The 143,052-nt window shown below is 47.3% G+C and overlaps 3 protein-coding genes and 1 non-coding gene across 5 annotated transcripts; all 4 read left to right on the top strand.

The window, feature by feature from the left end:
• The first annotated feature begins 4,178 nt into the window (after positions 1-4,178).
• On the top strand, positions 4,179-82,755 carry LOC128774596 (protein Shroom2-like). Of its 2 annotated transcripts, XM_053893662.1 has the most exons (9): positions 4,179-4,480; positions 22,115-22,246; positions 27,111-29,571; positions 31,092-31,189; positions 64,046-64,624; positions 69,124-69,648; positions 70,555-70,726; positions 76,808-77,080; positions 79,977-82,755. In XM_053893662.1, the coding sequence occupies exons 1-9, from the start codon at positions 4,194-4,196 to the stop codon at positions 80,241-80,243; spliced, it is 4,794 nt and encodes a 1,597-aa protein (XP_053749637.1). In that variant the 5' UTR covers positions 4,179-4,193; the 3' UTR covers positions 80,244-82,755. The 2 variants fall into 2 exon arrangements, with proteins under 2 accessions (XP_053749637.1, XP_053749638.1); XM_053893663.1 differs by lacking the exons at positions 4,179-4,480; positions 22,115-22,246 and having other exon boundaries at positions 27,390-29,571; positions 76,811-77,080.
• TRNAY-GUA (transfer RNA tyrosine (anticodon GUA)) lies at positions 74,262-74,346 on the top strand. Its single transcript has one exon. It is a non-coding gene; the product is annotated as a tRNA-Tyr (tRNA).
• A 27,439-nt stretch (positions 82,756-110,194) lies between the features above and the next one.
• LOC128774600 (uncharacterized) lies at positions 110,195-110,882 on the top strand. Its single transcript, XM_053893667.1, has one exon. The coding sequence runs from the start codon at positions 110,195-110,197 to the stop codon at positions 110,867-110,869; it is 675 nt and encodes a 224-aa protein (XP_053749642.1). The 3' UTR covers positions 110,870-110,882.
• An 11,233-nt stretch (positions 110,883-122,115) lies between these two features.
• Positions 122,116-125,323, top strand: LOC128774597 (testis-specific Y-encoded protein 3-like). The gene is given in 8 exon segments (XM_053893664.1): positions 122,116-122,469; positions 122,730-122,784; positions 123,050-123,339; positions 124,032-124,109; positions 124,254-124,365; positions 124,458-124,603; positions 124,701-124,785; positions 125,295-125,323. Coding segments are annotated over 8 exon segments (1,149 nt in total).
• Positions 125,324-143,052: the final 17,729 nt, after the last annotated feature.

The following is a 143,052-nucleotide window of genomic DNA, read 5'->3' on the forward strand; positions in this document are numbered from 1 at the left end:
ACTGGAGAAGTCTTTACAGATGAGAGGAAGTAACATGGTGTTCGTCTCTGGCGAAGCCGGAGGACATGACGGGGCTTCACGGGAGTCTCGCACAACTTGTCCATAGAAGGGTTTGTGGGGATGACGCGGAGAAACCCACCAAGTGGTAGCTGAGCCAGACACCGGTGACGTGTCCCCTCCAGGGCCTGCTGCCTTAACAACTGTCCTGAGACCCTGCAGGTCCTTAGTCACGGTGGTTTTGCCTAAAGACGTTCTCTTTCACTGCAATTCAAAGGGCATCACTGTAGGGAGGACGCTTATGTTCACTCTTATCGTGGAGTCAGGATCTTTTCTTGTAGATACAGAAGAATGTGTGACTTTTAGTATGCTAAGTGTGTCTGACACAAAACTCACCATTTTAACCCCTTTAGAATGTGTGATTCAGGGGTGCCTGGGTGACTCAGTCCGTTAAGTGACGACTCCTGGCTTCAGCTCAGGTCATGATCTCATGGTTCGTGTGTTTGAGTCCCGTGTTGGGCTCTGCACTGTCAGTGCAGAGCCAGCTTGGGTTTCTCTCTCTTCCTTTAAATAAATAAATAAACTTAAAAAAACTTGTATGTTCTGTGGCTTCCTCATGTTACCTGGCCCTTGTGTGTTGTGACGAGTCTCCAAAAAGTGCATCCTTCAAGGCTGCACCAAATGCCATGGGCTCTGTGAAAATGTTCCTGGAGGGTCCATCCACACCATAGAGGGCAAGCAGACTTCTCACTCATCTGGTACTTCATTTATCTGTCCCTATATCTCTATACTGCAACTCAAAGCATTGTCTCCTCTCCTGGGAGCTTGTTAAGGATGGTCTTAGAGACGCAGAAGTTCAGGCCCCACCCAGGACCTGCTGAATCAGATCTGCATTTAAAAAATTTTTTTTTAAGTTTTATTTATCTATTTTGAGAGAGAGGGCAAGAGCAGAAGAGGGGCAGAGACGGGGTTGGGGGGGTAGAGAGGGAGAGAGAAAGGGAGAGAGAGAGAATCCCAACCAGGCTCCACACTGCCAGTGCAGAGCCTGATGCAGGGCTCAAACTCACAAACTGTGGGATCACGACATGAGCTGAAATCAGGAGTTGGATGCCTAACTGACTGAGCCATGCAGCCACCCGCAGATCTGCATTTTAAACCCTGGGAGACTTGTGTGCACATTACATGTTGAGAAGCATTGGCCTCTAAGCCTAGAAATGTCTTCGAGGTGGGAACTACATCTTGCAAGACCCACTGTCCAGTATCTAGCAGTTTTTTGCATCGTACTTGCTCTGTAGATGCTTACTGAAAGAATAAGTACAAACTCTGAACGCAGATGGCTTTTTTTGCACTCATGCCACCAAAGCATTTACCTAATGGAATTCAGGCAATAGTTCACTGGGTACAGACCCAAGTTACCATCTGCATGTGTTCTGTATTCTAGATTTTGCCCTCCAGATTGTGTACTTAGCGCCAAGAGGAGAGAGAGAGAGGAGATGAAACTGACCCAGGCACGCCTTGAATGCTGCCTTGAGGGACTGCAGCCTCTGGGTCCCTGTTTTGGGGGACAGGTGCTGGTCTTGACCCCAGCCACCACGGTGCTGCGGGCTCTGATAGTGACCCCAGCCAGAGCGTTGGTCAGCTTCCCCTGGGGGCTTTCCCCGCACGGGCAGGGTCACCGGCCGTCCTTGTCAGTGTGAACTTTGGTGGTGGAGGCTTCTGCAATGCTCACCCTTTCTCCTTTATCTCCTGTGGTTTACCTGGTGCCCTCTTTCACCAGCGCTCTAATTGTTGGGGATCCAGGGTTCCATCTCTGTGGTTATCTGCCCGTGGCTCTGTCTTCTGTCCGGGCAGCCTCCTTCAGTCTCCCCAGCCCCCTGGTTTTTTTTTTTTTTTAAGTTTTATTTATTTCTGAGAGAGAGTGAGTGTGTATGCACAAGTCAGGGAGGGGCAGAGAGAGAGAGGGAGACAAACAGAATGGAAGCAGGCTCCAGGCTCTGAGCAGTCAGTACAGAGCCCGACACGGGGCTTGAACCCATGAGCCACAAGATCATGACCTGAGCCGAAGTTAGACGCTTGACCTACTGAGCCACCCAGGCACCCTGCCCCTCAAATCTTTAAATATCTTCTGCTTGGGGTCACTCCACGGGTGGGCCACCTTTCCCTGGATGCTCTTCTCCCACAGCCAGCTGCCCACGGACCCTCCACCTGGACAGCCCCTTGGCCTCTCGCACAGGACGTGTCAAAAACCTAAGCTCTCCACTGAATGTCACCTGCACTTTGTACCTGGCTGAGCGTGTAATCTTGGGCAGGTGGAAATTTACTTACAACGTGTCTGTTACTGTGTTGGGATAAAATTGTCTAGACTTTTGAAGCCAGTTATTAACAAAAATATGAAGCCATCCATTCGGTTAAGAAGTAGTCGTTTACTTGCATCGATGGTGTTGACTTGCGATGAATAATTGCTTGGTTAACCTGAGACTTCAAACGTCGTCCTTAGATTTAAGCGGAGGTTTGAGGCAACTATCGTTCACTTGCAGAACTGAGGCGTGTAAGTTGCTTAGTACCCAGTTTTTTAACCCGGAGGAAAGATGTACTGCTCTACTGCTTGGTGAGGGCTTTGTAAGTAACTGTTAGGTTGGCCACGGCAAACAGTCAGGCAGTGAGCTTTCAGACTGTACACAGATACTCTCACAAACGTTAACTTTGTTCACCGGTTTTCCTAGCAGTTTGTCAAGGTAATTGCTTTTTGGTATACAACTGGGGTTGGCAAACTGTTTTGTAACAAGCCAAGTAGTAAATATTCTTGGCTTTGTGGGCCAGGCTACTCATTGCTGTCCTGTAGCAATATGGAAGCAAGTGGGTGTGGTTCTATTGCAGTAACATTTTATTTACAAAAAAGGGGAGGGGGGGGCGCATCTGGCTGGATTTCGCTCATGGGCCATAGTTTGCCAAGCACTAGTAGAGAAAGCAGGCAGGGTTAATTGCTGCTGAGATTATTATTACTGTATAGAAAAAAAACTAGGTTTAGTATTTAAAGACCAAGATTTCTCGGGGCGCCTGGGTGGCTCAGTTGGTTAAGTATCTGGCTCTTGATTTTGTCTCAGGTCATGATCTCTTGGTTCATGAGTTTGAGCCCTGAGTGGAGCTCTGTGCTGACATCACAAAGCCAGCTTGGGATTCTTTCTTCCTCTCTCTGCCTCTCCCCTGAGTGTGCACTCTCTTTTTCTCCCTCTTAAAATAAATAAACGTTTTTAAAAATGCCACATGTTGCAGAATTCTTTTTATTTGTTTAAATGTTTAATTTTTTAAATTTATTTATTATGAGAGAAAGAGAGAGAGCACAAGTGGGGGAGGAACAAAGATAGAGGGAGAGAGAAGCCCAAGCAGGCTCCATGCTGCCTGTGCAGAGCCTGACACAGGGCTCGATCTCATGAACCATGAGATCATGACCTGAGCCAAAATCAAGAGTTGGATGCTTAACCGGCTGAACCACACAGGCGCCCCATTGTTCATTTATTTTGAGAGAGAGAGAGAGAGTGCAGGGGAGGGGCAGAGAGACAGGGAGAGAGAGAATTCCAAGCCGACTCCACATTGTCAGCACAGACCCCAATGGAGGGCTCTATCCCACAAACTGTGAGATCATGACCTGAGTCAAAATCAAGAGTCAGACGCTTAACCACCTGAAATGCCCAGGTGCCCCTGTAGGATCCTTTTTCTGTGAGCTATCCAGCAAGGGCAAATGCATAGAGACAGGAGGTGGGTTAGTGGTGGCCACGGCTGGAGGGGATCAGGAGGTGACTGCTCACGGCTACCAGGTTTCTTCTAGGTTTAGGACGTGATGGTTCCACAGTTCTGTGAATATACTAAAAAGTCATTCATTTGTATATTTATGTGGGTGAGTTTTGTGGTATTTGAACTCTCTCTCAGTAAAGCAGTTACAAGAATCTAGGCCTGGGATTAATGTATGAGAAACAGTACATAATAAAAATAATCCATCATTATTGTTTGGATAAAGGATTCCAGAAAAGGGCCCTGTATCTTTAGATCCACCGTTTTGGGTCGTGTGTGTTCCGGAGCGCATGCGCTCTTTCCTGTTCCCTCGGTGAAGGTAGCCCAGGTCCCCGCAGAGGCAAGCGCTGGGTGAGGGATGTGTCCCTCATTCGTCAAATAGGAATCCGTGCAGCCTCAGGGCCTAGATGGGGTCCTGGCCGATCGCAGAGCCAGTCATAGAGCTGTGGGCGGCACACGTCACAGGCACGTTGCTCCTGGCTGACTTCTGGGGACTTGCTTTGCTTGTTTGGAGGCTCATGGCACGTGCGTCTTTGTTGCAGATTGAAGAAGGAAGTAAAGCTGCGGCAGTGGACAAGTTACTGGCCGGGGACGAGATCGTCGGCATCAACGACATTGGTCTCTCAGGGTTTAGACAGGAGGCGATTTGCCTGGTGAAGGGCTCTCATAAAACCCTGAAGCTGGTAGTGAAAAGGTAAGACCCACGCCTCGTGCCATTTTCACAAACAGAAGTGAGTAAAATAGCAAAAGGTGAAGCCAGGTCTGCTGATCTGCATCACTGCAAGCAAATCCCAGTTTGGACTTAAGAGGTGTGTGTGTGTGTGTGTGTGTGTGTGTGTGTGTGTGTGTGTGCGCGCGCGTGCGCGCATGACCACAAAATTCTACTCCTTGGCCAAGGGTGAATCCAGCATCCAAAACTTAAAAGATGCCTTCTTCTAGTACTATGCATTGTTTATTTGATACGTTAAGTGAATTTGAATGCTTTTTTCTTTTCTTTTTTTTATTTAAAATCAAGTTAGTTAACGTACAGTGTGGTCTTGGTTTCAGGAGTAGAACCCAGGGATTCATCGCTTACATATGACACCCAGTGCTCATCCCAACAAGTGCCCTCTTAATGCCCATCACCCATTTTCACCACCCCGATCAACCCTCAGTTTGTTCTCTGTATGTAAGAGTCTCTTACGGTTTGCCTCCCTTTCTGTTTTTATCTTATTTTGCCTTCCCTCTCCTGGGTTCGTCTGTTGTGTTTTTTAAATTCCACTTATGAGTGAAATCACATAATATTTGTCTTTCTCTGACTTATTTCGCTTAGCATCATACATTCTAGTTCCATCCACACTGCTCCAATGGCAAGATATTATTCTTTTTCATCACGATGGAACATATTCCATTGTATACATAAACCACATCTTCTTTATCCATTTGTCAGTTGATGGACATTTAGGCTCTTTCCATACTTTGGCTATTGTTGATATTACTGCTGTAAATACTGGGGTGCATATGCCCCTTCAAATCAGCATTTTTGTAGCCTTTGGATAAATACCTAGTAGTGCAGTTGCTGGGTCAGAGGGTAGTTCTATTTTCAGTTTTTTGAGGAACCTCCATACTGTTCTCCAGAGTGGCTGCACCAGTTTGCGTTCCCACCGACGGTGCAGGAGGGTTCCCCATTCTCCACATCCTCGCCAGCATCTGTTGTTTCCTGAGTGGTTATTTTAGCCACTCTGACCAGTGTGAGGTGGTATCTCATTGCGGTTTTGATTTGTATTTCCCTGATGATGAGTGACGTTGAGCATCTTTTCATGTGCCTGTTAGAATGCTTTTCTCTTTTCTTCAGCCATATGTAGGTTCTTATGTTAGAGAGCTGCACTGACGCTTCAGATGAAGTGTTGTTACCTCTTGTTTCCACAAGGTGGCAGGCTACTGTGTTTTCGCCTTTGAGTGAAAATGGTGCAGGGCTGCCTGTACACTTGTCAGCTACCAGGACTTTCTAGCGCTGTGCTGAGGTCTGGGGGGAGCGCGCTGCCTGTTCCTGTAAATCAGATTGCAGAACTTGGGAGGACATGAAGTGGTTACAAAAGTAGAATGAGGGGCGTGATGTTTTTATGCACAGGAGCGACCCTGAACCCCCATAAAGGTACTTGTGATTTCTTGTCTTCAAATAGAAGTAATTCTCTACCTTGCATTTTGTAGTTGGCTAATTCACACTAAAGTGTTTGCATGCCCCCTCCTCTTTTTTTTTTTAAGTGGAATTAGTGTATTCTTTCAAGTTTAACTGTAAATTTTAAAAAATAAATGGACTCAGGAGCCTGAGTGGCTCAGTTAAGCGTCCGACTTCGGCTCAGGTCATGATCTCATGGGTTTGTGGGTTCCAGCCCCGTGTCGGGCTCTGTGCTGACAGCTCGGAGCCTGGAGCCTGCTTCGGATTCTGTGTCGCCCTCTCTCTCTCTCTCTCTCTCTCTCTCTCTCTCTCTCTCTCTCCTTGCTCACTCTCTGTCTGTCTCAGAAATAAGTAAATAAACATTTTTTAAAAGTGTTAAAAAAAAATAAATGGACTGAAGCATTTACTTCCATTTTTAGTACAAGTAGACTTGAAAGCCTATTCCCAAAGGAATTCACTTTTTATTTTTTATTTTTTTTTAATGTTTATTTATTTTTGACAGAGAGAGAGACAGAGCATGAGCGGGGAAGGGGCAGAGAGAGAGAGGGAGACACAGAATCCGAAGCAGGCTCCAGGTTCCGAGCCGTCAGCACAGAGCCCGACGCGGGGCTCGAACCCACAGACCGCGAGATCATGACCTGAGCTGAAGTCGGACGCTCAACCGACTGAGCCACCCAGGCACCCCTCACTTTTTTTTTTTTTGACTGAAACCATATCCAAGGAGGAGGCTCAGAAACAAGGAAGAAAAAACTCTACTTCATTGCCACACTGAATTAACAACTTCATTTCCAAGTGGTACAGACTACCCTCTCTGTAAATCAGAAAAATACACTCTTAGATGGGTAGTTTGGGAGCCCTTTGGAGAGGATGAGATAGGAGAGACACTGTCATATTGTATAATTATTCCTTTGTGGTCACATTAACAACCTTTCTAAGGCAGGATACGTGTTCTAGGATTTAGTGGCGCTTAGTGCAGTAATGATGATGCGAAGGGAAGCGTGCTCCACAGAGGTGAGCTGGGTGTTATCAACTGCCTCGGGGAGTCCTTACCAGCTCCCCAGCTGATTGAGGTTGCCCTCTGTCGTCTCTCATAGGAATCTGCGGGTTTACTTGAAAGTGAGACAGTAGTGTTTTTTTTAATGTTTATTTATTATTTGTTTTGGGAAGGAGTTCAGGGGGCAGAGAGAGGGAGGGAGAGAGAATCCCAAGCAGGCTCCGCTGTGCCAACGCAGAGCCCGACACGGGGCTTGAATTCACGGACTGTGAGATCATGACCTGAGCCAAAACCAAGAGTCAGACGCCTGACAAACTGAGCCAGCCCCCCTCCCCCGCCCCCTGAGGCGCCCCCTGAGATGGTAGGCTCTGGCTGTCTTGTTGGCAGAGATCTAACAGTTAGCAAGACCCATCGGTGAGATTGTGGGGAACCAGCATGTATTTGATACAATGCCGATTGGACTACAGGTTAGACAGACTTTCCGGCGAGTAGTTTGGCGACATGTTTCAAAAGGCAGGTCTTGGACCCACAGTTTTCGTTTCTGGGATCCTAGATACTCAGCAAAGGGAAATTACTGAAATGAATTAGAGACCACCCAAGCTGTAAAGTGCTGCTGTTACAAATGATGTCAGCGTTTCCTGACATGGGAAGGCGCCCCACGAAGTCCAGGTGAGCGGAACACATAAGAGCAGTCAGAGAACCGTGTATGTCCCATTCTTACAAGGTTGGTCGGTTGGTTTGTTACGTATGCTTCACGCCAGCATGCAGCCCAGCATAGGGCATGAGCCCAAGACCTGAACTGAGATCAAAGGTCCGATGATTAAGGGGGTTCCTGGGTGGCTCAATCGGAAGCGTCTGCCTTCGCTCAGGTCATGATCTCATGGTTCGTGAGTTCGAGCCCCGTGTAGGTTCTGTGCTGACAGCCCGGAGCCTAGAGCCTGCCTCGGGTTCTGTGTCTCCCTCCTTCTCTGCCCCTCCCCCACTCATACTGTCTCTGTCTGTATCTCTCTGTCACTCTGTCTCTCTCTCTCTCTTTTAAAAATAAACATTAAAAGAAAAAGATGGGACACCTGGGTGGTTCAGTTGGTTAAGCATCTGACTTTCGCTCAAGTCATGATCTCATGGCTTGTGGGTTTGAGCCCCGTGTCAGGCTCTGTGCTGACAGCTCAGAGCCTGGAGCCTGCTTTGGATTCTGTCTCCCTCTCTCTCTGCCCCTCCCCTGCTTGTGCTCTCTCTCTCTCTCTCTCAAAAATAAATAAACATGAAAAAAATTTTTTTTTAAAAAGAGTCAGACATTTAACCCACAGAGCCACCCAGATGCCCCCTGTTCTTAGTTTTAATTTTTAAAGATATTGTGGTACAATACATATAACAGAAAATTTACCATCTTGGGAATGCAAGCTGGTGCAGCCACTCTGGAGAACAGTATGGAGATTCCTCAAAAAACTAAAAATAGAATGCAAGCTGGTGCAGCCACTCTGGAAAACAGTATGGAGATTCCTCAAAAAACTAAAAATAGAATGCAAGCTGGTGCAGCCACTCTGGAAAACAGTATGGAGATTCCTCAAAAAACTAAAAATAGAACTACCCTATGACCCAGCAATGGCACTACTAGGCATGTATCCACAGGATACAGGTGTGCTGTTTCAAAGGGACACGTGCACCCCTATGTTTATAGCAGCACTATCGACAATAGCCAAAGTATGGAAAGAGCCCAAATGTCCATCGATGGATGAATGGATAAAGAAGATGTGGTACATATATACAGTGGGGTATTACTCGGCAATCAAAAAGAATGAAATCTTGCCATTTACAATTATGTGGATGGAACTGGAGGGTATTATGCTAAGTGAAATGAGTCAGTCACAGAAAGACAAATATCCTATGACTTCACTCACATGAGGACTTTAAGAGACAAAACAGATGAACGTAAGGGAAGGGAAACAAAAATAATCTAAAAACAGGCAGGGGGACGAAACAGAAGAGACTCCTAAATATGGAGAACAAACTGAGGGTAACTGGAGGGGGTGTGGGAGGGGGGATGGGCTAAATGGGGAAGGGGCACTAAGGAATCTACTCCTGAAGTTGTTGTTAACTATATGCTAACTAATTTGGATAAAAATTAAAAAAAATAAAAAATCAAAAAATAAATAAAAGTATATTTATCATGGTGAGCAATAAAAAAAAATTTACCATCTTAAACATTTTTAAATGTACATTTAAGTAACGTATTACTTATTACTTTTATAGAACTTTATAAATTATATTATTATACTCACAAGTTATGTTTATAACAATAAAAACTAGCATTAAAAAAACTCACTGTATTTTTATTTTAATTTTTTATATTAAATTTTTTTTTCTTAACTTAAAACAATTTTTAAATTAAGTTTATTTTGAGAGAGACAGTGTGAGTGGGGTAGGGCAGAGAGAGAGGGAGAGAGAGAATCCCAAGCAGGCTCCACGCTGACAGCACAGAGCCCAGCACAGGGCTTGAACTCGTGAGACCATGACCTCATGATCTAAGCCTGAAACCGAGAGTCGGACACTTTAACCAGCTGAGCCCCCCAGGCACCCCAGCTCGTTGCATTTTTAAAGAGGAAAAGCTTTGGGGGTTCAGTGTGCCTGTGCTCGTAGGAGTCAGCAGGAGGGTTGGTCCCCAGGAAACCGTCAGCTGTGCACCCTGTTCTGTTCTAGGCAGTGCCCCAGAGAAGGTCTGTTTATTGCTCTGTGATCGGGACAAGAAGAAGGACCCTAAGAAGGCGGGTGTTGGAGTGCTGGCTCCGATATATTCTAAAGCTAACATGTATTCTGCATTTATTCAGTTCTTAAAGTAACACCAGGGTGCAGTCGACTCCCCGGGCTCAGAAGGGCATTGGGTGGCCCAGGGGCCTTGCACCTCTGTTGTGCGTCTCCGGAGAGCAGCATTGGCACTCACTGCTGATCTTGGGCTTCTTTGTATCATACACGTTCTTGTGCACCTAACGTCTGTATCCGCAGAGATCGTTCTGGGTTGACTGCGCTGAGGTCTGATCGCGATTTCTCTTAACGACCCCACGCTGCTCCACAGTCTGGATCCTCCGCTGTTCTACAGAACCTCTGTAGACGGATATTTCTGGTGCTTCTGGTGAGAGCCTGTAACTGTACCCGAGTCCGTGTACCTGTACGTACAGGTCGTTGCAGTCCATTTCCAACCTGGGGTTCTTGAATCAGAAGTTTGGGGAGCACGAACTGTGATAGCCACCTCCAAATTTCTCGGACCACTTTTCAGGCTCAGGTCCACTCTAGCAGAGGTTATTTTCAGTTTAGTTCTGTACTCTTTTCAAATGTGATGGGTGAAAAATGGCTTCATTGGTTAAATGCGCATTTTTAGGGCACCTGATGGCTCAGTCAGTTAAACATCTGACTCGATTTCGGCTCAGGTCATGATCTCACGGTTTGTGAGGTTGAGCCTTGCATCTGTGCTGTTAGCGTGGAGCCTGCTTGGGATTCTCTCTCCCTCTCTCTGCCCCTCCCCTTCTCTCTCTTATGCACACTCTATCTCAAAAGTAAAATAAACATTTTTAAAAATTCAAAACAATTTAAATGGGCACTTTTCATTATGAATGAATTTGGGCGTCTTCCCATATCTTTAGAAGCTTTTTTTTTTTTTTTAAGTAGAGGAACATCTTTAAGGATATCAGAATGATCTGAATTCTATTCCAAGCAAAGCATCTATGCCACAGAGAACTGGTCAGTGGAGGGACAGGGAGGAGATGCAGGGCGCCTGCTAGCTGACGGAGGTGACAAGTTATCTAAATTTTTTTTTAATTTTTAAATTTAATATTTATTTTTGAGACAGAGAGAGACAGAACATGAACAGGGAAGGGTCAGAGAGAGGGAGACACAGAATCTGAAACAGGCTCCAGGCTCTGAGCTGTCAGCACAGAGCCTGACGCGGGGCTCGAACTCACGGACCGCGAGATCACGACCTGAGCTGAAGTCGGATGCTTAACTGACTGGCCACCCAGGCGCCCCAGTGACAAGTTATCTAAAAGACTCTTGGGGAGAAGGAAGAGACTTTTGCCCCAAAGGATTGATGGGAGCCACTGTGTAGAACTCCACTTTTGCATTCTGTATGTCCAGTTTTCTTTAAATGAGGGGTGCACAGGATAATTTTCTGGTTTAGATGGGAATTAATGTTTTAAGCAATACGTATAACAAGATAATGATTGTTCACTTCTGTTTTTATGAAAACATACTTTATTTTGATCATTTTTAAAAATATATATTTGACATATACCATTGTGCAATTTGAAATACTTTTAATAACACTTAGGTATTACAACAATTTTTTAAATAACTTTGTATTAATTTTTAATACGATATGTCGATATTATTTTTTGCCTAATAGAAAAAAGTCTAAGGGGTGCCTGGGTGGCTCAGTTAAGAATCCAACTCTTGATTTCAACTCAGGTCATGATCCCAGGGTCATGGGGTGGAGCCACGTCTGGCTCTGTGCTGAGATTCTGTCAGTCTCTTTGCCCCTCTCCCCTGCTTGCTCTCTCTCTCTCTCTCTCTCAAAAAAAAAATAAATAAAAAATAAAAATAAAAAGTCTGAAATGGTGCTTTGTTCAGAAACATGAATGAAATTCTGTAACCTGGTTAATTAGTTAGTATTAGGGTCTGTTGCTGTCACCCAGCACATGGCAACTCACTGCTATAAAATCCTGAAGATGCTCAGAGGAAGGACCACTAAAACTTCAAACTGAGTTTTACATTGTCCTTATTACAGAGGCACCAGTAGGTACTTTTAAAACAATTTCTCTGGAACTGGTAACGTGTATTCTTCTCTGCCGAAATTTAAATCTGTGTTTAAAGCCTGCCATTCTCCTCTTTCTCCATCCCCAGGCAACCGCTTATCGGACTTCTGTCTCACAGATCAATTAGCATTTTCTAGAACTTTATGTACAGCTCCAAAGTAGATCATGTACTCTTAAAACTACGAACAAACAGACAAAACCCGACCAGTTTATAGAAAAGCACTCTGGGGGCGCCTGGGTGGTTCAGTGGGTTAAGCATCTGACTTCAGCCTAGGTCATGATCTCACAGTTTGTGAGTTCGAGTCCCACATCGAGTGAGCTCAAGCCCTGCTTCGGGTGAGCCCTGCTTCTGTTTCTCTCTGCCCCTCACTCACTTGTGCCCCCTTTCTCTTTCTTTCTCTCTCTCTCACTCTCTCTCTCTCTCTCTCTCTGTCTCTCTCTCAAAAAAAAAAAAAAAAGGCACTCTGTAAATTATTCATAGACTGAACCACAAACACGTAAATATCCTGTGTTGCCCCGCCGGAGAGTATGGCCAAATGATGAATTAGCTTGCTCAACTCTTATTTAACTTGATTGTACTCCCAGCCCGTCCTCAGAGGCCCAGAGAAGGGCTGACATTTATGGCAAAGACTGAGGGTGGCCAGTGCAGGTATGGTGGTTCTCGGAGGTTCTGGGGAAATGTACCTCCGTGCAAACTACGTACCCAGAGTTTCATGAGTAGAAACAGCGGTTCACATGCTAACTCCTTCCTGCTAGTGTATCTCTTACCCGTAGGCTTGTTTTGTTTTGTTGTGTGTGGTGATCAGGGGAGCGAGCAGGCAGGATGGGATTGAGGGGGGCCGCTTGGACAAAGCCATGGCATCTGGTTTCCTGGGCCATGGGCAGTGCTATCTTGTCATCGCTTAGGAGCCGGGAAGGGAAGGTGAGTCAGGAGGTGCGAGTGGCTCTTTATCTCTCCCGGTGAAGTTTCTTTCCCAGGCTCAAGAGAGAGAGCGCTTCCTTTCTCCCCGTGTGGGGTCAGCTGGAAACAGAGACCTGTAACCGTGATCCCCACCAAGTGCACATCTGTTCTCCTGCACGATGCCCAGGTGGTCAAGGAGGGGGCGGGGGTGTCTGCCCGGGAGTCAGGTGAACTGTTAGGCCATGAAGAGAGTCTGAGCCGAAAGCTCCTTCCTAGATCTTCCCTCCGGGCTACTCTGTTGTTCCGACTTTGCTTGGCGGAGGAAGGAAGTGCTACTCACTGGAAAGTTCGGGGCGGATGCGGTAACCTTTCCTTCTGTGTCGCTGACAGTCGTCATCTGCACCTTTGTCCTGTGTGTCCAGGCCACCTCCCTGGGAGGGCTGCCTGGCGGGTCTGGAGTGGCTCCTGTGCCCGTGTTTTCACAGACAGCCACGGCTGTTGTCCTGGGCAGGCACAGAGGGTACACCATGGCCTAAGATGGGCTCGGAACAGGTGAACACCAGAAACCGGGTCACTTGTGGCATTTTCCCGATCCTACTAGCCGAGTAGATCAGCCTCGGTTGTGGGAGATGTGCTCAGGGTCTGCGTGATGCGCACAGCGTGTTGGGAAAGGGGGCGTCTTGCTCAGACCTGGGGTTAAGGCTGCTGCGCTCTGATCGTATCGAATGTGCACTGAAATGGCATGAAGAGTGCTGGGACACAGTCCTCCTCTCTCTCTTTGGAGGCAAAATTACCATAGCCTCAGCTTCTAAAATGTACATATAATTTCAAATATCCTCGGGAAAATTTCTTTTAAATACCACGCTATCCATTAGTTTGGAAAGCTTGCAACTGCTCTGGCTTTTTTTTTTTTTTTCAACTTCCTATGGGAACAGATAGTTTTGGTTACAATGAAGCACGCCTGCCCACCTCATCATTTATGGTACTCTCAAACCATCATCCGGTGTTGCAGGTAGTTTTGCCGGGTCCGGATTATCGATAGGGTTGGTTCATGTGATTTTCTGCCTCTTTGCCGGCGGCCTTAAATCCTTTTGTGTCTCTAATTACAGCCCCTAAGCTTGCGTTCAGGAGCAGATTAACACCCAAGGGTAGAGGTTCTTCGCTGGAGGCTGAAAGGGTTAGCCAGACTTCGGGCCGAGTTAGAGATTTCAAGAAAGTGGCTTTCAAATCTAGTGACAACAGCTGTGCTCGCTACGAGCACATTTCTTGCAGCCTGCTTTGTTTTCTGGATGCCACTAAGCTGCAGTGAACTCCGCACCGCCCCTGTGTTGTGCTGGGAGCCCCTCTGCTCCTGGCTCCTTGGAGCTATCCTGCAGCAGGTGGGTCTGCACGCAGCCCTGACATTGGTTGGCAGCGATGTTCTTGGAAGCAGCTATGGGTGGCGATGCGGCAGGGTTACAGGCAGGGCTAGGGCGCCCCGCCTCTTTCATCCTGTGGGAATGCTGCCTCTCAGCCTGGCGTTTGTTCCAAATGCAGCTTTGATGTCCTGTATCAGTCTCAGCTCTGTAGGCCATTTGGGAATTTTTATCTTAATTCTTCTCATGTATAAAGGCGGGAACTCTGTGGCTCGCATCCCATAGGACTATATGGATTCAATCCAGCATGACATCACCGTCCACAGCAGTATGTTGTCTGACCACCGCCGGGGAAGGGAGCCCTTTGCCGTTTCTCGAGTGCTCGGCCCTGTGTCTTCATACATTCGTGTAACGTGTTAGAAGCGCTCCGTGCGATCATACCATTAGGTGCTGCCGTCCAGGAGCTGCCTGCTGAGGGTGCTGTCATAGGCCTGGATTGGGAAAGCTGTGACAGGTGGTGAGCCAACAGATGTGAGGAGGCCGGGAAGCAGACTGCAGCAGAGTCTTACCTGAGGCTGGGCCACTGACCTGCCCTTGGAAGGCTGAGCCAGGTTTGAGCCGCAAATCTGGTCCTACCTCGGCAATACCAGGGAAGGGCAGAGGGGGTGCAGGCAAACGGACTGCAGGGGGACGGGTGACTAGGTGGCTGGGGGCAGAACGGTGCTGGCCCTGAGCTTGCCTCTGAGCTGCCGGGAGGGCTAGTGCAAGGCCACCAGCCTGCCCACATGTGTCTCCAGCTGATGCCCACGCTGCTGGCCCAGGGGCACCCTCCAGACCACAGCTTGGCTAGATGCCGGAGAATGTGGGAGCTTGGGCTCCCGTGGCAGCTGCAAGCAGTTGAAGGTTCTGGAGTGAGAGCAAGAGCTGTCTAGAGCAGCGTGGCTAGGAGATTGATCTGGCAGGAGGTAGACAGACCAGCAGAGGGAGAGGCTGGTCAGGACGTAGTCATCCACAGGCTTGGCTGGGTCAGAACAAGGTTCATTTTGTGTTTGTAGAGTGCTAGTTTTTATGTGTTTCCTTTTGAAGGACTAAAAAGGGTGCTTGCAGTCACTCTCTCCAGTGCACGCTCCCCCCCTCCACCTTCCACCTCCCACCTCCCCTGCTGGCCTGTACCCCCTCCTTTCCTTGAATTCTAAAGTCTTCACACAGGGCTGTTCCCCTCACCCACGGGTCACCAAGGCACCTTTGCAGTCCTGCCCAGACCACCCCTTCTCTGAAATCCAGGCCTCTTCCCCCCCCGGACCCCCGATTCTTTTCTCTAAGATGCCCCCAACGGATCACTATTGATTTCCTCCCGCCAAGGAGACTTCTCCAACCCCAGGGTTGCCTAAAAGCCCCAGATCCCATCATAACCCCCGGCACAATGCACACCCAAAGCCAAGGCACCTGGCCTCCCCCTCTGGCCTCCCCAGGCTCCCAGCCAGCGGGTCCGGTACGGTAAGGCTGACGCAGCTTGTGGTGACCAAGCACAGACTGTTTGTTTTGTGAGGTGGTGCCTGTTGGCTTCATTCTAAAAGGTTATGAAAATAACCCAGCAGTCACGAAATTTTTTTTTAGGCAAGGAAGGGATTCTGTTCTTTATGAGAATGACAAACATTTCACTGAAGCATTTATTTTAATAATTCCTTTTTTAAGAGAGAGAGTGCACACGAGCAGGGGAGGGGGGCAGAGAGAGAGGGGGACACAGAATCTAAAGCAGGCTCCAGGCTCTGAGCTGTCATCATGGAGCCCGATGCAGGGCTCGAACTCACAAACCATGAGATCATGACCTGGGCTGAAGCCAGACGCTTAACCGACTGAGCCACGCAGGCGGCCCTGGATTCATTCTTAATTTTAAATGATATGCTAGCATTTTTCATATTTGTTGTGTAAACCCTGTCCTTCCAAAAATCCCCCAAAGACTACCTCGCTTATAAAATTATTTCTAAAAATTGAAGTAAATTTTTATTAATCTTGGTATGTAATTTGTGGGAAAGGCTTCGGGGGAACAACCCTCATTAGGATGAATAATTTCATCTGTAGGAGCAGAAAATGTTCGTAGCCAGTACTATGGCTTTTCTGTATTTATATGAAAGGAATAGTAAGCACTGATTAGAGGTGCCATTTGGGAAGAGTGACAGTGGCATGAGAGAATACTCCCAAAACCAGGCGGGCCGCAGAGTGAAATGGAGACACGGAGTCTGCAGGCTTCTCCAAATTGTCTAGAGACAGAGAGGAGGTCATGCAGAGGGCTGTCTTTAGATCATGGCTTCTTTTCCTTGGGCGTCTTTTTGGCCTTTTAATTTTTAAATATTCCATATTTTCTACAATAAGCATGTGTTTTAAGGATTCCAAACATCAATAGCCGTTTGAACAAACAGGATTCCTTTCCTACATACACTGGGCTGACCCTGGCCCGGTGTGAGCACGGACGAAGCCCCACTGCCTATCCAGTGATTCTGGGATTGCGCAGCCCCAGGCTCAACGTGGGGCGTTGCTGGTCCGTCTGTCACATCCCTGCCCGCAGCACCTGCTCAGAAGCAGGACCTTCGGCGTCTCTGGGTTGGGCTGCACAGGCCTTTGTGGCTCTAGCGCTCCCATTCGCCCCTCATGGCTGTTTGCGAGGCCAGAAATCACCCTCTGTGTTTCTCCCTCCCAGAATGGGGTTTCTTACCCGTCTCTCCAGTTGGCTTACATCTGACTGCGGCCAAGGAGGGAGCATTCTTTCGGTAGCATCCCTATTCATTCCTGTTCAATATTTGTCTTGGGGCTGTCTCGACCGTAGCAGACATCCCACAGGAAGGAGTGATTCGGGACTGGTTTGCTGTATGCCATTTTGCATTTACTCCTTTCTTTGTTTTTATTTTATTTATTATTTTTTTTCCAGAGGGATTTTTTTTTTAATCTTTGTAATATAATTTACTGTCAAATTGTGTAACATACGGTGTGTAAAGCGTGCTCTTGGTTTTTGGGGTAGATTCCCATGGTTCATCGCTTACATACAGCACCCAGTGCTCATCCCAACAAGCGCCCTCCTCAATGCCCATCACCCATTTTCCCCTCTCCCCTCCTCCATCAACCCTCAGTTTGTTCTCTGTATTTAAGAGTCTCTTATGGTTTGCCTCCCTCCCTCTCTGTAACTGTTTTTTTCCTTCTCTTCCCCCATGCTCTTCTGTTAAGTTTCTCAAGATCCACATATGAGCAAAAACATACGGTATCTGTCATTTTCTGACTCATTTATTTCACTCAGCATAATACCCTCCAGTTCTTTCCACGTTGCTGCAAATGACTGGGTTCCATTCTTTCTCATTGCCAAGTAGTACTCCATTGTATATATAAACCACATCTTCTTTATCCATTCGTCAGTTGATGGACATTTAGGCTCTTTCCATAATTTGGCTGTTGTTGAAAGTGCTGCTGTAAACATTGTGGTACATGTGCCCCCATGAATCAACACTCCTGTATCCTTTGGATAAATTCCTAGTAGTCCTATTGATGGGTCATAGAGTGGTTCTATTTTTAATTTTTTGAGGAGCCTCCACACTGTTTTCCAGAGCGGCTGCACCAGTTTGCATTCCCACCAACAGTGCAAGAGGGTTCCCGTTTCTCCACATCCTCTCCAGCATCTATATAGTCTCCTGTTGTGCATTTTAGCCACCCTGACCAGTGTGAGGTGGTATATCAGTGTGGCTTTGATTTTTATTTCCCTGATGGTGAGTGACATTGAGCATCTTTTCATGTGTCAGTTGGCCATCTGGAGGTCTTCTTTGGAGAAGTGTCTGTTCATGTCTTCCACCCATTTCTTCAGTGGATTATTTGTTTTTCAGGTTCTGAGTTTGATAAGTTCTGTATAGATTTTGGGTACTAGCCCTTTATCCAATATGTCCTTTGCAGGTATCTTCTCTCATTCCGTCGGTTGCCTTTTTGTTTTGTTGATTGTTTCCTTCACTGTGCAGAAGCTTTTTATCTTGATGAGGTCCCAATAGTTCATTTTTGCTTTTAATTCCTCATCTTTGGTGATGTGTTGAGCAAGAAATTGCTGGGGCTGAGGTCAAAGAGGTAGTTGCCTGCTTCCTCCTCTAGGGTTTTGATGGCTTCCTGTCTCATGTTTAGGTCTTTCATCCATGTTGAGTTTACTTTGTGTATGGTGTAAGAAATGGCCTAGTTTCTTTCTTCTGCATGTTGCTGTCCAGTTCTCCCAGCACCATTTGCTAACGAGACTGTCTTTTTTCCATTGGATACTCTTTCCTGCTTTGTCAAAGATTAATTGGCCATACATTTGTGGGTCCAATTCTGGGTTCTCTATTCTGTTCCATTGGTCTATGTGTCTGTTTTTGTGCCAATACCATACCGTCTTGATGATTACAGCTTTGTAGTAGAGGCTAAAGTCTGGGATTATGATGCTTCCTGCTTTGGTTTTCTTTTTCAATATTACTTTGGCTATTCGGGGCTTTTGTGGTTCCATACAAATTTTAGGATTGTTTGTTCTAGCTTTGAGAAGAATGTCGGTACAATTTTGTTGAGATTTCATTGTATTTTATTATTACTTTAAAAAAATTTAATGTTTATTTTTGAGACAGAGAGACAGAGCATGAGCAGGGGAGGGGCAGAGAGAGGGAGATACAGAATCTGAAGCAGGATCCAGGCTCTGAGCTGTCAGCACGGATCCCGATGCGGGGCTTGAACTCACAAACGGTGAGATCATGACTTGAACTGAAGTCAGACGCTTAACCGACTGAGCCACCCAGGCACCTCTGTATTTTATTATTTTAAAAAAAATTTTTGGAGTTTATTTATTTATTTTGTGTGTGAGAGAGACAGAGGGAGCAGGGGAGGGGCAGAGAGAGAGGGAGAGAGAGAGAATCCCAAGCAGGCTCTGCACCATCAGCACAGAGCCCGATGTGGGGCTTGAACTCACGAGCCGTGAGATATCATGACCTGAGCGGAAGACAAGAGTCTCATGCTTAACCAACAGAGCCACCCCAGCACCCCGCATTTACTCACTTCTAATGCTCATGGCTCTGCGGGTGGCCAGGGTGGATACCACTAAGAACCAAGTATGGCATAGTGGTTTCACCCAGGCCCTCAAACTGGGGACTTGTGCTCTCCTGTCCTGGCACATCCTGTGGCCTGTGCACTCCTCAGGGACCCCACATTTCTGGCGGCTGAATGGCTTAAAGCCACCTGAGTGTGTATCTTGTGCGAGAAGAAAGCCCACGATCTTGTGAAAATGAAGACCTTAAATCTGTTCTTGTTTCTGTTCATCTGGGTCTGTCTGAAACGCAGCCAGAGGGACAGTGGCTGTGTGAGACCACTAGGTGGCGCCAGAGAGCTCTTTCCCCACAGCCTGCCAGACCAGCATCCTCACAGCATTGTGATTGAATGAACACTTTTGGGTCCAGAACGTCGTCCTCTCTCTTATTGGCATGAATCCAGCCGTTTTAGGTAGTCAGAGGGGCTGAGAAACAGAAGGTAGCTGGAACCTTCCCAAATACATTCATTATGCACTAGGAAATTCAAAGGACCTGATGAAAAGCCCATTATGTTTTAGGAAAACGTCACTATCCCCAATAGCCAGAATATCCTTATGTGTAGCTTATAGGTACAACCTTTTCACTGGGTGATTTTTTTTTAAAAGCTCTTAATTTCTGCTGTGGTTGTCAACTATGTCTTCTTGGAATAGACATGCATCTATATGTGTTATCTTTTTATTTTATTTTTTAATGTTTAGCTGTTTTTGAGAGAGCAAGAGACAGAACATGAGCAGGGGAGGGGCAGAGAGAGAGAGAGAGAGAGAGAGAGGGAGGGAGACACAGAATCTGAAACGGGCTCCAGGCTCTGAGCTGTCAGCACAGAGCCCCACGCGGGGCTCGAACTCACAGACTGTGAGATCATGACCTGAGCCGAAGTCGGCCACTTAACCGACTGAGCCACGCAGGCACCCCTGTATTGTCTTTTTAAAAAGGAGGGAGTGCGTGCACTCTTGGAGCCCTGCTGCCCCCCACTCCCAAGTCAGCCAGCACATATCCCAGTCTTGCCATGTGCTGGGTTGGAACATGTTGCCACAGATTATAAGGCATTTTCTTTTTCAGGCTTCCTTTTTTTATTTGTTTCCTTTGCCTCCACTCTCAGTCTAGTTTATTTCCTTCATTAATTAAGTATAAAGGAAGATGAAACACATCCTTGATGCGATAGCACAGAAAATGCCACCTGAACACGAGACTCACGTAGCCAGAACCTTCCTCACGAGGATTTGGAGAAACTCGACGAGGTACACTTTGGGATTGCAATCCCCTTACTTCTGTGGTGTGATGAAGTTGTCTGTTTTTTTGCTCTTGTTCATGGGGAAACTCCTGAAGTCAACACATTCCACATTTTGCCACCCATCTACTTTTCCTCCTTAATTATGAGTTGTCAGAACGTTTTTACTTTAACGTTTATGTATTTGTTTTTGAGGGAGGCGCAGAGAGAGAGAGGGAGAGAGAGAGAATCCCAAGCAGGCTCCACACTGTCAGCGTGGCTGGAACACAGGAACCATGAGGTCACGACCTGTGCCGAAATCAAGAGTCAGACACTTAAGTGACTCGGCCACTCAGGCGCCCCGTGAGTTGCCAGAAGGTTTAAGTTATACATACTTTTCAGATTTCTTTAATCCTCTTTACTACTGTTTTGAGAGAGTGTGTGTGTGTTAGAACACACGAGTAGGGCAAGGGCAGAGGAGGAGAGAGAGTCCCAAGCAGGCTCCACACCCAGCCCAGAGCCCATCGTGGGGCTCAATCTCATGACGCTGGGATCATGACCTGAGCCGAAGTCAAGAATCAGACGCTGAACTGACTGAGCCACCCAAGCACCCCGGGTTTCTTTAATATGCTTTTAACATTAATATCCTTTAATGTCTTTGCCTGCCTGGAAGAATGTCTGCTCTCTGTCAAGCATCTAGAGAGGCTCGGTTTGAGCCTCTTGAGCTGCCGACTGGCCACAGTGAGCAAGTTCTGTCCCAAATTGGAGACGTGGAGACATGGAGACTGGGAGAAGCAGGTGCGTGGCTCTCCTCACACACCACCATTTTCTTGGATGCTCTGTGAACATTTACATGGCAGCTGTAGGGATTTGCGACTGAACCTCCCTTATCATTCCCAGGCGGTGTAGCCAAAAAAAGAATAAGCCACCGATGGGAGGGTGCGGACAGGGGCGCAGGAGCCCAGGAAGACGCTGCATACTATGTTCACAAGTCCTGGCTGAACGGACTAGAGTCGTCGTTCTAGGGCATCATGAATTCACACGATGGGGACCCTTAGCTGACTTCACAGGCACTTGAGAGGCTCAGAGGAATGAATGCGCCTCTGCTAGTCTCAGTTAATGTCAAGATGTCTGCGTTTACTTAGTGAAGTGAGTAAATAGAAGTCATCCAGGGACGCCTGGGGGTCAGTCGGTTAAGCATCTGACTCTTGCTTTTGGCTCAGGTCGTGATTTCACGGTGCAGGAGTTGGAGCCCTGCAATGGGCTTTGTGCTCACAGTGCAGAACCTGCTCAGGACTCTCTCTCTCTCTCTCTCTCTGTCTCTCTCTCTCTGCCCCTCCCCTGCTCTCTGTCTCTCTCTCAAAATAAATAAATAAACTTTAAAAAAAAGGAAGTGGTCTAAACTGTGTGCGACGCGGCTGAGCTGGGGACCCCCTGCACTTCTCTCTAGTGCATCTCTCCTCCTCAAGGAGGCTGACGGCTGTGTGCCTAGCTATGCTGAAACAGGAAAGACAGAAGAGTCCTTCCAGGGTCCTACTGATGGGTGAGGCGAGGACATGATTTATTTACCTGTATAGAGCAAAAATTGAAGAATAAGGCTTAGTTCACATTTTGGAGCTCATGACTCTCACTCTGCCTTAGGATGGGTTCTGCATTAATAAAAGTTAACAATTTTTCATATCCAGATACCGTGGAAAGCCCCGGAAGCAATGCTATCAGTCACGCGGGAGTAGCTGTAACATATTTCCGTGTCTCACTCCCGTCTTGGCACAGGGTTGTCCTTTATTTGCAATTTCTGAGTTGTCTGCGTTTTTTTTTTTGTTTTTTTGTTTTTTTCAGGAAGAATGAACTGAGCTGGAGGCCTCACTCCTGGCATGCCACCAAGTTCTCTGATAGCCACCCCGACACATCAGCATCTCCGTTCCCCTCTGCCAGCTCCTGTCCTTCCTGGCACGGCCGTCACCACTCCAGGTAGGCACTGTTTCCCACTGGGATGGACGGTGTTCGACATTCCACCAACGCCCATGACTTCCCAGCCCTGCCACAACAGCACCTTTCTTGACTTCAGCGTGATTTTCTTTTCTTTTCTTTTCTTTTTTTTTCTTTTCTTTTCTTTTCTTTTCTTTTCTTTTCTTTTCTTTTCTTTTCTTTTCTTTTCTTTTCTTTTCTTTTCTTTTTTTTTTTTTTTAACATTTATCTGTCTTTGAGACAGAGAGACAAAGAGTGAGCAGAGGAGGGGCAGAGAGAGAGAGGGAGACACAGAATCTGAAGGAGGCTCCAGACTCTGAGCAGTCAGCATAGAGCCCGATTTGGGGCTTGAATTCATGAACGGTGAGATCATGACCTGAGTCAAAGTCCTATGCTTAACCAACTGAGCCACCCAGGCACCCCTCTTTTTTTTTTTTAATTTATTTATTTTGAGAGAGAGAGAGAGAGACACCGTGCCAGTGGTGGAGGAGCAGAGAGAGAGGAAGAGAGAGAGAATCCCAAGCAGGTTCTGCACTGTCAGCGCAGAGCCCCATGCAGGTCTCTAACTCACAAACGGTACAATCATGACCTGAGCCGAAATCAACAGTCAGAGGCTTTTTTTCTGATGAGGAAAAGCTGCTGACACACCATTACCAGTAGAAATGTCTAAATTCTTCACTGGGTAGGTAGGTGTCCAAGCCTTGAAAACAAAAACTAGGGGCACCTGGGTGGCCCAGTTGGTTAAGCATCTGACTTTCGCTCAGGTCATGATCTCATGGTTCGCAAACCCCATGTCAGGCTCTATGCTGACAGCTCAGAGCCTGGAACCTGCTTTGGATTCTGTGTCTCCCTCTCTCTCTTCCCCCACCCCTGCCCACACTTTGTGTCTCCGTCTCTCTCTCTCTCTCTCTCTCTCTATGTCTCTCTCTCTCTCTCTCTCTCAAAAAAAATTAACATTAAAAAAAAAAGAAAACAAAAAACTAAAACACCAAGAGCAAGGATGAACAAGTGTGCTTTCTCATTTATGTTGTTTAATAAATCAGGAGTTTGGCGACTTACCTTTTTGGGCTGAATCCCTTTGGGCCAGCCAGGTCGGTGGTCCTGAGCTGAGTGGGAGGGCTGTCCGTCCACCCATGTGCCTACAGCAACCACCCTTCTTCTGAGACTTTTATGTGCACATTAGAAGGCAGAAGCGGGGCGCCTGGGTGGCTCAGTTGGTTGAGCCTCTGATTTGGGCTCAGGTCATAATTTCACGGTCCGTGAGTTCGAGCCCCGCGTCGGGCTCTGTGCTGACAGCTCGGAGCCTGGAGCCTACTTGAGATTCTGTCCCCCTGTCTCTTGCTGCCCCTCCCCCCTCACACTCTGTCTTTCTCTGTCTCTCAAAAATAAATAAACATTAAAAAATCTTAAGAAAAAGAAGACAGGCTCTGCCTAAGGGTTCGGCAAGTGTATTCCAGCGAGGCTCCCAGGCCGTTCTCTTAAGCATCAACACCCTCTCCCCAGCCCCCAGGGCTCTCCTTATAGAGGAAATCAGGGCTTCACAGCCCACATGCCAGGGTGCCATCCAGCCTCGGGGGCCCAGGGGTGCTTTCCCACTGAGCAGGAGACCCAGATGCTGGGAGTTGTAGGTCAGTGGATGGAGGGGGAGTTCTGGGCTACCTGGAGTCCACATTTCAGGGCCAGAAGGGCTAATGTGTCAGGCAGGTGTGTGGCCACACCACAGGGGTGTTGGCTGGAGGAGGCCTCTCCTGGCCACCTTGGGTGAGTGGCCAGCGTCCTCACAAGTCTCATATTAAAAGGATGATGGCTCTGTCTCCCTCTCTCAAAATAAATAAATAAACTTAAAAAAATTTTTAGAGAGGGGAGAGGCGCCTGGCTGCCTCAGTGGGTTAAGCATCCGACTTCGGCTCAGGTCACGATCTCATGCTTCAAGCCCAGCTTCGGGCTTCTCGCTGACAGTGCAGAGCCTGCTTGGGATTGTCTCTTGTCTCCCTCTCACCCTCTCTCACCCCCCCCCCCAAATAAATAAGTAAACTTAATATTTTTTAAGCAGGGTGGCTTTGGGTGTGTGCGAGCCCATGTATGAGCGTGTATATGTATGTATATGTACAGGTGTATCTGTAAGTGTGGCGTGTGCACATGTATGCAAGTGCATGCTTGCGCGTGTGTGCTTGAATGTATGTGTTTGTGTATGTGAGTGTGCGTGCATATCTGTTATGGAAGGGCATTTGTGCCTGTGTGTGTAGAGCTAACGTAACCATCTCAAAATCAGTTTTTGATCGTTAGTAAACACCGGTCTGCTACAAACTTCTGAAGTACTTCTGTGAAGGCAATACATCTCAGTGCATTGACCTGTTGAAAGTGACAAGAGATGATGGTATTTGGAGTCCAGGGTATTTTTGAAAAACCACAGATTCTCAACTGCGTAGTAAAAGTTAAGTGAAAAGTGGGCCTTTTATTTTCATTATCAAAGTGACGTAAAGTAATACGATTTCCATTAAGCCCATTTGGTGGTTTGTTGATGACAAAATCACGTTTGCTGCCCACATGCGTGTGGGATCGGTGCTGGGCACTATTTATAGCTGCCCAGACCTCAAATGTTACAGAGAAATCACCTCCAGGGCACTGAGGGGAGGGTGCAGGAGAACCGCCTCCTGTTCTGTCTGAGAGGGGCACTGCTCTGTCCTTTTAGGAAAGGGTATATAAGCCAACGGTCCCCTGCCTTCAGGACAATGTCACTGTCCCCGATAGCTGCCGTATCCTCAGAACTTTAGATGGAGCCCTTGTTGTGTGTTTTCGTTGGTTCTCTTGTTCATTTGTTTGATTTATAAATGGTCAGTGACGTGCTTTTCTAAATGTTTGTTTTTTTTGAGAGAGAGAGAGAGAGAGAGAGTGAGAGAGGGAGGACACAAGAACAGGGGAGGGGCAGAGAGAGAGGGAGAGACAGAATCCCAGGGAGGCTCTGCGCTGTCAGCCCAGAGCCTGACTTGTGGCTCCAACTCACAAACCCTGAGACCGTGACCTGAGCCAACATCAAGAGTCGGACGCTTAACCCACTGAGCCACCCAGGCGCCCCTTGTGTTTTGTTTTTGTTTTTGTTTTTTTTGGGGAGTGGGTTGCAATTTTATTTTTATTTATTTATTTTTTTTCCAATATATGAAGTTTATTGTCAAATTGGTTTCCATACAACACCCAGTGCTCATCCCAACCCTTGTGTTTGTTTTAAGAGTGATTTCGCCAGTTCGGTTTCCTGTGTCCTTGCCCTAATCACACATTTTTCCCATTCATCCTGGTTCTCCCCAAACCTAAAGTCGCCAGGGTTGTGGTAGTTTTTCTTGTTTTTTGTTTCTTACCTTGAAGCCTGAATGTTCCAGCTTTGTTGAACTTTAATGAAAACAGTTTTTCTCTTTTTAAATGTTTATTTTTGAGAGAGAGAGAGAAAGAGAGAGAGAGTAGGGGAATAGGTAGAGAGCTAGGGAGACAGAGAATCGCAAGCAGGCTCCACGCTGCCAGCTCAGAGCCCCACACGGGGCTTGAAACCAGAAACTGTAAGATCATAATCTGAGCCAAAATCAAGAGTGGGATGCTCAACTGACTGAGTCACCCAGGCTCCCCACGGAAGCATTTTTAACATGCTTGGATAAGTAGTTTTACCATCGAGAGCCATTAGCCTCCTATATACACTGTCACTACCTCATAGAATAACTGATTCCTTAACAAACATATCTCCCAGCTTGTAGCAACAAACCTGATTTTGTATTTCCCTGTCTTAGGCCCCATCCTGCTTCATAACCAGTATTTTTGGCATTCAGGTACAGCTCCAGTGAACTCTGTCAAGTTAATGAGTCCCCTGAGCATGGCAGTGTTTGTTTTGCTAAGAAAGCCTGTGGCTTGGGTCCTTTATCAAATATTCCATTAACTGAGAGTTAAGAGGAGCTCTTGGTACTTTAATATTTGGGTGTGGAAAAGTAACGCTATCTCTGGATTTCCCCTTTTAATTTGAAAATTATCGTTATTTGGGGCACTGGGGCGGCTCACTCGGTTAAGCATCCAACTTGTCCTGGTCTCACTGTTCGTGAGTTCGAGCCCCACATCGGGCTCTGCGCTGACAGCTCAGAGCCTGTTTGGGATTCTCCCTCTCTCCCTCTCTCTCTGCCCCTCCCCTGCTCTGTCTCTCTCTCTCTCTCTCTCAAAATAAATAAATAAACGTAAAAAAATTTTAAAAAGAAAAGAGAAAATTACTGTCATTTGATTGCTTCTTTGGTTTTAGTAATCCATAAGAAGAATCCTTTTATACGCTAAACCCCGGGGTCCACAGTCTTGTTCTTTGAGGGGGCAGGTAGGAAATATTTTAGGCTTCATGGGTCTCTGTCGGTTGCAGGTACCCAGCTCTGCCGTTGTAGCTCAGAAGTATTCACAAACAGTGTGTAAACAAATGGCCATAATTGTGTTCCAATCACAGCTTATCTGTGAGTGCTGCGATGTGAATTTCCTGTCATTTTCACGGGTCACAGAATAATCTTTTTTAAAAAATGTCTTTAATGTTAATTTATTTTTGAGAGAGAGAGAGAGACAGAATGCAAGCAGAGGAGGGACAGAGAGAGAGGGAGACATAGAATCCGAAGCAGGCTCCATCCAGGCTCTGAGCTGTCAGCACAGAGCCCGACGCGCAGCTCAGACTCACGAGCCATGAGATCATGACCCGAGCCGAAGTTGAACGCTTAACCCACTGAGCCACCCGGGCGCCCCAGCATCTGGACGTTTCTGTGTGGGGCCATCTGTGTTCTTGGTCCTGCTCTCCTCATTTGTCCCCTTTACTATTGCTCGCTTCAAAAGCAAACTCTTCTCTCTGGTTCTTTCCTCCTAGTTCTTCCTCCCATGACCTGTCTGGCACGTGGGAGCACACGAATCTGCAGCGTACCTCTGACCACTTTAGTTCCCTGGGGAGCGTCGACAGCCTGGACCACCCTTCCCAGCCCTACCCCTCCGGACGCCTCTCCGCCGCCAGGTCCAATGGCAGCATCGACCACCTGGGCGGCCCGAGCAAGCGGGACTCAGCTTACGGCTCATTCTCCACCAGCTCCAGCACGCCCGACCACACCTTGCCCAAGGCTGATGCGTCCTCTGCAGAGAACATCCTCTACAACATGGGCCTGGGGGAGGCCTCCAGGCCGGGCGGCCGGCAGGGCCAGGCTGCCAGTGACCCCCAGGGCCTGGAGGACAGGCTCGGGTACTTGCCACCCCGGGCCCCCCGTGACGGCAGCAGAAGCCCCAGGCCAGAGGACAGTCCTGAGACCAAGCTGGCCACCCCTGGGAAATCAAATTTGGGACCGGTTTGGTATGTCCCCGATAAGAGAAAAGCACCTTCCTCCCCTCCTCCACCACCTCCCCCTCTCCGCAGTGACAGCTTCGCTGCCACCAAGAGCCACGAGAAGGCCCAGGGCCCTCCACTCTCAGACACCGCCAGTGTGCAGCACTTTCCAGGCCCGCCCCGGGCCCAGCCCCGCAGTGACTGGAGACCAGAGCCCGCCAGTCAGCAGTGGAGGCCGGCACGGCCCGGCAATGGGAAGAGAGTCGGGAGCTCGGGCCCTGCGCCCCACGTCCCCCTGGACGGTGGGGTGCCGACCCCTGACCACAAGCCGGGCGGCCTCCCGGGGGCCCCTGGCCGGCTTCAGGCCTCTCTGTCCAGCACGGACGTGCGTTTCCCGCAGGCCTCCTTTGGCTGCCAGCACCCGCGCCAGTACAGTGACGAGAGTCCCTTCTGTCACGACGGCCCCAGGGCCGCCTCATCGCTGAGGGAGCAGCACTGTGTGGCCGTCCCTGGTGGCTGCCAGGAGCCTTCTGCCCACCGAGTCCAGGACGACGGCCCCACTCGGCTCAGGTGGCCCGGTGCCACTGAGCAGAAGGGCGACAGCGGTGGGCAGAGCCGCTACTACTGTGTGACCAGCAGACAGTGCCCGCAGGCAAGCGCCCAGGCGGGACAGCCCCACGAGGAATATTGGCAGTCTGACAGGGCCGCAGAAGCCCACGAACTCCCCACTGAGCACCCGATGGGCCACGGGCCCTGGGGTCACATCCGCCAGCACGAGGAGGAGGCCCCGCACACCCGTGAGAGCGACCAGGCAGCCAAGGGCCACCCCATGGGAAGCGAGGAGCCACAGACAGCCGCCCACTGGGCAGGAGCCGCGGGGAAGGAAGCCGCCGACGGCTTCCTGTGGGCCGCGGGAGAAAGCGGCAAGATCTCCCCTCAGAAGACACCTATGCTGCACTCGCTGGCCCGGGAGGGGGCGCGCCCGCCCGACGACGGCCCGGGAGCTGGTGCCGAAAGGCTGCCCCCGTTCGATGGCCAGGTGGGCAGAGCCACCCGGAGAAGCGACCGCTTCGCCACCACCCTGAGGAACGAGGTCCAGATGCGCCGAGCCAACCTGCAGAAGAGCAGAAGCACGGTGGCGCTGGCTGGGGCCGACGAGGCGGCTCGGGAGGCCGGCGGCTGGCAGGTGGAGCCGGAAGGCGTCCCCGGCGCCTCCCCAGAAGGTTCCTTCCGGGGCACCTATAAAGACCACCTGAAGGAGGCCCAAGCCCGGGTCCTGAGGGCCACGTCCTTTAAGCGCCGCGACTTGGAGCCCAGCCCGGCCGATCGTCCCGCGGGGTCAGCAGAGCCGCGGACTGAGGAGCACAGCACACATCTGGATGCCGCCCCCCACTTCTGGGAGGGGGGCCTGCCCAAGCCGTCCCCGTCTGGAGGGGGCCTGCCGCACGTTCCCCGCATTGGGGGCCGGAAACGGTTCACGGTGCAACAGAAGCTGAAATCGTACTCCGAACCCGAGAAAATGAACGAGGTGGGGCTCGCAGGGCCCGATCGCCCCCACCGGCACCCGGGTGCGTCCGAGGACACCGTGGGCACATTCGCCGACAGGTGCAAGTTTTTTGAGGAAAGCAGCAGACCCATTCACCAGAGACCTGGGCAGAGGCAAGCGCTCTGTGGATTCCCGAAGGAGAAGCTGGAGAGGCCGCGGACAGCGGGCCACGGGTACGAGGGTGCAGAGCCTTCGTTCCAGAACAGGGCCCACACGACCTCCTTTGGAGAGAACCCCAGCACTCACGGAAAAACGGCGAACATGGGAAAACCAGAACCGCCTCAGAGACTTGGAACCTTTGCTGAGTATCAAGCCTCTTGGAGGGAACAGAGAAACACTCTAGAAGCCAGGAGTTCTGGGCGGTATCACTCAGCGGATGACATCTTGGACGCAGGTCTGGATCAACACGAGAGGCCACAGTACGTTCATGGAAGGTCCCGTTCCTCACCATCCACAGACCCCTACAAACAGGTAAGGTTTGTGCCCCAACCAAGGAAGAGCTGCCCCGGGCTGCTGTCTTAAGGCACATGTAGGATGCCCTGAAAATACGATGGCCCAATGTCAGTGTCGCTTGTGTCCCGCCGTTTGGGCATCGTTTGTGTGCACCGGCTCTTCTCGTTTCAACTTGTGTGAAAGGTACCTGGGGACTAAACAGGTACATCCATGACAATTTAACTCCGTATCCGTGTGCCCGTCCTGAGTCCCCGGCCTCCCCATCGTCACTTGCTTCGGCTGTCTTTCCTCATAATTAGCTTGCCCCAACCTTAACACCACGTGAAGAATTTGGGGGGAAGCCTAGAAAATGGTCAGTTCTCTGAAATGCAAAGGGGTGAAGACAGTGTATGATACACGATAGCCACTCTTCAAATGCTGAGGCCTTTAAAATTTTTAATATTTGTTCCTTGTAGTATTTTTTTTCAAATATGTTTGGATTCCTCCAGAACAAATGTAATTAAACATGCAATGCATTAAACTGTTGCACTTTTTATAAGGTGAGAATTCTTTTTATTTTTTTTATTAAAAAGAATTTTTTAAGTTTATTTTGAGAGAGAGAGCGAGTGAATGAGCAGGGGAGGGGCGGGGGGAGAATCCCAAGCAGACTCCATGCTGTCAGCACAGAGCCCAGTGCGGGTCGCAGACTCACAAACTGTGAGATCGTGACCCCAGCTGAAACCAAGAGTCAGACGCTTTAACTGAGCCACCCAGGCGCTTCTATGAGCTAAGAGTCCTAATGCTGAAAGTTGACTTCAAGCTTTCTAGGAAATTTAAAGAAAACATTCCAGTGTCATCTCGCCTCTTTCTCTCTCTCTCTCTCTCAAAATATAAATAAACATTAAAAAAAATTTTTTTTAAAAAAGAACCAGTAGTAGGTTCAATACACAATATTCAGGGGGTGCCTAGCCTTAGTCGGTTGAGCGCCTTTTTTTTTTTTTAATGTTTATTCATTTTTGAGAGACACAGTGCAAGCGGGGGAGGGGAGAGAGAGAGAGAGACAGACAGAATCTGAAGCCGGGTCCAAGCTGTCAGCACAGTCTGACACGGGGCTCGAACTCAAGGACGGTGAGACCATGACCTGAGGCAATGTCAGACGCTTAACCGACTGAACCACCCAGGTGCCCCAAGCGTCTGTCTCTTGATTTCGGCTCAGGTCACCATCTCACGGTCCATGGGTTCAAGCCCTGTGTCAGGCTGTGTGCTGTCCGTGCAGAGCCTGCTTCGGATCCTGTCTCCCTCTCTCTCAGCCCCTCCCCAGCTCGCTCTCTTGCTCTCTCTGTCTCTCTCTCAAAAATAAATAAATACTAAAAAACAACAGTTTGGAGAGCGGAGCTTGTGAGCCCTGTGGCTGAGTGTCATTACAAGGCGGCAGGCTGCGTCCTCGCCTCCGCGGCACAGGCTCGCGGGGCAAACCCACAATGAGGGGGTTCATAATAATAGATGTCTTGAGGAAGGCAGCTTGATGATTCGGTGTCTCACTGTGCTGCTCTTGGCAGGAAGCTGCCATCGAACCACAACAGCAAGTGGGGGACGCTGGTGAGCACAGGCAACTTTCTGCCACCATCCGGGCCGAGGAGGGACGCCCTAATCCGAGGTGGGTGAATTCTGGATTTGGGGTTGCTAAGAAGACATCTTGGAGGTGGCCTTCTCGATGGTGGGTGAATGCTTGGTTCACGTGATTGGGCCTCTGGTGGTTTTTTTGCCAAACCCAGCATGGCTGCTAACTGGATGCAGTTTCCAGCACCTCAGCGTCCCCGCTGCAGACGTGGTGCCGTTTGAGCAGAGCCTGTAGCCCTGCGCCGCCTCCAGCAGAAGCGTCTCAAGGGCGAAGATGTCTTCTGATGCCATCGTGGCTTTTTTTTTTTTTTTTTTTTTTTTTTGGTTCTTAAAATGGCTGCTGTGTTTTCTGTACAGTACGGTTCTTTATGTTCACAGAATGAGAAATCCAGTGTAATGTGCTTGAATGAAATGCTTTATCCAGAATGCTCGTTGAAAGGATGCTTTAATGATCTAGTACACAGCTGGGCTGCCGGGGCGTGGTCTCCAAATTGGAGTTGCCTGCGAAGATTGTCAGAAAGGAATGGAGCCAGCCTTTCTAAATCGGGCTTATTTCGAGCTCGAAAATAGAAATCAAGTCCGTTGGCTCCTCAAGAGGATCTGAAGGACTGGTGGATGGTAGCAGTGTTATTAACACGTTGTGTGCCGTAGTTCTCAAATGTGGCCAGTGTAGCTGTTTGACTGTAGTGAGGATAGAATTTAGACTGATTAAGTAAATGAATCAATAGTGTCATCTCACCCTTGATACGCACGAGGAGGGAGGGAGATGGAAGCGTAGAACACTGTAGGACCTGTGGTATCAGCTTATTTTGAGAGGGCTGATAGGGGCACCTGGGTGGCTCAGTCGGTTGAGCGTCCACCTTTAGCTCAGGTCAGGATCTCACGGTTCGTGAGTTCAGCCCCCACATCAGGCTTGCTGCTGTCAGCTCAGAGCTCGCTTCAGATCCTCTGTCCCTCTCTCTCTGCCCCTCCCCCATGCACACTCTCTCAAAAATAAAACATTTAAAAAAAAAAAGAGGGTTGATAGAACAGTGGAAATAAAACTACACAATTGGGTCACTGAATACAGATCTTTCTAATGCTTTGAGAATCTCTGGTGATTGGTGTGATATTCAAATTTAAACACTTAACCTCAAAATTCAGTGTTCTGTTGCAGAAATAACCAATTTAAATGTTTGCTTTTGAGAGCCTTCTATACTGGGGTTTTATTTCGTTTGGCTTTAAACTCGAGTGCTGTTAGCCTTACAGGAGAATATCCAATCTTTACGTGGCTCTGAGGGGACACGAGTGGTATTTTGTGTAGGAAGTCTGTGTAATTATCTGCATGGCTAAAACCAAGAATCCCTGGGTAAGAAGGAATGGCCGCTGAATAATACACCTACGGAATCGAGCAGTTTCTGAGAAACACAATCACAGCTTTATTACTATACATTCTGGGTAAGTCACGTGCCCAGCACCAGCTGTACTCTTTCTTCCAAGCCCACTTCTAGGCTGTGTTGCAGTTGTGAGAGCGCTCGGTGCACCCTGCATGTGTGAGCTCTGGTTTCACCCCTGTGCTCCTGCCAGCCATGTATGTATTTCACTGATCCTGCAGAGGGTTTGTGTGGTGGTTAGAGTTAGCGCCCCTGCGGTGAACAGAGTCCTAATGAATAGCTCTAATGTACAGTGTGTGTGTGTGTGTGTGTGTGTGTGTGTGTGTGTGTGTGTGTGTGTGGTAAATGGCACTATCAATAGTGAAAGGGTCAAGAGGAACAGGGGGAGGGACCATATGCTTCATTTATCATTGCTGTGTCTTCTAGCAGACTGTGTAACCACCTTGAAGAAATTAGTTCCAGAAGCTTTCTGCTTTTGAGCTACAGACCCAGCAATTTTCAGAATTGTGTGCACTTTCAAAGAGTGGCAGGACTCAATGAAATTCTAGAATAGGAGCATTGAAAAGCCATTCCTAGTGTTTTTCAGAGAATGTTTGTTTTTTGAAGTATCAGTAAGAAATAATGTACTTAAAACATTAAATCTGGGAATAAAAGAAATGAAAACTCAGGTTAAGGACTGTCTTTTGCTCACCAAAAATAAAATCCTGTAATACAAAGATTTTAAGATACCTAATGTTTTGCGTAAATTTTTTAAATGTTTTATTTATTTTTGAGAGACAGAGAAACAGCACGAGTGGGGAAAGGGCAGAGGGGGAGAGGGAGACACAGAATCCGAAGCAGGGTCCAGGCTCTGAGCTGTCAGCACAGAGCCCAACGTGGGGCTCGGGTTCACAAACTGTGACATCATGACCTGAACCGAAGTCAGACACTCAATCAACTGAGCCACCAGGTGCCCTGCATGAATTTAAAACAATATAAGTGTGTCTATAAAAAATATGAATCACTGGGGTGCCTGGCTGGCTCAGTCAGTACAGCATGGTACTTTTGATCTCAGGGTTGTGAGTTTGAGCCCCACACTGGGCGTAGAGATTGCTTAGAAATAAAATCTTAAAAAAAAATTACTGATCTGATAGTGGGGCAGGATAATGAATGGTTTTCATTGTATTCTGTTGAGACAACAGTAGGGCATCAAGATAAGAGTTACTTGTTTACGCAAACCACATAGAGAACATTTTTGTGAGGGTCAAGGTTCTGTTCTATATAAAGATAAATAGGACAAAGATTCTGCTCCCGAAGGACCTCACAATGTAGGAGGGAAGGACAGACACCCATACTTAACCACTGAAGAGGTGACACATAAGTATAATTTGGGTGAAAAGTTATGTGGTGCTTCAGAATCTTGGAGGAAAGGGGATGGGGTGACTTCTGGATGAGTCCTGGGGAAGACGGGGGTTTGAGATGAAATCAGCCCACTCCCATGAGAGCAAATCCAATCGCGTGCACTTAGTACCAGCTTTCTCTGTGGTGGGCAGCGTCCCCTGCCCACATCCGACCCTCAGTCTCCTGGCTTCTGTTCTCTGAGGTTTTGTACCAGCTCTCCAAGCCCCATCATTCTGGCCAGCACAAGTCTGCTTCCTGCAAAGCTGCTCCCCCACTGACTTGGGGTCCCTCGTAAGTCAGATGCAGTAGCTTATTCTGGCCATCATAACAAAATACCAGAGACTGGGTAGCATCCACAAAAAAAAAAAAAAAAAAAAAATTTGTCTTCTCACTCTTCTGGAGGCCAGAAGTCCAAGTTCGAGATGTCAGCCTCATTTCCCCCTAGGCGTTTTTCATGACTTGCAGACAGCCACCTCCTCCCCGCGTCCTCACATGGTCTTCCCTCCACGTGTCTGTGTCGTGATCTCTTGTAAGGCACCAGGCTGGATCAGGGTCCCCTCTGATGACTTCACTTTACCTTACTTACCTCTTCAATAACCCTCCATCCAAATAGTCACATTCTGAGGTCCTGGGGGTGAGGACGCAAGCGTATAAATTTTAGGGGGATACAGTGAGTCTGTAACACTGGGAGGAATGTCGTTTCTGCCTTATACCTTAAACCAGTGCTGTCTGCTACATCGGCCCTCTCAGGAAGTGTCACCCCATCACTGAGTGGCTGAGGCCACACCTGATAGGGGAGCATTTAAAATTTTTTAAATATTTATTTACTTGCTTATTTCTTTCTTTCTTTATTTTGAAGTGGGGGAGAGCAAGAGCAAGGGAGGGGCAGAGGGAGAAAAAGAGAGAGAATCCCAAGCAGGCTCCGAGCCATCAGTGCTGAGCCCGATGCAGAGCTCAAACTCACGATCCATGAGATCATGACGAGGGCTGAAATCAAAAGTCCGGTGTTCGACGGACTGAGCCACTCGGGCGCCCCGTTGCGGGAGGATTTAAAATAAAAGGAAGAGGGAGGCGGCCATCCTTGAGTGTGGCTGGTGAAGAGAGAGGAATTTGGCAGAACCTCTCTGGAGGGCTTTTTGGTGGCCCGTAACCACTGCAGGCACCTTCTGGTGCACTGATCCCACTTTGAAGAGTTGCCCTTCGAAGTGAACGGCAGCACAGAGGCATTCCCCACTGAGGTGCGGACTGATGCTCACTTGGTGGGTGTGTTTGCACCCCACCCTTCCCAGTTCTCATGGAGTCACCCCCTTGCTGCCTGCTGGTCTCCTTGCCTGGATGGCTGGTAGTGCCTTTGAACGGGGTGGAGGTCAAAATCCTCTCTTTTGAGGGCTGAGATGGTTTGAGAAAGCACCCACTCACAGCCATACACATTTAAATACTCCTTACGTTAACGCTGTTCATTTTGACAAAGGCATTGGCAAAGTCTGCTTTTCCTCCTTTGGAGATCATCTTTTCTTCCTGTTAATTTTTGTAGACTCTTCTGGTCGGTTGTCTAGTTAAGGTGCCTTCCATTTTGACTCAAGAACCAAGTTCCTATTTCTTATTTTTTTTATTTATTCTTAATGTTTATTTATTTTAGAGAGAGAGAGCACAAGTTGGGGAGGGGCAGAAAGAGAGGGAGACACAGAATCCGAAGTAGGCTCCAGGCTCTAAGCTATCAGCACAGAGCTGGATGCAGGGCTCGAACCCACAAACTGTGAGGTTATGACCTGAGCCAAAGTCTGTTGCCCAACCGACTGAGCCACCCAGGTGCCCCAGTTCCAATTTCTTCTAATGGGACCTAGCGTGGCACTCTATTTGATCCATATTAAGTTGGCTTTCCTACCATTAGTGGGTGAAGCCAAATGTCTTAATCAAACCTGAGTGATTAACTCAGGTTAGAAATATATGCACATCCCTGGGACTCCTGGGTAGCTCAGTTGGGGTTGAGCGTCCCACTCTTGATCTTGGCTCAAGTCATGATCCTAGGGTCACAGGATCAAGCCCCGTGCTAAATGTGGAGCCTGCTTACGATTCTCTCTCTCTCTCTCTCTCTCTTACTCTGCCCCCTCCCCTGCTCATGTGCACGCTTATTCTCTCTCTCTTTGTCTCTCTCTAAAATAGAATTTTTTTAATTAAGAAATAAAAAATAATATATACACCTCTCATCCATGACCAATAAACATTGCCTTTTAGTTCCCTGCCCTGCAGAAAGTACAGCCTGTGAGGGGGCATGATAGCATTCTTGTAGGGTGGTCACATGATTAAGCATCATTGCAAAAGTGGACATTCTAAAATGATGGCAGACTGAAAACTTGCCTCACAGAGAGGAGCAAGGTGTAGGGCCAGCAGAGTCCTCCCTGATGACCCAGTAGGGTCCTGGCTGAGTTGATGCGTTCCTTCTATACCTGCCTACCTCAAGGCCACCATCCATTCAGCGTCATTCATTTTTAGAAACTTTGGACAGTAGACGTGCCAAATACAGGCACGTTGTTTGGGGCCAGGATAAGGCAGCCTAATGGCAGGTTTCACCTTTGCTCCTTTTCCTTTGTTGGCATTTTTATATTAGAACTTTGAAATCATTGTGTGTGCAGAAAACCGTTGGGGAATGCCAGGCCCACCAACGCTGAGCTCCCCACAGGATGACTGTGAGGACTGGCCCGCTGTCTGGCTCTCAGTTCCACCTCCTCCCCTTAGGACTCACAGGCTTGTAGGTCTCTATCCAGAGGGCCTCAGTGGCCGTTCTTTGTCTCTGAGGTTACTCCAAATTACTTGCCCCCCGCCCCCCGCCCTTCAATGAGGTTGTAAAGATTTATTTGTGGTAAGATCCAGACAACATAAAATTTCCCATTTGAATGTGTGCCATTCAGTGACATTTACTACATTGGTGTTATGCAACCATCACCATGATCTAATCCCAGAACATTTTTGTCACCCCGAAAGAAAACCACCTACCCACTAAGTAATCACTCCTGACATAGGCTTACTTTCTTTAACTTATGAGATAACTTGACGTGATCCACCACGTGGGGCAAGGGTACGTCTTACCAATACGCAGCTCTCGCCAGATGCGGGTGAGATGGGGACTCGGCTCTCGGCACTCACTTGCCACAGGCTTGGTTGTCAGGTTCTCGCACCCAGTCTACAATCGGCTTAACCCCTGCATTTGCTGAAGGTCCACACACCTGAAATTAAAGAAAAGTCACCTATTTCTCTTAAGCGATTGAGATTGCGTCCCAATATTTCTAAGCATGTGTTAAAACTACACATCGCCCAGGACTTCACGGAAGAGCACACAGAGCCGGGGGCGTGTTTTACGTCTGTGCCCCCAGCCCCACCCCAATAGCCCTTTTTCCTCCCACTCCCAATACGGAAATCCTTGCCACCCCCACCAGAATTCAGAGGAAAGGAAGGCGAGGGAGGAAGACAAGCACGGGTAGTAACAGAATGGTTGCCTGAAAAATAGATCTCCTTCAGGGGCGCCTGGGTGGCTCAGTCGGTTGAGCGTCCAACTTCGGCTCAGGTCATGATCTCATGGTTCGTGGGTTCCAGCCCCACATCAGGCTCTGTGCTGACAGCTCAGAGCCTGAAGCCTGCTTTGGATTCTGTGTCTCCCTTTCTCTCTGCCTCCCTCCCCCCTCCCCCCTGCCCCCTGCTTGTGCGCTCGCACACTCTCTCTCTCTCTCTCTCTCAAAAATAAATAAACATTGAAAAACAAACCAAAAAAGTTATTGAAAAAAATAGCTCTACTTCAGGTTTTCTCAAACAGCATTCGGAGCATGTTCTTGGGAATAAGCATGTTCTCCGTGTGCGTTTACTTTTCTGTCATTGTTTCCATACTAATTCTTCAATTCATAAAAGGATATTCCGGGTGATGTGCGTAACCGCACCCTGTACATGAGGGAGTGTCTCATTGTCAGTGGCACTCACATAACTGACCCTGGTGGGGAGGAAAAAACCTGTCCACATTCATCCATTAAGCTATCCTTCTAGATCGGCAAAAGATATCAAGGTGCCTGGCCCCCAGAGCTCCTTGTCCTGTCAGTCAAAAGAAAAGCGACGGGTGAAATGAGGCCTTCTGTGACATCCAGAAAACCGGTAGCTGAACTGGAAAGAAGTAGTGCTGAGTATCAGGTGGGGCCACGGGAGAAACAGTTTGTTCCCAGAAAACTCCCCCCACCATCGGATTAAACATTTGCTTTGTAGTCTTGCTCTCATAAAACGTGCAAATTTGTTTTGTGTTTTATAGCCTAGGAGCTATGAAAACAAAGAAAGTGAAATGTTTTATATTTAGACATGTTTCACAGTACAGTAAGAAATAATCAAAGCCGTATGTGAGATCGCATACGTCGGCAGAATCTACAGAGACACAAAGTACATTCGTGTTGCCAGGAATTTGGGGTCGGGGGCAACGAGAATGGCTGCTGTGGTAGGTATGGAGTTTCTTCTGGGGGTGGCGAGGATGTTCTGGAATTAGATAGCATAGATAGTTGTACAACTCTGTGAACATACTAAAAAATACTGAGTTGTATACTTCCATGGGGTGAATTGTATGATATGTGGACTTTATCTCAATTTTTAAAAATCTGTGAACACTGGGATTCCACAAAAAATAAGTTAATTTAAAATAAGTCTGGGGGTAACAGAAACCCATGGGGGAGGGGAAGGAAAAAAAAAAAGAGGTTAGAGTGGGAGAGAGCCAAAGCATAAGAGACTCTTAAAAACTGAGAACAAACTGAGGGTTGATGGGGGGTGGGAGGGAGGGGAGGGTGGGTGATGGGTATTGAGGAGGGCACCTTTTGGGATGAGCACTGGGTGTTGTATGGAAACCAATTTGACAATAAATTTCATATATTGAAAAAAATATATAAATAAATAAATGACCCTTCCGAGGAGTCCCACATCTCCTGGGGAAGTGCCTGCCTTAGTATCATCCTGCAGCTCTCAGTTGTCAGTGGGAAGCAACTCTGAACAAAGGCCTCAATGAAAAAGTAGTAATAGGGTTCAAAAAAAAATGAAATAAAATAAAATAAAATAAAATAAGTCTGGGGGAACCTGGCTGGCTCAGTCAGTGGAGCATGTGACTCTTGATCTCAGGCTTGTGAGTTCGAGCCGCATGGTGGTGTAGAGATTAATTAAAATCTTATTTATTTAAAAAAAAATTTAATGTTTATTTATTTATTAAGAGAGAGACAGAGCACAAACAGGGCAGGGGTGAGGGAACAGAGAGAGAGGGACACACAGAATCTGAAGCAGGCTCTAGGCTTTGAGCTGTCAGTACAGAGCCTGACCCGGAGCTCAAACCCACTAACTGTGAGATCATGACCCGAGCCAAAGTTGGATGCTTAACTGACTGAGCCACCCTGGCACCCCAAAAATAAAATCTTGAAAATAATTGAAAAATGAAATGAATCTGGACATGACTCAAGTCTGAGAAATGCAGCTGTAGCTCTGAGGTCGACAAAGTTTGTAAAGGGTCAGACAGTGACTTTTCTTGACTTCGGGGATCAGACTATTCACGTTGTGATGGCTCAGGTCTTGCAGCGTGGAGGCAGCGATGGCAGGTACATACAGGAGTGTGTGGCTGTGCTCCAGAAAAACGTGGCAGAAAGGTTCGCCGGCCCTGGGGTTTGGCCGAGGGATGGCTGTCGGTGAGTGTACTTTTCAGGGTTGGGAATGCAGGTCATGAATGGAGCTCTCTTTACACATTCCAAAGAGCCTTCTTTTATGATTCTCTTGCCACATGAGATCCATTTCTCTTGTCATCTTCATTGTACTTGTCTCCTGGGAGGTGGTTGAACTTCTGGAGCTTGAACGGTCCACCGAGTAGAGGTGCTGGGGCTCCTTCACAGCGTAGGGGTAGAGGACGGTGTGGGATACTCGAACCACGGGCTCCTTTGTGATGTTCTGACTCGCAGTGATGGTGTGGGGTAGGGTCCTCAGACCCTAATGACCAACTCGGGAAGGGCTCAAGGCTTCACCAAAACTTCCCAAGAGGCGAGGGAGAAGAGTTCTTCTGGAGTGTAAGTGCTAAGGTGCTTATCTTGTTCTGTTCCCTTTTTATTTGTGGAATTCTTCAAGAGCGCAAATGTTCTGTGTCAGTTAAAGACCAGGACTTGTATGTAATTTATTACAAGTGTTTATAATATAAAGTCTTTTTTTGTAATTAAAAAAAATTTTTTTAATGTTTGTTTATTTTTGAGAGAGAGAGCGTGAGCAGGGAAGAGGCAGAGACAGAGGAAGACACAGAATCTGAAGCAGGCTCCAGACTCTGAGCTGTCAGCACAGAGCCCCACATGGGGCTCGAACTCACGAACCGTGAGATCATGACCTAAGCCAATGTTGGGTGCTTAACCGACTGAGCCATCCAGGCGCCCCTTTTTTATTTAAGTTTAAGTTAGTTAACATGTAGCGTAGTAATGGTTTCAGGAGTAGAACCCAGTGACTCATCTCTTACATACGACACCCAGTGCTCATCCCAAAAGTGCCCTCCTTAATGCCCATCACCCATCTAGCCCGTCCCCCCACCCACCTCCCCTCCAGCAACTCTCAGTTTGTTCTCTGTACTTAAGAGTCTCGTATGGTTTGCATCCCTCCCTGTTTTTACCTTATTTTTCCTTCTCTTCCCCTATGTTCATCTGCAGTGTTTCTTAAATTTCACATATGAGTGAAATCATATATTTGTCTTTCTCTGACTTAATTCGCTTAGAATAAGACCCTCTAGTTCCATCCACGTTGTTGCAAATGGCAAGGTTTCATTCTTCTTGATCGTTGAGTAATACTCCATTGTGTGTATATATATAAACCACATCTTCTTCATCCATTCATCAGTTGATGGACGTTTGGACTTTTTCCATAATTTGACTATTGTTGAAAGTGCTGCTATACACATTGGGGTACATGTGCCCCTATGAATCAGCACTCCTGTATCCTTTGGATAAATACCTAGTAGTGCAATTACAGGGTCCTAGGGTAGATCTGTTTTTAATTTTTTGAGGAACCTCCTGTTTTCCAGAGTGACTGCACCAGTTTGCATTCCCACCAGCGGTGCAAAAGGGTTCCCCTTTCTCTGCATCCTTGCCAACTTCTGTTGTTTCTTGAGTTATTAATTTTAGTCATTCTGATGGGTGTGAGGTAGTATCTCAGTGTGGTTTGGATTTGTATTTTCCTGATGATGAATGATGTTGAACATCTTTTCACATGTCTCTTTGCCATCTGGATGTCTTCTTTGGAAAAGTATCTATTCATGTCTTCTGCCCATTTCTTCACCGGATTATTTGTTTCTTGGGTGTTGAGTTTGGTAAGTTCTTTCTAGATTGTGGATGCTAACCCTTTATCTGATATATTATTTGTAAATATCTTCTCCCATTCCGTTGGTTGCCTTTTAGTTTTGTTGATTGTTTCCTTCACTGTGCAGAAGCTTTTTATCTTGATGAGATCCCAGTAGTTCATTTTTGCTTTTTTTTCCCTTGCTTCTGGAGCCATGTCTAGTAAAAAGTTGCTGCAGCCGAGGTCAAAGAGGTTGCTGCCTGTTTTTGTCTCTAGGATTTTGGTGGTTTCTTGTCTTACATTTAGGTCTTTCATCCACTTTGAGTTTATTTGTGTATACAGTGTAAGAAAGTGGTCCAGGTTCATTCTTCTGCATGTCGCTGTCCAGTGTTCCCAGCACCACTTGCTGAAGAGACTGTCTTTATTCCATTGGATATTCTTTCCTGCTTTGTCAAAGATTAGTTGGCCACACGTTTGTGGGTCCATTTCTGGATTCTCTGTTCTGTTCCTGTGATCTCTGTGTCTGTTTTTGTGCCAGTACCATACTGTCTTGATGATTACAGCTTTGTAATACAGCTTCAAGTCTGGAATTGTGATGCCTCCAGCTTTGGGTCTCTTTTTCATCATTATCTTGGCTATTCAGGATCTTTTCTGGCTCCATACAAATTTTAGAATTCTTTGTTCTAGCTCTGTGAAAAATGCTGGTGGTATTTTGATAGGGATTGCATTGAATGTGTAGATTGCTTTGGATAGTATCAACATTTCAACAATATTGATAACGTAAAATCTTGCTACCGTTAACATAGCACAAGCAATGAGTGTCCCAGTGAGTGTCCCAGACTCCGTAATAATTATGCCTTGCTCTAGTAAACATAGTTGACTTGGATATATGAAAACCCAAATTATAAACCTTAGTATTATAAAAGTGCTTTCTCTTTGGAAATAATTCATTGAGGGCGTTCTTTAAAAATTCCGCAAGCACAACTAACGTCCAGATCTTGATCTCCAATAACCTTCTGGAATCAAAGCAACCGGTGCTCCTTGGGAGAATGGCTGGGTTTAGGGCTGGGCCAGGGAATATGCAAAATGAGCCTGGAATGTCTTATAGTGCCAAAAAAGTAAGAAAGCACTGAACTAAATAAGCCCAATGACAGTAGGCACATGTCAAAAGGACACAGGAGCCGTCTTAAAGAGCTTCCTATGACCAGAACTGGAATAGTTAAAACAAGTAAATAATGTTGGATTATAACCTAGTGTATAAAATAAATATTCTTGCGTCCATACTGATATACACAAATGATGGAATAAATGGGGGAGAGAAAAGGCAAGTCTGTGCAGAAAAGTTCCAAATAACCTGTGTAGTTTGTCTGCCCTCAAGGAGGTGGCACACAACTCCCAGCTCTTTAAATATGCACTGTGTAGAGAGGACAGGATGGAAAGGTGGAGGGAGAGAAGGACATATGCTAGCCCCTGCCAGGTGATACGCAGAGATAAGTTGTGTTGACAGCATGACCCTCGATGTCATGTAATGAGGATGGCACTTTACCTTCGTGATCTTACCCCAAATCCTATAACTGCAGCGTAATCGTGACAAAACCATCAGACGGATCCTTGTTGGGAGATGTTCTATAAAATGCCTGAGCGATATTCCTCAAAACTGTTAAGGGCGTCAAGAACAAGGAAATTCTGAGAAGTTGTTCCTTAGGAGAAACTGGGGAGACACGGCTAAATGTAAAGTGGTACTCTGGGTAGAGTCCTGGAACAGAAAAAGGACATTAAGTTAAAAAAAATTTGGGGGCGCCTGGGTGCCCCCAGTCGGTTAAGCGTCCAACTTCCACTCAGGTCATGATCTCATGGTTCTTGGGTTTGAGCCCCACATCGGGCTCTGTGCTGACAGTGTGGAGCCTGCTTGGGATTCTCTCTCTGTCTCCCTCTCCCTTTGTCCCTCCCTCGTTCTTTCTGTCTCTTTCTCTGCCCTTCTCCCTCCCCTGCTCATGCACGAACTCTCCCTCTCTCTCTCGAAAGTAAATAAACATTTAAAAACAGCAACCACAACTAAAAAACAATCTAAATCGAGTGTGGGCTGCAGTTAATATTAATGTCCTCAGACTGGCTCATTAATTATAACAAATGTAGCACATTAATGTAAGTTGTTAATTGTAGGGGACACTGGGTGTTGGGTGTATTGGAACTCTTTTATTGTCATATTTTTTCTGTAAGTCTAAAACCATTCTAAATTTTTTTTTAATGTGCGCTTATTTTTGAGAAAGAGAAACAGAATGTGAGCCAGGAAGAGGTAGAGACAGGAGACACAGAATCTGAACCAGGCTCCAGGCTCCCAGTTGTCAGCACAGAGCCCGATGTGGGGCCCAAACCCACAAACTGTGAAATCATGACCTGAGCCAAAGTCGGCTGCTTAACCGACTGAGCCACCCTGGTACCCCTAAAGCCATTCTAAAATGAAGTGTTTATGTAAAATTTTATTCTTGTTTTTTTAAGATTTTATTTTTGAGGGGTGCCTAGGTGGCTCAGTCGGTTGAGTGTCCGACTTTGGCTCAGGTCATGATCTCACAGTTCCTGAGTTCGAGCCCCGCATGGGACTCACTGCTATCAGTGCAGAGCCTGCTGCGGATCCTCTGTCCCCCTCTCTCTCTGCCCCTCCCCTGCTCATGCGCGCTCTCTCAAAAATAAATAAAACATTGAAAAAAAAAAAGATTTTATTTTGAAGTGATCTCTACCCCAACGTGGAGCTCAAACTCACAATCCTGAGGTCAAGAGTCACAGTGTTCCCCTGACTGAGCCAGTCAAGCGCCCCTAAAATGCTCTTCTTTTTGTTTGAATGTTTACTTTTGAGAGAGAGAGAAAGAGAGAGCATGAGTGGGGGAGGAGCAGAGAGAGAGAGGGAGACACAGAATCTGAAGCAGGCACCAGGCTCAGAGCTGTCAGCACAGAGCCCGATGCGGGGCTCAAGGTCACAAACCATGAGATCATGACCTGAGCCGAAGTCCGCCACTTATCTGACTGAGCCACCCAGGCACCCCCAAAATGGTATCCGTATAATGCATTTTGAGTTACTCAGTTTGTAAATATTAGGGACGTACCTTTTGAACAGTGAGTGGGGTGAAATATCTAATCAGCCACCATCTTACTGGACGTGTATTACGTGGGTGGGTGTGCCCTGTGCACTGAGTGTTAAGGGTGTGGCCTGAGGCCAATTTTGCCTTGTCTTAGTAACAGGACCATGTACTTGGTAAATAATCAGTGGACATGAGCAGTCTAGAAAGAAGGTAAGCTTTGGGGTTGAAGACACAGGTTTAAATTCTCATTCTCATTGCGTCAGGCCACCTCAGTTAATGACTTCATGTCCCTGGCCTACAGCAGCCTTCCTCGGAGACTTATTTCAGTGCTTCCTAGATATAACATTAATGCGTCGGCACAGTGCTGAAGATAAGTAGGTGTGGATAAAAGGAAAAAGTCACTCTTACGAATATAGCAATAGGTACTGCAGAGTAGTATGTGTGACTCGGTTAAATGAGCAAGACTCAGAACTAACTGCCGTGAATTTAGAAGAGGCTGATAGAAGCAGGTTGAAAAGAGAAAACCCACCTTGAAGTTAGGTAAGCACCAGACTCGGGAGGGCTGGGACTGTCCAGATGGGAGGGCGCTGTTAGGGCCAGTGGTGGGTGGGAGCATGCTTCCTGTACTGGGGCAGCACTGAGGTCTTGGGCTGCTTTAGGAAGGGAGGTGGAGGGCAGGGACTTTAAATATGGATCATTGTGAACTGATGAACTGGTAAGTCACGGTCAGCCAAGGCGCGGTCAGCCTGTGACTTCTTTGTCTTCTTCACTGAAGGCTTTGCACACAGTAAAACTTCCGGAAATACTTTATCAGTTGTTTGGTAGATTATGTTCCTAATGAGTGTGTAATAAACCCAAGAGTATAAAGAGAATGCAGATAGATATAAAATAGGCTTTTCAGTGGGGTTTTTTCTTTCATTGTTCTGTCTGATTTTATTACGGTTTTAGGGTCGAACAGTGTATCGCACATGCTATGTGATTAGCATAGTTAAATAGACAAAGCTCCATAAAATACATTCACTAGGCTTTCCTGTGTTTCCTCCTTTTAAACGGTAAGGAGGAAGACACCCGAGCCTTTTGGTAGCTTTAAAAGGGCAAGTCTTTGGGGGTGGGGGTTCTAAGCATAGAAGCCTTGGGAATGTTCCCCCTGAGGTCAGGAATTGTTGATGAAGTAACATGAAATACAAGGGAGCCTTGAGTCAGGGAGGTTAGAGTTGACAGAGCCTGCGTGAACTTGTCCATCACGAGGCAGCAGGCACAGACAGGCCAACTGCTGTGAGCATGGCTTTGAGGCTCCTCTGTGCCGGAGGCAGCTAGACCCAGGGGCTGCGGCAGGGTGAGGCTGCCCTGTCCCTGGAGGGAGCACCCCGCCGTGTTCCCGCTGCTCCACCACGCGCAGGCAGCCAGCGGGGAGCCGGTAAGAGACTCCCGGATTTGTTCTTAGGCAGCTCGCCCGGGATGGGACCCGTCGCCTCATGCCTCTGCTGCTTCCATGTGTAGTTACGAGTGTCTCTTTTGTTCTCCTGTCTTTACGAGCAGGTTGTCAGCTCAGGCAGCACAGTGGGTGAGATCCGGGGAGGTCTGTAAATGTTTTCCTTGTTTATTGTGCTGCCTGGAAATGAAAAATGATGCAGGTTGGGGTGCAGATTCCAGCTCTGCACGCACGCACGCACGTACGTGTGCAGACACGCGCCTGTGCCGCTTCTGTGCTTCTGGATCCATGCAGACTTCGCAGCTTTCGGTTTGGCAGCTGGCTAAACGTGCTCTGAAATGAGAAGGCAGTGGCTTTCCGTACCGCATTCTGGGCTGCGAGCCATGGTGCCGGTGAGACCGGTAGCCTGGGATGTGGGAGCATCGCTCTGCGTGAGATCGGCGGAAGGCCGGCATGGTGTGAACAGCGTCTCGCCTTTGCTTTTTCTGTGCCAGTAGGAAATTAGCATTTTCATGACCGAGGCACTAACTGCGGATATTGAAAGGAAATGGTGAGTCGGCCACATGGAAATGGGGGGGGGGGGGGCGGGCAGCAAAATCAGGTGTGCACGTTTAGGTACGGAACAATGCTCTGTGGCTAGATTCACACGTAGACTGCTAATTGCAGTGAAAAACGCCTAAATGTAGAAAATGGAATCAGTGTGGTTCTGAGTACTGTGCAGGTCTTAGGTTTTGCTCCCCACTGTGATTGTGACAGCTTAGAGGCATGCCGTTTCTTCACAGGTTTTACTGTACGTGTGCTCTGAGTCTTTACCTTCTATATTGTAAAAGAAAGATTTGTGAAATGCCTTTGCTATTAGCAGATGCTTTGGTGTCTGGAGGGAGGATGCCATTTTCAGAGAAAAATCTGCATGTACGTGTGTGTGTGTATGCTCACACATGCATACACTGTTTGAGTCTGCATTTACTGACTCCCATGGGCAGGCGTTCTTTTAAAATGCATATGTAGTGGCCATGCTGTTGAGAAGTAAAAAGGAAAAGGAGTTTGAAGAAAGGTTTTCAGAAACCTATAAAATGGCCTGCCGCCTTCCACACTGAAGACTTACAGAATGAATGAATGAAACATGTCACGTAAAATATCTGCAAATTGGGTGCAGGTCAGATGAAGGGCTGGCATATTTCCCTTGCGAAGCAGAATCTTTGAGGGGTATTCTATAAATATTTCTCATTATTGTGTTGCAGAAAAGTATTCCACGGACAGTAGTAGGAGGTACATCTCCACATTTGCTTTTTGTCATGCATGGTGGAAGAAATATGGTTTCCTTTTCTCTCTCACATACATACACACTCAAGCTGACACACACCCCTTAAAAATTTGCAGGGTATCCTTATAGATGCACGAACGGAACACACATGTATGTTGGTGTTAACCATACAGGTTGTACGAGGCATCTCTTGCCCAGCTGGAGTGACATGGCCCTGGGAAGCCTGTGCTAAGTGCCCCCTGTTTAACATGGACTGGCCGCTTCCCCCAAATCCACCTTTGAATTTCAGTGGTGTGTTGGGAAGCTGATATGTTATGTGGTTTTTAGAATGCGTTTGCTTTACTTTCACGGCCTTTAATTCTTTGCCTCTTATGTGCATTAAAATTAAAGAAGGTCAAGGTGGTAGAAACCAGGGCTGCTATTTTGTGTCCACTGGATCAACCCGTCTTTCCCTGGTTAGTGGACACTTGGGTTTTCCAGCTGGCTTTTCCTTAGATAATTAGGTCCTTTCTGGGCAGCTTCTAGACAGAGCTGGAGGTCTGACGAGATCCTACAGTTACTTAGTTTTTTGCCTTTAAAAAAACATTTCCAGATCTCTTGTGTTAATTCTTAAAGTTCACAAGCATTTTCATACACACACACACACACACACACACACACACACACACACACACACACACATCTTGGGCCTGAGCACATTGCATACCATGTTCACTTTACAGTAAGCAAACCAGGGCTTAAGTGCTGGATTCACACAGCCCTTGCGTGCGGTATGGCTGGTTTTTAATCTGTTGGGTTCCTGCGGATTCATGCCACCTCTGATGTTGAAAGGTCCTACAAGGAAGTAGGAGAGGAGATGGCGGTGCTCGTTGGCAAAGCTAGTCTCTTCTGACCTTTCATGTCTCAAATCCAGGATGCTTATAGTGCAGTGGGAAGGAATTGCAGTGTGGACTCCCGAGGGGGCGTGTGGTGCAAAGAATCCCTAACCAGGCTGAGAGACTGGGGACGTGTATCCTGAGCTGCGCGGGTATAACTTGCAGGCTGCCTTTCTGACCCTCCGTTTCTTTGTCCATACGATAAGGAGTTTGGGGCGCCTGGGTGGCTCAGTCAGTTAAGCATCTGACTTCGGCTCAGGTCATGATCGCAGTTCATGAGTTCGAGCCCCACGTCGGGCTCTGTGCCTCCCTCTCTCTCCCTCTGTGTGTCCCTCTCTCTCCACCCCTCCCCTTCCTCACACTCTGTCTCTCTCAAAAATAAATAAACATTAAAAATAAATAAAATCTTTAACAAAAAATTATTTTTTAAAGTGTAATAAGGGAGAAGACGAGTCCTCACAGGAACTTAAATGTATTATAAAGCAACAAGAATTCAAGTAGTGCAGCAGTGGTTCAAGAACAGACAAAAGTTAATTAATACAAGAGAATCAGTAGCCCAAAAATGAGCTTATTTTTTAATTGAAGATTTAATAACGCATGAAAAACAACAGAAGACAAAAAATCATGTCACGGGGCGCCTGGGTGGCTCAGTCGGTTAAGCGGCCGACTTCAGCTCCAGTCATGATCTCGCGGTCCGTGAGTTCGAGCCCCGCGTCGGGCTCTGTGCTGACAGCTCAGAGCCTGGAGCCTGTTTCGGATTCTGTGTCGCCCTCTCTCTGACCCTCCCCTGTTCATGCTCTGTCTCTCCCTGTCTCAAAAATAAATAAAACGTTAAAAAAAAAATAAAAAAAAATCATGTCACATATGCTGTTGAAAAAAATAGATTAGGAAAAAAGTATATTCTTATTTTGTGTCATCTATCAAGTTAAATTTCATGTGGACTTAGGAGATTTTTTTTTTTTAATTAACTATAATAAGGGGCGCATGAGTGGCTCAGTCGGTTAAGCGTCCGACTTCGGCTCAGGTCATGATCTCACGGTTCGTGGGTTTGAGTCCCGCATCGGGCTCTATGCCGACAGCTCGGGGCCTGGAGCCTGCTTCAGATTCTGTGGCTCCCTCTCTCTCTGCCCCTCCCCCGCTTGTACTCTGTCTCTCAAATATGTAAACATTGAAAAAAAAAAGACTGAGAAAGCTTTAAAATACTTATTAAAAAAAAAAAAGAAGAAGGAAGGAAGGATAAAGCGTTTGGAATCACTGATTTCTGAGGTCCCTTGAGACCATACTAGTTTTTCATTCGCAGGGACAGAAGCCAGGCACTGCAATCCCCCTTGAGGTCACACACCCAGCCCCCAGGTTGTATTGTCTTAGTGCCATCAACATTCATGGGAAAGAAGACCTATAAATATAAGTCTCACACACACACACACACACACACACACACACACACACACACACACACACACACACTAATGTCTTTGAGATCCATTTAAAATAAAACGAGCTCCTGTCTGCCAATGGTGTTCCTGCCTGCAGGCTTTGTTGATGGAATAGCAGTGCCCTTGACAGTCAAACCCGTCCGGTGTCCTGTGCTAATGCCTCATAAAGTCAGCTGCTAACAGATGAAGTGCTTTGGGGTATAACTTGCATAACATTTGTTATTTAATGACTCTTGCAAAGTCTAGCCAGTGGGTCCTTAAACATACTCAGAGGCCATTAAAGATGGAATAATTAGAAACTCTAGGAAGGTGTTTTAACATTTATATCCACGTGCATGCACGTATATGTATATATGTGTACAACATAGGCACACTCACATATTAGACATTTTATAGAGTAATAAAGTATATAAGGTAAGCTTTTATGTACAATTAATATATCTAAAGCCTATTGGGTAAATAACCCATTTCCAAATATGGTTTAGCTGAGTGACAATAATTAGACAATCCAATGTATAGAATTTTGAGAATTTGGGGTCACATACAATTGTGGTAAGAGAAAGACAGCTGAAGCAAATGATTTTCTCTTAAATTATGGGGAGACTAGGGGCGCCTGGGTGGCTCAGTCAGTTAAGCGTTCAACTCTGGGTTTCGGTTCAGGTCACGATCTCAAGGTTCATGGATTTGATCCCCACATCAAGCTCTGCACTGATGGTACAGAGCCTGCCTGTGATTCTCTCTCTCCCTCTCTCTGTGCCCCTCGCCTGTTCGCATTCTCTCTCTGTCTCTCTCAAATATAAATAAACATTAAAACAAAAAAGTAAAAATATAAGGAAGTTCTTTGGTCAGCACAGAGCCCTCTTCGGATCCTCTGTGCCCCTCCCCAACTTGTGTGTCCCTGTGTGTGTGTGCGCTCTCTCTCTCTCTCTCTCTCTCTAAAATAGATAAACATTTAAAAAAGAAAAAGTTTAGGGGCACCTGGGTGGCTCAGTCGGTTGAGTGTCTGACTTCAGCTCAGGTCATAATCTCACACTCTCTGAGTTCGAGCCCTGCGTCGGGCCCTGTGCTAACAGCTCAGAGCCTGGAGCCTGCTTCAGATTCTGTGTCTCCATCTCTCCCTGCCCCACCCCACTTGCGCTATCTCTGTCTCTCAAAAATGAATAAACATTAAAAAAAATTTTTTTAAGAAAAACTTTAAAAATATATAAGGAAGTTCTGTGTATGATGCGTGGCATTGTAAGATACGAATGTCCAGTAGAGGTCCTGTAGACTTTTAGGATTATTTCCACACTTTCACAGTTATATAGGTGAGGCTGCAGCAAACATCTTGTGAAATACTCATGTTCCGGCATGCTGATTTCCCTAGGATCAAATTCTAGATACGGAATTGCTTGGTAGGCTTTTGGAAAATACGCGCAAATTGCCTTCCATAAAGTGCATGCTGTTTGTGCCCTACCACCTAGTAGCCTAGGGCAGTCCTGCTTTCTCAAAACTCTGGCCACATCAGACATTTATTTGTTCATTCATTTATTTATTTTTATGCTTATTTATTTTTTGAGAGAGAACAGAGGAGGGGCAGGGAGAGAGGAGGACAGAGGATCTGAAGCAGGCTCTGCACTGACAGCAACGAGCCCAATGTGGGGCTCGAACTCACGAACCCTGAGATCATGAGCTGAGCTGAAGTTGGACGCTCAACCAACTAAGCCAGCCAGTGCCCCAACTATAAATTTAAAAAAAAAAAATTTAATGTTTATTTTTGAGAGAAAGAGAGGCAGAGTGTGAGCAGGGGAGGGGCAGAGAGAAAGGGGGAGACACAAAATCTGAAGCAGGCTCCAAGGTCTGAGCTGTCAGCACAGAGCCCGACACGGACCTTGAACCCACAAACCGTGAGCTCATGACCTGAGCTGAAGTCGAATGCTTAACTGACTAAGCCACCCAGGCACCCACATCAGACATTTTAAAAGTTCTGTGATTCGACAGGAAAAGAGCAATTTCATTTTTAACTTGCATTTGCCCAGTAACTAGCGAAGTTGAGTTTGTGTCTTGTCTAGCCATTTGTATTTTTTCTTTGGTTCATTACTGTTCATATCTTGTGTTCATTTTCCTGTTGGCGGTAGGACCTCTCTCTTCATGATCATTGTTATTTAGGTTGCAGATAGATCCCTGAAGTGCGTTGTGTGCTTTTCAAACATTTAGGGTTGGTTATGCTTAGTTTTGTCCTTTTCTGTGTATAAGTATTTAATAATCATGCCATTGCCCCTGCCTGGTGGTTTTGCACAGTCCATTCCCATCCTGCTGGCTCCTGGCCCCTGGCAGTTGTGTACTAGCCTTTGCGTTAGTGACGTCACAAGCATAACCACCTGGGGCTCTGGGTCTGTGACCTTACTATGAGCTGTAGACTGCCACCTGAAACATTCTACAGAGTTTTTGCAAAGAAGATAAAACTGGTCAGGAAGAGAAGAACATAGGGGTTTCAGAGGAGTGTCTCACGTGATGTTGTAGACAGAGAGTAGGAGTCACAGATGAATGTCTACACCCTAGCTCAGGTTATCAGTAAGTCACGTAGGCTCTGGGGCTGCAGTGTCCTCACAGGCCAGGCAGAAGTACTGGATTTTCTCAGTTATGCTTGCCCTCTGCCAATGGACGTTAGGGTTAGGGTTGTGTGTGCTGAAGAATCGAGAAGTGCCCGCCTACCCAGTACCCCAGCACCTCCGGCCACCTGCTCTGGTTGACAGGAGCCCGTCTGAGGCACAGCTGTCAGACTTCCATACCTGCCAGGGTCTGCTCGCTTGAGCACTTTTCCATGCCTGTGCCTTTCTCCTTTTCGTTCTCCCTCATCAGGATGTTTTTATGTTCATTATAATGTTCCTGTTGTGAGTTTTGCTGTGGCCCACCGCCCCAAAAGCATTTGATTGCTCAGGGTGTAAGTGCGTCCAAGTAAAATACATAGAAGCCATTTAACTATAGATACAAACACATTGGAAAGAGTAAAGGGCTAGTCAGTCCCCCGTTAATATTTTTATTATGGTCATCGCTTTGTTGAAAAATTGAGGGGCTTCAGATTGTGTTTAATGGGCAAGGAAACCTAACTGCTTCTGTGAGTTGCGTCGGTTTCTATAGCATTCATGCAACGTGATGTGAAATTGCAAGGACTGAGTCAGGACACGGCTGCGCAGTAGAGCTGACGCCGTCCGCCTCTCATTTAAGACCAGGTCGGGGCATGGAATCTTCTCCCAGGCCTCACAGCTCCAGCATACTGGGTGTGTGTGTGTGTGTGTGTGTGTGTGTGTGTGTGTGTGTGTGTGTGTTTGCCCCTATGTTTTAATTAGTATTCGATCAGAACCACGGGCTCTGTGGACAGGTCTTTGGGTGACATCAGTATGTTTCTGGTTACTGATCTGTATTTACGTGGTGAGGTGCCAGGAAGCCTGCAAAATGGAATCAGGTACAGAGAGAAGCTCCCTTGAAGGATCTTCTCCTCTGTTGTCAGGGAAGATAATAATATAACAGATTACCGTAGACTTGGTGCTTAAACAACAGACATTTACTTTTCACCAGTTCCAGAGGCTGGAAATCCAAGATTGAAGTGCAGCTGACTTGGTTCCTGGTGAGACCCGTTTCCTGGTTTGCAGACAGCTCTGTTCTTGCCGTGTCCTTACGTGGTGGAGGGCAGAGAGAGGGGCCACAAGCGCTTTCCTGTGTCTCTCTCTCTCTTTTTTTTTCTTTTTAGAGAGAGAAAGAGAGCGTGCACAAGTGAGGGGGGGGACAGAGGATCAGAAGCAGGCTCCGTACTGACATCAGCGAGCCCGATGCAAGACTCACACTCAGGAACCTTGAGATCATGACCTGAGCCGAAGTCAGACAGTCAGCCAGCTGAACCACCCAGGTGCCCCTCATGTCTCTTTTACAAGGGCACTCTCCCACTGCTGAGGGCTCCATCTTTATGCCCTAATTACCTCCCCCACGTCCCACCCCCTAACACTATCCCCTGGGTGAGGGGGAGTTAGGATTTAACATATGAATTTTGGAGGGTTACAGAAATAAACACTGTGATGTCAGGTAGTCAGAAGGCCCAAGAAAATCAGCCTGCTGGCCTTGGCTTCCTCTCCTCCCTTACTCCCTCCCTCCTTTCTTCCTGTTACCTCACTGAGTCTTTGCTGAAGCCTGCCTTGTGCCAGGGCACTGCGTTAGGCCTACGGACAGAAGTGGGTGTTATCACCGTATCCAGGAGAAGTGATATTCAACGGAAATAATACAGATAAATTGAGTATAGTTTGGGGACAAACAGGTAAAGATTAAATCCTTATGGGGGTTCATCAGAAGAAAGGCTTGTTTGTCAACAGGTCCTGGAAATGGGGGCACCTGGATGGCTCCTCAGTTGGGCATGTGACCTCAGCTCAGGTCATGATCTTGCAGTTCGTGAGTTTGAGCCCCACATCGGGCTCTATGCTGACTGCTCAGAGCCTGGAGCCTGCTTCAGATTCTGTGTCTCCCTCTCTGCCCCCCCCCCACCCCACTTGCTTACGTTCTGTCTGTCTCTCTCAAAACAAAACAAAAACAAAAACAGGTCCTGGAAACGCTTCATGGAAAAGATTGGATCTTAAAGAAAATGGGAATGGTGTCCATGGGGCGTATTCTGAAGAGTGTGGATCAAAGCAGAGATATGGAAACCGTGAGGCATAAATGGCAGGGGAGGGCCTTTGGCCAAAATGTATGTTGCAGGAACATGCATCCCTGAGGAGTGGCAGGTGGCTTGGGAGGGATGAGAGGGAGCCTGCAAGATCAAGCATGCAGTCTGGCCTTGATCTGGTGGTGGTGGCAGGAGGAGCCAGAAGTTTCTGGGGGACAGGGTCAGGCATATCTACTTTCCATGCTAATGGTGGCTAAAGCATATGCATGTTTGTAAAATGCAACAAGAGGAGGACAGAAGAAGAGTGGAAATGCCCAGGGTGGCTGATCCTTCCCATGGAATACTTTGCTCACAGTCTGGAAAGGTCACTGCAACGTGGCTTTGCTTTCAGAACATTAATTTGTGCAAGTCGTGAATAGATTCACTCTCAAATTTGTTGAAATGGGCATTTCCCAATGATTTCAGTAGGGTTTGATTTGTAGGTGTTTTTTTTCCCCCAAATGTTTATTTTGAGAGAGAGAGAGAGAGCATAAATGGGGGAAGGACAGACAGAGAAGGGAAGAGAAGGAATCCCAAGCAGGCTCCACGCCGTCAGCACAGAGCCTGATGCAGGGCCTGAACCCATGAACCATGAGATCATGACCTGAGCTGAAATCAGGAGTCAGATATTTAACTGACTGAGCTACCCAGGCACCCCTGACTTGTAGTTTTAAGGAATTTTAATCTTCTACATCTGCCTAAACTTGGCTGTCCTTGCAGACAAACACACTACCTTACAGGGTTTTCAGTCAGGGCTGCAGTAAGTGCCTTAGAGCAAGAGGGAACTTTCTGGGGCAGTGCAGTTGTATTTTGACTTGATTGTGGTGGTGAATACACAACTCTATACATTTACCCAAACCTCCCATCGCTTGAATTTTATGGTGTGTAAACAATATCTTGATAAGATTGTGGTGTGGTCATGGGATCGAGCTCTGAGTCGGACTCTGCACTGAACTTGGAGCCTGCTTAAGATTCTCCCTCTCTCTCTCTCTCTCTCTCTCATCTCTCTCTCTCTCTCTCCCTCTCCCTCCTTCCTTCTCTTTCTCTCTCTCTCTCCCTCCCTTTGCCCCTCCCCCTCTTGCATGCATGTGTGTGTTCTCTGTCTCTCTCTCTCCCAAAATAAAAATAAAAGATAAAATTGTGGTGGGGTGTGGGGAGGAATAGAGGTGGAGATGTTCTATAATGTCAAGACTTCCCAGATCCATAGCTAGATTTCTAGGAATACAAACACGTGTTTTTAAAAACTTAAGTGGCTCAGGAGAAAAGCTTGTACATGTAGGGCACAAGATGTAGGGTAAACCCAAATTCATGTATCACTTGTTCCCTGTGCCCTAATGTTCGCAGCTTTTAAGTTTTTATCAAGAACAGATCATACCTAATAAAAACTTACGCAGCCTAGATGTTCCCGAAACTATTATTGAGGTAAATGAAGTGTCTGCCATAATACAATACTAACCTGATTTTTCCTTCTGACTGCTTCTAATGATTTGCAGCGACAGGTTGCAGCATTCACCATGGTTCACCCAAGGATGTTCACAAGAGACCATTGCTCCCACTAATAGCTAAAAAGGAGCCATTGCAGTTATAAAATCATAGCTTTAGAGGAACTCAGCAGGCCCTCCTCTCTGTAAAGTCTCTCCTCTTTTCTCCCTTGGCATTCTCTTCATAGTACTTAGCAAAAGGAGTTAAAATTGTTTAGAAATTAATATCTGCCTTGCCTTTTAGAGCAGGGTTTGACAAACTACAGGCCAAGGCCCAAATCCCCTGGGCCCAGGGTTTGAGACGCCTTTCTTGGTGGAGAATGAAACATCAAGGCTTTATCCCTCCAAGGCTGGTACCAAGGGGTACTTAATCTCACTGTGTCTTCAGAGGATGATCGTCTGGTTTCGAAGGGACATGCCAAGCCAAGGATTAAAGCTTCAGGCATAGTTTGTAATACTCAGATCAAGTGGTTAGAACAAGGGGAGAGAAGGAATTTGGGAGGGGAGGGTCCCATAAAGCAGAGATTCTCAGCACTGGCTTGACATCCAGATTCCCAGGAAGGCTTTTGCTAAGATAACAGATTTGCAGGCGTACGTGTCCTCATCAGCCCCTACCTCTGCCCCGAGCTGGCTTCTCCTGGAGTAAGTTCGAGGAGAGCTTAGATTTGCATCTCTGTAGCATCATCCCCTACGTTCCTTCAGAATGTTCTTGAGAATTGGAGGGGTGGGTTCAGGAAGCTGCTTTTTTACACATCTTGGAAAGAAATATGGACAGGGTAACCTCATGCCTGGGAGGGTCGAAAGCCTCTGACATTGATTACGTTTCCCCTGTGTCCTTTGATAGGCTTCAAACTGGTAATAGCTTCCCATGAGTTGCGGAAGGAGCTGCCAGGGTCTCAGAAGGCAGAGAGAACTTTTTACTGTACCTCTTGTGGTTTGTATTGTGTGTCCTGCTTCAGGTATTTTCTGGTCGGACTTGGGCCGACCCATGCTGAGAGTGGGGTCCTGGCTGGACCAGGGGATCCCAACGCCCATCAGAAGAGACAGCAGGGTGCGCTGGGACTGTGGGGTGACTTGTGGCACACACTCTTGTGTCCTGTGGTTTCAGAAGACTAATCGTGCCCTGCCGGGTCACCTACTTAAAGCCTGCAGACCACAGTGAGTGCAGTCTATAGCCAGCAGTGGAGCAGTGTCATTGGCCAGCCCCACTTCCCCCTGAAATCTTGATTTGATCAGTTCGGCTAGTTCTAAAACCTTGCAGTTCGGATCGGGCTTGCCCACTTTGAACTTTGCACAGAACGTATTTTTAGGAAAGCTGATAACGGAATGCCTGAAGAAAACTTTGCTAACCGAGCACGTGAAAATGTCATCTTTAGTCCATTTGTGCCTGTTTCTCACTGGTCTGGAGCTTTCATTGGCAGAGAGAATTTGCCTGATTTTGGTTCAATCAAAACAAAACAATTCATCAATTTTCAGGGGTGCCTGGGTGGCTGAGTAGGTTAAGTGTTTGTTTGACTTTGACTCAGATCATCAGATCATGATCTCACGGTTCGTGAGTTTGAGCCCCATGTCGGGCTGTCTACTGTCAGCATAGAGCCTGCTTCAGATCCTCTGTCCCCCTCTCTGTGCTCCCCCCACTCATGCGCCCTCTCGCGCTCTCTCTCTCTCAAAAATAAATGAAATAAACACATTAAAACAAACAAAAATTTCCAAGTGTCACATCTTGGAACCAGGAGCAAGTGTCTCTAGCCACAGAAATGAAAGAGGCCTGGAATAGATTCAAAACACGTGTTCTGAACACAGAGTTGGATGCTTGAGGGGCGGTCACAGACTACAGTCTCTAAATCTAAGTATTTTCTGTGATCGGACACTAGTCCTTCAAGAAATCTGTGCTTGTACGTTCTGATTTGGATCCTCTGTGTGTGTGGAATCTCTCTATTAATCTGTTCTCCTCCACTTAACTACAAACGTCTTACCAGTCCCTCTCAATTCAGCTTCATTCCTATTTACCACCCAAATTCCTGCAAGTAAAAAACAAAACCCAAAGGAAGCAAGTCTTTTTATCCATCTGTTAAGATAATGAAGAAGTAACATTCATCTGATTTTCTAAAGTGATTTCTTTCCCCGTGTGGCATTAGAATCACAGAAGAGAGAGCCTCTTTGGGTCTGATGCAGAGGGAATAACTTTAGTGGAGACGTTGCAGTAAAGAGATGACTGGATTGAAAACGATTTCAGCGCCCCTCCCCTCCCAGAAGGTGATTCTGCGAGACACAGAATTGGGACAGGACTCATGGAAACCGCTCTCTCCCTCATCACTAGTGTACCTGTCCATGCATTTGGTAGATGTCGTTTGCATACTCAGAAACTGGGATACGACAGCCAGACAGCCTTTAGCCTCCAGGGGCTCACCATCTGGGAAATCCTGTGGTAGTCTGGCATTTCCAAGGAAAGAGTGGGTGGTGCCATTATCCCTGGGTGTTCATGCTGTTGGAGACGTTTCTAGTCGTTTCCGTCCGTTCATCAGTGAATCGGTCGATTGCCTCTTTCGCTTCCATGCCTTGCCCATCATCGTCACCTTTTCCCACCTTGTTTGGCCCTGAGAGGTGCTGTGTAGACAGAAGACCTTCCTGCGTGTGCTTCACTGCGGCCATGTGTGTGTGCTGGGAGTTCCCTGGGGCACACAAAGATCAGCGGAGACACCAGGGACTCGTTCCGGAGACTTGTACTTGTGGCGTGAGCGTCCCGTGTCTGTCCAGCCACCTGGCTCGTCTGAATGTCCGGTGGCAGTGTTCTTCTTGAGACAGCCTGCCTGGTGGTGTTCCGTGCAGATACAGGGAGAGAAGCTGTGATTTCTAATAAACGGTTCCAGCCTTCGCAAAATCGCCGTCCTCCATACCCGCAGGCAATGGATGTGTGCCACCTAAAACTGTGAATGTCGACCTCCACCGCTTCTGGGAGGCCTGTCTCTGCCTGGAAGGCAGCACTTCCGAGTCCTACCCGGTTGGCCTGTGGAGTCATTTTGTCCCGTGCAGACCTGGCTTTGCCACATACACTCGCAAGGACTGCTCTTGAACCGTCTCCGGTACGCCAGCCACCCTGTCCGTCGCTGGCGTCGGCGGCGGGCTGGCTTTGTGAACGGTGGGAGTTAGCATTTTTCGCAATATTGAAATGAAAGGAGGAAACACCCGAGTGTTGTCTTCCACCGGAAGGTTGCTCTGTCTCTCCCCGTCGTTCACTTGGGCAGTTCCATCCCACGGGATTGTGGCGGTACCGTAAGCGCCCCGGAGCAGCTGCCACGGGGATGCCCTGCCCCAGGTGGAGGCCTGGGCGGCCCTGCCTCGCCGTGCCGCGCTGTGGCGTGGCGTGGCGTGGCGTGGCGTGGGCGGGGGGTACGCGGTGCTGCCGCGGAGACCTGCGTTCGGGTCTGCTCCGCCACACGGGGCACTCTCCCGTTGGGGGCTCCGCGCAGCGTGTGGCCGGTGGGGGCCGCCACATGGATCCCGCCGCGCGGGGGGCTCTCCCGCCTCTGCCTCGCGTGGCTCCCCCCCCCGCGGTATCCCATGGTGAGGAAATGAGGCTTGGTGACACACTGTCTCTTGCCGATGTCACACAGCTGGTAAATGGTGCTGTGATGGGAAGCGTCTGCCTAGCGAAACCCCAAATGAAATGTGGGCCAGAGCCTCACCATGGCCTCAGACACTGAAGTGCATCAGGAGGAAGAGCCGTGAGCAGGAAATGTGTGTCCAGGTCACAAGTGACCGTGTGTCCCTCTCCTCTCATTGTCCCTCTAAGTACATAGGAAAGGAGGACCCTGAGGTATGCGTTACGTAAGTCATCCGAGAGCTAGAAATGTTTCTCTTTTCCTTGATGGAGACAATGGTTAACCCTACTTGCAAAGCAGTGCTGAATTAATTAGTGATTGCAGAGCAGTCTAAAAATGTTCACTTATGATGGGAATGTTCACCTGCAAAGTTATTTCTCTGAGAACCTGACTGGCTGCATCTCAGAAAATGCAGCCTCGCAGGGCACCTGGGTGACTCAGCCCGTGAAGCATCCGACTCTTGATTTGGGCTCAGGTCATGATCTCACAGTTTGTGAGTTCGAGCCCTGTGTCAGGCACCGAGTTGACAGTGTGAAGCCTGCTTGGGATTCTCTGTCCCTCCCCAGCTTGCTGTCTTTCTCTCTCTCTCTTTCTCTTTTCTCTTTCTCTCTCTCTCTCTTTTCTCTTTCTCTCTCTCTTTCTCTCTCTCTCTCTCAAAGTAAATAAGTAAACTTTAAAAAAAAAAGAAAAGAAAAGAAAAAAGAAAAGAAAAGAAAAAAAAAAAGAAAAGAAATGGGGTACCTGGGTGGCTCAGTCGGTTAAGCGTCCGACTTCGGCTCATGTCATGATCTCACAGTTTGTGAGTTCGAGCCCCACGTCCGGCTCTGCGCTGACAGGTCAGAGCCTGGAGCCTGCTTTGGATTCTGTGTCTCCCTCTCTTTCTGCCCCTCCCCCACTTGTTCTCTCTCTCTCTCTCTCTCTCTCTCTCTCTCTCTCTCTCTCTCTCCCTCCCCCCCATCCTCCCTCCCCCCCTCAAGAATAAAAAATAAACATAAAAGAAAGGGGAGGGAGGAAGGGAGGAAGGAAAGCAACACAGCCTTGCTCCTTACCATTGTGCACAGTGACTGAAAGCAGCAGATGCATTTGTATGTTGATGTTTGGGTGACCATGTGCCATGGTGCATGCAATATTTGCTTGTGAGGCTTCAAGAAGATAGCCTGGTCTCCTGCCCTCCGTGGAGGCGCTTATAGGCCAGTGAGGCGAGTGGAGACTGTGAACCACGCAAGTATTGGAGAGTGAGAGCAGTCCTGGGCTACGGGTCACCAGGAGCAGAGGGCCTGTGTGAGACGGAACAGAAACCTGTGGCCCAGAGAGAGGAACCCAGGGCCACAACAGGGCTCATCACGAGCAGAAAGAACCTGGAAATAAAACCGTTACTTCTCGGATCTAGAAAGCACAGTTAGACATGGGGCTGACCGGCCGCATCCCCAAATCAACAACGTAGATTTGAATAATACCGGTGTTGATGGGATTCCCTGGGCATTTGGTGTGTGTGTATGTATGTGTCTGTATATAGTCTTTCTCCTTTTGGACTTCTGGTCATTTCTGCCCCTATCACAGGGTGTCTGGGGTCCTGAGCAGCATTTATGTGGCCTTGGGGCGGGGCGGGGGGTGGGGGTTCCTCTTCAGATGAGGTTTGTTTTGCTTCGCTGCCCTGCCTCGGACCTTTCATGGCAGCAGGCAGAGGAGAAAACAGCCAGGCGCTGGGGGGAGAGAGAATCCCAAGCAGACTGCATGCTATCAGTGCTTGGCCGGACTTGGGTCTCAAACCCATGACCATGAGATCATGAACTCAGCTGAAATCAAGAGTCAGATGCTGACTTGACTAAGCTACCCCGGCACCCGTCAGCTTTTATTTTAAAGTCTATTTATTTATTTTAGGAGAGAGAGAGAGTGCACACCAGCAGGGGAGGGGCAGAGAGAGAATCCAGATGAGGTTTGTTTTGCTTTGCTGCCCTGCCTCAGACCCAGGTGCTGGGCTCCCACCTGCCCAGGGGTTGCAGGTGTCCTGGGAGCCTCCTCCTGGAGCAGGCTTCTCCTTGATAAGGTGTCATTAGCATGTTCTGCATGACAGTGAGTGACCTGAGCTGCATATCAATTGCTGGGAGTCTGGAATGCAGCTGCCTTTTAAATGTTCCTTTGTATGGCTTGACTCACTGTTCCAGGCATTCCTAGGAGCTAAATGGTTAGGTGCCTTTGCTGGCAAATCCTTAAGACTTCTTATTTTCTTACTCTATGTGGATCTTTCTATCACCATTTCTATCACCATTGACTTTATCCTTGAAAATTTTAAAAATTTTTTTTAAATGTTTATTTTTGAGAGAGACAGAGAATGCGAGTGGGTTCGGGGCAGAGAGAGAGAGGGAGACGGAATCGGGAGACACAGGCTCCGGGTTCTGAGCTGTCAGCATAGAGCCCGATGCGGGCTCAAACTCATGAGCCATGAGGTCATGACATGAGCTGAAGTTGGACACTCAACCAACTGAGCCACCCAGGAGCCCCTATCCTTGAAAAATTTTTCAACATTTAAAAAGGAAGGGCTCCGAGGTGCCTTGGTGGCTCAGTCAGTTAAGCGTCTGATTTCAGCTGAAATCATGATCTCATGGTTTGTGAGTTGGAGCCCCGCGTCGGGGTCTGTGCTGACCTCAGAGCCTGGAACCTGCTTCGGATTCTGTGTCTCCCTCCCTCTCTGCCTCTCCCCTGCTCACTCTCTGTCTCTCAAAAATAAACATCTAAAAAAATCGTTTTTATTAAAAAGTTATTTTGAAAACTTCTAGTTTCTCTTAGTGTGTACCTAGTATGTATGTTTTTCTTGCATATCTAACTTTCTGAAGCTGGGTTAATATTTTAAACTCTTTTGCTTGGCTGTTTTGTCACCGTGCATCTTCGAAGCCGAGGCCGTGTCTTCAGCGTCTTGAAAGCAGAGACCACACCCGCCCTCTCTCAGGGCCTCTGTGGGACTTGAGCTCTTCGGACTTCTCCCAGATGTGGACGGCTTCCAGCTTCTAGGTGCGGCCGGGGCCAGCCGTGTGTGGCTGTGCTCACGGCAGCACAAGGTGGGGAGCCGCCCCCGGCTGGCTGACGACGGGAAGGGGAGGGACTTGGGCATGGTCAGGGTTCTCCTCCAGAGCATCCGCTGAAGCTGAGGGGCCCTTTTCCAGAGGGACACGCGCCGGGCACTGGACTTTGTCGTGCAGCAGCCTGGCTGGGGTTGGGGCATCCATAACACCCAGGCTGGGCATCACATCCCAGGAGGCAGACTCGCTCCTGGGCCCCAAGGGGGTGCTGGAATGAGGGGGAAAGCCTTACCTAGCTTGTTAGAGGGGGACGTCACTTACGGGCACCGGTGCTCTGTCTTCTGGTTCCCCCCGTGCTGCCCTCGTTAGAGTTTGCTTTAACAGCTCTGAGGTGATCTCGTCAATGCCAAATTGCTCTTCCCTGAATGGAACGGTCCTTCAGAGGCTCCTTTTCTTACTGTGTCAGGTTGGAAGGAACTGTGCTGGCAAAGGCATGGCAGGCTGCTCTGTCACAGAGTTGAGAGTGCTTAGCCCGTGAGTGAGCGCTGCTTGCAGCGCAGAGAAACGTGCTTGGAGCGTGTGCCTCCGTCCGGGTTTTGCGGAGACCTTCCTGTGTGTGCGTCTGTGCGTACTGAGCACACGCGTATGTGCATCGAATGTGGCGGTAGAGCTGGGAACGGGTAGCAGTATGGAATGATCAGTGAGCCACTGCAGCGCCCAAAGTCTTTGTTTTTGTCTCTTGTTTTAAATTTTATTTGAGAGAGAGAGAGAGAGAGAGAGAGCATGAGTGGGGGAGGGGGCAGAGGGAGAGAGAGCGAGAGTGAGAGAGAGAGAGACAGACTCTTAAGCAGACTCCACACTCAGCACAGAGCCCAACGTGGGGCTCGATCCTTTGACCCTGGGATCACGACCTGAGCCAAAATCGAGGGATCAAGGGTGGGACGGTCAACCAACTGAGCCACCCAGGTGCCCCATGTTTTTCTCCTTTTTAATAATATACGACTGATTGGGGTGCATGGGTGGCTCCATCGGTTAAGCGTCCAACGCTTCCTTTTGGGTCGGGTCATGATCTCACGGCTTTGTGAGTTCAAGCCCCACATCACACTCCACGCAGGCAGCATGGAGCCTGCAGGGGATTCTCTCTGTCTACCTCTCTCTCTACCCCTTCCCTACTCACGCTGCCTCTGTCTCTCTCAAAATAAATAAAACTTTAGGAGAAAAATAATATACTACTGATTTTAAAGGCTTTATTCATAAATTGATTTGAGGCTCATGTTAGAAAGCTCTATGCCTTTTTGTAAATGGCAATTTTCCTAAATAAGCCACATAAAAATACTGTTACATCAAGAAACAAATATTTCTAAATATAGCCATATGAGATTTTTCACCAGTGTTGTTTTTAAAAATGTGTAAAGGGGACTCCTGGGTAGCTCAGTCCGTTAAGCATCTGACTTGGGCTCAGGTCGCGATCTCGTGGTTCCCGAGTTGAAGCCCCACGTCAGGCTCCGTGCTGACAGCTCAGAGCCTGGAGCCTGCTTTGGATTCTGTGTGTGTGTGTCTCTCTCTCTCTGCCCCTCCCCCACACGCTCTCTGTTTCTGTCTCTCTCTTTTTCTCTCTCTCAAAAGTAAATAAACATTGAAAAAAAATTTTAAGAGGTCTGAACCTTTATAAATAAATAAATAGTGAATTTTCTTGCCCCACAATGCAACTTGTGTCTGCAAGTACATGTCTGTACCTTAAGTGTGTGCGTGTGATTTTAGTATTTCCCGTCCTGTTACGTGAGGTAGCAACATGCAGCCTCCTGTGTGTGCTTGGACTGGATACCTCGCGTCACGAACGGCGGGGACAGGTGTGGGAAAACGTATCTGGCTTTCATTCCCGAAAATGAGTTAAGAAGGTCATCGAGATCTGGATCTAGTCCGGTTTGGAGAGATGCGGCTTGGCATCGTGCGCTCACTTGTACACTTTCTCCCTGTAGACAAGCAGATGTCCGACGGCCGGCAAGCGGTGCGGCAGGACAGCAGGACTCCCGGACGCCGGCCCAGCTCGGTCAGCCGTCTCCCGCCTGGGGGGCTCCGGAGGTGCCCCCGGAGGCCCGCGGCCGAGCGGGGACCCTCCCTCGAGACTACAGATCCTCGGAGGGCGCGCCCTCGGCCCCGCACACCCGCGGGCAGGAGCCCAGGCCCTTGAGCGCCGCGCCCGTCCCCAAGCAGCCAGCCCCGCGGAGGCCGCCGCCGCCACCGCCGCCCAAGCGTGAGCCCGGGCAGTTGGGGGGCCTGGCCGGCGGCACCCCCAGCGGGCCCCCGCCGTCCCCCGAGGCCCCGGACGCGTGCGCCCCCCGCCCGGCCCTCGGCCAAAGGCCCGAAGACGGCGAGCGCGCGGGGAGGCATGTAGACGGGCACCGGGCCGGGCCTGAGCGCCAAGCCCCGCTCCCTTCCTCGCTGCGGGCCCCGCGCCCGGCCGCCATGGAGACTTCTCGCTCCCCTTCGCCCCAGTTCGCCCCGCAGAAGCTCACGGACAGACCTCCCCTGCTGGTCCAGGACGAGAGTTCCACCAGGTAGGGCCCTGGCCCCGCGCCTGCCCTTCCCTGGGCTCCCGCGGGAGGTGTCCCTGGTGTCTTTCCTGGGCGGTGTGGGCGGTGTCTGGACCCCATGGGGGACAACCCACAGCTCCAGGGGCCACGTGGATTTTTAACTTGGGGTCGGGGCGGGGGTGCCCTGTTCTCCAGGAGCAAAGGGGATGTGCCGCAGGTGCGGACTGTCCTCTGTCCCCGTGGTCCAGGCCCAGCGGTGGTGTGTGCCTTCCCTCCGGGCATCTGCCCATGAGGGCTGTGCTTTCCCTGAGCACTTGTTGGTTGGAGAGTCCGGTGTGCAGTAAGCCTGACGCCTTCAGGAGACTTTGGTGTTTTTCATAATGTCCGGTATTTCCACACGTTTTGTAGGTTTATGTTTCTATTTTTGAGAGAGAGTGTGAGCAGAGGAGGGGCAGAAACAGAGGGGGAGACAGAATCACAAGGAGGCTCCACGCTGTCACCGCAGAGCCCCAGCCAGGACTCATGCGGGGCTCATGTGGGGCTCACGTGGGGCCTCACATGGTCAAACTGTGAGATCAGACCTGAGCCAAAATCAAGAGTTGGATGCTTCACCGACTGAGCCACCCAGGTGCCCCAACACATTTTTTTTCTGTGTCATATGTGAAAAGCAGAGCTGGTATACACATGTTATAAAGGCAGAGGAAAAACCTGTTCAACTCCATGGCGCTGCTGTTAGAATTTCCGACGTGGACTTGTCTGCCGTGCCCGTGGAGACGTTGATAAATATGGTCAGGCAGGGACCGACCGGTCCCGAACACTGAATGTTTCCCTTTGCCGTCCTCTCAGAGTGCCTTTGAAGAACTGGGAAAGGGCAGAAGTGCAGAATTTTCATCTTGCTCGCTAGGGCCATGGTTGTCCATCTGGGGGAGGGTGGCTTTGCCCCCGGGGGGGCATTTGGCTGTGTCTGGAGAGGTTTGGGGGGTCGCAGCTGAAGAGCGAGTGTTGCTGCTGGCATCCAGCGGGCAGAGGCCGGGACGCCTCGCATCCTGCAGTGCACAGGTGAGCCCCGCAGCAGGGAATGCTCTGGCCCCGATGTCCCCTGCTGTCCAATATGGTAGCCACAGTCACATGTGGCCGTAGGAATGGAAGTTAATGAAAAGCAAAATAAATTCTGTGCATCAGCTGCACCACGTGTGGTTAATGGCACACATACCATTTATTTCCATCATCCCAGAAAGTTCTGTTGGACCTTTTTGTTGTAGAGTCTCAAGCCGTTCTCTTTTTTTTTAAGTTCATTGATTTATTTTGAGAAAGAGCATGAGCACGGGAGGGGCAGAGAGAGAGTGAGAGACAATCCCAAAGCAGGCTCCACACTCTCAGCACAGAGCCCAACGCAGGGCTCAGACTCCAGACCCAAGAGATCATGTCCTGAGCCGAAATCAAGAGTCAGATGTTAAGGGGCGCCTGGGTGGCTCAGTCGGTTGAGCGTCCGACTTCGGCTCAGGTCATGATCTCACGGTTCGTGGGTTCGAGCCCCACGTCGGGCTCTGTGCTGACAGCTCAGAGCCCAGAGTCTGTTTCACATTCTGTGTCTCCCTCTCTCTCTCTCTGCCCCTCCCCCACTCACACTGTATCTCTCTCTCTCTCAAAAATAAATAAACATTGGGGCGCCTGGGTGGCTCAGTCGGTTAAGCGTCCGACTTTGGCTCAGGTCACGATCTCACTGTCTGTGAGTTCGAGCCCTGCATCGGGCTCTGTGCTGACTGCTCAGAGCCTGGAGCCTGTTTCAGATTCTGTGTCTCCCTCTCTCTCTGACCCTCCCCCGTTCATGCTCTGTCTCTCTCTGTCTCAAAAATAAATAAACGTTAAAAAAAAAATTAAAAATAAAAAAATTAAAAAAAATTTTTTTAAAAGAGTCAGATGTTTAAGCAACTGAGCCACCCAGGCGCCCCTGTTCTTTTCTTTCCACCTTGAAAATAACTCAGCAGAGAGGACACCACTGATAGCATCCTGTATCTCCGCAAGTGTGGCCTCGTAACCACAGCTTCATCTGGGGGCCACGTCTGTGTTCTGTGTCATGCAGACTGTGGGCACCACTGAGATAACCTGTCAGTGGGAGGCAGCGTTGTCCGTTCTGAAGGGAAGAAGAAGCAATAACGTGGTCTGTGTGGCGGGCCAAGTGTGCGACACTGTTCCAGGCGAGCTGGCCTGGGCCCCTCAGGCCACCCGCTTCTCGGGAGCTTCTCGGGAGCTTCTCGGGAGCTTCTCGGGAGCTGGTCTGAGCTCCGCGGGCTCCTCGGAGAAACAGCCATGTGTTCCCATGGTGCTCGTGACCTGCGTCGGCTCAGGACGTAGGGAGTGGGTTTCATTTTTTTCTTGCCTGAAGCCAGTGTTGATTTTCTCATTCTGTCTTTTCCAGGAGCTTGAGAGGGATTTCAGTAAACAGGGACAGCGCCTATTGAAGATACTGGGGGGTGATGGGTACCCACATTATTTAGTGTTCCCACCCATCGTGTCTTTTGGGTCGGAAAAGGTTGCCTGTGCACCATGTCCCCTGCTGTATGAGTGCTCACAGAGGGCCCGAATCCGGGTCAGTGTCTATACCCAGACCCACATGTGTACACTTTGTTCTCAGGAAGCTCAGTGAGGCACATGGTGGCCGTGCCACCTCCAAGAGCTGCTACCCAGAAAGTCGCTCACAGTGCACTGAATTAGTCACCGTCCCCACGGTGTGCCCCGTCGGTCAATCCTGGTATGAGAGCGTGCGATCCCAGTGACCTGCAGGCTGAACAAGAAACCAGGGAGGCACGGTCAGCTACCGATGGGTCAGCAGGGGAAGGGTCAGGGTCCCCCTGTGTCAGGGCTTCCTGAGCTGCCGGTCATTTAGGCTCAGCTCAGAGATACTGTTCTTGGGGCGCCTGAGTGGTTCAGTCAGTTAAGCATCCAACTAAGCGTCTCACAGTGCGTGAGTTCGAGCCCCACGTCGGGCTCTGCATTGATGGCGTGGAGCCTGCTTGGATCGATCCTCTATCCCCTTCTCTCTGCCCTCCCCCACTCTCAAAAATGAATAAACGTTTAAACATTTAAAAGAAAGGGGTGCCTCGGTGGGACAGTCAGTTAAGCGTCCAACTTCAGCTCGGGTCATGATCTCACGGTCCCTGAGTTCGAGCCCCGCGTCGGGCTCTGTGCTGACAGCTCAGAACCTGGAGCCTGCTTCCGATTCTGTGTCTCCCTCTGTCTCTGCCCCTCCCCCACGTATGCTCTGTCTGTCTCTCTCAACGATAAATAAACATTAACAAAAATAATTTCAGAAATAAATAAAAATGTAAAAGAAATTGCCCTGCTCTCTGCTGACTTGGATCTCTTGAGCAGAGCTGCTCGCCTCATCTCCCTCCATGTCCGGCCTCTCCCTCCTTCCAGCTACCCCTTGACCATGAGTGTGCACGCGCTCCTGCCTGCTGGGGCGCCAGCCGGGGTGCAGGGCAGGCTCCCACCTTCACGCGCTGTTGAGCCGTCCCTGTGTGCCAGGCCCTGAGCCCCCAGCAGGAGTGCGGAGAGAGGAGAGGAAGCATTCCTAGCCTCTGAGGGATTTCAGAATGGGCATTCCTACCAAAACAAATGCTTCAACTCGTGTGCTAACACTAGGTAGCTGACTTTTTTACTTATTTGTTTTTCCAACGTTTGTTCATTTTTGAGAGAGAGAAAAGTGTGAGTGGGAAAGGGACAGAGAGAGGGGGAGACACAGAATCGGAAGCAGACTCTAGGCTCCAAGGTGTCAGCACAGAGCCCGACACGGGGCTCGAACCCACGAGCCGTGAGATCATAACCTGAGCCGAAATCGGACGCTCAGCCGGCTGAGCCACCCAGGTGCCCCTAGGTGGCTTACTTTTAAATCTTTAACAGTCGTCTGGGGATTTTTTGCTTAAACTTCAAACGATCCTCTGCTCCCCCATCTGCCCCTACCCCACTTGCACTTTCTTTTTCAAAAATAAACATTAAAAGAAAAAAAACATAGGCAATCTTTCTAGAAGTCTCCCGGCGGCCCCAGAACCACGCAGGCACCCGTGGGTATGTACCGGCCCTGCTTGGAGAGGCAGCGAGGGAAGGCTCTAATGATAACTGTGAAAGGAAGCCTGTTGCAGGTCCCCCGACAAAGGAGAATGTCACCGAGCAGGGCCTGTTAATGTTTGCACTATTATCCGCATGAAAACGCGTGTTAAACCACCCTCCTCTCAGTCAGCAAGCCCAGGGATACACCCCCGGCTCCCCTAGGGGTGTGGGTGATTTTGAAAATGGAAGAGGTGTCCAGACGCTCAGGGTCAGGAACACAGGCCTCCTCGACCTCCATTCCCCGTCCTGGGTCTGTGATCACGGAGGCTCCTTCCAGCTCAGTGGCCAAAGGTCTTTGAGCCTGGGTTCCCCAGCCGGAAGAGCAGGTGAGGGACCAGCGGGTTTCTCTCCCGGGTAGGCGTCGACGGCAGGGCTCACTTTGCGTTTTCAGCACACGGCTCTTCTCTTTCCAGAATCGAGCGGGTGATTGACAACAATACCACTGTGAAGATGGTGCCCATCAAGATTGTGCACTCGGAGAGCCGGCCTGAGAAGGAGAGCCGCCAGGGCCTGGCCCGCGCCACCGAGCTGCCCACACTGCCCAGCGGGCTGGAGAAAGACCACATCAAGACCCTCAGCACCTCGGAGCAGTTCTACTCCCGCTTCTGCGTGTACAGCCGCCAGGGCGCCGAGCCCCCGCCCCAGCCCCCCGAAGCCCCCGCGCCCACTGCCAAGGACAGCGGGGCCTCTCCGTCCGGGCTCAGCTACGTGAAGACCAAGGAGAGGACAGCCGAAGACCTGAAGTCAGAAGAGCTGGCCCGGGAGATCGTGGGCAAGGAGAAGTCTCTGGCCGACATCCTGGACCCCAGCGTGAAGATCAGAACCACCATGGACCTGATGGAGGGGATCTTCCCCAAAGACGAGCACCTGCTGGAAGAAGCCCAGCAGCGGAGGAAGCTGCTCCCCAAAGTCCCCTCTCCTGGGACCACGGACGCGAAGTGAGTAAGCACCGCCTTCAGGGGCGCGGTGTGGCCGCTTGGTGCGCTGCTCCCTCTTAGCATCTGGTTCGCTCCAGGGGGCAAGTGCCTTCTCCGTGTGTCTGTTTTCATGATTGCTTCTGGGGGGCAGGTTTCCGAAAGTACTGCCCAGTGCTTACTTAGCACGTTTTGGCCGTCCGGGGACCCTCCCAAAAGAAGCGCTAAGGCCCGTGGCTGGGGATGACGACTCTGAGGCCTGGCAAAGATGTGAGGATAGCGCAGCTCCTGCGATGCCCGCAGGCGCCTCTCAGAAGACAGCGCTTCTCAGCTGGGCCGTCGTCTCCCTCCAGGGGACACTTGGCAATGTCCGGGTACGTTTTTAGTTGTCGCCCCCGCGAGGTGCTCCCGGCATCCTGTGGGTGGAGACAGGGAGGCTGCCCAACACCCTGCGGTGGACAGGACACCCCCACAGCCCCAGGTGTCAGTCACGAAGGCTCCTGAATGTCCTAGTTACTAAGGAGGCTTTCTGTTCCCGCTTGTGGAACGGAGCGAACGGATGCATTTCCACGGTTTGGGGAAACGTGCTTTGCGACCTGTCTCATTCCGTGGGCCACCTGCACAGGCGTGTGCTCACATCTGTCCTGTTTATATCCATTGTGTCCGTACACGTCGTTAACTGACAGTAGGTGGGAGTGCCCGTGAGATGCCCGAGACAGGGGCAGAGGGGGTGAGTCGGATCAAAGCAAGAGGGAGCAGACACGGCTGCAGCCAAGGGCTGCCCCTCCGCCCCGCTTTGGCGGTCCCATCCCCCAGCTGTTGTCTTTTGGTTAGCGGCCCCATTGGCTCGTCGGGACCGAGGCCGTGAGCCGGAAGGGGGCACGTGCGCGTAGGGTCACAGCCAGTTGCGGTTCTGACCTTTTTACGTAGGAGAGAGGAGCCGAGCGTGCCGGCGGCCATGTCCCTGGCCACCAGTTCCACGTACTACAGCACTTCGGTCCCCAAGGCGGAGCTGCTGATCAAGATGAAGGATCTGCAGGAGCAGCAGGAGCCCGAGGAGGATTCGGGGAGCGACTTGGACCACGACCTGTCGGTGAAGAAGGTAGGAAAGGCCGTTGCCAATGAAATTGTGCTCGTTGGCAGAGAAGGGGCCGCACGTCACGGTCCAAGTAATCTGTGCCTTCCACCCTAGTTAAAATGCTGCGGACTTCATTCTGTGACCTTCGGCAAGTTACCTGTTCTCTTTGAATATCAGGTTCTAATACCTGCAGCCAGGAGATCACAGTCCCCACATAGTGCTTGTAAAGTGCTTTGTCCACCAAGCAGCGTCATTTCTTGTCTCCTAGAACTCCCAGGCGCTTAGGGGTACAGCAGGAGACCAAACAGAACGGAGCCCTTCCTTTCCAGAGGGGAGCCTCTGTTCAGCCCACATGAAAACAAATACACAGTAGGGGGTCGGCACACTGCAGCCTGTGGGCCAAACCTGGTTTTGTGAGCAAAGTTGTATTGACGCACAGGCACATTTATTCATTTAGAGACGCTCTCTGGTGGCTTTCCTTCCACAGAAGCAGGGTTGAGTAGTTGCAGCTGACCACGCCACCTGGAACGTCGAGGATCTTTACTGTCTACCCCTTTATGGAAAGAGTTTGCCAACGTTTAATGTGGTACATTGGATGGTGAGAGAATTAAAACAGAGTGAAAGAATCGAGTGAAACAAAGGAAGGTGATTCTAGAGAGGGCTCCAGCGAGGGGATGATTGAACAGTGACCTAGAGTGGTGTGAAGGGTGAGCCGTGTGGATATCTGGGTGCACTGGGGTAAGGGGACCAGCCGCTGCGAAGGTCCTGAGGTGGTAGGCTCGTGACACATTGGAGAAGCAGCAGTGGCTTTAGCTGGAGCTATGTGGACCAGGAGGGTAGGACTGGAGATAAAGTCAGAAATGAGGTCAGGGACTACATAGTGAGTGGCCATGAAGTCATGGTAGGGACAGCATTACTGCTGTCAGTGTCAATGGCATTACTGCTCTGTTAGCTTTAAATCTCCATGATCTGTCAGCACGCCAGACCTGTGGCATCTAGGTGATTACCTAGTTTTTTAGGAAGGCCTTAGCATTAAATGGATGACGGGATTGCCAAAGAAAGTCCATTTCAGAGGCTAGCACGTACTCTTTATTCCAGGGCCTTGAGCCCGTCAAATACTACCAGGGAAAGAAAAGGAGGGAAGCAGCCTTTTGTGAGCATTTGCCATATGCTTAGTACTTTGGAAAACTGCTTTCATAAAACAAACACTTTTTTTTTTCTTTTAACAGAAATCTTACCAAAAGATTATGCGTGTATAGTTGGTGGTTTAAAAACACCACTGGCTGATTTCAGATATAATAGAAGAAATATTGTGACCCATGCATGAGAGAAATTTACTTTCAGTTTGGGGAATATCTGCTTTTTTGTTCAAGGGAATTAAAGGGAATAAAAGATAAGAATTTTAGTCCTGGGCTTGTATCTGGCTTCCAATCACATATCCAATTTCTTTCTTTTTTCTTTCTTCTTTTTTAATGTTTATTTTTGAGAGAGAGAGACAGACAGACATACCAAATGTGAGCCGGGGGGGTGGGGAGAGAGAGAGGGACATGCAGAATGTGAAGCAGGCTCCAGGTTCTGAGCTGTCAGCACAGAGCCTGACGTGGGGCTCGAACCCGCGAACCGCAAGATCATGACCTGAGCCGAACAAAGGCAGACTCTTATTTACGACATGGCCTTGTTTCTCGTGCTGTGATGAGTTTGGGGTGGGGCACGCCCTGGTACTGCCCAGCCTTCATCTGGGTGGCTCTTTTCTCTTTCTGCTTTTGGGAGGCTCAAGTTGCTGGGCAACTGCCTCACCTTAGATGACTGCTTTGGGATTGAGATGAATCCCTGTGAACTTGGCTCCTGACAGCCTACTCCCCGCACCCCCCCAACCTACTCCACATGATTATATTCTTGGGTTTTTTTAATGTTTATTTATTTTGGGGGCCAGAGGAGCAGCAAGAGAGGGGGCCAGAGGATCCGAAACAGGCTCTGAGCTGTCAGCAGAGAGCCCGATGCAGGGCTCGAACTCACAAACTATGAGATCATGACCTGAGCTGAAGCCAGACTCTCAACCGACTGAGCCACCCAGGCACCCTCGCATGATTAAATTCTTAACCCAACTGACATATCTTATTCCAGATGCAAATGTTGAGTAATTTCACAGTAAACGGCAAATGCTGTAAATCACAGTTCTCTGTGGTGTTAGTGACTCAGTAATCCTGCTTTTCGGCTTGATTTGACAAAGGCAGCTGGCACCCTGTCTTTTCAGCCTTCTTCCCATAACCCACAAATACACTGTGTCGTGTGGTTGTACAAAGTGTTCACGGTGGGGAGAAGGAGGTCCGTGCCGTGTGGATGTACCTGATGGGCCGTAACGGTAGAGCGGCTTGACCCCGAATCGCATGTGGACCCACGTGCCCAGAGGGACCTTGGCTGTCATGGTCCCAGCATCGCTGCATGCTCACAGAGCCCGAGTGCCAAATCGGGTGACCCTGTGTTTTAGGAGAAGGCTGAGGACACAGGGATGCAGAGAGGGAATTGTGGTGGCTGGTTGGAAGCATTACCCCAGGAAGGCGAAATCCGTTTTTACACCCGAGGCGGCTCAGGCACACTCTGCCCAGAAAGAGGCCCAACTGAGATATGGGATTCTTCAGCAGAAGCAGACACTCCATGGTCAACATCTGGAATCTGAGGGTTGTGGTTCTTCCCTGGAACTTAGACGTGGGCACGAGGCCCAGAGAGAAAAGACCTCATTCCCCGCCCAGAGGGGGACAAAAGTAGGTGTGTGGGGGGCACCGGAAACAGAGGTAAGGGGCAGGAGTGCACCTGCTGTGAGACCCAGGGTGGGCGGGGGGGTGGCTGGCCTCTGCCACCACTTGCTCTCCCCCCAGGCCCTCTTGAATGCCATGTGCTGCAGAACACAAGCGGATGGGCTCATGCGAGGCTCATCTGACGTGGCGGGTGAGGCCTGCTGCACCCCGGCTGGTGCTGATAACCAGTGATCCGTATGCTTCCTGGGCCAGGCCTTGTCCCAAGATCCCTGAAAGTCAGTGTCTGGCCCTTTATGGAAGAAGGGGAGGGTATTTCTAATAAAACTTTACGCACGACATATAAAGGAATCAGAGGAATTTGGGCTCCTTCCAAAACGCCCAGCTTCAAGTTCGCTCAGCTGTTATTGCAGGTTTTGAAGGCACGTATCATGCATTGGTGTGAAATCTTTATCACGATAATTGCTAAAGAAGAATGAAACAGGAAAGTTACCAGAAGCCCTGGCTAGGGGTCCTCACACATCCACAATCCTCTGAATTGCTTGAGGTGTTCACTCGGGTTACGGGTTGCCTGCAGGTGACAATTTGGAAGGTTCTCCATCCCTACAATCCATTTTGTGCTCTTCCCTCAAGTTATGAGTATCTGAAAAAGGCCATCTTAGCCGTGGGACTCGAAGTTGACTTAAAACCGTCTCCCCAGATAGGTAGGTAACCAGACGCACCGAGACACAAGCATCAGCCCACATTCTGAGAGAAAATATCAGAACTGTAGACGCATACAGCTTTACATTAGTGAGGGAAGGGGCGCCTGGGTGGCTCAGTCGGTTGAGCGTCTGACTGTAGCTCAGGTCGTGATCTCACAGTTCGTGGGTTCAAGCCCCGCATCGGGCTCTGTGCTGAAAGCATGGAGCCTGGAGCCTGCTTTGGAATCTGTGTGTCTCTCTGTATCTGCCCCTCCTCTGCTCTCCCTCTCTCTCTCTCAAAATAATAAGTAAAATAAATAAATTAGTGAGGGAAGACTAGAACCTGACCCGAAAAAGCCCAAAGCAGTTTATAAATTCCATGTTGGGTGTTTTAGGAGAAAACCCATGCCGATTAATCTGCAGTGAGGACAAGGACAGCTCTCCTCTGAAACTGCCTGCTATCTTAATCTGCAGGATACCCAGACATTGTGATAAGCCCTAGGCAGATTGGACCATGAGCAGGCGGTGCCCATGCCTTTCCAGGCCGTGGACTTATCGTCATACTTACTTGTGCACACGCATCAACGCCAGATGGGGATTCTCGTCAGCGTCTCCTCCGCAGACAAAGCGGACACGTCATCGGCTCCTGCAAAGCGTGCGATGGCTTGCTCGTGGTTCAGCGTGTCTTTCGTCCCGCCGTGTGACTTTGCCCACCTAAACTGTCATCGGGACAGGCGTTTTTTGTTTTTGAATTTTTGTTAACGTTTACTTATTTTTTAGAGAGAGAGTGAGGCAGAGCACGAGCGGGGAAGGGGCAAAGAGAGAGGGAGACACAGAGTCTGAAGCAGGCTGCAGGCTCTGAGCTGTCGTCCCGAGCCCACAAACCGTGAGATCACGACCAGAGCTGACGTCGGCCACTTAACCGACTGAGCCACCCCGGCGGCCCCATGACAGGCGGGTTTTACCCCACTGTTGTCTGTTAAGCCGGGGCACCTTCTCAGCCTGCACGCAGGACTGCTGATACCTGCCAAGTACGGGTACCTACCGCAAGCCGCCAGGCTGGTGATTGTCACGCAGGCACGCGTTCAGCTTTTGTGTCAGTCCTGGAGGTGCGGGCTCCTTTTCCCCTGTGCAGCCAAGATCACGGTCCTGGAGAGCTTGATGAGACGTCGCTCCCTCCGGGCGGGTGACTTCTCTCCGCTCGGCTCTGCCGGCTCCCTGTGGGGTTGGAGTCTGTAAAGGGCCCAGGACACGCAGTGACGGTGTGGGGGGACTTCATGGGTCCGCTTTCTATACGTGGCGTCCCTTGTTGCAGCAGCCTGAGCTGAACATCCTAACTGGACGTGAGCGTTCACATTCTGCAGTCTTCATTTGGGTTTGTGCACCTCGGCGCTGTGGCGTGCGGGGGTTCACGTGGGCTGTGTGTGGTTCAGCACGTGGGGGTGAACGCCCTGGCGCTTCTGCTGTGGGTGGGCCTGACGGCACACAGACATCCGTGCTCGGAAGACAGTGGTTTTGGCAGCCTGGGCTCACCTGCTGCGTTCCTTTAGAGCCATCCCTGTACGTTTCCCCAGATCTGCCAGAGGGGGCAGACCATCTTTGCCACTCAAATCCTGCCACTTCAGCAGGAAGGCCAGTTTACATGTTTTGTTTTTTATTTTTGCCCCTTTAAAAGACAATCACTTAAAGGGCCTGTGGAAAAGAGGGGTGGGGGACTCACGTTTAATGGTCAGAGTGTCAGTTGGGTAACATGAGGAAGTTCTGGAGATGGGCGGTGGTCACGGTTGCCCACGACGTGAATGTACTTAATGCCACAGAGTGGTACGCTTAAAAACGCATAAAATGATAACTTTTGAGACGTATATCTTGCCATACTTAGTTTATTTTATTTTATCTAAAATATTTTTTTAATGCTTTTGTTTTTGAGAGAGAGGGGGACAAAGCATGAGTGGGGGAGGGACAGAGAGAGAGAGAGAGGGGGCACAGAATCCAGAGCAGGCTCCAGGCTCTCTCAACTGTCAGCAGAGCCCAACTCGGGGCTCGAACCCACAAACCGTGATCATTACCTGAGCCAAAGTCGGACTCTTAACCGACTGAGCCACCCAGACGCCCCTTTCTTGCCATATTTTTAAAAAGTTAGTAATATATGTGCATTTCGGTCACATTCAAGTCAGGTTACTCTCAAAAGACTTTTAATTTTACTGACATCCCTTTATTTGTTTTAAGTTGCTAGTTGTGTGTGGAGCATATGTTTAAATCACGCCATTCAGTAGCAGGCGTGAGACTCCATAACTTGTGCACGTGTCAGTTCTTGCACTGGAAGATTGCAGACTATGAAGCACAGAATCTCACGTGGGCCCCGAGAATCCTGGCCAAGGTGAAGGTGAAATGAGGTTTATCTCGAGGGGCCACGTCCTACCTATCGCTGTGTGATAGGACACTAACGGGAGGAGAATAGGTTAGTTGCATGTCTAAATGTCATGCCAGGGACTTCACCGGGAGTTGTTCTCCCTCCCCGGGTCTTAGAAAGCCTCTCTTAGAAAGTTGATGCAAAATCAACTCTTCCCCACGCAGGTCACTTACGTGAGACCACAGGGCCCGGGCAGCCGCTGTAGGTGCCAGGTCGGGTCACCCTAACGAGTGTTTGCATGCCCCCCTGTGCCCTACAGCAGGAGCTCATCGAGAGCATCAGTCGCAAGCTGCAAGTGCTTCGGGAAGCCCGGGAGAGCCTGCTGGAGGACATCCGTGCCAACAGCGCACTGGGGGACGAGGTGGACGCCATCGCCAAAGACGTGTGCAAACCCAACGAGTTTGACAAGTTCCGGATGTTCGTTGGGGACCTGGACAAAGTGGTGAACCTTCTGCTGTCGCTGTCGGGCCGTCTGGCGAGGGTAGAAAACGCCCTCAATAATTTGGATGACACTACTTCTCCTGGTGATCGGGTAGATACAACGTGTCTGACCTGGACTCGGCGGGGGGCGGGGCGGGAGGTGGTTGCGGGAAGGTTCCGCGTGGGGCGTCATGAGTTGGTGCCCTGAAGCCTCACGTGGTCCCTGCGGCGGCCTGTGCACCTCCCAGCGCAGGACGCCTTCGGGTGTCCAGGGCTCTCCCTCACTTTGCCAGTAACTGACGGAGACAGGTGCTGGGGGGTGTGGTGGGCAGGGCCTGACAGGCGTGGTCATGGGACTGCAGGGCTGCTGTGATGTTCAGGAAGAACTGTGGGCTCCTTTTCACATCTTCTCACCTGTTCCCACGGATCATTACTGATAAGTGTCTCTTCCTAGGAAATAGTCTCTTTCACCTTTCTTGACCATGCGTGTAAGTGGGTCTCACTGAGAATGGAATGTGATGTTGTCGCTGCTTTTAACAGGAGTGCACACAGCAGTCTGGAAGCAGTCGAGGACTTGTCTGCCTCTTCCCCCTCTCTTGAGGTGTGCAGCCTGGAACGTGTCTCTTAGGGGGTTTGCAGAATGCAGGAAGTAATAGCCCCCTTGTTGGCTTCACTTCCTGGGTCAAATATCAGTAGAACATGGAGTTTGCTTCTCTGTGTAGGCCCTCAAATGATCATCTTTATTATTAATACGGCTCCTTCTCTGAAAGGGGAGCAGAAGAGTTAGCCCTCTCCCTTACTGTAGGTGAGAGCGCTTTCAGGTGACCTAAATGTTCTCGAGTGCAGCTCGCAGACGTTGTCGTTCTGTGCTTAGCTAAGTCGTTGATGACTACCGTTTGAACATACTGGATAAGCATTGACAAAATAGTCGGGACCCTTGGGTGATGTTCAGATTCCACTTTCTGATTTCCTCGTCTTTGCCACGTGTATCTGAGGAGAGGAAGATAACGCGAGGGGTGCCCGGGTGTCTCCGCCTGTTGAGTGTCCGACTGGCTCAGGTCATGATCTGTGGTTCGAGCGTTGGAGCCCCGTATTGAGCTCTCTGCTGTCAGCACAGAGCCTGCTTGGGAGTCTCTCTCTCTCTGCTTCTACCCCACTCATGTGTGCTCTGTCTCTCTCAAAAATAAAAATATTCTTAAAAAAAAACTTGAACGAGAAAGAGATTCGTTTATACATAATTGGAATGTTCTCGAGTATTGATTTAAGTGAACAACTAGTGTGGTCTTTGCAACTCAGCTCCTCTATAATCTATCTTTCCCTCCGTGTGGGTGGAACGGACAGATACTTTATTTAGAATTTGGGGATGATGAAGGAATGCCAACACTAAGGACCACGCACGTGGTCCTCCTGAGTACCAGGCTCTGGAGCCCTCAGCACGTCCCGGGGGCTCCCTTTGAATGGAGTGTTGCATTCCCCCAGCCAGGGGCAGTGAGGAGGCCCCATCTCCAGCAGGGTTGGCGTTGGAGGAAAATCTGCGTCAGGCAGCGGAAGTTTGGAGACGCTAAGGTTTTCAGAGACAACATAGTAACTAGTTAAAAGACACCGCAGAACGTTTTCTGAGGCTCCCTCCATCTTTCCAGACAGAAAATGCCCCCATCAGGTCCTCTCCCAGCCTCTGCAGCCTCCTGTCCCTAGTCAGCCTGACTGGTTTTAAGTTTTTATGTATTTATTTTGAGAGAGAGTTCCTGCACACACCAGCATGGGAGGGGCAGAGAGAGAGGGAAAGAGAGAATCCCAAGGCTCTTTCCCCTGATGCGGGGCTCGGACTCACAACCCACAAGATCATGACCTGAGCCAAAATTCAAGAGTCGGACACTTACCTGACAAAGCCGTGCAGGCGCCCCAGCCGGACCGATGTTAATAATCCAAAGCACACTTCTAGGGTCTGTTAGCACCTTTCCCTTTGGGTTTAACGGATTTGCTTTGCCTCCTCTTTGCGTGAGAATTCCCTGTGCGCGTGACCTGAAGAGGGCGGTGTTGCACGGGAGTGGGCAGGGGACCTGACGCCCACCAAGACAGTTTCTGCTTAGTGACCCGCCCACCAAGACAGTTTCTGCTTAGTGACGGTGGCCGCTCACGTTCATCGCGCGCTCTCTGTGTGCGGGCGTTTTACAGAGAGCCGCCACATGCTGGACTCTCACGGTGGCTGTTGGTAACTGTGCGTGGCCACGTTGCAAAGTGGCGGAATGAGAGCGGCTGTCCTGCTGCCCAAGTAAAAATCACACGGAGGAAATGAAGCCCCGGCCTCCCCCAGCCGACGGTGGGAGACTGAATGCACTCATCTCTTCCTTTCTTAGTTTTTGTTAAACTTAGAGAAGGCAGGGACCGTTAGGTGTGTATTTTGCGGAGAGACGGTGCGGCTGTGAGTGCCACATTTTGGGAACGGGGTCGTCCGTGTCCCCCAGAGCGGGCCCGTGTGGGGAGCCGGGGAGTCTCCCCCGTCACCCTGCGTCTGTCCTACCTGTCCTTGCTCCCTCACGCGTGCCCTGCAAGCTCGCCCAGGGGCTCTTCTCCTGCGGAAGGGTGTACACACCCCGCTCCATGAGTTCTTCGGAATCCGCGCCGTTTGTTGCCTTTGCCGCAGTGTTGTCACGGGCAGGCCTCTGACGCACATGGGATCCCTAAGTCCTTTACACCTTTCGAGCCTCTCAGAATTCTGTCCTTATCTGTCCGGGGACAGCTCTTCTCGTCAAGGCTGTTCCTGTGAGCCGTTCCAGGCCAGTGGGAAGAAATGGGAGGCGGGACGAGCCTGTGAGCTCTCGAGGAAGGGCTGGGGCTAGCCGCGCCCGAGTATCTCCGTGCAGAGGCCGTCAGACCTCTGGTCCCTAACCTGGCGTCAGGGTGTCCCCTGAAGCAGCCCACAGCGTGGCCGGCATCTTGCGGTGGCCGCCCGGAGCCCCTGCTCTCGCCCTGGTCCTCAACGGGCTTGTCTCTCTCTCTCTCCCCAGCAATCGCTGCTCGAGAAGCAGCGGGTCCTCATCCAGCAGCACGAGGACGCCAAGGAACTGAAGGAGAACCTGGACCGCCGGGAGCGGATCGTGTTCGACATCCTGGCCAGCTACCTCAGCGAGGAGAGCCTGGCCGACTGCGAGCACTTCGTGAAGATGAAGTCCGCCCTCATCATTGAGCAGCGCGAGCTGGAAGACAAGATACACCTGGGCGAAGAGCAGCTCAAGTGTCTGTTCGACAGCCTGCAGCCCGAAAGAGGCAAATAGGAGGGCCCTCCCTGGCGGAGGCCGGAAAGTGCCCCTCTGAGCTCGGTTCCGGAGGGCACGCGGAGACCCCAGCCGGTATTTATGTCCTGCAACCCGAGTCGTCCCCTAGCGGGATGGCTGCTTTAGAGAAGCAATAACTTCCGTGTGTGTTTGCGATGGTCTATTTAGTGTGTTTTAGCTTCCTCGTTGAACGCTGAGCAGAACATCTCACCATTAGCCATTTTGCTTTGCCAGTTACCACACGTGGCCCAGCCTCCGGAGGGTGGCGGGTTCCCGCAGTATAGACTATGTAGTGCATGCAAGTGGTCCTTCTCACTGGTAGGGGTGCCCTTCCTCTCGTCTTCACATCCTGAACCAACCGCCTGGGAAGCAGCCTGAGTGAGTCTCGAAGGTGCATGAGTGGGGAACCCCTGGCTCCCGTCTTACCCTGTGATTCCTTACCCTGGGAAGCGTGGGCTGCCCCATTGTACCCCATTCGTCCGATGGTGTGGACCCTTCCTCGTCCTTCATTCAGTCTCCCAGCAAAACCACGATGATATGATGAGAAGTTACTAACCTTTTGGAAAGGGGAATGGTTTCCCAGTGGTTAAAAACCCACTGTGAAATGAACACCTTATGTGTTGGCTTCACGCATCCTGAAATCGCCACAGAAAGAATCGTGTGCATGCTTTAAAACACGTGCACAGCACAAGGAGCTTCAGTCCTGGCGTCACGGTTCAAGTGATCTTTTCCTGCAAAGTGAGAGTCCTCGGTCAATAGTGTGTCCAGTAGGAGTCATGTGCTCGCTAGATACTTGTTTCATGAGACCAACAGCATATTTCTGAAATTACCTTCTGCCTGTAACACTTATTTTGTGTGCGTATGGTTGTTAGTGACAATTGCCTCCGTTTCTGTTTTTGCCTCTTTAAATCTATTGCCATGCCGTAAGGGTTACTTTCCATTTACTTGTAAGAACCTTTCCTCTCTGCGCTTTCAGAGGCCCCATGGAGTATTACAACTCCCAAACCCGATCTTTTTCTGCCACAGTTTATAGATTCTGTCCCCTGTTTATCAGCTGAAATCGCAAGTTTCTCAAGAGAGTCTGCTCACTAAGAAAACACTGTCATGCTGTCAGTTTCCAGTGGACAAGTCACAGACTGGGAGGAAAGATGTGCTAATCATGTCTATGACAAAGGATCTAGAACGTGTGAAGAACTTTCAGAAGCAAGAGAACAAACAGCTGGTTAGTACATGGGCAAGAAACATAACTGGGTGCTTCAGCACAGAGGCCGTGTGCACAGGCAATAAAATAAGCGCGTGGAAAGACATTCAACTGCCATCGGCTTGGTTATAACTTCTGTTTAATCTACGCCGATGTAGAGCTTCTTCACAGATGCTCATCCGATTAAACGCGTGGTAAATGGCAAGACAGCCCCTTGGACGACGTCATGTTGATGTGATGATCGGACATTTGTTTGATCGAGGGATCATTTAGATCCTCGTTTCCCCTATTCCCATGAAAGTTTTCCAACAGGTGGGGACACGTCCCTTTGGCCGCGGCGACGGTTGCCTTCCCAGAACACACGTGCACACAAATGTCTTAACAGACCGCTGTCTGTACTTGATGAGCCAGAGCGGGGGAGCTGGACCCCTGAGCCACAGCACTGATGTCTCTGCACCCCACGGGGGTCCCAAAGTGGCAAGCTTCAGTAACGCACGCAATAAACCCTCTTTTTGGCAATCCACTCATGCCAGAAAGCTCTATGCCTTTTCAGAAGTTTCCAGTCCTATTGAATTAAGCGATTTCTGACTTGAAAAAAAATCCCCATCCTGCCAATGACGTGTCCTCCTTTCCTCCTGCTGTAGTCCCTTCCTGTGAAAACTGGTCACTTCAGAGAAGGTGAAGTTGGCTGTCCACGGACCTCTGTCATTCTCCTCAGGGGGACAAACACAGTAATTTCAGCGTGTTTTGCTTTTAATTTAGACAAAGCGTTTATCTGTGATCTTTTCCCTCGAATACAGTATTGTGAATCATTCTGATGATATATATGTAAAATGTGAGTAACAGGAGGTGTGTGTCTCTATCCAGCCTTTTAGGTCTTTTGAGGACCTTCTCTTACACACAGCAATATACAGTGCTCTGTCCCCCTTGCCGCGAAGCACATGGGGTCACTGTCCTGTACCTTCCCCTGTTTGCCTCTTCAGCGTCTAGTCAGCAGGGACCCAAAGATTCCAGTGAGTCGATGTACATATCTTTGTACATAGCTATGTTATTGCATACAACAACAATCTGGTGCTAATGTTTTGCCCTTGGCATTCTTAGGTGGCGGCTGATTCCTCCCCCTCTGTCGTAGCACAGCTGTGGAATGCTCTGTATGGCGAGATTTCAGTCAGGGGTATGGCCTGTGGCTTTTATCCTGCAGTCCAGTGTGGAAAATGTGTACGTACTTCATGCTCGACCCTTACCACTTAGCTCTCATCGTATCGTCCTGCTTGACTTTTAACAGAATAAATGTGTCCTTGAGTGAATGGAGCGTGTCTTTGACTTACCTATGTTCTATCTTTTTTTTTTTTTTTTTTTAATCCAACTGTCCTCACCATAGGTCAGATTCTTAAGCCACTGATAAATTGTGGGATGGATTCTCTATATGTGTGTAACTTTAGGCCAGCCTAGCTAAGGCTGATCGGTTTGCAGGCAGGCAAAAGTCAGGGGACACAGGTTGTATCAGTCAGCCGTGGCCGTAGTGATGCTGCGTAACAAGCAACTGTGGGATCTCAGTGTGCAGTACGGTATCTCTTGAGCTCACGCACGCGGCGATCATGGTACTCTGCTCCGTGTGTCTCTCGTCTTTCTCCTGGAACCGGCAGCCTGGCCTGGGGAAGTCCGTGGCGGATGCACGAGAGAACCGACCCGGGCACAAAGGTGTTTTTCCACATACCTGATTATATCACACCGCTAACCTTCCATTGCCAAAGCAAGCCCCACAGCTGAACTCAGAGAGGTGGTGGGATGTGCCCCACCTCTTCGGTGGGAGGAGCCGTGTCGTCACGTGGCAGAGTGTGGGCACCAGGTGTGAAGAATTCGGGCCACTGATGAGCTGCATCTCCCACGCCGGCGTCTGCTCTGATGGGGTAGCGCTCAAGCGTCCTGGACCCAGAAGCCACGTCCCCAGGGCGAGGCCACCTCTGCCTGCCGCTCCCTAGTCTTATGGCCGTGACCAAGGTACTCGGGCTCTCCGAGTTTCGTCCTGTGTCACTGGAGAAGGCCTGGGGAGCTCAAGCAAGCACATGTTGTTCATGTGCTTAGAGGCCACGCTAGGCCTGGAAAAAAGTGCTGCGGACGCGTCTACTCTTGTGGGTGCATCATTCTGTCTGGTCTTGGAGGGACAGGCCTTCCCTGAACGATCTGCCAGAGCCGCACAGGAGACGGGGATTTCTGTTGCATGGGAGGATGAGAAAGGGTTCTGGTCTGCAGCAGGTTTGTGAGGCGTCAAGGCTGGATGGGAGCGGGGAGTCTCTTTAATAAAAATTATTCAACGGGCACCTGGGTGGCTCGGTCGGTTAAGCGTCCGACTTTGGCTCAGGTCACCATCTTGCAGTTCATGAGTTTGAGGCCCGCGTGGGGCACCGCGCTGACATCTCAGAGCCTGCTTCAGACCCTCTGTCTACCCCCCCTCCCCGCTCTGCCTATCCCCTGCTCTATCGCAAAAATAAACATTAAAGAAACAAATTTCATAAGTAAAAATTATTCAAAATTAGAGTGGATATTTACTGAGAATGAGAAACTCACAAGTCAGATTTTTTTTTCAGTGGATGAATACCACACATTTTGTTTTTATTTCTGGCTTCTGCCAGGTGACTTCAGCGTGTCTCCTTTGAGTTCTGGAATGGTCAAGAGATTACTAACTGGGGGCAGTTCAAATGCAGTCCGAGAGTGCTGCTGTGGTGCTAGGCTGGGCCGTTCTGCGATCTGTGTGCCATGTTCTATGACCCGCTGATGACAGCGTGCAGGGTTGCGTCCCTGAGAACTTGTGTGCTCGGGCTGGTGAACCACATTGGTGACGGCTTGGTCTTTGGTGCGGGCCCATCAGACTTGTACGGGATGAGCTGTGTCGGGTACCCTGAGACAGCCTGGGATATGGGGACACCAGACACTCGCTCCATTTTCAGACCTGTCTGCCGGGACTGCTGCAGGTCTGTACCTACAAGCGCAGACATTCTGAGAGCCTGGGTTGTGCACTTCCCGTTAAGAGAAGAAAAGCAATGCACGGTGTGTTTATCGTTCGTGTGTGCTACATCTTGAGTCCCGGTGACCCACATAAACATCCCAGTCAACCCGAGCTGGAGAGTGCGCCCTCTCCTCGTCTCCTCCAGGTCCCCCAGAGGCTTGTGGTCATTCCGGCACCTCCTGACACAGGCAGGCGGAGAGGAATGACATGGTAGACCTAACAGAACGTGATGACGATGTCTTTGGCAAATTTCACGAAAGCATAGGGCTGTGCCAGATAAACCAGGTCATCAGATTCAAAGACGAGGCCTACCAGATGGCGTGATCCGTCCCGGCGAGGACCACGTGGAGGTGTATTCAGGGCTGTCAGTCGTAGCTCACTAAACCCTCAGCCCTCAGAGCCCAAGGCAGGGTTTTGTGTATGTCTGTGCTTCTCTGCTTGGTGCCTGGTATGAGTGGGCGCTTAATTTATACACAGGTATTGAATGGGCGAAGAAATAAAACCGGTTACACAGTATGGATCACCGAGCAGCATGAGATTTCCTTTTTTTCCCCTCCTCCTGGGTGCCGTGTATGGAACACCTGTGTGCCAGGCACTTGAGGTCGGGCCATGGAGCACGTGCTGCTGACTTAACGCACAGAGGGAAACAAGGACCGAGTTCGTCGCATTACCGTCTCAATCTTGCTGCCTCTACCTTTACCCTCCCAGGTTCTCCCTTCAGCCTCTTCTGCGTCGGTGTCCGGAGATAGAGGGATGTTGCATGGGTCACAGGAAGCGAGTGCCTTGATTTTATTACTGTCAAGCCTGAGACCAGAAAGGACATAGAACGCAAGGTCAGCAGGGAGGAGCCGATGGGGTGTGCCAATTTTTGAAGGTTCCAAACAGGAACAGCCCCTGGGATCTAAGTACTGAAAGGCACGCAGGATAGTCTCCAGAGAAAAGCCAAGAGGAAAACTATCCAGTGAGCCTGGGTGTCTCTGCTATGTATTTCTCTCGAAGAGATTCTCGGAGTGTAGTGAAGTTTCCAAGGAAGCCTGCAATAAAGACTCGTTTTCAGATTCACTCAGGGTTTCCAAATGTACTTGAACTTGGATTGCTTCCACCCTGTGTTTAAAAAGTTAATATTTTGATTTATTTATTTTATTTTTGAGACAGAGCAAGCAGGGGACAGGCAGAGAGAGAGGGAGAGGGACAGAATCCCAAGCAGGCTCCGCGCTGTCTGCGCAGAGCAGAGCCCGACGTGGGGCTCGAATTCGGGAACCGTGGGACCATAACCTGAGCCCAAATCTAGAGTCAGATGCTGAACTGACCGAGCCACCCAGGTGCCCCCAATTTAATATTTTTAATCAGTCAAAATGTCAGCACATCTTGAGAGACCCAGTAATAAGGTTGGCCACCACTGGTGGTAATGGAGCACTGTGAGTGTTTGGTCTAGGGGGCTCCCGTCCCCAGAGGTGGGGGGAAAACCTAAGTCTGTCTGTCTCCGTATAAGGCTGCAGTCTTCAAATTCAATTTTGTGTAGATTATCCAAATAAGCTTTGGGTAAGATGGAAAATACACAACAACCACAAAAAACCCACATACGCACGTACGCGTGCACATCCGTAGCTAACAATATATGTTTAATATTCTGTGCCAAGCACATATTTGGCGTTTTCTCCCCACCAGTAGGACGTTTCTCCCCACCAGCCGGCATTCGATTGTAGGTCTCCGGGCACACGCCTACTGTCCCCACATCCATTCCTGCCATCCCTATGGCCCCACCTTCCCTATTGACATCTCTCTGGCATGCCAGCCACCCCTGGTGACAGCTCTAGGACTTTCCCAGGAGACATGAAAGTCTACTAGGCCCATAGCACGCTCTATCCCATTCCACGCCCACAACGTTCTTTCCCATCCAGTGCAGGTGAAGATGCTACCACTGTCAGAGACCTGTTGCCATGAGACGTAATATGTTCACAGGTCTTCCCTTCTTCTCTCTCTCCTGTCCTTCTTTTTTTCTCCCGAGAAACAGGAGTCTACTAATCATGTTGTTGAAGTCTTTACTTAGGGTGCCTGGGTGGCTCACTTCAGCTCAGGTCATGATCTCCCAGCTCAAGCGTTCAAGTCCCACATCGGGTGACCTCAAGTGGCTCAGTCGGTTACGCATCCGACTTTGGCTCAGGTCTTGATCTCACAGCTCCTGGGTTCAGGCCCCGCATCGGGCTCTCTGCTGTCAGTGCACAGCCCGCTTCGGCTGCTGTCTCCCTGCCTCTCTGCCCCTCCCCAGCCCGTGCTTTCTGTCTCTCAAAAGTAAATACAAACATCAAAAAAATTGTTAACAATAAAATAACCTTTTTACTTAGCAATGTTGGGAATTTTCCTCTAGTTATTTGTTAACATCGCGTTTAATTGCTGTGTGATAGCCCACTATAAAGGTACTCAATAGTTCATTAACCGTATTCTCAGAATGGGATTTTTTCCTATTTGTTCCCAGTTGTAACCTTGGTTATAAAGGTCATCGGGTGTGTGTTTCACTTACGTCTACATATCTCTCCTTGTTTGCTTGGGATAAATTCCTTACAGAAACACTAAGCGATTCTGGTGGAATTTTGGCTTCTAGATAAAATCTAGTACCCTGAGTGCTGGCTAGCTGACATTATGTGATTTTTTGGTAGCCTCCTGTCTACAGAAGCCCCATTTGAAGCTATTCCCAATCTTCGGTCAATTTCTCACAAATGAGGAATTATTGTACATACTCCATGCTATTTTACCCACGTGGACTATGTGTCAACAAGCCTGTAATCCAAGCCTCAACTAGGAGGAGGTCCTTTCCCATGAATTAAGGGTATCTTTCCTAATATGTCAAATGTCCATGGTCTTTCACAACTGAATCTTGCCCTTGTGGGTACCACTTCTGCTAACACCTACACATATATGTTGCCATAGCTTTTTTTTTAATTGAAATTTTTGTTTTAATGCTTATTTATTTTTGAGAGAGAGACACAGCACAAGCAGGGAAGGGGCAGAGAGAGAGGGAGACACAGAATCAGAAGCAGGCTTCAGGCTCTGAGCTGTCGGCACAGAGCCCGATGCAGGGCTTGAACTCGTGAATGGCGAGATCATGTCCTGAGCCGAAGTCAGACACTCAACCAACAGAGACACCCAGGTGCCCTGGTGTTGCCATAGCTTTAAAAAAAAATTGTCATTACTTCCTGATGGTGTGGGTTAGATACCATTTCTGGGGGACAAGAGAGCAAATGAGTAGGAGACAGGTCTGAATCAGATACATCTTAAAAGTGGACTTTGATGGCCCATTAGTAAACATTACCCGCCCTCCCCCGCCAAAAAAGAAAACTAAAACTAAAACAAAACCAAACCAAAAGATGATATGCAAAGAGAATACATGATTCAGAAAAGAAACCAAAGAGGTGCGGTGATGAGTTACAAGACGGATGTTGCCTTGGAGTCCGGGACCTAGCAACCGAGAACTTGGAAGGCGCAGACAATGGGTGACAGAATGTGCTCACAGCTGAAGGCTGAGGAGAGGAGAGGGCCTTCAGACTGAGCTCCAGTCACGCTCGGTGGCTGAGTGCTCCTGTCTGCCCGCTCGGTGGCTGAGTGCTCCTGTCTGCCCTGCCGAGGGGCCGGCCATGGACAAGTGAGGACGCTGTGCTGGATAGAGGAACAGCCTGTGCTCTGCGCGTCTGACCCAGTAGCTAGCCGTCGTCCTCCCCAGACTTCCGTTGCGTCGGAGACTGCGTCACTGGACAGTGGAGGTTCGGCCTTCTTTGTTGTGTGTGTCTTACTGTGGTGCAATAGGACATAATCTTGATCATCTTACCATGCGTTAAGTGTACAGTCCAATGGACGTTTAAAATGTTAGGTCAACACCACTGTCCCATCTCCAGGACGTCTTCGGCTTCCCAAACTGAAGCCTTGTCCCTGTTAAACACTAACTGCCCCATTCCTTTCTTCCCCAGCCCCTGGCAACCGCTGTCCTACTCTCTATCTCTGTGAAGGTGCCCACTCTAGGGACTGCATAGAAGTGGAATCACAGTATTTGTCTCTTGGGGACTGGCTTGTTTCAGCGTAAGGTCTTCACGGTTCATCCATGTTGGAACAAGTGTCAGAACTTCCCTCCTCTTCAAGGCTGAAAAATGTCCCATGGTGTGTCAAGACCACATGTTTTCTATCCATGTGTCCATGGACAGACATTTGGGTTTAGCATGAAGGGCGCTACATGAACGTGGGGGTGCAGGTATCTGCGGTCTCTTCCGTTGGGTAGAGAGCAAGAGGTGGGATTGCCGGATCACGGGGTAATTCCACGTTTCATTTTCCGAGTCTGTGTTGTATTTTCTCAGTCCCTCTTGTATTGTGTTTTGACTCCTTGGCCACACGAGTGTTTGTTTCGCTCACTGTCCGTGATTAATTGGCTGTTCGTTGCTTTCACATTTTGATGCCCGGTCCTGGACTCTTCTGACACGGATTCGAGTGGCACCACATCAGTGTCACTCAGTGGTGAAGACTAAGGAAGGTGGAAGGGGCAGACCCTTTCCCTCGGGCCACGTAATCCCACTTAGAACTCTTCAGGGCTCTCTTCGTTCTGCAGCCTCTGTATTGTGACACGGTTGTAATGGCATCGTGAGACAACCTCACGGGGATTTTTGAGGTTATTGTTATTTATTTTATTGGCGTTTTGTCGCCCCATTTCAAGCCTGTCTCACACATCCACAGGCCCACCTCTCCTGAGGCCGCTTCTCTACATGGGTCCGCACAATCTACTTCCTCTTTTCTCTTTTATATTCTCCAATTAGCCAACATGTGTAGCCCTCAAATTTAGTCTCCTTGGCTGGTGAAAATAAATAACCTGCCTATCTCTGGGGAAAGGCAGCCATATGCCATCCGTTCTACCCTTGGAAATGAAGACTTTCTGGGTGGCTGGGTGGCTCAGTCGTGAAGCATCTGACTCCAGCTCAGGTCATGATCCCACGGTTCATGAGTTAGAGTCCCACACCAGGTAAGCACAAGCCCTGCTTCAGGTAAGAAGCCCTGCTTTCTCTCTCTCTCTCTCTCTCTCTCTCTCTCTCTCTCTCTCTGTCTCTTTCTCTCTTTCTCTCTCTCTCTCTCTCTCTACCCCTCCTCCTGGGATTCTCTCTCTCTCTCTCTCTGCCCCTTGCCGACTTGTGCCCTCTCTCTCTCAAATAAAAAATTTAAAAAAGGGAGACTTTCTAATATGAACCAAAGACATATCAGAATTCAGGCAAGTATAAGGTGTACGTTGCACACGGGAAGCTAATACCTGCTTGAACACTCCACCAGAAGGTTTCCCATCTTGGGGAAAGCATTTCAGAGTTCATGAAGCTCTGTTAAATGCAAGGGATGGAAATCCTATTCGGGTTACGAGCCAGAGACTGGTAAGAATAGTCGTGTCTTAAACTTCACGAGGCCAGAAAACTACAATTAGGCTCACTTTCAAAGTGCCCCTTGTCGCCAAGTTTCCTTTGCACTGAGCATACATCGTGCTTCCATATACACAATAATCAAGACCCAAACAGACACGCAGTAACAAAGGTTACTAGAAGGTGGAGAAATTCGAGCCCTTCTACATTGCCGGTGGGATTATCAAATGGTGCCGCCACTTAAGAAAACAATGTGGTGGTCCCTCGACGTGTTAGACATAGAGTTACCTTGTGACCCAGCAATTCCCCTCCTGCCAAAGACAAATGAAGACACATCCACGCAGAGAATCACACGTTAATGTTCACAGTAGCATCATTCATAGTAGCCCAGAAGGGAGAAGAACCCAACTGTCCATCACCTGCTAAACAAACTGGTATGTCTATACAGTGGAATACTACCAGGCCATGAAAAGGAATGGAGTCCCGATACATCTGTGGATGAACCCCTAGCACATTATGCTGAGTGGAAGCAGCCAGACCTAAAGGCCACATATCGTAGGACTCTGTTTATAGGAGATATCCAGAAGAGGCGTATCTGTAAACATGGAGGACCAGGGGCCGGGGGAGGGGAGAGGGGAGTGATTGCTAACGAGGACAGCATTGCTTTTATGCTTCTCTTGGGCGGGCCTTCCTTTTAGCGAATGGTAGACAAAATGGCTATACTTTCCACTCAGCTCCCGTGTCACAATGGCCTCATTCTAACACAATTTTCTCGAAGGGTTTTAGAATGTCAGGTAAGTGCATGTGTAGGTTTGTAAACGGTAAGTAAGCGAGCCAGGGGCTTTGATGGGATGAGATCCAGACTATCGCAACGGCATCCTTCAGAGTCCCCTTGGTCTCATCACATTGTGGGTTGGGCATGGCCCGTTAGGAGAGAGGATTCCAGCTGCCTGATGGTGAAGGGGTATCAAGTCCCTGTGGCTGGTACCTCCAGAAAAATGGCTGGACGTGGCTCTCCTCTGGAGCCAAAGACAAACATGTCAATTTCTCCACTTTTCCCATTAGGTCATGGAGCTTGATAACATTGACCTGAGAGCAAGAATGTTGTCACGTTCCTCTCGACCACACGGCATAGGTTTCAGAGACTCTAGGGTTTCAGTTAGGAAGTTCTGATTCTACAGGCCATCAGCGCTGGGTACAGTTTCTTATTTTTTTTTTAATTTTTTTAATATTTATTTTTGAGAGAGAGAGAGGGAGACAGAGTGCAGGCGGGGAAGGGGCAGAGAGAGAGGGAGACACAGAATGTGAAGCAGGCTCCAGGCTCCGAGCTGTCAGCACGGAGCCTGACGTGGGGCTTGAACTCACAAGCCGTGAGATCGGGACCTGAGCTCAAGAGTCAGACGCTTAACCGACTGAGCCACCCTGGTGCCTCAAGATTCTTTAATTTCTAAAAATGACTGGATACTCAATACTGTCATTAAGTACATATGATTATGGCATTTTTAGCTTACATTTGATCTTGCTTTATGCCTCCATTTATACTATCAGAGTTTACATTTAGAAATGAAATAGTAGTCTAGGAATGTGAATTATTGAGGTGCCTGGGTGGCTCAGTCGGTTAAGCGTGCAACTTTGGCTCAGGTCATGATCTCACAGTTCATGGGTTCGAGCCCCACGTGGAATTCTGCGCTGACAGTGAGGAACCTGCTTGGGATTCTCCGTCTCTCTCCCTCTGTCTCTCCGCCCCTACCCTACTCTCTCAAAAAATACAATAGAATAGAAAAGGAATGTGAATTATGAGGGAATTTCTTCTGGTCTCAGACCCAGTGCACACATAAGGTATAGGTCTTCAATTTGATTTGCAAATTGGACTCTGAGGGGTTGGGGTGGGCAGGGGTGGCTTTTCTGGAGGCCCTGTGTGGCTCTGAACCTACAGACCTTCCAAGCAGTAAGCCCTCTGTCAACTTCTGCCTGCAGGTGCTGTTGTGGTCTTGGGGATGTTTGCAATGGCTGAGGGTTCTGGCAAAAGCTGAGTTTCTGGACAGTCCCACAGAAGATACTCTAATATCCCCGAGCTTGTGTGGGGTTCCGTCCAGGGAGGACAGTGAGGTGCAAATACGAGTTATTACAGAGTACTTATGTACCAGAATTAATTAATCCTCCATTGCTTTACAAGCTTAATGAAGCCTTTTGTATAGTTTTTATTAAAAAAAAAAATCATGCTCATGCCAGAAGTACCTAAAAAGCTTGAACAGCCAGACCTCATTTAACAAGTCACAATCCAAGGCCACAAATACAGTGTTGAGTGAAAGAAGCCAGGCACAGAGGAACGCCTACTGCAGGATCCCTGTTTTGAAAAACAGGCAGAATTGAAGCAACACTTTTGGGGGCCCATGCTGAAGGAAAGCCCTGTAAAGACAAGTAAGGAAGTGATTCCGTTATCTATCCTCCACCAGGTGGTGCCGACGGGGTTATTTGCCCCGTGCCAATTCACTGAGCAGTACACTTCGATTTTGTGTGCTTTTCTGTACAGATGTGATTCTTCACAATACAGATAGCCTGAACAACGCTAATCCAGTGAAAAATGTCTCTTACTAACTTAGCATATAGAGACTTCCAGTTGTGTTTATATGCACGGTGACGTTCTCTGTACTCTTTCGTAAGTTCCCGTTTGGGCTCGATCCATGGTCAACATCTTCCTTCCGTCATGTTTTACTGGAAACAGGAATCAATATAATCTAGAAGACTAAACCTGTGAAATGTTGGAAAAGAGGTCGAGAAAGTGGAGCCTTCGTGCATTGCTGGTGGGCAGGCAGAATGGTGTAGCCACTTGGGGAAATGGTCAAGCACTTTCTGAAAAGTTCGACATCCACCTATCATATACCCCACTAGTCCCACTCCAAGGGACCTACACAAGAGAAATGGGAATGTAGGCCCATACAAAGTGTTAGGAAGAAATGTTTATAGCAGCCCCATAATGGCCCAAACTTGGAGAGAACCCAAATGTCCAAAAACTGATGGGAGAACAAACGTATGTCCAATTCAATAGGACTCAGTAATCAAAAGAAAGAAACTCCTCACACATGCTACCGCACAGATGAAACCTGAAAATACTATACAAGACGAACAGAGACAACACAAAAGGGTACGCCTTGTTTGATCCCTGTTAATATGTTTCATGTTGGCGCATAGCTCCGTTTCATGGATGCAGCATGAAGTGTTTAGCCAAGCCCCAGGGTTAGACTTGAACTTGTTTCCCATTCTTCAATATTACAGATAGTGATTAATAGTGTACGACTAAATATCGGTGGCCAATCTTAATTATTTCTTTGGGCAAGCGCCCAGAAATGGAACTGCCCGTGTGATAGTCTGTCCATTTTAATCCAAATGGCCCTTCCCAAAGTTTGCTCAGTCTGTGTTCCTACCAGCAGGGCATGAATGTCAAATGGCACTGGTCTCAAACTATAGCACAGCTTACCACACAGTGGGGGTGGGGAAGGCACTCTTCCAAGCCTTGGAGCCCACCCTCATGACACTCTGTATTTGTTTGCAGTCCCCCTTCACCCCAGTAGGCAGCCTCCATGGTCTTGCTCATCAATAGGGCCAACCGCCAAGTAGCATGTTTTTCTATAGCCGCCATAGGATGGATCCTTACTGCCAATTACATGGGCCTTGTGGAGTGGTGAGTGTGGTACATGGACAACACCTCTCTCTTTCCCTCTGGCATGGTCTGTGTGGGAATGTGGAAAGACTGTATTTACCACCATGTGAACAGCTACAACAGAACCATAGGGTATCACCATTACACCTACCATGATACTTACCTCCCTTTTGATATTCGTGTTTCTCAAATTCTCCTGGTGGTCACCAGCCTCCTAGGTCTTTTGGGGAGAACCTCCATCATCTTTTCACTTAGGAATGTGTTCATGGTAATTCTTAAGGAGAATGCCACCATCAATTCATTTGTTGCCTCAGGAATTCTGAACATAGATTCTGGTATCTGTATTTCAATTGCTGTGATCTGGAATTACCGCTCCGTGATGAATGAAGAGGTATTGCCTTCCCATTGTCTCTCTCTATACCCTTCAAACCCAATACTCAGGAGACTGGCAGTGCCATTGTGGTGGCATGCCTGGCTGCCTTCATGATGTTGTTGAATGGGTTGCTTTTCCTATCTTACAAATTCCCCCAGGTTAACCAAGTGCATCCTGAAATTACAGAAATGTAAAATTCCTAGTTGCAAGTGCTTTGCAAATGCAAGATTACAAAGAGTTTATGGGAAGTATTAGGAAGATGCTCTACAAATAGCTCCAAGGATTCAAGACCATGCCAAAGTTTTGGGCAGAAAGTAGCCACCTGTTTCCCTCGATAATCCTCTGTGCCTTTGGTTCATTGATGCATGAGTTCATTGTTTGAATTACAGAAATTTCATTAAAAAAATCTTCCCTGGAAACCAACTTGACAATAAATTTCATATTGAAAAAAAACCTATTAAAAAAAATCTCCCCCGCCTGCCAGTTGGTCTTATTGGATCTGAATTTTATTTGTTGAATAAATAATCAATACTATGAACCTAGTGTATGGATATAAGATTTTCTGTGATTCTCACATTTCCCTCTTAAACTTCTGCTAAAAACAACCATGTCTATTTCCTATGTCATGATGATGATAACATTGTACTATCATGTAAATTTTCCCGAATGTGCAGAAGCAGAGTGAGTAATATAAGGAATCCACCATACCCATTATCAGACTCAACAATTATCAGGATTTTGTCACATTAGCTTTATATGTCCTTTCTTCTCCCCTTTAATCTGTTTTTTCCATCGTATGCCAAAGCAAACCCCAGATATGTGTCTTCATTCCTGTATGTTTCAATATTACGCTCTGAAAAATGGACATTTCCTTGCACAATCATATGCCTTAAAAACTTTAACAGCTATTGGGGTGCCTATGTGGCTTAGTCAGTTGAGCCTCTGGCTGTTGATCTCAGCTCTTAATCTCAGGGTCATGAGTTCCAACCCCATGTTGGGCCCTGTGTTGGGCATGCAGCATTTCTTGTTTTTGAGTATCAACTCAAATCTTGAATATGAACTTGTGAGATTGTTTCCATGTTTTTATTATATAAATTTTTCAGTGCATTCAGAAATGGACAGGTGATTACTTCCGTTTCAAGACTGTCACTATGTTTCCAAAAGTATTTCATCTGTATCCTCCCTGACACTTACCAATCCCTCCTTGGATTATTTTGTAATTAATCCCTGGCAGTGTATTATTTTTATTCTTAAATACTTCAATACACATCTCTAAATACCAACAAATAAATACCAATAAATGTTAGTAATTCCTATTGTAATGAAGTATGCTGTTAGTGTTCAGATTCCCTTTATTGTCTCATAAATGTCTTTAATGTAACTGGTGGTGTCTATATATTCAAAGTGTTTCACTCAGTTGCATTGATTATTACTTTTGTGATCAAACTATTGCATTGTTGGCAGTAGAGTCACAGGGACATATGTCCTTTCACATGTATCCATCAGTATTATTTGAAGATTTTTAAATTTTTTTAAATTTATTTTTGAGAGAGAGACAGGGCATGAGCAGGGGAGGGGCAGAGAGAGAGGGAGACAGAATCCGAAGCAGACTCCAGGCTCTTAGCTGTCAGCACAGAGCCAGTTGTGGGGCTCAAACTCACAAACTGAGAGATCATGGCCTGAGGTGAAGTTGTATGCTCAACTGACTGAGCCACCCAGGTGCCCCTAATTTAAGATTTTGTTTCAAAAAACTTTTATTCAAGACAATCGTAACCTACTGATTCCGTCAAACAACTCTACTTTCTTAATAAAATTCTTTATATAAACCTTAGTTTCCTGAACAAAAAAAAATAGTGAAGAGAAGCACATATCAGTAATACAGTTAACAACTATATTCATCAAATGTTAGAAGTTAAAATAAAAGAATATTATTTACTTTGTATCCAATTACATTTAATGCCCATGGTTCTTAAGTTTGTGGACATTCTCTGTAAGACAAATACTACTATACACACAAAATTTTGCACTGGTTCACAGTTCTCTTTTGAAATCTTCATGGATCTTATTTTCTTTTTCTCTTCTCTTCTCTTCTCTTCTCTTCTCTTCTCTTCTCTTCTCTTCTCTTCTCTTCTCTTCTCTTCTCTTCTCTTCTCTTCTCTTCTTTTCCTTTTTTTTTTGCTTTTTTTCCTTTATTTTTAACCAAGCTCCATGCCCAGTGTGGAGCCCAATGGGGGCTTGAACTCAATGACCCTAAGATCAAGGCCTGGGCGCAAGACCTGAGCTGAGATCGAGTCTGTCACTTAACTGACTGAGCCACCCAGGTGCCCCAAGGATCCTATTTGCAAAATACGTGACAGTTGTCAACCATAGATTGCTCTATGGACATACTAGAAACCCCCCTTTCTCATAAAACTAATTTTTTAAACAAATTAATTTTACCAGCTAAAAACCTACCTGCAGTATTAATAAGTACAGGTACACCCTGCTTAAAATCATTTTATTAACCAGTTTTCAGTGACAGTTTCCATGTTTAACATTTAAGGGAAAAAGGGTTTGTTTTTTTTTAAAGTAATCTCTGCACCGAATGTGGTGTTCAGACTCATGACCCTGCCCTCAAGACTTGCATGCTCTACACTGAGCCAGTCAGATGCCAGAAGAAAAGCATTTTTAATAAAGTCAAATCATTACTGAAATAATTTTCCTTTTCTTTTCAAGAGACATGACTAGAAAACATGTTACTATTTCAAGAGGAAGAATTCTGCAGAAACACTATCTCAGGAGCAAAAGAAATTCTCAACACAGTATGATCATGCAGCTGTCTTTACAGTCTCGAGAATTTTGAGACATTAACCTGTTAATAATATGTGTGACTGTAATATATGGGAATGCTTGTTTCTTCAGCTTTTTGCCACTTCTGAGAGCTTGCCATCATGTTGAAGAAGACTGCTGAAGTTCATGGACATGATATTGTTTTCATCTCAGTTCTTTCAGCGTGTTTTTCAGTATGTTTGCAAACAACAACAACAACAACAACAACAAACAAAACAAAACTCTTAAGTCTTTTCCCAGAGCCTGTAGTTCTTTCATGGCTGATGCCTGTTTGGATGATGCTAAGATACTTCTGCAAAAACATTGGATTCTTGGCTACTTATACCATACTTGTTTTGCTTGAAAAATATGTTTTTGTATTCAGTATTTTTTTTTCATGTTCTTCAGCTATGCTACATTCTATGTCATAGTAAAATTTTTGTAACTTTCCAATTCTCTGAGATTTCCATTATATACCAGCAAGGTTCTGCACATTGAAAACCCACATTGTGTCAGTATGCTCAGCACACATGGGTATTATCCACATTCCTCCTCTGGAATGCAGAGTTGCAGTATTTAATGAAACTGTTTACTAGCTGATTAATTCTCTGACCATCCCTATCAATTAAGAGAGACTTCCTATGAAGAATCATGATTCTTGTGGCCTGCACAGTTGTAGTGATGGTAGTTTCCATTCTATTTCTGTTATTCAAAATACCTTATTTTAATAATATTTTAATAACAATTTCTCTGTTATTTCACATACCATAAAATTTACTCTTTAACAACTACAAGTGTGTGCTTTTTGGTATATCCATATACCTGTACAGCCATTACACTTACCTGATTACAGAGCATTTTTATCACCCAAAAAGAAACCCCATTATGCAGTCCCATTTAGTCTTTGAGGCCTTTTTGTGCCACAACAAGATGTCCCAGGCGAATCACATACATCTGAGGCCCAAGATCTTGAACCCGCATGCCATTCCTGATCCTTAGACATGGGAATGGTATTTAGACACCACAGTTTAGGCACTGGTAGCGCTCATTCTTTGCTTGTCTTTATATGTAGGTATTTTAGTGGGAAGAACTAGGATACATGAATTTTTATGAAAAAAATCATCACATATATATGAAATATATATTTAACTCAATCTCATAGAATTTTTTCTAACTACAATTTTATATTGCCTTTCTCCCAGATAAAAAACCCAGTGATATTAACGTACTTATTTGCTTTATTCTGTGATATATAAAATTTTGACGATATTACCAATAATCATTTTTAGCCACAAGACTACTGAACAAAGCTTGTTTTTTTAAGAAAAAAGTTTTTTTTTAAGAGCTCTTTGCCTCAGGGATGCCTGGGTTGCTCAGTCAGTTGAGTGTCCGACTTCAGCTCAGGTCATGATCTCACAGTTTGTGAGTTCGAGCCCTTCGTTGAGTTCTATGCTGACAGCTCAGAGCCTGCTTCAGATTCTGTGTCTCCCTCTCACTCGGCCCCTACCCCAACTCATGCTCTGTTTCTGTCTCAAAAATAAATCAACATAAAAAAATTTAAAAAGAGCTCTTTGTCTCTAAAATTTATTGTATAAGATAAAGATACATATCATCAAAATACATTATACAATATTTTGATCATGAATCATTAATATCATTAACGATTAATGATGGTTGTATAGTTATATATGGTGGATAAGTAATTAGATTTATTCATTTCATCTTATTTTCTTTTTAATTTTTTTTACATTTCTTTTCAAATTGTTTTAACCTTTCTATTTTTTTCTTGAGAGACACAGAGAGCGTGGGCAAGGGAGGGGCAGAGAGAGAGGGAGACACAGAATCCAAAGCAGGTTCCAGGCTCCGAGCTGTCAGCACAGAGCCCAACGTGGGGCTCAAAGTCAGAAACTGTGACATCATGATCTGAGCCAAAGTCAGACACTTAACCGACTGAGCCACGCTGGTACCTTCATCCTGTTTTGCATTTTTACGTTTGTGGTTTTGACACAGTTTTATTTTTGCATTTGTGAAATATTTACATATTTTCAAAGTCAAATTTACTTTAAAAGATTGTCTGAATAAACTTCTGTTCCTATGCATATCCTATTCTCTGCCATCTTAGGTAACTTAAGCATTTTTTGTTTATTATCCAAAATTTTCTTTTGCAAATACAGGGGTTGTGTGTTTGTATTTATTCCATGTTTTTCAAAAGGCAACCATATTCATATACATATATCATATATATGTGTGTGTGTATGTGTATATATATATATGTGTGTGTGTGTGTGTATACCTATCTATCTAAATCTACATCATCTATATCTATCTATCTATCTATCTATCTATCTATCTATCTATCTATCTAATCAATAACTTCCTGCAGGATCACTTTGTCTTGGATATAGAGATCTTTCTCACTGTTTTATGGCTGCATGGTATTCCATTGTGTGGCTTTACCCTAGTTTATTCAGCCAGCTAGGTGACTCTGCATATATGCATATCTGTATTATAACTTTGTGCATACATACTTTTGTAGTTTTGCCAGCGTGTGTTTAAGTTAGGTTCCTAGGATGATTGCAGTTCTCCAAGGGGTGATACAATTCACATTCCCATGAGAAATCTGTGAGAATGCCTTATTCTTCACAGCTTTGTCAACAACAACAACAAAAAAAAACACCACAAATTTTTTGAATTTATCTTTGGTGTCATAGGTGAGAAATGGTATCTCTATATTATTTCCAATGTATATTTTTCTTGTTAGTAAGAGTGAATATTTTTCCAAATGTTTTAAGGCGTTTTTTTCATTTCTTTGGTGATATGTCTTTTATCTGTATCTGTGTAACACATTAGCCTACAACTTAGTGGCTTAAAGCATGTTTTAATTTGATTTATTTTACTTATGATCTTACAACTTCTGTAGATCAGTAGTTTGACAACAGCTTAGCTAGATCCTCTCCTTCATGGTCTCTCACCAAATGCCAGCCAGGCCTTGCACTCATTTGAAGGCTCAGTGGGGAATCCACCTTATAGCTTACTTACATTGTTGTAATGTAAGTACATTTCATTTCATCACCTCCTCATTAGCTATGGGCTACGGTCTTCAGTTCCTTCCCAGATGGCCCTCTCAGTAGAGCTTCTCAAAACATGGCAGCTGCCTTTGTCAGAGCAGGTAATTGAGAGAGGAAGAGAGAATGCCAGTAGGATGGAAGTCATGATTGTTGTTTGTTTTTTTGTTTGATTGTTTGTTTGTGGCTATGTTTGTGTAACCTAATCATAGAATCACATGTTATCACTGTTGTCATTTCCTATTCATTAGAAGCAAGTGCTAGCTCCCGCTCACACTGCAGGGGAGAAGGTGAGGACATGAATATGGGAAAGGAGGGGATCATTGGAGTCCATGTCACAAAATGCCTACCACTAACCTGCTCATATTCCTAACCCGTTCTTATCCTGAGGTGTTGATATTCTTGATGTTTAGGAGAAATTAATATAGTAAGTGTATTTGCCCTTTGCCTTTTGAGCCTTCACTTACAAATATTCTTCTTAACTTGGCTTTTACTTGGGAGCTTTGCTTATTGCATTTTGTCATATGAATGCTTTTGGTAAAGCTTATATTGTCAAATTTATCAATCTTTTATTGCTTGTGGTATTTGAGTCATGATATATATTTCTCTATTCCCATGCTCTAAAGGCATTTTTTAAGTTTTTCTTCATTTTTTATGTTAACATTTCATTTTTATTGTATTCATTTGGAGTTTAACCTGATGTGTAGTGCAAGATATTAGGCCAGTTTTACCTTTTTAAAATGACTCTCCTGAGTGCCTGGGTGGCTCAGTCGGTTAAGCGGCCGACTTCGGCTCAGGTCATGATCTTGCGGTCCATGAGTTCGAGCTCTGCGTCGGGCTCTGTGCTGACAGCTCAGAGCCTGGAGCCTGTTTCAGATTCTGTGTCTCCCTCTCTCTCTGCCCCATCCCCACTCATGCTCTGTCTCTCTCTGTCTCAAAAATAAATAAACGTTAAAAAATTTTTTTTAAAAAAATGACTCTCCTTTGGTGCCATGTCACCTAATAAAGAAGACAAAATACAAACAAACAAACAAGCAAAAACAAGTATCTTTTCTACACTGATTTGGATGCTGTCTTATTTTCATAAACTAATTTCATAAATTCCATAGATATTGGGTCCATGTATGGACATTCTATTGGAATCCTTTAGGGCATCAGTGTATGACGTGCCAATAATATACTTTTTTAAAAATTTTAAAGCCCTAATTAAATAAAATGCTATTGCAAGTAGTATGCTTATTCTCTCCCCATTCTTAGGATATCTTAATTATTCCCATGTATCTTTAATTTTTAATGTTTATACATTTTTGAGAGACAGAGACACATCATGAGTGGGGGAGAGGCAGAGAGAGAGGGAGACTCACAATCCGAAGCAGGCTCCACGTTCCAAGATGTCAGCACAGAGCCTGATGCGGGGCTCAAACCCAGGAACTATGACATCATGATACGAGCCAAAATCAGTCGATTAACTGCCTGAGCCACCCAGGTACCCCTTTCCCTCTTATCTTCACATATGAATTTTATACTCAACTTGTGTTACTCCAGACTGGAAAAAAAAACATGATTTTTTAAAATTAAGATCCTGCTAAGTTTGTAAGTCAACTGAAGGATAACTTACATATTTATAACATGAGTCTCCTTATTCAAGAACGTGGTATGTCTTTTCCTCTCTCCGGTTTCCTCTCTCAAGACTTTGTTTGAAAATCGTATTTATTTTAAGAGAGCACGAGCAGTGGAGGGCAGAGAGAAGAGGAGAGAAATAATCGCAAGCAGGCTCTGCACTATCAGTGTGGAACCTGATGTGGGGCTTGTACTCATGAGCCATGAGTTGAAAACAATGGCTGGATTTTTAAACTACTGAGTCACACAGAACCCATATTTACTTACTTTTTACTTTAGTGAGAGAGAGCATGAACGAAGGAGAGGGACAAAGAGAGAGAGAATCTCAAGCAGGCTTCACACCCAGTGCAGAGCTCTGATGCATAGCTTGATTCCAGGATGCTGGGATCTTGATCCAGGATCAAGAGTTGGGTGCTCAACTGAGTGAGCCACCAGACATCCATCTACTTTGTTTCTTGAGGATTGTTTAAGATAGTCTTTCTCCCCCACTGAGTTGTTTCCAGAATGAGGCAATTATGGAGAAAGGTGCTATACACACTTGCATTTGGATTTATGAACAAATGTACTTTTATTTCTCTTAGTAGATATCTTGGAGTAGGACTTGGAGTAGGGACATATGCTAAGTCTCACTCATTCTTAGACATTCAGTTCATATTTGCTTTTTCTAGTCAGCACTTTTATTTGTGTGTGTGTGGTTTGGGGCGGGAAATATCTCTTCTCTTTTGGTGATATCAATACAACTGTTAATGTAATTATTTTTAAGTTGTATTAGGAGTATAGGTCTTGTTTATACAAATTTAAATATATTCTTCCAGAACCCTCCCCAATAGGTATGACCTTTGTGGACTTCTTCTCCCAAACTCTATAGGTGGCCTAGTCAGCTTTGGCTCCCAGGGTAACTTCTAATCCCTTCTATTGGATTGCATTCCAGAATCATGCTTAAGACAGTCCTTCACCCACTGATGAATTCTTTCACCAAAAATTCATTGGGTATCTGTCACATGCAAAGTGCCACCAAAACATTTAACCAAGAGCCTTGATGATACCGAGTATATAAGACTTCTACCTTCTACTTGTGCTGCTTGGTTGCTAATAGGATTCACACTCTTCAGATGTTTAAATGACCTCAATTAAACTAAATGAATGACTGAAAAAATAAGGTTTTGATAGGTTAAACATTAAAATGAAGGTGACATACTCACTTTAGTCTAAAGCGACAGTCTATGGCCCACGCAAAATTCACAGAAGAGAAATCAGAGGGCTAACATGGAATGTCCTTCTTTCCAAAGAATATTTAAGTCTTTGACGGCATAGTGTTTGAAATTTTTTCCCCGTGGTAACATAAGTCTATCAGCTGTTTAAATATATTTTCCAAAAACACTGCCTGTAGACCCAAGCGGGCTGAGTGCTCTGGTAGAATGTTAAACAGGCACTTTGCCTTTAGGCTTTGTATTACGGTTTCTGGGCAACAAATTCTTCCTCTTGATGCAGATTTTGGAAAAAAAACAAAAACATTTTTTTAATGTTTAGCAGAGATGGAGAGAGAGAGAGAGACAGAGAGACAGAGAGAGAGAGAGAGAGAGAGAGAAACAGAGTTCAAGCTGAGGAGGGGCAGAGAGAGAGAGAGAAAGACACAGAATCTGAAGTAGGCTCCAGGCCCTGAGATGTCACAGAGCCTGGCATGGGGCTCAAGCTCACAAACCACAAGGTCATGACCTGAGCAAAAGACTTACTTATGCTTAACCAACTGAGCCACGTAGTCACCCCTGAGATTTTGTAAAATTCTAATAGCATTCTAATATTTTTCTGCTGACCGTTACATACATGACACCCTTATCTCTCAAGTAGTGGGCAATGGGAGAAAATCCCATCCTTTTCCTTTAGTTAAAGAGTTCCTGGCTCCCTTCCCACGTCTTTGAAAAGACATGATGGCAAGTCTGAGGCCCATTCAGACTTTCAGGGTGGCTTAGGCCTGAGTCCCACGTATTCTCCAGGAAACTGTAATGGCTTGTACAGCGGCTTCCGGGTAAACATCACATTTCCCCCAATGAAACCTTCCACCGTAATAAGTCTAATTAAGGCCAACTTCACAGATAGGGGCTTCTAAAGCGGAGTTGTGTAACTTAAGAGGATCCATGCCACAGGTTACTTGGAAAACATAAGGTTGTAGAAGACATGCTTATGAGAAAAGGCTGCCTCAACCCACTTCTCTCACAGGAGATGGTGACCACCAACAGAGTGACACACCTGCCACCTGTTGGTCACAGGAGAGTGGCTGAATTGCCTTTGGTGGGTGTTTGGTGGGTGTTTGAAGCTCTTTTGCCTGCAGTCTCAAGAGAGAACAACCCAGTGGATCATAAGGACTTTAGATACATAAATCAAGGGGATCACCATGGCTGGGTTTGCCCTGGGGGAGATGGGTAAAAGAAGAAAAGGAGAAAAATGAGTTTCAAGACCTCCCAAATTACCTCTTGGAATGATTATTTTTTACAGGAATAAGCAAAAAGAATATATCCTGTGTATTAGACATGGGAATGTATCTAGCACTGACTTAGGTACCAGAGGATGCTATGCGGGCTGGGGGCATTTCTTACATTCTTTCTCCCTCATGGATATCCTTCCAAGGTAATCAGGAGCAAGAGGGATTCCATATGGCATTTGGGCTGGAGACGAAATTGAAAGTGCCAGAATATTTGTTGTTGAGACTGGGAAATAGGGAGCCACATAAGAGTGACAGCACTCCCTGACCAAGGCAGGGAAGGTAGCACAGGCTAATGCTGGCAACTCCTCATCCTCTCCAGTAGTCCCAGCTCAGGTTCCGAGGAAACACCAGGAGGTGACAGTTATCATAATGCCCAGTGACTTGATGTTTCATGGTTCATGAATTACTTTTACCTTTCTCTGTCTGGTAGCCCTGGAGAATGTGCTTGATTGCCTAAGCACCGGGAAGCACAGAGTTCCTGTGGCACAGAAAGGATGTGGGGCAGGTGGCTCCCATCCTCCACATGAGGGATCAAAATATAGAGATTCTAAGTGGCTTGTCACTGGTCAGAGGATGAGCTGGGATGAAATCTGAGGTCTTTTGACGGTCCTCCAACATAGTAGTCGACACAATAATAGAATTATCTGCGGGGTAGTTATTTTTATGCTCCAAAAGCTATTATTCACATGACTCAGTGTGCTATCAGAGACTCCACACCCCAACTCAATGCCCTCTGCATATTTCTCTAGGATATATGCTTTTTCTCTGCAAGAATGACACAAGTCTTGTGGAGAATACAAGTTTCCATCCACCTGTCTTTCCTGGCTTTCTCCTCTTCTAAAAGCCTCCCCCCCAAACAGGGGAGCAGCAAATAGTGTGTGGGTTGTCTGTGAAGTGTTAAAAGTCCGTCTAGATTCCTGACTTGCCACATTTCTTTAGAAAACTAACTCTACAGGCAGGGGCAGCTAGCTAGCTGATTCAGTTGGTTGAGCATCTGACTTTGTCTCAGTTCAGGATCGGATCTCAAGGTTCGTGAGTTTGAGTCCTGCATCAGGCCTGTTGCTGTCAGCACAGACCCTGCTTTGGATCCTCTACCACTCACTCTCTACACGCCCACAGCTCACACTAGCTCCCTCTCTCTCCCTCTCTCTCTCCCTCTCAAAAAAAAAAATCTAATTCTACAAAACACAGATTTCCTAACTGCTGCTTGAGCAAATGAGTTGACTTATAAAGGAAATATATGCTTTATTTTTAAAATATTAATAAACTCATCCCCCTAATAGCCCCAAACTGGAGACAACCCAGATATTCATCTACAGAAGAATGGGTACACAAATTGGGTGGGGCCAAACAACGGAATACTATGCAACAATAAAAATGAACAAAGTGATGATGCATTCGACAGCACAGGTGAATCTCACAAACGGTATGCCAAACAAAAGAAAGCTGACAGCGAAGATACGTTACATTCCGTGTGTTTCCATATATGTGAAGTTTAAGAATACGCAAACAGGGGCACTTGGGTGGCTCAGTCCGTTAAGCGTTCAACTTCAGCTCAGCTCATGATATCATGGTTGGTGGGTTGGAGGCCCACACTGGGGTCTGTGCTGACGACTCAGAGCCTGGAACCTGCTTTGGATTCTGTGTCTCCCTCTCTCTCTGACACTCCCCTGCTCACGCTCTGTGTGTCTCTCTCTCGAAAATAAATATACATTAAAAATTTAAAAATAATATGCAAACACATTTATGGTAGAGGAAACTAGATTAGTTGTTTACACATGGGTGGTGGGGGGGGGCAGGCCTACTATTGACTTGACTATTGACTAGCAAGAGTCAAGAAAGAGGTTTGGGGGACTGGAATATTCTTTTCCTTTAAATGGAAGTTACTGTGGGAAATAGGTAAATCTTCCCTGAGCTGTACATTTAAGGGGAGTATTTTTTACTCTTTGTAAATTACACTGCAAGTAAAGTATGAAACAAAAAGAAATAAAAAAATGATAGTGTAAGTTTCTCTGTACTCTCCCTATTTGCTATAAATCTTTCTACCCTTGTGTCTCTTCTCTGCACAGTTCTGGCTCTGGTTCACTTTAATATCATGCTTACTGTGTGAGTTTTGATAATTTTGATCATAGCCTTAGATTAAAATTATATAAGTTTACAACTATAAGCATAGCTGGCAACAAAAGGGGGGAGAATAGAACCGATCTTTCCAACTGAAACAAAACAGAAAGAGGCCACATATGAGACCTACGTCAATATCTATCCATGCATCCCTGTCCACGGAAGCTTAAGGAAGGTGCCTTCCTGTTGGCCCTAACTTTGGCTCCTGTCATGACACATCTTTCTTCCAATTCAATATGAACCTTCTTATAGTTTTCCGACTTAAGACTCTCATGAAGTACAGTGATTATTTTGATGTAGGTCCTCCAAAAATAAATTTCTCTTCTAGAAACACCTCTCCAAGTGGTGTTTCACTGCTCTGGTGCTCTATAGCATCTCTTGGAATGTACCTGGCACTCATAATTCACAGATCCGCACTTGTAGTCATGGAAAAAGAAGGACATTTGTTTGTTTGGTAAATCACCTGTAGGCCCAATGTGGGGCTGGAACTCACAACCCTAGATCAAGAGTCACAGGCTCTGACAGCTGAGCAACCCAGGCACCCCAAGAATAATTTGAATTATTTCCCTTACAGTTTGGCAGCTACTACTACTCTGTGTGTCCTTAGAAAGGCTTTTTTTTTGCCACAGTAGGGAAACTAACGTGCTTTATCTTTTTCCCTGGTCAAGGAGAGCCTTGAGACATCTTGGGGGTCATTTTAGTTTAATCATTTCATCTCATCTGTGAAGAGCTTACATGTCATTCACTGGATGGTCCAACAAAGAAAGTTAAGTCCAGGCCCCTGTTGTTCTGACATAACCCAGCATCTTCACATTTTTACCACGGCCTACTAGTGTCTATGCCGTTGGCTTTTAAAACTGAGTTTATTTCAGTATCACTTTGATTATGAATGAAAACTCACAATATGGGGTAATGGCATCCCCGACATCATACCTGTCTTTCCATGCCACAGTGATATGGCTGTGTGTTTGTGGGAAAGCAAACTTGTAAACGTTAACTGCTTGTAACTTAGAAACGCAGGGACGGTGTTGCCAAACCACGGGGTGTCATTTCTTCGATAGATTGAACACAACTTTGCTTTGTGTTTTTATAAAATACCTGCTTTTTGTGTCACTTTTTATGGTAATAAAATATCTATCACAAAGAATTTTTCATTTAACCATTTTGAAGCGTTCTGCAGCATTGGCGACATTCACGTTGTTGTGCAACCCTCACAACCATCCATCTCCAGAATTTTTTCATGTTCCAAAACAAACTCGGTACCCATTGAACACTAAGTCCCCTTGCCATCCACTATTGAACTTTCTGTCTTTATGAGTTTGATTAGGTTACTCATAGAAGTAGAACCATAGAGTATTTGTTCTTTTTGTCTGACTTACTTCCCTCGTTATAATGCCCTTGAGGTTCACCCGTGTTGTAGCAGGTGTCAGAATGTCCTTCTTGTAGAAGCCTGAATATCATTCCGGATATGGATAGACCACATTAGCTTATCCGTTCATCCACTGACGGGAATCTGTGTTGTTTCCACGCAAGCTCTTGTGAATAATGTTGCTACGGACATGAGTGGGCCAATATCTATTTGAGTTCCTGCTTTCTCTTCTTTTGGTTATTCATATCCAGAAGTGGAAGGGCTGCACCACATGGCAATCCTAAGTTTCAATTTTTGAGGAATCTCTGTACTGTTTTCCCCAGTGGCTGTGCTATTTAACATTCCCACCAGCAATGCACATTGTTGACTAAGCTTGTAATTTATTTTCCGATATGTTGCTGTCCTTCAAGATTCAGCTTCATTTTTTATGGGACATAAAATATGGGCCACTATTATAATTGACATAGAAATTGTCTATGTTTTTTAAGTTTACTTATTTGTTTTGAGACAGAAAAAACAGAGGAGAGGCAGAGACAGGGAGAGAGAGGGAATCACAAGCAGTCTCTGCACTGCCAGCACAGAGCTCCACGTGGGGCTTGAACTCACAAACTGTGAGATCATGTATGACCTGAGATGAATCCAGAGTCAGACGCTTAAGGGATTGAGCTGTCTAGGCACCTGTATTTTTTATTCTCTTTGGATGTGAATAAATGCCATCTGGTATCAGGAGAGCCATGAATAACTCTGTCAACACCAAGAGCTCTAGAGTCTGGCTTTGCCATTTATGTCTGTGTGACCTAGAGTAAGTTACTCAACCTCTCGGAGCTCAAGCCCCTCGTTTCAAAAATGGGGGTCATAACTCTATATCTATCATTGGGCTGCTATGAGAATTGAAATGTGTTAATGTGAATTATCTGGAATAGGCAATGACCTTTACAAAATGCAAGCTATGTATAATAAACATTTGGTAAGAGGCAGGGTATGTTGGGCTTTCTTCGGAGCCCCAAACTCTACATTAATTGTAGCTTTTTTTTTACTATAGGTTGTTCGTCTCTCCTTGTGGATCTTTGAAGGTTGGCTTGACATTTTCCCCTTCCAGGTTAAAATTTCCTGCTGCTACGAAGAATATTTACCATTCTTTAAGCTTCTGCACACTGGAGTCCTTCTACATGGCATATGGGTAATATGTTAACATAAGATACAGGGAGTGTTTAAAATTTGATCATCAGGAAAAACATGTTCTCATTCCACTGGTTCCACACACAGATGCACCCAAACTTCCTTGAACTGGCATACTTTTCTGCATTTGTAACATTCTTCGTCCTGATTCTTCATGCTGTCAAAACTCCTTGGTCTTATGGACCATTCGCTCAGACCTCTATGGGCAAGGAAATATCATTCCTGGAGAGTGAGGTCATCAAACTGGCCGTCAGCTCCAAACTCATCTTTCTAATTTTACTAAAACTGCTGCTTTCATGCAATGAGGAAGTGCATTCCCCAGAAGATTATGGAACAGAGAGGATACAGTGTTGGGGATATCAGGCTTCATAGCAAGGACATGTAGTTTGGAGGGTCCTAAAACTCTTCTACGTGGGTGGTTGTTTATGTTTCCCACTCACCATTCCACTCTGAGCATTCCTCTCTGTCTCATTCTTTCTGCTAATCAGCAGAGGGAGAAGCCCTAGGAGTATCATTTTCTGATTATCCTTGCCACGAACTCCAAGGATTAAAACTGAAACAGATGCAAACAGGTTGGGCCACAATCTAGATTTTGCTTTGTAAGAGATATTTGCTTCATGCAAAACACACCAAGCTATTTTTAAGTTGTACCCTTAAAAGAAGCCAACGTCTAAAGGGAGAGTTTTAAGCAAGGGATGGATTAAGAAAAAGTAAATAGGCATGAATTTTTTTAAGTAGGCTCTGTGCCCAGTGGAGGAGCCATGCGGGGCTTCATCTCATGACCCTGAGATCAAGACCTAAGCTGGGATCACAAGTCCGACAACTGACTCTGCCACTCAGGCACCCTTAGCATGATTTGTTGTGTGCAACATGTTACAGATCATCAAGGTTATGTTTATTCTGTTTTCCATTTAAAACTATGCACCATACAGATTATAGAAAATATGAAAATAAGAAGGAAATTCTCTACTTCTGTCAGTTGATCAGGGTTCCTCTTTTTGTGTGCATCCTTCTAAACTTTCAAAAACGTATGCACATATCTATACTTGCAGATATATAAAGAAAGTTGTGCGTTTTCTTTTGACGCAGATTGTCATACCATATGGATTATTTTTCATTTTGCTTTCCCATGGAGGTTTCTTCAGGTCATTTACACGGATTCACTCCTTCTTAGTAATGGTCATGTAATATTTCACTATAATCCTTGATGTACTATAATTTAGTTAGTGATTCCTCTATTAGTAGACATTTACTAATTCCAATTTTTCTCCCTGATAAATGGTGCTTAAAAAAACATCTCTCTATGTATATTTTTGCAAACTCTTAGCAATAACTTGGCAAAAGTCCTGGAATTGGAGTTGCTAGACAAGAGATATTGAACAGTTTGGTGGTTGAGAGATATGTCACACTGTGTTCCCAGAATGGCATGTAAATTTATACCATCACCGGGGTCATTTTATCCTTACATAAACATTTAGAACACTAATTGAAAGCGAATACATATATGAGACTATTAAATATGACGCATAGACCAGAAGGACAAGACATAAATACTGAGCACTTTCGGAACAGTGACTCATTCATTCTGATTCTTTTTTCTCTTTGGTGTGTTCCTGCTTTGATTTCATGATGCCTCTACCCTGTCATCAGTCAACTGGAATTGAAGCACCTGTTCCTCAAACTGATGGGCCTGTTTTTCAGTTATCTGGCCTGGGCTTTTGGCATCAGTCTAGCCCATAGCAGATCCTGGCACGTGTGGGAGTTTAACAGCAACATTGTTTCCATTGTGTACATTGGACTTTGGGAATATTTCTACTTTCAAAAATTTAACATCTCTGGTGCAATTGTTGAGTTGCCTATGTATGACAGGATCAATGGAAGCTGGGTGATTTCAGATGAAATCTGGTATGGGCAGGGCCTGATATTGTTGGCAAATTCTTTGAATTGCGTAGTCCTGATTTTTGGTTCAGTGGCACTTGTGGTCCAGTGGATCCATGTCCCATACCCAGATTTCCTTCGATTGTGTTACAACATCTCTGCCTTCTTTCTCATCTGTAGTTGTAGTTGTACTGCAATTACAGTGAGCTGGAATTTTGCTGTGGATTTTTATGGCCAAACCACCCTTGATTTCCCACTTAGTTTTCCCATTGGAAAAGAAATGCTGATAAGGAAACGCTTCTCCTATGTATTCCCACTAGGAATCACAACTGCCACCCTCTCGCTAATAAGTGCTGCCATGTTCTTCTGTGGAACATTTTCCACGAAACAGAGGAGTAAAGTGAAACCCATGACTGTACGCAAACATCCCCCAATGAAAGGTGTGAATGAAGGTCCTACTGTTTGCAATGGCTGCCAATAAATTTCTTGAAGAAATGTCCTACATACATATAATATTGTTGTGATCATCTAAAATAAAACCTATTTGTTTTCAGGGTGTGTCTGACGTTTTATTCTCTTCTTCTACATTTTTCTGCAAACAACTTCCTTTCTTTGAAGCCTTTCAGGTTCTGAAATGTGTAGGCAAGAACGTTGTGTGCATACACTGTCAAAAAATAAAGTTAGGAATAAAAAATATTTGAATGCTGCAAACACTCGGGTGCAAGCAACAATGCATACAACAAACTCTAAGTTGAAACTTAGATTTTAAATAAGCTCACGTATACACACAGAAAACTATTCATGTCAAGAGCTTAGAGATCTTTAAGGCATTATAATTGGTTAGGATAGAACGGGATTTCTCAAAATCAGCGCCAACGACATTTTGGGTGAGATTTGTTGGGGGTGGGAGACTATGTTGTACCTTGTAAGAGGTGTATACCCATCTGTTGCCTCTACCCACTTGGTGCAAGGGGTGCTTCCTCTCCCCTTGTGTTGAGATAATAAATCTCCAGACATTTCCCAATATCCTTGGGGTAAAATTCCTCCCCATTGAGAACCTCGGGGTTTCAGGTTGCCAAAGGCCCTGGGTAATGAATGCTATGGCATGTTGGGAGGATTTTGAGGAAAATATTGAATAAAATTGTATTGGATCAGTATATGATAACATCCTGGGCCTTTCATTACCTTAAACTCAAGGGTCTACTGGGAGTGATTTTGTTCCCTCCACCATGGAACATTTGGAAATATCAAGAAATATGATTTTTGAAGTATAAAACTGTATAGTAGTGTTAGGTAGCTAGCTAGATAGGGGGTAAATATGAAGAAGTTTCCTGAAACAGAGCCTGGAAGATAAAGATAATTTAAAACATGGAAGCACTTACAAGGCCTTGAAAATAGAATGAGAAGGCTCTGTGTATGTCTCCAGGCATTTCAGTGGAATACAGACTGTGAAAATCTTGACATTTGAAGTGACGTCGAAATTTTTCCAGGGTTGATGAAATAACTGCAACCTCAGAATGAGAAAGTACACTGAGTCTTGAGTAGATTCACACCTACCCTAGTGAAAACGCAGCAACTTCAGACCCATGGAGAAATCCTTAAACGGCACTAGAAGAGAAAACAGAAATTAAATGATAAAACATCTACAATTAGACCAACAAATGCCATACTTCTCAACAAAGATCAAAAACAGTAAAATGTTCTCTTCAAGGTGCTGATAGACTATAATGGTCAATTGGTAACTCTGTGTCTACTAACCCACCACTTGACAATAAGGACAGAACAAAGACATTTTCAGATAAAGAACATAGAAAAGGAGCCCTTTGGGAAGACAGTAATTGCGTCCAGAATGAAGGAGTTGAATCAAAAGCAATCATAAACAAAGAAATTGGTGAACAGATGGGAATATCTAACCAGCACTGATTATAATTTTAACATATCAATGCCATGGAGGTCACATATAGCACGTTAGACAAGAGAGGAATAATTAGGACTAATGCTTTTTTAATTGCTCGTTTATTTTCAGTCATTGAGTAACTTGATATTTAATACAAATGAGTATATATGCTCAATGTTAAGGATAACCACTAGACAACTAGGAAGAGGATGAAAAGAAATTAAAGGCATAGGGACTGGAAAGATGGAAACAAAAGTGTAAGTTTTCCAAGACAGCATGATTATGTAGGAAATCCAAGAAAAGACTGCATAGTCATGATTTCATTCATGTGAACTCCCTAGGATGAGTTAAGTTGGCAGAGGGGCAGAGGGGCAGGGGGACCCTAAGCTCGTATGGTCCTTCAGCAGAGCTAGATAAATATCAAATCATTACGAACACCCAGGAAATCAACCTGGGAGCTAAGAGAACAAAACTGCAAGTCAACGAGTCGAAAAATGTCCACCTCATGGAAGATAGGAGCTGTGTAGAGCTGATTTGGAGCAGAGAAGAACTGTCGATGCTGTGGATGGAGCCCTGCTTATAAAGATTTCCACAAGTTCCTTTACGCAGCAAAGCACAAAATCTGAAAGTTTACAAGCCTGCCATCACCAGGGTTATGCCTGCCTGACTTTTTCACTGTGGGGAAGGAAGGCAGTGACCCAGGTGCAGACAGCGTGGCTTCACGGTCCCCTTTGTCGCACAGGTAGAAAAGGTTCCCCTTCTTTCAGTGCATTGGGGCATGGCAGCAAGGCCTCCCTCATGAGAAAAACTCATGGCTCCAACATGCCACACTGTTCCCAGATGTAGAAACAGAGACAGTGGCTGAGGCCATCAAGCTTTGTTGTTGGCCTTCTGCTGCAATTTGCCACGAATTCCAAACTGTGTGGCCATCAATCACTTTCCTGGGATGAGCTGGAAAATGGGAAAAGGGTGGTGAGATTAAGCAGTGTTCTTTGATGCGGGAGTCCCTACTATTTGGAGTTTAGGCATCCAGCGTGTCCCTGAGATAAAGCATGGGGATACTATGCTGCCTGGCAGGCAGAAGGACTCAGGCACAGAGTGAGGGAAAGGATCTTATGAAAGTCAGGTACACAGGAGTGGTGATTGTTTGCTTTACCGAGATAGCTTCCCAGAAAATGGCAAGGACAAACTCTCCATTCCAGGGATGACGAACCAGGGAGATGCCATTTCCTGCCCCACCGATCATCAGTGACTGACCTCGGTGAGCTAAACAGTGCCAATAAGTGGCTACTAAAGCCACCTACACCAGGACTCACCCCTGTGCACCTCACAGGTGCATCTCTACTAAGGCATGAGATTAAGCTCAACATAACCACCGTCCCCCAGAACACCAGCACAAAACCCTCACTCAAAACAAGTGTACTGATTAAGAAGCGGAATCCTGCAAGAAGCCTGAAAGAAAGAACAGAAAGAAGAAGTAATGTCCAGGGATTTAATCAATGCAGGTATAAGATGTCTTCACCAGAATTGGAAACAACAATCAGGGTGCCTGGGTAGCTCAGTTAGTTGAATGTCTGACCCTTGATTTTGGATCAGATAATGATCCTAGGGTCATAGAATCAAGCCCTATGTTGAACTCCACACTAAGTATTGAGGCTGCTAAAGATTCATTCCCTCTATCTCTGCCCCTTCACCCAATTGTTCATGCTCTCTCTCAAATCATTGTTATCGTCGTCACCCTCCTCCTCCTCCTCCTCCTCCTCCTCGTCATCATCATCCATCATCATCCAAGATTTTTAAAAATAAAACAAACAATCATAATGATACTTGCTATCCTAAAAAAGCATAAAACACACCAGAGAATCCTTGCTGCAGATGTACAAGAACTAAAGTCGAGGCAGGCTGAAATTTTAAAAGCTATAACTGAGATGCAAGCATGAATGGATGCCATGACAATGGGGATGGATGAAGCAGGGGAAGGAATCAGTGATATAAAAGATAAAAAGTATGGAAAATAATGAATCTTAAAAGAAGAGGGAAGGAAATAATTGAATCACAAATGTAGACTTAAGGAACTCAGTGACTCATTAAAGTAATATAATTTATTTCATTGGAGTCTGAGAAGTTGAGCAGAGAGAAAAAAGTGCAGAACACTTATTTCAGCAAATTATAGCCCAACACACCCCTGATCTGGGGAAAGTCATAGACATTGAAAGGCAAGAAGCTCACAGATCTCCCATTAAATTAAACCAAAGCGAGCCATCACCAAGATATATCGGAGTCAGATTTATAAACTATAGAGAAAAGGAAGGAATCCTGAAAGTAGGAAGAAAAAAAAACCACAAAAAAAAACCAAGAAACAAACAAAGAAACAAACAAACAAGAAAATAAACAAACAAAAAAAAACCACCTAAACCTACAAAGGAAGACAAATCAAATTCACAGCAAATCTGTCCACAGAAAGTTAGTAGGCCATACATGAGCTGCAGGATATATTCAACTGCTAAATGGGAAAACTATTCAACCAAAAATACTCTATTCATAATGGAAGCACTGATAAGAGATAAGGAGTCCCCCTAATAAAAACTAAATGAAGGTGTGACCGCTAAACCAGACCTGCAGGAAATATTAAAGGAAACTCTTTGAGTGAGGAAGCAAAGAACACAAACAACAAAGTCTAGAAAGGAACAGAGAAAACCTCCAGAAATGACAAGTTTACAGGTAATTACAATGGCAGTAAAGTCATATCTACTGATAATCTGACTATAAATGCACTAAATGCTCCAAACAAAAGAACCAAAGTAACAGAATGGATTAAACAATAAGAACTATCCATATTCCGGTTACCAGAGACTCATTTTATATGTAAAGCCACATGCAGGTTGAAAGTGATGAGATAGAGAACAATCTATCAAGTTAATGCACCTCAAAAGAAATCTAGGGTAGACATACTTATATTGGACAAACTAGACTTTAAACCAAAGACTATAAGAAGAGGTGAAGTTGGGAAGCATATCATAATTAAAGGGTCTAACTGTCAAGAATATCTAACGATTGCTGTGTCTCTGACATCTTTCTTCCTTCTTTAGGAAAGCCTGGCTTGCTAGATAGTTTCCTCTTCTGACCGGCTTTGCTGCATCCCAGAGGTTTTGAGTTGTGGTGCTATCATTTTCACTGACTTCCGTATACGTTTCAATTTCCTCTTTAAACCGTTGGTTAGCCCACTCATTCTTTATGAGGATGTTCTTCATTCTCCAAGTATTTGTTCCCTTTCAGAATTGTTTCTTGTGGTGGATTTCAAGTTTCGTAGTGTTGTGGTCTGAAAATATGCACGGTATGATCTCGACCTTTTTGTACGTACTTAGGGCTGATTTGTGTCCCAGTATATGATCTATTCTGGAGAACGTTCCATGTGCACTGGAGAAGAAAGTATATTCTGCTGCTTTGGGTTGAAATATTCTGAATATATCTGTTAAGCACATCTGGTCCAATGTGTCATTCAAAGACATCGTTTCCTTGTAGATTTTTTCATTAGATGATCTACCTGTCCATTACTGTGAATGGGGTGTTGAAGTCTCCTCCTATTATGGTATCACTACCGATGAGTTAAAATGTTTGAGATTAATTGATTTATATATTTGGGTGCTCTCACATTTGGCACATAAATGTTTACAATTGCGAGGTCTTCTTGGAGGGTAGACCCCTTGATTATGATATAAGCCTCTTCTGCATCTCTTGATGCAGTCTTTATTTTAATGTCTAGATTGTCTGACAGAAGTATGGCTACACTGGCTTTCTTTTGTTGACCGTTAGTATGTCGGATGGATCTCCATCCCCTTATTTTCACTCTGAAGGTGTCTTTACATGTAAACTGGGTCTCTTGTAAACAGCATATTGATGGATCTTGTTCTCTTATCCGTTCTGTTAACCTATGTCTTTTGATTGGAGCATTGAGTCCATTGACATTTAGAGAGAGAACTGAAAGATATGAGTTTACTGCCATTATGTTGTTTGTAGAGTCGGAGTTTCTGGTGGTTATATGATTATGAATATATTGAATATATATTCATATTCATCATGTCTCCCCTCAGAGTGTCCCCCTTAAAATTGCATGCAGGACTGTTTTAGTGGCCACAAACTCCTTTAATTTTTGTTTGTCTGGGGACTTTTTCTCTCTCCTTCTAATTTGAATGACAGCCTTGCTAGATAAAGAATTCTTGGCTGCGTATTTCTCCTATTCAGCACTTTCAGTATGTCCTACCACTCCTTTGATGCCTGCCAAGTATCTGTGCATAGGTTTCCTGCAAACGTGGTCTGTCTTCCCTTGTAGTTTAGGGACTTGTTTCCCTTGCTGCCTTCATGATTCTCTTCTTGCCTGAGTATTTTGTGAATTTGACTGTGATATACCTTGCTGAGGGTTGTTTTTGTTGAATCCCATGGGGGGTCCTCTGTGATTCCTGGTTTTTGATGTCCGTGTCTTTCCCCAGGTTACCAAAGTTTTCTGCTACGATTTGCTCACATAACCCTTCTACCCCTATTTGTCTCCCTTCCTCTTCTGGTACCCCTAGGATTCAGATCTGGTTCCTTTGGCATGAGTCACTGATTTCTCTAATTCTTCAATCGTGCTCTTTTCCTTAAGCTCCCTCGATTTTCCTGCTTCCATATTCTCCATAAGTTTGGCCTCTACATTGCTGATTCTCTGTTCTGTCTCATCCATCCTTGACACCGCGGCATCCAGCCGTCACTGCAGCTCAGTTATATCATTTTTCATTTCATTCTGGCCAGTTTTTACTTCATTTTTTCTCTGCACAAAGGGACTCTAAACTCCTTTGGACTCCAGCTAGTATTCTTACAATCGTGATTCTAAATTCTGCGTCAGACACCTTGCTTGCATCTGTGTCGGTTAAATCTCTGGCTGTCGTTTCTTCATGCCCTTTCTTTTCAGCTGAATTCCTTCCTTTTGTCATTTTGAGGGGAGAAGAGGAATTCATGAGGTAGAAAAACTTAAATGAAAAAAATTCAAATTAAATATTAATATTAAAAAATTAAGCACGTGAATAGAAAAAGTAGAAAAATGATGCTAGAGTCTAGGCATGTTTTGTCTGGGTGTTGAAAATGGTTTGATACAGTTGAGAAAAAAAACAGGGGGAGGAAAAATAAGAAAAAAATAATAAAAATTTTAAGATGAGAAATCGTTTGAGAATTTGAAAAAAAAATACACCGAAGTAGACTAAAATGAGATGATGGGAGTAAAACAGATTTTGTGAAATATACACAAAAATATACACAAAATATACACAAAAAATACAGAATAAAGTAGAAAAAGTTAAAGAAAATTAGTAAAAATTAAAAAATATGTATCTTTTGTCTTTCTGTATTCAAGAAAAAGAAAAGAAACGAATTAGAGAAAAAAGATTTAAACTAAGGAAAAAAAGGAAATAGTTTGAAAATCTGAAAAAGGGAATACACTGTAGTACACTAAAATACATTATGGAAGTAAATAGAATTTGGAAAAAATTACATAAAGCAAAACATATAGCAAAAAGTGAAAAAATTATTTTAAAGGAAAGTGAAAGTGAAAATGAAAATTTTCACCTTCTGCAATCAAGAACAAGAAAAGAGACGAAAAAGAGAAAAAAGAAAACAAAGAAAAATGGAAAACGTTTGAAACATTGAAAAGGTGAATAAACTGAAGTACACTAAAATACAATATTGGGAGTAAAATAGAATTTGAAAAAAAGTACGCAAAAGTACAAAACAGTAATATAAATTAAAGAAAACATATTTAATGAGAATTGAAAATAAAAATGAGTTTTCTCTCTTGCTGTATTCAAAAAACAGCGTAAAAGAGAAAAGGAAAAAAGGAATGAAAGAAAGAGAGGAAATTGAATCGATGGACCTGCTAACAGATTGAAGTAGGACTGAAATTATTTCTCTTTCTCCTAGAAGTCAGTCTATGTACCGCTTTATAGTCCATAAACTAAGCCGGGTGGGTGTGAGACTTGTGCTGCTGAGAGCGAAGGTGGCCCGGCTAGGCGGGGCTCCGTGTAACCGCTCTGTTGTCCACTAGATGGCGCTGCCAGCCCACTGGGGTGGATTGTTGCCACTCTCCTTGGTGCATATGCACATGCCCATGAGCGGTGAAAATGGCGCCATCCAGCTACCCAGTCTGTTCTCCTGGATCAGCAATCACACACCCGTCCTCTGTCTTCAGCTTCTGTCCACTGCGCGCTTTTGCATTCTCCGTGACCAGGCCCCAGGGAGTACCTCTCTCCTGAGTTGCGTCTCAGATGCGCTGGTTTTCCGGGCCCCTTACTTCTGAAGGACTGCGGCTTTGACCCGTCCCGTCCCTCTGCAGAAGGGTCTCACCGAGCAATGGCCGAATGAGCAATGGCTGAACGTAGGCTGCACCTAGGAACGCTTGCTGGGCCCTGCTGCTGCCAGTGCTCCGACACTATGGACCAATGCCAGCCCGCCCCACAAAAAGTTTGCAAGTCAGTGTAACTGCAGCATTTCAGGGATTATGGAAAACCACCACACACATCTGGCACCAGACTTCACGACACTTAACGACCTTGTTCCAGCACCAGCAAATGGGGTGTGCATGGACCAGGTGGCTTCAACAGTCCCTACCAAATGTCTTTCCAGCAGTGGAACCACCTTTTTCTGAGTGGCCTGAGAACCTCCTACACGACCCTGTTCCTGAGAATTAGCCCTTCCCACCACAGCACTGCCAGGCATAGAACTGCGGATTTGCAGACTTTGCGCACCCTGTTTACAGTCTGAATGGAATTTAAACCCTCCTATTTCTCCTTTCTCCCATTTCAGTTTAGTCCGTGCGGCCACGTCCAATTTTCCACATTCTCTCCACCTGCTTTGGGGATGGGTGGGTTCCCTGTATGCTCTGCCCCCGCTTCCACCTGCCCAGTCTCCTTCGCCTCTCCGCGCACAAAAGCACCTCCCTTCCCATGCCTCCTCGCTCTCCAAGTTCACTTCTGCATGCCACGTACCTGCTGAATTCGGTGGTTCAGGATATGCAGATTGCTGTGCTAATCCTCCAGTCAGTTTCCTGGGTGGGTAGGATGGTTTAGTGTTGGTCTGGCTGTATCTCATGCACGCGAGACACTTAAGAAGCTTCCATGCTGTCTGCCATCATCTTGGCTCCTCCCCAAAGGGGTGAGATCTGTAGTACCCGTTCTCCAACATCAGCTATCCCACAGGACAGACCTGGTCGGTGACAAACCTGAAAAGGACATGTAGCAAAAAGGGAGGCCACCCTGGAGGGGGAGGCAGAGAAGTGGCTCCGGACCTGGGAGGGGAGGCAGGGGCTCAGTTGCCGGAGCCACGCCCACTGCCCTCCTGCTGATTGCTCCTGAACAGCAGCCCACTGCTCACCTAGGCAGAGCTCCTTCACCCCAAGGACACATGGTCACAAAGTTCACTGCCTCTGCCTCTGCCTCTGCCCCACCTGCACGTCAGCCAGGGCCACTGCAGTGTCCGAAGGGCCACAGGGCCGTGGGCATGCTTCCCAAATGCTAGTGGGCTCCGGAAGGAGGCAGCAGGCATGTAAAAGCCTTGGGCCTGGACACTCCACCTGAGGGCCTAGTCTGGAGCCTCATGCCTCAAGTTCCCTTTCCTTGTGCTCTGTGTCCCTAGCCTGAGATTGGGCTAGGGCCCCAAACCGCATGAGTCATGGTCCGCAAAACACTGACATTCCTGACAATACCAGGCCTCCATTCTGCTGGAAGAGGGCGTTCAAGGGTCCAGGAATCACAGCAACACCCCTTCTCTCAGTCCCAGATACTGACGCTCATTCATAAATGAACACACACACACACACACACACACACACACACACGTACAAACACACTTCCTCCCTGTGGCTATCTCCAGTTGTGACTTACTCTCCTTCCTCTGCCTCCTTCGGTATCCCTCTGGTCTCTGTCTGTCTCTTTGTCTCTGTGATAGTTTTCTTTTCAGAACGCTTCCTCCCACCCCACCTCCGTCTCTCTTTCTCTTTCTCTGTCCAGTCCTTGTACCGTATGAGTTCATCTGGGCTCCCGTGTGCCGTGCATGTCCATATGGACATAGTAGGCTGCTGACGGCACAGGGCTTCAGGGGAACACGCAAAGAAACACACAAGTAACAGGGGTGAGAGCACATCCAGACCTCCCAAGCCGTGACTGCCTCCAGGCAGCCCACACAAGCTGGGTATACATGTGAACCGTGAAAGGTCAGTCCCTTGGCCCTTGCCCTGTAGGTTGCAGCCAGCTGGGAGGTACTGAAACCCAAGACACTCCCCAGGGTTGAGAGGGGCTGAGGTGAGCGCAGGGGTCGATAGGCTGGGAACCTAGTCGTGGCTGGTGTTTCTCCACCTGCCACATTCCAGTTTTGTCGGTACTGGAAGGTTGGTATCAGTTGTGGCTGTCTTTCCTTGGCATCTCAGTGCAAGCTTCCTTGACCCAATGGAGATACTGAATCTGCCCTAGTTTTCAGCCAGCTTTGGGCCCCAGCACAAATGCATGTGTTGTGTGAGGGGGGAAAGCAAGTGTGAGTCGTGGGAAGGAGCTAGCCTCGCGAGCGGGATGTGACAGAGGGCACGTGTGAGTGCAGAGGTCCACTAGAGTGTCTGTGAGTGTATCGTGGCTGGCGCCTTTGAGTACTTTTGCGTGAGACCCGGCGTTTGCGCTGGCAGCGTGTGCGTGTCTGTGTCCACGTGCCGCGTGGCCGTGCATCTTTGTGCCTGAGTGAGTGTGCGTAGGCCGTTGGGGAGCAAAGGAAAGAGACTGGGGGCTTTCCTGATTTGGTGCGTACCGGGGTGGTTCAAGTGCCAAAGTTCAGAGAGTGCCATCCCTTTGCTCCTGGGATCGCGCATGATAGGCAGCCTCCCCTAGGGTGGTGTCCTCTCCATGTCACACACCTCTTGTCACCGAGTGACAAGAGTTTTCCCTAGCGGGAACAGTGTTCCCTAGCGGGTGCACTGCTAGCCTGCTGTCATGACATACATGTCTTCTTGGAGTAGGGATGGACGTAGGGCGTATGCAAAGGAGGCAGACCAGATGCAAACCAGGGTGCAGACAGCGGGCGCACAGCTGAAATGCGTTTCACGGACAGCTACGCTGACCCGCTCAGGGGATTTGCCAGACTATGGGCACGATGACCAAAGATGGGGGTGTAAACGTGAAAAGCGTGGAGGTCCCCCTTTTCCCGTGTGTGTAGATAGCCTCGTGCCCAGGCCGTACGGGACGCCGAGGGGGGGGGGGGGGAATGTGAAAGTCCCCTTTTCATTGACAGAGGCCAAACAGGGCACGCAGAGGGCTAAGTTGGAGGCCCCTGGAGGCGCCGCACTACCGAAGCCCGGGGCTCGCTGTGTGCCGTTACACGCTCGCAGCAGATTCCCACCGCCCTGAAAGGTGGGGCCGCCGACGCCACGCCCACTGCCGTCCTCATGATTGGTCCTGGAGCCTGGCTGGGAGTCTGGGCGTGGTTTGCAACGCCCTCAGCTTCAGAGCCGCATGCGCACTTCTCTCACCACAAAGGCCTCTGCGGCAGCATCACCACAGCGACAGCCACCGCCGTGGCTTCCTGGGTACAGCGCCTGTGCGCATGCGCCCCCTGGGCCCTTGGTCCACGGCAGAAGGCGGGAGGGCGTTGTCAGCCATTGTCGTCAGGGCTCCACTGACTGGGTCTGGTGAGGGAGGCCCGTGCTTTCACCTCCTGCCGCTTCGTTTGAATCTGCCCCACCTGCGGTCCTGGGCCAGCTCCACATGGCGAAGGATGTAGTGTCTGGAAAATGTGGCAGTGCCCCGTAAACTGCGGTCGCGTTCGTCATGGAAGGCGGTAGTCAAGAGACCCGGGCTCGAGGGCATACAGTATTCCTGGACGCGACTGAGGCGCCACACGACGATGGTGTCGGGGCCAGAATGCCCCGAAGTGCACAAGAATATCCGGTCCGACGTGAGACAGAGGTGTCCGGCCGAAGGGAGGATTTGAAGCTGCTGGTGGACAACATAATATCGGTGGCGGAGCTGTTGGGCCTGGTGGAGGAGGGCGTTGAGGCGGCGGCCACAGAAATACACGTTCTTGCAGATGAGAAGGATGACCAGAGGAAGCATGAGGAAGACGAGGGACAGGCGGGGGAGCAGGATAATTATGTAGAGGAGGGACAGGAGGAGGAAGAGGAGGTGGAGGATAAGGACCAAGAAGAGGGGGAGGAGGAGGAGCGGGAGGAGGACGAGGAGGAATGGGAGGAGGAGGAGGAGGAATGGGAGGAGGACGACGACGAGGATGAGGATGAGGATGAGGAAGATGATTTTCAAGAGGAGGAGGAGTGGGAGGAGGATGACGATGACGATGAGGATGAGGATGTGGAAGATGATTTTCATGAGGAGGAGGAGGACGAGGAGGAGCAGGATCATAAGAGAAGTAGGAGGAGGAGAAGTAGGAGGAGGAACAGGAACAGAAGGATTAGGAGTAAGAGGAGAAGGAGGGGGAAGAAGGTCAAAAGCCGACGATCAGGGGGAGGAGGAGCAGGGGCAGGACCAGCAGCAGGAGGAGCAGGAGGCCTTACAAAAGGAGCAGAAAGAGAAGGGGGAGGATCAGGAGCAGAGAGATTAGGAGGAGGATGGGGAAGAGTTAAGGGAAGTTGCGGAGCAGGAAGCGGGGGAGCAGGGGCAACAGGATTTACAAGAAGAGCTGCAGGAGGAAGAGGCAAAGCTGGGAAAGGAGGAGAAGGAAGAGATGGAGCTGGGGCACGAAGAGCAGGAGCTGAGGAGCAGGAGAAGGAGGAACCAAAGTGGAAGGAGCAAGGTGGCTGGTGCCTGGGGAACGCACAGGAGCTGCACGTGAAGCAGGAGGAAGAGACGCAGATGAGTGCAAGCCTACATCCTTTCCTGTCCTTGCTCGAGGCTCTTCAGACGGAGGTGCAGCCCTTGAATACACATGCCAGCCGGGAGGACTCTCAACGCAAACCCAGCATATGGCAGAGGCGGCAGCGTCATCTGCAGCAGAGAAGTGCCCTTATCCAGGGCATCCGTGGTTTCTGGGCCAAGGCTGTATCCTTCCTGCTGCTGGTGGAGGGTCCACAGGGGGCTGGGCTTGCGCAAGAGGAAGGAAAGGGCGGTGACATTTAGAGAAACCCAGGACAGGGACTGGAGCTAAGCCGCGCTCCAGTGGCCGGGAACGTGCAAACGTGATCCCATCCGGTGGTCCTGGCTCTGCAATGAGTGTGGGAGGAGGGCAGTGCCGGGGTGGGGGAGGCATGTGTGCTTTACGTCGCACCTGGCACGGAAACAGCGCTGGGAGAGTGGGGAGTGGCGGTGGAGGTCCAGGCCAGGTCGGGGAAATGACCGAGGGCTTCTTCCCACACAAAGCCGCGTGGGGGCACGTTTCTGGGTCCCGCTAAGCATCTTGCTGCGGGGAAGGCGATGTGAATGCCCACTGGTCGGCGCGAGACCGGATGTGTGCTGTCTGGCTGTGTGGAAGTAAGCGTCCTCAGTGTCCTCACGAGCACACAAAGCTAGGCGTGGTTGCGGGCGTCTGGGCATGCACAGCCTCCTGTGCGTGTCTAGCAGAGCCCTGCGCGATCCGGAGACCCCGTGGGCCTGGACGCAGCCTGTGGGGAGGGCTTGAGACCCTGGGGGAGGACGCCAGTCCCGGGGGGAGGACGCCTGGATGCTGTCCACACTGGTTCTCTGGTTCGAGCTCTCTCACGCCCAGCACCTGAAGGCTCTTTGACCTGCGGCAGTTTGTGAACCACCCTCAGATGTCAGCCCTGATTAGTAAGCCCGATGAAAGCATGCTTCGCCACATGACCAATTTGAAGGTCGGCCTGGGAGTGGGAGGTGGTGTGGGTGGCTGGCTGTGTGGGGAGGGGAGGTGGTGGGGAGAAGTGATGTGTTCCTTCCTCAGGGGAGGGCGGGTCTCCTGGAACAAGATTTCACATTTCTGCCCCACTGTACCACGGCAGGTGGAGGAACACAAGTTTCCCAGGGAATGCCGGAAGATCCTGCTGTTTTTTGGCAAGAACTCCTACTTCCAGAATGAAGTCGTTACGAAGGAGTATGTCCTAGGCCTTGATGGTAAGTGTCCACTGACTGCATGGGCGGCAGTGGGTGCAGGGTTGAATGTGATTAGTTCTCTGGCGCCTTCTCACATACTCGTCTTCCTGCAGGGTATAGGGCGTCTCATTCCAGTCCCATCCAGTGGTACCCAAGGTACAGACAGGAGGCCTACAGACGCAGGCATGACAACAGCAGCCTCAACTTCTTCAACTGGTTCTCTGACCACAGCTTTGCCGGCTCTAGCAGGATTGCTGAGGTGGGGCCCTGTAACAAGGAAGAGAGGTGATTTTCATGGGTTCCCCCACTGCGTGGGATAGCTACCTGAGGCCTGGCTGGCCTGTCTCCCCTACCAGATAATCATAGAGGATCTTTGGCCCAACCCCCTGCCGTATTTCAAGATGAAGGAGGCCCCAGGAGACAGAACTGAGAGGGAAAGAGGTGAGCAGCCAAGGGTGTGGGCACGGAAATGTGTGTCATGGGGTCCAGGGCACAATTCTCTTCTGCATGGAGGCACCGAGACTCACAGCGGCACAGGAGGTGACCCCAGGTCAAAAGGGCATCAGCCTGAGACAGGGAGTCTTAAGAAGTAACGTGTCAAAGAGGCTTTGCCCCTTTGGGGAGCCTGAAGGTGGGAAGGGGGCTAGACAAAAAGAATGAGCAAAGCGGGACAACCAAAGCTGGCTCATCACATAGCACGGTGACAACTGTCATTCCCGGACCATGAACCCCACCCTCAGGCCTCCTACCACCATCCCACATGTTGTCTGGCTTCTGGATCCCCTTGTCAGCTTTGGCACAGCTTATCACACCCTCCCATCCTACTTTCCGTTTGGAAACATTCAAGCAACCTTACTCAGGGCCAAGATAAGACTCTCACCTGTCCTGTGTGTGTGTGTGTGTGTGTCTGTGTGTGTGTCTGTCTGTCTGTGTGTACCAATATATCCCAGGGATATGCACGATCTTGAGAAGAGTATGAAGGAGCGTCGCACTTCATCGACCCAGTGGAAACCCTTCCGATGCTCACCGATGGTCCACAAGATTCTCCTGGCCATGAAATAAGGACAAGGGTGGTGGTGACACGTGGCGCAGGGCGGGGGTCCAATACATTTGAAGAAATATAGAATGGGAGATAAACAGCATGAAGTGTTTGTGTGTGTCTTCCTCTCAGGTTCGCTCTGGGGCGTGTCCATGTATACATGCGGCTGTCCAGAGGTGTAAGTGTTCTGTGCCTGCACATTGGAGTTCCAAGGAAGGGCGGGACGTAGGACATTGTCCGTAGGGATGGGTCACACATTGGGATTGCATGTGAGGTCAGTAAGATTGAAGCAATGGGGACTTGAGTGAGGGAGGCCAGGGCACAAACCTGAGAGAAAGGCCAGTGCCCAGGTTCATAGCTTTCCTGTGAAAATGAGGAAATTCAAGGAAACGGAGAGGCCAGCACAGGCCAGGGATGTCCAATATTCAGGGTTTGGGCATGTCCATGATGGTGCCCCCAGAACCCCGCATGGGGACACCCTCAGTCATGTTGACTGAACCGCCACACAGGGAGGAATTCCCAGGGTTGATTACCCTCTGGTTTTCAGACGTCTACCAATGCAGACTGTCTTGTGGACAAGGTCAGGATCTCAGGACCAGCCACACATATTTGAGGGATTGTGAGCAGGTTGTAAGATTGGCGTCCAGGGGAAGGAACCGAGGGACCAGAGGCAGAGTGGGTGGGTAAGACCGATGAAGTTCTGCTTCAGGCAGAGTTGACAGGGACAACATACACACTGCAGAGAAAACAGCCCACTACAGTCTCACGCAACTCCAAAATCACAGCCAACTTTTCTGGTTCCACTTCCTGAAGCTGAGCCTCCCAAACACCGCTTCACTTATTCCCACACACACACACACACACACACACACACACACACACACACACACACACAAGACTCCTGAAGGAGTCCTAGTGCTGATGCCCTTGTGTGAACTTTGCTGTTTCTGAAAAGACCTCTGGTTACGAATGGGTGGCCCGGATTGCAAGCCAACAGAGGGGAGGGTCGCGGGGAGGTGGGGCTCTTCAAGGGCACGAACACGCCAACCTCTCCCGTGTGCCCTCTGCCCTCTCATCATCAGCCGTGATGAGTCGGGTGATGCTCTTCCTCTGTGTCCACAGGCTTAAGCCGTGTGTCCAACACGCCATGTGAGACTTGTGAGAAGACTCCCAAGTGCAAACACCAGCAGGCGCTCAGGGAGGTCGCCTCATCCCAGGCAGCCTGTGTTCCTTTGCCTGAGTGCCAGGACAAAGGCTGCCTCAGCCACATAGGGAACGATGGACTTGTGAGGCCTTAGCATTCTGTGCAGAGGTCCCCGGCAGGCCTGGAGCTTAGAAAGGACTGGGACGAGCCTCACCTGCGAAGACGTGAGTGCTGGGATACTCCTTACACAGCAGATGGCTGCTTGCCAGAGATGTCTGTGCTAAACAAAAGCTCCACCGTGCGAGCAGTGCAGTCGACAGAGTTCAGCCTTGTCCATCGCAGGCTCTTCTGTATCCCCATGTAACACGGCCCCCAGCACAGCGTGCCTGACACTGACATCCCGACACTAATATTCCTGTCTCCCAAGCTGCCCAAGCTCCCCAGGATCCCCACTGCACAGCTCTGCAGTACAAGAGCCTTCTCTGCAGTGGCTCTATTCCAGAGAAGGCGTGGGCAGTCCCAATGCATGGAGGCCTCTTGCCCCTATCATATGCAGACAACATGGTCAGCGGGGTGTCAGCACGCTGTGGAGTTGAGGATCTGTGCGACCAAGCCTTACCTCTTCCAGGGCAGTGGCTGTCGCACTCTCTAGAAGGGAAGGCAGGCCTTTCTCTCGCTGCTGTCTGCACACTGGCTGGAGAGGCACGTCTTCTCAGCTGCTTGATGGGTAAATGTCAGGGTACCCTGGAAAAGCTCCCAGTGCTGACCCGAGTCTTTGGGTGTGAACATCCAAAGAAAGTATGGCCAGTGATTGTGCAGTGGGAATACGGCTTCAGTGGTCATGAGGCTGGGCCCTTTGGGGCATCTTTCTGCACAAGCAGGCCGTTACTTGATAGGTCTTGCCGAGCAGGAACACTTTACGGGACAGGTGAACACAGGGTCCCCCACATGTTAATATCTCCAGCCAATACCTCCTTAGGGGCCAGGGTGACGTTTCCGCCCGGCCTGTCCCAAAGACAAGGTACGGACAAGGTGTGGGTGTGGAATGCACTCACGGCACCCAGAGCCAAACCCTCGAGTGTGGACACTTGAGGTCCGTGGGCAGAGGCCTCGGTGCTCTGTGTCTGAGGGATTACAGCCCTCATGCTGCACACCCGGCATCCCCGGGTGTCCTCCCGTATCCGCAGCTCTCCCCGGGGAGCCCTAGGGTCCAGGAGCTGCTAAACCCCCTGCACAACTGTATCTGCTGCCCAGCGGCCTCTTCCACCCCAACATCAGCGTGTGTGGGCTCCAGAGTGCTGTCCCTCGAGAGAGGACACCCTCAGCAATTCAGGAGCCTTCTGACTTCCAGGTCTCTGAACCACACGTGTCTCATTGGCCTGTCGGGATCGTCACGTTGTTCTCTGTTCACAGGAAATGTCTCGCATTGCCTGTGCTCCTCTGTCTCCCTGAGTGAGCCCTGGCGTGTTTGTGTCTTTTCCTGGCTTTGCCTGTGCCGACACCTCTCTGGTGATGCCTCCTTGCCTGGCCTAAGTGGGCACAGCTGTACCCGTGTAACCGCCTTCGTCTCTGCACACCTGTGTGTTGGGTCAGCTGTGGCTCTGGTGGCCTGTCTTGTCTTTGGTGTATGCTTCTGCGCTTGAGTGTGCTTCCCTCTGCATTCAACCCCTTTCTTCCACTGACAGATCCAGTTGCTGTCCTGCTGTCAGGTGGAGGGGCTTCTGCGTGTTCTGTTCTATGTTCCAGGAGCCAGAAATCCTTCCGTGCCTGTAGGACCTTCGTCAGAGGATTGGCCATGCACTCACTGCCAGCCAGGTAATGTCCCCAAATGCAGCTGGCTTGCTGTGAGCATTCCGTCACACCTCTATTTTCTGTCCTTCTGTTTTCAAACCCTTTGCGCCCGAGGGGCTCAAACGTCACTGGCCTGCACATTGCAGATGCAGGCGTAAATTGTGAAAAGCGGACCGGCAACGTTTTCCCACTTACTCTTTTGCCACGTGGCATGTTCCTGGCTGGGAGAGACTTCCCCCTGCCAGTGTGTGTCTCGTTTCCGTGTGCCTCCTGTGTGTTCTGGTCCCTAATTTGTCCATTACGTCCTACCTGGGAGTCTGATCCATGTTTGCAGGAACGAGGCTGACACCTTTGACTGCTGGGTTCTGAGCTCAGCTTAGTCCACCAGGACTAGTGCGTGCCTGAGGGACACAACGGGCAGTGACGGATGTGCCCGTATCCTTCACGTGCAAGCGTTCCGTCCAGCCACCTTCACCGGGACATTTCTCAGCGACCCCTCTTTGTGTGTGGTGAGAGCACTTGCCTCTGAGAAATCTGACGAGGCGGTGAAGCATTGCTTATGGCTGCCCTGTGCAAGTTAGATCTCCAGAACTCATGCACATGGCATGACTGCATCTTCACACCCGAGCCCCGACACCTCCTCATCGCACCCTCCCCTGATTAGCACCACTCTACTCTCTGGTGGACTGCATGCCTTTAACTCCTTTAGTCTCCTCAGGAATCCATCAGGCAGGGCTCACCACCACTGTGCTTCTGTCAGGGGCTGGCTTCTTTCAGTGAGCCCAGTGCTTTCTGCACTGATGCTCAATGCACCCGCAGAAGGGTGAGCCACACTAAGCCCGGCGGCAAACCCTTTGGCCCTACGTTTCCCACACGTGTGCCTGGTGGCAGAGGTGCACAAGGAGCCCGCCTGCATGCGTCTCCCAGGTCCTCCACAGGGTACAAAGTACCGCCTCAGGAGGCTGATCCGCATCACATGGGCATAGCTCTGCTTGCACGTGTTAGCCTTTCGTATCATACAGGCAGCCCAGACTTAGAAATCCTGCTACCTGCTTACAACTATCCAGCCCTCGTGCTTCTGCAGACGCTCTGTGTCTGTACAGACATTTGAGTCACGGTCTCGTGACCTTCCAATACAGCTTGATGGTCTGTCCTTAGCTTACAGCCTGGGATGCGGTTCTCACTCATTGTCCTCCCCTCGGGTGCGAGTTTCCTCCATCACTGTGGTGGAAGGTAACCTTTATCACCATACGTTGGCTTGAAATTACTGGGCGGATCACCTGTCTGCGTCCGGGGATCCGAAGGAGACCTTGGCTCTTTTGCTCACGGTCCACCCTTTCTCTGTGATGAGTCGCTTTGGATGAGAAGCTTGCCAGAGGCGAGGGGGCCTCAGAGTTGAGCACATTTCCTGGGCATCTGTGAGAACTTCGTTGGTTCCACTCGGAAAGCATTGACATTCATGGATGTGCAGCCTCTGCTTTTGCTTGAATTTGCCGAGCTTTGGGACGTGATTTCTTCCCGCATGTGCTGTGCCTAAATCTCTGCTGTGTCTTTCCGGCAGTCCCGTTTCCTGTCTCCTGCTGGTAAGTACAGGGCTTCCAGCAGCCCTGTGGGGAACGGGTCCTTGTTTTCTTCCCTGCGGTGCCCTCTTCTTCACCCCGAATGACCTCACTGCAGCTTCCTTCTAGTTCAGCGATCGTTTCAGACTGCCCTTAAGGTCCAGGTGGGAGCGGTGCCTTTTGTGCTGAGGGCTGACCACTGTAGAGCATTCGTCTCTGTGCAAATTGCACAGGTGAATTTCACCAGGTGAAAGTGCACACTGCAGTTGCCCTGTCTTCAGAGTCAGCCCACCTGTCTCCGCCTCGGCTGCCCCTGCTCTCCTTCCTCCTACCCTCTCCTTACCTCCCCCTCCCTTGTCTTCTTCCTGTCCCTCCCTCCCACTTTCCTTCCAGCTCTCTTTGTCTTCGTCTCCCTCCTCTCCATCACTAATGCCTCCCCCTGTCTCCGCCTGTCTTCCTTGTAATAGGTGCCCCTCTGTCTCTTCTTGTCTTGCTCCTCCTCCCTGTCTCTCCCGCCAATCTCCCCGGACTCTCCCTCTCCAGGCCGGTCTTCCCCTCCACTCGTCCTTCCTTCATCTGCTCTGCTAGCACGTGTCTCTCTCTCTCCCTCTATAGCTCTGTCTCTCTGTGTGTCTCTTTTTCACTGTCTCTCTCAGTGGACCTTCTGTGTCTGGGTGCATGCTTCTTCAGAATTCTTGTTGGTGCCTGGGAAATGGGAAGGGAACTCGTCTGCTTTCGTGTGTCCTAGTGAAAGCAGGCACAGGGCTTTCTCAGAGACAGACACAGACAAGTCTGCAATTCTCGGTGAAGGGCCCCTACGTGCCCTGCGTGGTTGGAGTCGTCCTCCTTTTAGTGGAAGGTTAGATTTCAGGACCGGAGCAAGCTGCTAAATCCTACTACCCCATCTCCCTGGCGCTCTGTACGGAGATCAGTAGGGCACCAGTGGCAGATGGTGCTCTGAGGGTTGTTCTTTGCTCTGCATTGCAGTGCAGTGAGGTCTACTGAGCTGTGTTCTTGCAAGGACATGGCGGTGGGGTGGGTCTAGGGTGGGTGTCACTGGTTCTGGGTGGGCACCCACCTTACCGCCGCCCTCAGCCTGACGGCCAAGGAGGAGATACCCTGCGGACGGCCATGTGGCCCCGGTAGGCGTGACACTAAGGACTTCTCCAGGCTTTGCCCCAGCTTCATGAAGAAGGGGCAAGGGACGGAGCAGGGAGTTGCTCACGGCGTGGACGATCCTGTGCTGAATGCTCTGGTGCCCGTAGTGAGGCCTCTGGGGAAAGGGTGTACAAGCGACCACAGACTGCGCGATACCGGGGACCTCGCAAGTGAGGCCTGGAAGGTGACAGCGCTGAAGAGGACATGCGGCAAACGGGGGCCACGCTGGCACCTTGGCACTCGCTCCAGAGCCTGGACCGGCCATTGGCGCGCGCTTGCTGGCAGCCAGCACCCTGTCTTGCTGTCTTGCAACTGATTGCTCCCCGAACCTGGCCAGCTGGCCTGACCTGCCCTGGAACCACTTCGCCCCCAGGCCGCATGCGCACACTCTTCACTGCCTCTGTCTCGGCCCCTCCTCCACAGCAGCCACAGCCAATGCGGAGTCCTCAAATCCCAGAGCCTGTGCGCCTGCGCTCAACTTTGGCGGGCTGCGGCGGGAGGCTTCAGGGAGCTAATGGTCTTGCGGCCAAGGCTCCCCCCACCTGCTGCCGTTTCCCCGTCTTTCCTTTGCAAGGATCCTAGCAGTTTCACTGGGCCCATCCGAAGACTCCCTCAATATCCTAATCTATGCCGCCGCATCTTTGCCAAGTCCCTTTGGACAATGAGGTCATTCATGAGTCCTGCTGAAGACATGGGCGTCCTTGAGCAGGCACTGTTCCTCCCACCACACTGCCCATTATTAACGAGTCAGATCCCCTAAACCTAGCATTACTCTTCTGAAATGCAAACATCATCTGCTTCTCTTTACACCACCAGGCTCAGGAGACAGGTGCGTGCATGCGGGCCCTCAGGTAAATGCAATTGTAAAAAACTCTTCTTTTGTCTCGAGGTTTCTCCCCGTATTCATAAAATACTGCCAAGTTATCAGTTTGCAAGTAAAGTAAAATCTCTGGCCCTCCACAGTTTCTAGTTACCATGATTTTTCAGATTTGGGTATCTGCCCGATATTTTCTAGAAAATGAATGAAATAAGCCCGTCAGGATAAACAACAGAATTTGTCGCAATGGGAAGACTTCAAACTGTCAAACGCAAATCAGAATTTTGGATAATTTCAGTCGGTCACCATGACTCCAGCAGCTTCCCAGTACATAATGGCTTTTCTGCTGAGAGGGATAATGATATCAGCAAGTATGATTGCCTAATATTGGATAACAACATTTGGAAGAAGAATGTACGTCAGTGACCACATGACAATGCATTACGAGATGACTGAAAGGTATAGGATCCATCTGAACCATGAAATACAGCATTGGGTTTTCACAGGACCCATTAAAATTTTTTGGTAGCACTGTAGACTCCAAACTGGAGTCCTTGGTGCTTTTTAAGGAGTTTTAAAAATAAAATTAAGTAATATTTAGATAACTTCTTAGGCCGAAGAAATTAAGAACTGCCGCCCTCAGGTGTAAATAAGGACACACACAAGAAGATGGCAGGAATAAAAACATAATCTAAGAAGAATTTGTACCTTACAAATGATCTGGCAAATCCAATTTTAGGGAAAATGCCCTGGCACTACGTGGGACAACAGGACCAACCACTTCCTTCTTGGTCAACTGTAACTTGTAAGTAAGTTATATTTATTTTTTAAGTGACTGGCATTACCAAGCCAGGATAATCCAAATAGGAGGTGAGGAAAAGTGAATCCTAAGCATTTCCCCTTGCTCTTCACTGCTCTGATTAAACCATCTGGAACAGTGGTATAATCCCTCATTCAATACTCAGAAATCCTTTCCAGGCAGGTATAATGAACAGTCTCGGTGATGAGCAATTTTAAGAAGTCTGTCCGTGTACAAGAACCAAAGATATGGACAAATAAAAATGCATTATCATTATGACCTATCACATTCTGAAGAGTAAGTTCTCCTGAAAGTGGTAATTGAGCTCTGGTAGGCAATAATACATGGACAAAATAACTTCGTAGGAGTTACTACAAATACTTCCTGCTGGCAGGCAAAGCATCTGGGAGAAGAAATATAAGTGCTAAATATAGGGATGAAGAAATCTAATTTTCTGCAGCACTGAAGAAGCCAAAATTGACCAAAATAGTTTGGCAAACGGTCTGTTATGAAAAGGGTCGTACAGAGTTTCTAGTTTTATAATCTCCATGCTAGTAGTATACATACTAGTAGATTCCTTATAGACGAATTCTAAAATGACAGTATATATTAGACTAAGTACTTTGCCTTTTAAAACAATCACAGAGGGTTATATATTTCAGATTTCATACCTGTGGCTGTTTTGTCTATAAAACTACGATGAGCTAAAAACCACTTCTAGCTCTAACTACATATAATTCAATGACTATTTGTACTCTGAGAGATACAGGTACAAATCTACATTGATATCGGCAGCCAAATAATCAGGAATCCAAAGATTTTAACGTCCACTGAAATATGCTTGGACCTGACCTATTTTGCAGAGTGGCAGGGGTTGAGTCACACAACTAGCATCTTTAAAGCCAGAGAGTCCTAAAATATAAGATGGTCCTCTACTCTTATGGGTTAGCCAAGTGCATCATCTGTGTCCCAATTTTCTGAAGCCACCTTTCTCCAGCTCCATGTGGACCAATCATCATGCCATTTTGAAACATCAATGCTTTTTTTATTTGTCCTACTGTCCCAGACCACTTTAGCATTTGTTAACACACAATTGTGGACTTTCTTCAACAGAACTTACAATGAATGGGTCTCTCTACTTCACACTTCAAACAATGGTCAACCTGTAATTTACCTAAGTTACACTTTGAGGTGCTTTTTCCGAGAATTCCAGTGCACCCATACCTCCAAATCTGTATCTAACGTCCAGGTGGGGCTCAAATGAGTGAAACCACAGGTATGAAGCCTAGACGGTTCACAATCCACCTGGTCTCTAGATCTCACGAGATTTCTGACACTTCCTAATCACATCCCACCCTTAATTAAATTTATTTTCATTTAGTAAAACTATTACTCATTTACTTGCCACCAACATTTGCTCACACTCAGCAAGAAGGCTTTGCCCTTTGTACCCTTAACAACTGAGGACTGTGCTAATAAGAGACAGCATGAGACATATGGAACAGATAATGGTCTTAGAGCCAAAAGAGCCCGATATTTTAACACAGCACTTACCACATCCTGTGCAGCCATGGTGACAGCTAAACACTTGTTACCTCATCTGTAAACTGGATGGACAGTACCTACCTTATAGAGTTGTGAGAAAATTTGCTATGATGAATATAAACTGCTGGCCCACTGCGGAACTACTGTAATAATTTGTGAATGAGGAATTCTGTAAGATGCATGCTATGTTAGCTTCTTATTACTGTTGTTAACAAGTTACTATCAACCTAATGCATTAAAAATTCACATTTATCATCTTACAGTTATGAAGATCAGAAGCTCTCAGGCCTCCTTCTCGAGGCTCTCAAGGAGATTGTTTTCACACCTTTTCCAAGTTCTAGAGACCACTCCTTTCTCCACCTTCAAAGTCTGCAGCAGATTCTTCAGATCTCTCTCTGATACCTGCCCACATCTCCTTCTCTGAGTCTCACACTCCTGTTTTCCTATTATAAGGATGCTTGTGTTTACACCGAGCCCACCTACCCAAATAATCCAGAACAATCTCCCCATCTCAGCACACTACTTAATCATAAGTGGGGAGTTCCTTCTGCAGGATAATATACCCACAGGTTTCAGAAATTTTTTTCTCTTACCACATGTTAACACAACAACATTTCTTAAAGAAGAAATGATGTTCTATGGCATAAATTCTAGAAGCTCTTATTCCCCACCACACCAGTCTACCTTACAGAAGTAGAAAAAATGTCATCATAACAAGTAAATATTGCTTACAGCAGGTTAAGCGGTGGAAAGTGGGAAGACGGGAGGGGCATTCTGGAAACAGAATTAAAATCAATTCCCAAGACCATAAACATTAACAAAAGTATTGTGGTAGCACAGGGAGACCACATTGGTTATCTGGTAAATCTTTTCCATCAAAGAGCAGAATTTACACGGTCGTAACTACCAACATAAATTCAACTAGGACATGGATAAAACCACAAAAGTATAATCTCTGGGTCTGAATGGATACTAAAGGTCACCTAGTATCTGTATCTACTCTCTTTAATGCTGCTGAATACTAACGTTAAATTGGTATATGCTTTAGATGTTTTAAATACAGTCACACCCATTTGATTATCTGAAAGGTACTTATAATCATATTGGGACCATGGGGAAAAGGAGAGGTAAGAAGAAAAAGGAGGAAAAGGAATTTATTTGGGACATTACTTTAAACTCTACTTTACATAAACAACAAGCGTCCCTGAAGCAAGGTCTGTCATTTGCACTGTCAATTATACAATTATGTATCAATTCTAGATAGTCTACAGATAACTCTAGACAATCACAATTGTATGCTAACTATAGATAATTCATTAGGAGCTATTTCACCTAACCAAGTTAAAAAAAAAAAAATTAACTAAGTGTGTTATCTGGATACCACCACCTTACAAAATTAAGCTTATGCAAGAGGGAGGGACATGACTGAAAATAATGAGGCAGGTTTTCCATAAAACCATTCCTACACTAAGGCAATGATTAAGCTCCCCAAAACTGTCCAAATTCCCTTTTTTTTTTTTTTTTCCTTAGAAGTCTGGAATATAATCAACACACCCACCAGGGGAGGGCTAAATGAAGAAAGCAGCTACTGCATATCTGTAAGAGGACAGAGTGACTTTATAATTACCTGCCTAACATACACTAACCACAGCTTGAAAGCGGCTAGCATTCCTGGTGTCGTCTGCCGGTGGCAGAGTGGCTAATAGAAACCTTGTTCTTAAGAGCACTGATGATGGGTTTTGACCCATACAGTGGCTCCAAAGGAGCCTTTATTCTGCTACTCTCAAAACGAACTCCCTTGGGCTGGTATAGCCTCCGAGTGCCAAAGCTGTAGTAACAGCCACAGCCACCATTCTGGGCTAAGAATAACAGGTAAGGCAAACAACCTAAAAATGAGAAGGTTGGAGAAGAAAGATAGACGGAACAGAGCTTTGAAAAGCCTCCAGGTATACCAGAGAATCCAGAAGCCCAGACATATGTAAGAGCAGGATATGCTCAGAAAAGACCTTAAAGATCCTAAGGTTTTCCATCTTGCTGTGTTCAAGGAGGAAGTATGCGCTAAGGCAAGTTTTAAATGGCCTAGCCAAGCGTTAACGGAGTTCCCGAAATGAAACCCACTTGTAAAGACTGAGTTTGGTTTTTGTTTTTGTCACTCCCAGCTTTCAAGGAAGTATCTTTCATATCATTATCTAAAACAGATGACTTCCAAGACCATACAAAGTATATATTATTTTTGCAAAACAGCTCTCCATAAAGAAACCATAAAAAGTTAACTGAACAAACAACTATAATCTATCACAAGCAGCAAGAACCCTAGCTAGTGGGGGAAAGATTCTGGTATCCACAGTTCAGTACTCACAACTGCGCATTTCTTACTCACTGCCTTCTCTTGACCAAAGTTTAGTCAGCCTTCTTTCCATTCCACACACCCCTAATTTCAGGCTTACCCATGAGTAAGCACTAAAATACAGATTATTCCCCCTATTAAGAAGTCACCCCAGGTAAGAGCTGAGACACACAGCCCATCATGCCACATGCTCACTTTCTTTGCTTGCTCATTTCCCCTGAAAAAGTTTTTACTAATCTTGCTTACCCTCCCAATAAAAGAAAAGCCACTCTCTGACTGAGATACTTTCAGATTTCTACAATCAGAATGTTCTCCATATTGCACCGGTCTCTTTAAATAAGGTGTCTTCTTACCAAATCAGAATTTGCTTTTGTTTGATAGTAACATTCGCCACACTTAGTTGCCAACAAAAAATTATAGTGTGTGCAAAGAAACACGGAACTATGGGCAAATCACAGGAATAAAACAAAGTAAGAGAAAATGTCCCTTAGGAAACCTTGGTGTTGAACTAATTACATGCATGTTTTGAATTACCTGCTGGTGTAAATATGTTACTGAGAACGTTTTAAAAATAATAAAATGTGTGGGGTGCTTGGGTGGCTCAGTCAGTCGAGCGGCCAGCTTCAGCTCAGGTCATGAACTCAGGTCATGGGTTCAAGCCCCGCGTCAGGTTCTGGGCTGACTCCTCGGTGTCTGGAGCCTGCTTCAGATTCTGAGTCTCCTTCTCTCTGCCTCTGCCCTGCTCATGGTCTGTCTGTCTGTCTCTCTCTCTCCCTCTCTCTCTCTCTCTCTCTCAAAAATAAACATAAAAAAAGAAAATAAAATTTATATGGACAAAGTGCTAAATCGGGAAAACAATGTATGTACAAAATAACAGCATCAGTAAATAAAAGTCAGAAAAAGAACCACAAACAGAAATTCCAGACCCAAAAAGTACAGTAACTGAAATGAAAAACTCATGAAAAAGAGATTCAGCAGCAGAGTTTTTAGCAGGCAGTAAAATCAGTACACTGGAAGTCAGGTCAACTGAAATGGTACAGTGTGAGAAACCGTACGAAAAAGTGTGAGAAAGAAGAATGAAAAGAATCAACATGCTTAAGAGACCTGTAGGCATACCAGCACACACATGATGGGAGTTAAAGAGGAAGTGAATACAGAAGAGCAGAAAAAAATATTTGAAGAAAATAACAGCCACTAAGAGACAATAAGAAGTGAAAAAATTTCTCGTATCTGATAAAAACTATTAATCTACACATACAAGGAGCTCAACAAACTTAAGATACGATAAATTCAAAGTCTGTCCTTCAAAACAAAAGAGGGCATTAAACATCTCCAGACAAACAAAAGCTGGGGGGGTGGTGACAAATGGTAAGTGGAGCAATTGTGTTTGTCGATCATTTCATAATGTATTAATATGCTGAATCAGTATGCTGTATGCCTGAAAATAATATAATATTGTACATCAACCACACTTCAATGAAAGTAAATGAGATAATAAATTCAAAGCAAAAGAGAAGGAGAGAATACTTTATTACCAGACCCACACTACAAAAAATGAAAATGAAGATCAGATTTGAGACATTTGAAAATGAGACAGAAATGAAAGGATAGTACACATCAACTCAAAGCCATACAAAACAATAAACTACTAAAGGTACCTACATAAGATAAACACAAAAGCCAGTATTACTGTATTTTTGTTCTTAACTTCTTTTTTCCCCTAGGTGATTAAAAGACAAACTACAAACAAAAATAAAAATGTTTCATCTATAAAGATGTAATCTAAGACAATACAACAAAGAAGATGGCAAAACTGTATATGAACAGACTTTCAGTATACTACTGAAACAAACTTGGCAGTAAGTCAAATTCATTCGTTATAAACTGAAGGGGCCAATTGTAATACCCAGAAAACAACTATAAAACTAACCAATATACACAAAAAGAAATGAGGAAAAAAAATTCTACACTACAAAAAAACACAAACACAGAAGAAGGCAGTAACAGAAGGAAAAAAGACTCATACCAAACAAAAAATAGCAGAAATAAATAAATAAATAAATAAATAAATAAATAATAAAACGCAGAAATAAATAAATAAATAAATAAATAAATAATAAAACGCAGAAATAAATAAATAAATAAATAAATAAATAAATAAATAAATAAATAAATAGTTAGCAGAAGTAAATTCATCCCGGTTAGTAATTACGTTCAATGTAAATGGAGTAAACTCTCTAATTAAGGGGCCAAGTACGACACATGGATTTTAAAAATGAAGAGTCCAACTAACCGTCTTCTACAATAGACTCACATACAAGGACACAAACAGTATGAAAATGAAAGCATGGGGAAAGGATATTTCATAAAAACAGTAACTAAAGGAAAGGTAGAGGGGCAATGCTAAAATGAGAATCGGCTTTCAGGCAAAAATTGTTACAAAAGGCAAAAGCATCATATTTTGACAAAAATGTCAATCCACAAAAATTAACAATTACAACTTTACATACATCCAACAGAACCCCAAAATATATAAGCACTGATAAACACAACAAGGGAAAAACAGGTAATTGTGTAATAACAGAACCCAATCAAAGCCATCGTCTCAACAGAGGAACAAGGGAGTCACTTGTGTTTTAACTGCCCCAAATTTAAAAAATAACCGAATAATTACACATTATTTCTGCTTCCTGAAAATATAGGGGAAAAAAGAGGAAAAGAGGTTTACCTTGAGAAGTATTTTTTTTCCCAAGTCAGTGAGAAAGTTTAAAAATTAAAGAATGTACCTAAAAGTGACTTCTGCAGATAGCAGATATTCACCCAACTTGAAATGAAAAGAAAGAAAAGAAAGAAAAGAAAGAAAAGAAAGAAAAGAAAAAAAAAGAAAAGAAAAGAAAGAAAAGAAAGAAAAAGAAAAGAAAGAAAAGAAATTCAAAATGAATACCTTATCCTGTTAACGTTTCAATCCCAGTTAAATGAGAAATCAAAACTAGAAAAATGCCCAGAAAAGCATAAGCAGAGAACTGTACAGTTGGTAGACAAAAATGAATCCGCTGAGACGCTATCATTTTCAGACTATTCATGTCCAACTATTAACACAAAGGGTCATTACCTTAACCTTTCTAATCTGGTCATTAAAAACACTAATTGAATAAACCCCTGTTCCTAATCCAACCACTTTCTATCCTCATCCGAAGGAGCATAAAGCAGAACTTATGTTACAATTTTAATCAGAGTTCTCCCTGGGGGAAGGATCTCTAAAATCACTGCCACACAAAGTGACAATTTTGAATTTCTAGCTCGAATCTGCGACTTCGCTTTCAGTGCTGCACATAGTGGATCTTTCCTGCACATCTTTCTTGTGTGGAGAGTGAGAAGTTGGGGGCGGGGGGGGGGGAGGGGGGGGGGTCGGGTGGACCCTGAGAAGTTAGCAACCCATTGTACTGATACCTGAAAATACCTAACACTGGAAACAGACCCCAAAAAGCTAGTTCTTGACACTTTGCTCAATTATAAACTTGACCTTCTGAAATTCATTAAACATGTTAGAAAAATATTATTTCATGATTTCATACAGGAGTGAATGTTTTAACATGTTCAAGTGATGGGAAAAGAAACGGGATTTCCAAAGCCCTCGTCTGCAATTCTCGGCAACAGGGCTGCGAAAACAGCATACCGAAAACAGCATACCGTTAAGGAGCGCATCCGCAGGCGTCGCGTGACCGTTCCCCGATTCTACAAACCGATCGCAGAACTAGTGGATTCTCCCATTCTTAAGGAGGTCTCCACTTTTTTGTATCCAGGGAGTGAAAACTCCTTGCCGTAAGTAAAATAACGGAAATTTTCTAGAATGTGTCCCACATTGAGACAGCAAAGGCCAGGCAGGGGTAAGCCACTCAAAGCACAGAAAAAAAAGAGAGAAAGGAAGAAAAACGTAAGTTAGAAAGACAAGTTGTTACACGACGATCCTGCCCAATTGTGTCGGACTGAAGTCCTCTGGCATCACCTCGGCATCGCTGCCCCCGCGTGTCGCCAAACGGGCGATGCCAAGAGCCAAGGTTCAGGAACCACGCGCCCATACCAGCTACTTCACAGCAACGGACCAGCCTGTGTGGCGGCGGAAAGGAAAGGCAGAGCAGGAAAAGGAGACGCAGCGTAGCCAGCGCCTCCGCGCCATTACCGAACTACGCAATAGCTCGCTAGTTCTGCCAGGGCGCATCCAGAGCAACTCTGTGCACCCACCAAAGCCCCAGGGCTAGCTACTGACCTCAGTCCCGTCTCCCGACTGTGGTGCCCAGCGCGGGGAGCACTGGGAGCAAGATCACCAGGCTCCAAGGCCCCCGCAGCGACATTCGCACGTGGCTGTCACACCTGGCTCACCCGCACCTGGCCTTCAGATAGGGCTGCGCCCCCTGCCCTTCCTTCTCAGCCAAGCGCCCCCAAGCCCTAGCGGTCTTCCCCACCCCATTTAGTCCTACACACAGGTAAAAACACACACTCGCTCCCACAGTCATCGCCCGGGAGGAAACAAAGCCAAATGTTCGTCTCGTGGCAAAGGTTACCAAACAAGCGTTAACAGCCAACACGTAAAAAACAGTATTCTTCCTCACCTTTTACCTTGTAGTCGGTGGCAAGCCAGGCATTTCCCCCAGTGACCTAACTGAGGATGGTGGGTGCCTCTTTCAGCACTACCAGTTTCACCTGAGTCGCGAAGGATTGACGCAAGCAGCCAAAATGTGCCATTTAACCAGCAGCACGGAAGCTTCCAAAACGTAGCTTTTAGGTTCTGTACCTCGGCAACCAGTCACGCACGAGAGGTATTTCACGTGACCGGAGGAGGTTGTCCTTAGAGGGGAGGAAGTCGGGCAGGATGGGGAATGTTAAAGGCTACGCTGTCGCTCTTTGGGGCCAAAGTTTCAGTAAAGGCCGTGAGGCGTTGCCAAGTCCGGGGTAGAGCCTCCGGATCGAACTGGAACTGGCACTCCGAGCAAGCTGCGTCGCTGTAGCTCCCAAGCCCACAGCGTAATTCGGGGCTCTGAAAAAGTGAGCGTGCCCACTGGGCTGCGCCGGCAGCCTTCTGGGATTTGTAGTTTTCCGAGGAAAAGGTCCTGCTTATGGAAGGTATCCGAAGAACTTAGAGGTATTCCAGTGTTTGGGAATGTAATAATAGATCAGCGTTGAGTGAAAGCAGCCATACACTTGTGTTTTAGTTGGATTAACCTAAGGTGTCCTCACACTTCTCAAAAAGTGGAAGACTGTTGGCTTTCATGATTTGTCTGCTCTCCAACACTTGCCCAGAGCCTGCCCTGCCAGCAGAACTTTGACTGTCATTTACCAGTTACAGCTTATTGGGAGATAGGGCTCTTGTCTTGTTGAGGGATTGCTGACCAACCCGGGCTTCCAGAACAAAGCTCCGCAAATAGTTGGCCTTTAGTATTTCCTGAATAAATTCTACTGTGTCCATCATCTGTTTCATTGATTACATTTACAATAAACTTGGTTTGCTGAATAGCTTTCCTTTGTTGTTGTTAATATGAAATGTTGCTCTGAGGGTTCCTGATACATTTGATACATGTTTCCACCTCATACAATCAGAGCTCCAAGAATTAAGACTTTTTAAAAAAGGTATAATTCACTACATCAAATTCTCCCATTTTTAAGTATGCAATTGGTAATTTTTATCATATCCATAAAGGTGTGTGATCATTACTATATAAATCCAAAATATTTTTGTCACCTTCACACACACACACACTCACACACACACACACACACACACACACGCACGCACACGCACACGCACCATGCTCACTAACAACCACCTCACATTTTCCCTTCACCCTAGCAATTGATTTCTTTTGACTTCAAGATTGTAGTATCCATGAGTTCTTCATTCTTTCTAGGGCTCATTATATTCCTTGGATTTACCACATATTCTCTATCCATTCATCTGTGGATGAATATTTGTATTGTTTTCAATTTTTGTCAATTGTGAATAGGGCTGCCATGGACATTTCTGTACAAATATTTCTGTGACCATCTGTTTTCAGTTCTTTTGGGTGTATACTTAAGAAGGAAATTGCTGGATTATATAGTAGTTATATGTTTAACTTATTAAGGAAGTGACAAAAGTGTTTTCCACAGCAGTTGCACAATTTTATGTTCCCACTAGGCGACATATTTATCCACATTCTCACCAACATCTTCCTAGTATTCATTCGTCTGATTATAGACATCCAGTGGTACCCTGTTATACTTTTGACTTGTGCTTCCACATGTTTAATGATATTTATCATCTTTTCCTGTGCTTATTGGCTGGCCTTCTGGAGGAAGGGTCTCTTAAGATCTTTTGCCATTTTAAAAATGGGTTGTCTTTTATCGTGGAGATGTGAGACTTATGCACACATGCCGGATATAAGCCCATATCAGATAGGGTTTACAAATATTTTCCTCCATTCTGTGAGTTACCTTTGCACTTTCTTCATGATTTCTTTTGCTCCACTGTTGAG

Source organism: Panthera pardus, unplaced genomic scaffold (assembly GCF_024362965.1).
Source record: "Panthera pardus isolate Hobbes unplaced genomic scaffold, ASM2436296v1 HiC_scaffold_335, whole genome shotgun sequence".
NCBI lineage: Eukaryota > Metazoa > Chordata > Mammalia > Carnivora > Felidae > Panthera > Panthera pardus.

What these genes read in the sequence shown, in the direction of transcription:
- LOC128774596 (XM_053893662.1), top strand. Translation starts at nt 4,194, where the DNA reads ATGGGGTCCTGGCCGATCGCAGAGCCAGTCATAGAGCTGTGGGCGGCA. An exon ending in ACGACCTGTCGGTGAAGAAG is followed by an intron (nt 70,727 to 76,807) that starts GTAGGAAAGGCC and finishes TGTGCCCTACAG; the next exon opens with CAGGAGCTCATCGAGAGCAT. An exon ending in CTACTTCTCCTGGTGATCGG is followed by an intron (nt 77,081 to 79,976) that starts GTAGATACAACG and finishes CTCTCTCCCCAG; the next exon opens with CAATCGCTGCTCGAGAAGCA.
- LOC128774600 (XM_053893667.1), top strand. Translation starts at nt 110,195, where the DNA reads ATGGGCCTGTTTTTCAGTTATCTGGCCTGGGCTTTTGGCATCAGTCTA.